Here is a 144,179-nt window from a genome sequence, read left to right as displayed (position 1 = left end):
CTATGTTACCAAATGGGCTGAAAATTTGGAAAAGTGGTAAGAATCGTGGTACAAATCGAATTCAGTCACAAAATCTCCATAAAGTTTGATTCTTAAAAAAATCGTTAATTTTTTGGACGCTAATTTCAGACTTGGGTTCGAACTTTGGAAGCCGTTTTCTCAGGCTCTATGTTACCAAATGGGCTGAAATATTGGAAAAGAGGTAAGAATCATACAATAAATCGAAATCAGTCACAAAATCTCCATGAAGTTTGATTCTTAAAAAAATCGTTAATTTTTTGGACCCTCATTTCAGACTTGGGTTCGAACTTTTGAAGCAGTTTTCTCAGGCTCTATGGTACCAAATGGGCTGAAATATTGGAATTGTGGTAAGAATAGTTGTACGAATTGAAATCAATCACAAAATCTCCATAAAGTTTGACTCTTAGAAAAATCATGATTTTTATGGACGCTAATTTCAGACTTAGATTCGAACTTTGGAAGCAGTTTTCTCCGGCTCTATGGTACCAAATGGGCTGAAATATTGGAATAGTGGTAATATTCGTGATAGAAATCGAATACAGTCACAAAACTAGATAAAGTTGGATTTTTAAAAAAATCATGATTTTTATGGACGCTAATTTCAGACTTGGGTTCGAACTTTGAAAGCAGTTTTTTCGGGCTCTATCGAAACAAACGGGCTGAAGATTTGGAGCAGTGATAAAAATCATGCACCAAATCGAAATCAGTCACAAAATCTCCACAAAGTTTGAATTTTAAGAAAATCATGATTTTTTTGGACGTTCATTTCAGTTTGGGATCGAACTTTTGAAGCAGTTTTCTCAGGCTCTATGGTACCCAATGGGCTGAAATATTGGAATTGTGGTAAGAATAGTGGTACAAATTGAAATCAATAACAAAATCTCCATGAAGTTCGACCCTTAAAAATATCATGATTTTTATGGACGCTAATTTCAGACTTAGGTTCGAACTTTGGAAGCAGTTTTCTCAGGCTCTATGTAACCAAATGGGCTGAAATTTTGTAAAAGTGGTAAGAATCGTGCTACAAATCGAATTCAGTCACAAAATCTTGATAAAGTTGGATTTTTAAAAAAATCATGATTTTTATGGACGCTAATTTCAGACTTGGGTTCGAACTTTGGAAGCAGTTTTCTCAGGCTCTATGTGACCTAATGGGCTGAAATATTGGAAAAGTGGTAAGAATCATACTGCAAATCGAAATCAGTCACAAAATCTGCATAAACTTTGATTCTTAAAAAAATCATTATTTTTTTGGACCCTCATTTCAGACATGGGTTCGAACTTTTGAAGCAGTTTTCTCAGGCTCTATGGTACCAATTGGGCTGAAATATTGGAATGCTGGTGAGAATTGTGGTGGAAATCGAAATCAATCACAAAATCTCCATTTACTTTGACTCTTAGAAAAATCATGATTTTTATGGACGCTTATTTCAGACTTGGGTTCGAACTTTGGAAGCTATTTTCTCAGGCTCTAAGGTACCAAATGGGCTGAAATTTAGGAAAAGTGGTAAGAATCGTGGTACAAATCGAATTCAGTCACAAAATCTCCATGAAGTTTGGTTCTTAAAAAAACCATTATTTTTTTCGACGCCCATTTCAGACTTAGGTTCGAACTTTGGAAGCAGTTTTCTCAGGCTCTATGTTACCAAATGGGCTGAAAATTTGGAAAAGTGGTAAGAATCGTGGTACAAATCGAATTCAGTCACAAAATCTCCATAAAGTTTGATTCTTAAAAAAATCGTTAATTTTTTGGACGCTAATTTCAGACTTGGGTTCGAACTTTGGAAGCCGTTTTCTCAGGCTCTATGTTACCAAATGGGCTGAAATATTGGAAAAGAGGTAAGAATCATACAATAAATCGAAATCAGTCACAAAATCTCCATGAAGTTTGATTCTTAAAAAAATCGTTAATTTTTTGGACCCTCATTTCAGACTTGGGTTCGAACTTTTGAAGCAGTTTTCTCAGGCTCTATGGTACCAAATGGGCTGAAATATTGGAATTGTGGTAAGAATAGTTGTACGAATTGAAATCAATCACAAAATCTCCATAAAGTTTGACTCTTAGAAAAATCATGATTTTTATGGACGCTAATTTCAGACTTAGATTCGAACTTTGGAAGCAGTTTTCTCCGGCTCTATGGTACCAAATGGGCTGAAATATTGGAATAGTGGTAATATTCGTGATAGAAATCGAATACAGTCACAAAACTAGATAAAGTTGGATTTTTAAAAAAATCATGATTTTTATGGACGCTAATTTCAGACTTGGGTTCGAACTTTGAAAGCAGTTTTTTCGGGCTCTATCGAAACAAACGGGCTGAAGATTTGGAGCAGTGATAAAAATCATGCACCAAATCGAAATCAGTCACAAAATCTCCACAAAGTTTGAATTTTAAGAAAATCATGATTTTTTTGGACGCTCATTTCAGACTTGGGTTCGAACTTTGGAAGCAGTTTTTTCAGGCTCTATGGGAACAAACGGGGAGAAGTTTTTTAACAGTGATAAGAATCATACACCACATCGAAATCAGTCACAAAATCTCCATAAAGTTGGATTTTTAAAAAAATCATGATTTTTATGGACGCTAATTTCAGACTTGGGTTCGAACTTTGGAAGCAGTTTTCTCAGGCTCTATGTCACCAAATGGGCTGAAATATTGGAAAAGAGGTAAGAATCATACAAGAAATCGAAATCAGTCACAAAATCTCCATAAAGTTTGATACTTAAAAAAATCGTTAATTTTTTGGACCCTCATTTCAGACTTGGGTTCGAACTTTTGAAGCAGTTTTCTCGGGCTCTATGGTACCAAATGGGCTGAAATATTGGAAAAGTGGTAAGAATCGTGGTACAAATTGAAATCAATCACAAAATCTCCATTAAGTGTGACTCTTAGAAAAATCATGATTTTTATGCACGCTAATTTCAGACTTAGATTCGAACTTTGGAAGCAGTTTTCTCCGGCTCTATGGTACCAAATGGGCTGAAATATCGGAATAGTGGTAAGAATCATACTCCAAATCGAAATCAGTCACAAAATCTCTATAAAGTTTGATTCTTAAAAAAATCATGATTTTTTTGGACGCTCATTTCAGACTTGGGTTTGAACTTTTGAAGCAGTTTTCTCCATGTAGTTTGACTATTAGAAAAATCATGCTTTTTATGGACGCTAATTTCAGACTTAGGTTCGAACTTTTGAAGCAGTTTTCTCAGGCTCTATGTTACCAAATGGGCTGAAATTTTGGAAAAGTGGTAAGAATCGTGGTACAAATCGAATTCAGTCACAAAATCTCCATAAAGTTTGGTTCTTAAAAAAATCACTATTTTTTTGGACGCTCATTTCAGACTTGGGTTCGAACTTTGGAAGCAGTTTTCTCAGGCTCTATGTTACCAAATGGGCTGAAATATTGGAATGCTCGTGAGAATAGTGGTACAAATCGAAATCAATCACAAAATCTCCATTAAGTGTGACTCTTAGAAAAATCATTATTTTTATGTTTCTTATTTCAGACTTGGGTTCGAACTTTGGAAGCAGTTTTTTCAGGCTCTATGGGAACAAACGGGCTGAAATTTTGTAACAGTGATAAGAATCATACTCCTAATCGAAATCAGTCACAAAATCTCTATAAAGTTTGATTCTTAAAAAAATCATGATTTTTTTGGACGCTCATTTCAGACTTGGGTTTGAACTTTTGAAGCAGTTTTCTCCATGAAGTTTGACTATTAGAAAAATCATGCTTTTTATGGACGCTAATTTCAGACTTTGGTTCGAACTTTTGAAGCAGTTTTCTCAGGCTCTATGGTACCAAATGGGCTGAAATATTGGAAAAGTGTAAGAATCATACTCCAAATCGAAATCAGTCATAAAATCTCCATAAAGTTTGATTCTTAAAAAAATCATTATTTTTTTGGACCCTCATTTCAGACTTGGGTTCGAACTTTTGAAGCAGTTTTGTCAGGCTCTATGGTACCAATTGGGCTGAAATATTGGAATGCTGGTGAGAATAGTGGTACAAATCGAAATCAATCACAAAATCTCCATAAAGTTTGACTCTTAGAAAAATCATGATTTTTATGGACGCTTATTTCAGACTTGGGTTCGAACTTTTGAAGCAGTTTTCTCAGGCTCTATGTTACCAAATGGGCTGAAATTTTGGAAAAGTGGTAAGAATCGTGGTACAAATGGAATTCAGTCACAAAATCTAGATGAAGTTGGATTTTTATAAAAATCATGATTTTTATGGATGCTAATTTCAGACTTGGGTTCGAACTTTGAAAGCAGTTTTTTCAGGCCCTATAGGAACAAACGGGCTGAAATTTTGTAACAGTGATAAGAATCATACTCCAAATCAAAATCAGTCACAAAATCTCCACAAAGTTTGATTCTTAAGAAAATCATGATTTTCATGGACGCTCATTTCAGACTTGGGTTCGAACTTTTGAAGCAGTTTTCTCCATGATGTTTGACTCTTAGAAAAATCATGCTTTTTATGGACGCTATTTTCAGACTTAGGTTCGAACTTTGGAAGCAGTTTTCTCAGGCTCTATGTTACCAAATGAGCTGAAATCTTGGAAAAGTGGTAAGAATCGTGGTACAAATTGAAATCAATCACAAAATCTCCATGAAGTTCGACTCTTAGAAAAATAATGATTTTTATGGACGCTAATTTCAGACTTGGGTTCGAACTTTGGAAGCAGTTTTTTCAGGCTCTATCGGAAAAAACGGGGAGAAGTTTTGTAACAGTGATAAGAATCATACACCACATCGAAATCAGTCACAAAATCTCCACAAAGTTTGATTCTTAAGAAAATCATGATTTTTTTGGACGCTCATTTCAGACTTGGGTTTGAACTTTTGAAGCAGTTTTCTCCATGAAGTTTGACTATTAGAAAACTCATGCTTTTTATGGACGCTAATTTCAGACTTGGGTTCGAACTTTTGAAGCAGTTTTCTCAGGCTCTATAGTACCAATTGGGCTGAAATATTGGAATGCTGGTGAGAATAGTTGTACAAATCGAAATCAATCACAAAATCTCCATAAAGTTTGACTCTTAGAAAAATCATGCTTTTTATGGACGCTATTTTCAGACTTAGGTTCGAACTTTGGAAGCAGTTTTCTCAGGCTCTATGTTACCAAATGGGCTGAAATTTTGGAAAAGTGGTAAGAATCGTGGTCCAAATTGAAATCAATCACAAAATCTCCATGAAGTTCGACTCTTAGAAAAATAATGATTTTTATGGACGCTAATTTCAGACTTGGGTTCGAACTTTGGAAGCAGTTTTTTCAGGCTCTATGGGAACAAACGGGGAGAAGTTTTGTAACAGTGATAAGAATCATACACCACATCGAAATCAGTCACAAAATCTCCATAAAGTTGGATTTTTAAAAAAATCATGATTTTTATGGACGCTAATTTCAGACTTGGGTTCGAACTTTGGAAGCAGTTTTCTCAGGCTCTATGTCACCAAATGGGCTGAAATATTGGAAAAGAGGTAAGAATCATACAAGAAATCGAAATCAGTCACAAAATCTCCATAAAGTTTGATACTTAAAAAAATCGTTAATTTTTTGGACCCTCATTTCAGACTTGGGTTCGAACTTTTGAAGCAGTTTTCTAGGGCTCTATGGTACCAAATGGGCTGAAATATTGGAATTATGGTAAGAATAGTTGAAAAAATTGAAATCAATCACAAAATCTCCATAAAGTTTGACTCTTAGAAAAATCATGATTTTTATGGACGCTAATTTCAGACTTAGATTCGAACTTTGGAAGCAGTTTTCTCCGGCTCTATGGTACCAAATGGGCTGAAATATCGGAATAGTGGTAAGAATCATACTCCAAATCGAAATCAGTCACAAAATCTCTATAAAGTTTGATTCTTAAAAAAATCATGATTTTTTTGGACGCTCATTTCAGACTTGGGTTTGATATTTTGAAGCCGTTTTCTCCATGAAGTTTGACTATTAGAAAAATCATGCTTTTTATGGACGCTAATTTCAGACTTAGGTTCGAACTTTTGAAGCAGTTTTCTCAGGCTCTATGGTACCAATTGGGCTGAAATATTGGAATGCTCGTGAGAATAGTGGTACAAATCGAAATCAATCACAAAATCTCCATAAAGTTTGACTCTTAGAAAAATCATGATTTTTATGGACGCTTATTTCAGACTTGGGTTCGAACTTTTGAAGCAGTTTTCTCAGGCTCTATGTTACCAAATGGGCTGAAATATTGGAAAAGTGTAAGAATCATACTCCAAATCGAAATCAGTCATAAAATCTCCATAAAGTTTGATTCTTAAAAAAATCATTATTTTTTTGGACCCTCATTTCAGACTTGGGTTCGAACTTTTGAAGCAGTTTTCTCAGGCTCTATGGTACCAATTGGGCTGAAATATTGGAATGCTGGTGAGAATAGTCGTACAAATCGAAATCAATCACAAAATCTCCATTAAGTGTGACTCTTAGAAAAATCATTATTTTTATGTTTCTTATTTCAGACTTGGGTTCGAACTTTGGAAGCAGTTTTTTCAGGCTCTATAGGAACAAACGGGTTGAATTTTTGTAACAGTGATAAGAATCATACTCCAAATCGAAATCAGTCACAAAATCTTCATAAAGTTTTATTCTTAAAAAAATCATTATTTTTTTGGACCCTCATTTCAGACTTGGGTTCGAACTTTTGAAGCAGTTTTCTCAGGCTCTATGGTACCAATTGGGCCGAAATATTGGAATGCTGGAAAGAATGAATTGGAAAGAAAGAGGCGCTCTAGGGGCGGCCGGCTGCTTTTTTAAGCGCTCCGCGTTTATTTTGAAAAATCTTGGGAAGTTCTCAATTTTTTCGGTGTAGATAAACTGTTAAATAACCGCAATAATTTTTAAGTTAGATGTATAAAAATAAAATAATTTTAATGTCGCTGATTCTAACTTGTAACTCAAGTTTTAATTTAAAATTTCAAATATTTTTTGTTAAAATCTGCCACGTTGTAAAATAAACCATATACAATCCAGTCCGTGATGTGAAATTTAGATACAGGGGGTGTCGCGGTGGACAAAAAACAAAATATTTTTGCAGGGAGGAACAATACGTTCCAAAAATTATTAATAATAACAATGGTAATGAAAATAACAATAAGTCTCCGTCAGTACAGGATGTTCAAGTAGTCGAACCGATTGACAAACAGAATTACCTACCGTCTAAAGCCCTCCGCGATTCTGATAAATTCCACAACAACTTAAATGAAATTAGATTAGAACGACATGCCAACTAAAGGAGCAGACAGCTTGCGATTGGTTCCTGGAATGCTCGATCCCTTAACAACAAACTTGAGGTGGTGGACGATATTTTCAGAGACCAAAAACTCCGTATCCTTACTGTCACAGAAACTTGGCACGAGAACAGTGATTCGTACTCAATTAAGAGACTCCGAGCTTTAGAGTATGTGGTTCTTGAAGAAGCCCGACCTAGTAGGGACCTACCATCAAACAATATCTCACACGTGAATCACGGGGGTGTCGCGATAATAGCCCGACCAGGATTACGGCTAAACAAAGTAGCTCTCGGTACATTTAACACGTTTGAGTATATTGAATGCAGGGTTTCTTCTTCAGGAATGTCGTTCATGTTGTGCACCCTTTATAGGCCCGGATCGAAACCAATCTCTGTCGAATTTTATAATGAGTTTTCACAGTTTTTGGAAGTTTCAGTAGGACTCTCCGACACACTCATTATTAAAGGCGACATAAATATTCGTCTCGAGCGCGTAACATCACCAAACACTGTTAAATTCTTAGATCTATTAGCCAGCTTTGGATGCCACCAATGGGTCGACGTCCCAACTCATGATGCTGGTGGTACATTAGATGTACTTATTTCAAAGAACAGTGATCCACCGCTTTCAGCAGATATTTGTGATATAGGACTGTCAGACCATCGGCTCGTTTGCACTGATATTGATTTTAACCCGCCTAAAGTACCATATAAAACAATTGTATCAAGGGAATGGCGTAAATTTTGCTTTAGCGATTTTCTGGAAGAGTTACAGACCTCTCTCTTATGTACACCCAATGTTTGGGAAACAAAGACCCCTACCAAATTTGTCAAGACATATAATAAAACACTTTCATGTCTGTTAGATAAATATGCCCCGACATCATCAAAAACACGGAAAGTTCGAAAGTCTGACGGCTGATTTGACGATGAATGTCGAAACCAGAAGAGACTTATGCGGAAATTAGAGAGGACCTATAGGAAAAACTCTTCTGTAACTACAAGAGACGAGTGGATCCTTTCTCAAAAACACTATACGTGTAAAATTAATTCCAAAAGATCAGAGTATTGGAAAGAAAAGATTAACTCTGAGCGAACCGACCCGCGACGTCTTTGGAACTCAATAAAGACAGTAATTTCCGAAGTCACTGTTCCAACGAAAATAGATATTACCCCGGAAGCTTTCTCAATTTTTTTTCGGGAAAAAATTGAATCCATTCGTGCTTCCGCATCTCACGCCCCTCCGCCAATATTCACTATAAATTCTAAAGGAATTTTGTCTTCCTTCAAACCCACAACGCTGGAAGAAGTAATAAAAATTATTTCAAGCTCGCCAAATAAACAGTGCAGTCTTCATCCCATACCGACATGGTTATTAAAACAATGTTCTACTGTTTTAGCTCCATTCCTAGTTCACGTTTTTAATAAATCACTTAGCACGGGTGACTTTCCTGAACCACTCAAGTCAGCTGTAGTTACACCAATCCTGAAAAATTCAAAACTAGACGCCGATAACTTAGGTAATTATCGGCCCGTTTCAAACTTACCATTTATTTCAAAAATCCTGGAGAAAATTGCTGCCGCACAAATAACCAGTCACTTGAATTCAAATAAATTATTCGCAAAACGTCAATCTGCGTACAGAAAGTTCCACTCAACTGAAACCGGACTACTTCGTATGCTATCAGACATAACTCTGGCCGTAGAGTCAGGTAAGTTATCACTTATCTCACTCCTAGACATGAGTGCAGGAGATTAGAGGAAACATTTGGTTTGAATTCCGACATAAAAAATTGGCTGGTATCCTATTTATCCAATCGCTTACAAGCCGTGAGGGTTGGAAATAAATTGTCCAACTTCGCAACACTATCTTCAGGGGTACCCCAGGGATCCGTTTTGGATCCACTTCTCTTCATCCTTTTTACAAATGATGTCGCTAAAATAATCGAGTCATTTGATCTTTTGTCTCACTGCTACGCTGACGATCAGCAAGTTTATTTTTAGTGCGCTCCAAATGATATCAATAGTCTCAAAATCCGTATAACTGAATGTCTAGAAGCAATACCTCGTTGGATGTCTTCAAACAAGCTGAAGCTCAATCCATCTAAGACTGAGTTTCTCTGGGTAGCCACAAACAAACGTCAACATTTCATAGACAATTCACCTATTACTATTTCCGGCAGCGATATCATCCCAAAAACAACAGTCAAACTTCTCGGTGTCAATTTAGATTCAGACTTTTTGTTTAAAAGTCAAATAAATAGGACTGTAAGCACCGGTTTTTTTCACCTCAGACAACTCAAGTCTGTCGAAGAAACCTTCCTTCAGAAGCAACAAAACTACTTATCAACTCTTACGTAGTCTCACGTCTCGATTACTGCAACGGCATTTATGCCAGCCTTCTATAATATCAAATTGACAAACTTCAATCAGTGTTTAATGCAGCAGCACGGCTCATAACCGGGGTTTCAAAATATTCGCACATTTCCGAACACCTTCGTAACCTTCACTGGCTCAAGTGCCCTGAAAGAATCCAGTACAAACTGTGCTGGATGGTGTTTAAATCCATCAATGAAATGGCCCCACCCTACATCTCTGAACTATGCTTCCCGGAAAACACTGGTCTGAGGCAGTCAACGCTTAGATCAGCAACATCAGCAGCTGTAAGCAGACTGATAGAACCTATGCGCAAGCCAAATACTAAGTTTGGTGATCGCGCTTTCGGAGTATCTGGGCCGAAGGCTTGGAATAAACTCCCTCCGGAACTAAGATCCATAACAAGTCCAACAGAATTCAGGTCTAAATTAAAAATTACCTTTTTAAGCTGTCATATCCTTAAATTAAAAATACCAATCCTAAGAGAGTCCAGTTATATTCAATTTTTCAATTAAGTCCTAAATCCTGTATCTAAATTTCGCCAATAAACAATTAGATAATGTTAATTAAGTGTTAATCTCAAGTGACCTATCAGGTAAGTATTGAACTGTACATTTTCTCCATAAATAGTTAAGTAATAATATAGACCACTGTACAAATGTATTATAAGTTTGAACAGCGCCCTTGAGGTGTTTTTGCACAAAAACGGCGCTATACAAGTCATCCAAGTATTATTATTATTTATTATTAATAGTGGTACAAATCGAAATCAATCACAAAATATCCATTAAGTTTGACTTTTAGAAAAATCATGATTTTTATGGACGCTTATTTCAGACTTGGGTTCAAACTTTGGAAGCAGTTTTCTCAGGCTCTATGTTACCAAATGGGCTGAAATATTGGATTTGTGGTAAGAATCGTGGTACAAATCGAATTCAGTCACAAAATCTCTATAAAGTTGGATTTTTTGAAAAATCATTATTTTTATGGACGCAAATTTCAGACTTGGGTTCGAACTTTGGAAGCAGTTTTTTCAGGCTCTATGGGAACAAACGGGCTGAAAATTTGGAACAGTGATAAGAATTTTGCTTCGAATCGAAATCAGTCACAAAATCTCCATAAATTTTGATTCTTAAAAACATCATGATTTTTTGGATGCTCATTTCAGACTTGGGTTCGAACTTTTGAAGCAGTTTTCTCAGGCTCTATGGTACCAATTGGGCTGAAATATTTGAATGCTGGTGAGAATAGTGGTACAAATCGAAATCAATCACAAAATCTCCATTAAGTTTGACTCTTAGAAAAATCATGATTTTTATGAACGCTAATTTCAGACTTAGGTTCGAACTTTGAAAGCAGTTTTCTCAGGCTCTATCGGAACAAACGGGCTGAAGTTTTGGAGCAGTGATAAGAATCATGCTCCAAATCGAAATCAGTCACAAAATCTCCACAAAGTTTGATTCTTAAGAAAATCATGATTTTTTTGGACGCTCATTTCAGACTTGGGTTCGAACTTTTGAAGCAGTTTTCTCCATGAAGTTTGACTCTTAGACAAATCATGCTTTTTATGGACGCTAATTTCAGACATGGGTTCGAACTTTGAAAGCAGTTTTCTCAGGCTCTATGTTACCAAATGGGCTGAAATTTTGGAAAAGTGGTAAGAATCGTGGTACAAATCGAATTCAGTCACAAAATCTAGATAATGTTGGATTTTTAAAAAAATCATGCATTTCATGATCGCTAATTTCAGACTTGGGTTCGAACTTTGAAAGCAGTTTTTTCAGGCTCTATCGGAACAAACGGTCTGAAGTTTTGGAACAGTGATAAGAATCATGCTCCAAATCGAAATCAGTCACAAAATCTCCACAAAGTTTGATTCTTAAAAAAATCCTGATTTTTTTGTACGCTCATTTCAGACTTGGGTTCGAACTTTGGAAGCAGTTTTTTCGGGCTCTATGGGAACAAACAAGCTGAAATTTTGGAACAGTGATAAAAATCATGCTCCGAATCGAAATCAGTCACACATCTCCATAAAGTTTGATTCTTAAAAAAATCATGATTTTTATGGACGCTAATTTCAGACTTGGGTTCGAACTTTGGATGCTGTTTTCTCAGGCTCTATGGGACAAAACGGGCTGAAAGTTTGGTAAAGTGTTAAGAATCGTGGTATAAATTGAATTCAGTCACAAAATCTCCATAAAGTTGGATTTTTAGAAAAATCTTTTTTTTTTTGGACGCTCATTTCAGACTTGAGTTCGAACTTTTGAAGCAGTTTTCTCAGGCTCTATGGTACCCAATGGGCTGAAATATTGGAATTGTGGTAAGAATAGTGGTACAATTTAACACAAAAATAGGTTTTTTCTTCTATTTTCTAGGTTTATCGACGATAATTCATATGAATTCGGTTTTTCTACAATTTTTGAGGATTTATGACGTTTTTACACATTTTGCATGTTTTTTCCATAACTTTCAGTGTTTCACGACGATTTACGACGTTTAAGAGAATAACTCCTGTTTTACCACAATTTAAAACAAAAATAAGGTTTTTTAACATATTTTCATGTTTTACCACGATTTAACACAAAAATAAGGTTTTTCTACAATTTTTCAGGTTTAACGACGATTATACAGACATTTTCTGTTTTCCTACAATTTTTGAGGTTTAACGACGATTATACACATAAATTCGGTTTATCTACAATTTTTCAAGATTCATGACGTTTCAACACATTTTTCATGGGTTTTTAACATTTTTCAGTGTTTTACGACGATTTTCGATGTTTTAGATATTTTTTCACGTTTTGCCATTATTTAACACAAAAATAGGTTTTTCATCTGTTTTTTAGGTATAACGACGATTATACTTATATATTCGGTTTTTCTACAATTTTTGAGGGTTTATGTTTTTTTTACGTTTTAACACATTTTTCATGGGTTTTCAACATTTTTACGACGATTTTCGATGTTTTAGATATTTTTTCATATCTTGCCATTATTTAACACAAAAATTTTTTTCTTCTTTTTTTAGGTTTAACGACGATTATACACATTTATCCGGTTTTTCTATAATTTTTCAGGTTTAACAACGATTATACACATAAATTCGGTTTTTCTACAATTTTTGAGGATTTATGACGTTTTAACACATTTTTCGTGGATTTTCAACATTTTTCAGTGTTTTACGACGATTAACGATGTTTTAGACAATTTTTCATGTTTTGCCGCAATTCAACACAAAAATACTCTTTTTCTACAATTTTTTAGGTTTAACGACGATTATACACATAAATTCGGTTTTTCTAATATTTTTGAGGATTTTTGATGTTTTTACACATTTTTCATGGGTTTTCAACATTTTTCAGTGTTTTACGACGATTTACGATGTTTCAGACAATTATTCATGTTTGAGCACAATTTATCACAAAAATAAGGTTTTATTACAATTTTTCAGGCGTCGCGAGTTCATACCTTGTCTATTTTAGTTCTGTGTCTTCAATGCATATCATGTTGGCACCTAGCCGGGGCCCTCTCCGGTAGTCCTGTGTGCTCAATGCATATCATGTTGGCACTTAGCCGGGGCCCTCTCCGGTAGTCCTGTGTGCTCAATGCATATCATGTTGGCACCTAGCCGGGGCCCTCTCCGGTAGTCCTGTGTGCTCAATGCATATCATGTTGGCACCTAGCCGGGGCCCTCTCCGGTAGTCCTGTGTGCTCAATGCATATCATGTTGGCACCTAGCCGGGGCCCTCTCCGGTAGTCCTGTGTGCTCAATGCATATCATGTTGGCACCTAGCCGGGGCCCTCTCCGGTAGTCCTGTGTGCTCAATGCATATCATGTTGGCACCTAGCCGGGGCCCTCTCCGGTAGTCCTGTGTGCTCAATGCATATCATGTTGGCACCTAGCCGGGGCCCTCTCCGGTAGTCCTGTGTGCTCAATGCATATCATGTTGGCACCTAGCCGGGGCCCTCTCCGGTAGTCCTGTGTGCTCAATGCATATCATGTTGGCACCTAGCCGGGGCCCTCTCCGGTAGTCCTGTGTGCTCAATGCATATCATGTTGGCACCTAGCCGGGGCCCTCTCCGGTAGTCCTGTGTGCTCAATGCATATCATGTTGGCACCTAGCCAGGGCCCTCTCCGGTAGTCCTGTGTGCTCAATGCATATCATGTTGGCACCTAGCCGGGGCCCTCTCCGGTAGTCCTGTGTGCTCAATGCATATCATGTTGGCACCTAGCCGGGGCCCTCTCCGGTAGTCCTGTGTGCTCAATGCATATCATGTTGGCACCTAGCCGGGGCCCTCTCCGGTAGTCCTGTGTGCTCAATGCATATCATGTTGGCACCTAGCCGGGGCCCTCTCCGGTAGTCCTGTGTGCTCAATGCATATCATGTTGGCACCTAGCCGGGGCCCTCTCCGGTAGTCCTGTGTGCTCAATGCATATCATGTTGGCACCTAGCCGGGGCCCTCTCCGGTAGTCCTGTGTGCTCAATGCATATCATGTTGGCACCTAGCCGGGGCCCTCTCCGGTAGTCCTGTGTGCTCAATGCATATCATGTTGGCACCTAGCCGGGGCCCTCTCCGGTAGTCCTGTGTGCTCAATGCATATCATGTTGGCACCTAGCCGGGGCCCTCTCCGGTAGTCCTGTGTGCTCAATGCATATCATGTTGGCACCTAGCCGGGGCCCTCTCCGGTAGTCCTGTGTGCTCAATGCATATCATGTTGGCACCTAGCCGGGGCCCTCTCCGGTAGTCCTGTGTGCTCAATGCATATCATGTTGGCACCTAGCCGGGGCCCTCTCCGGTAGTCCTGTGTGCTCAATGCATATCATGTTGGCACCTAGCCGGGGCCCTCTCCGGTAGTCCTGTGTGCTCAATGCATATCATGTTGGCACCTAGCCGGGGCCCTCTCCTGTGTGCTCAATGTGTACCGTTTTCATAGCATCCTCAAATATGCCATATTGCGCTTTAAAATTAATGGTGGTCTTACACCAGGGTGATACCGAGAGTATTTTCCACTCTGGAACATGCCGCAAATATGCGAAAACGTTTAACAATTTACTTGCGCACGCCGGGATTTGAACCCGCCACCTCCAGCTTGCTAGTCGAGAGCCTCACGTGTTAATCGTAATCTTCGCAGCTAAAACACTCCCGAATTATACAACTTTTAATACAACCTTACACAATTATCAGAACGATGGCGTGGATATCTTTATTTGCGAAATATTAGCAGTCAATGCATCGGAACCATTCCTCTCTAACGCTAACTGTCTGAAAATAACTTGAGACCGATCCAGTGATATTCTGTTTCTTCCAATGATATATAACACCCATAGTGGACTAGATCGCCAATCACCCTACCTCCCGTATAGCAGCGCCCGTAGTCATTTGAAGAGCCAATCCGCCATCTTGTAAAGGTCAGCCAGCGTGATTTGCCTGCTTGTGTACAGTGGAGAATTGGTTTATCAAGTTTGATTAAATATTTAGGATTGGAGACCTGTTGTCAAGCGGACCACCATGTTGCCGGCAAAGCTGGACCAGATGTGGCCGCAAACATCGGTGTTGTTCAAGAAGCGCCTAGTGCCTAGGTGCTGGCCGCAAAGCCGCCTTTGATTTTATTCAAAGGATTTCATTTTGAAAATTTGCTCTGAACAAGTCTTTATGAAGCAAATGTAGGTCTATGTGCAAATTCACTTTTTTAATATAATCAGGTTCCAATTGCTTAAGTAATATTGCCAACAATTTTTTATCTACATTGATTTGTTTATATTTATAAGATATATATGTACTGTATAATGTTTTATTTACATTAATTTTAGGCAAAGACTGATTGCCTACCGGTAGGTATTCCAATATTTAATGTGAGCGGTAACTTATGTTTGCCTAAGAAAGTCACTCCCTATCAATTATTGCAATACATCTGTAAATCCTTCAGCAAATATTTACCTTGATTTATTTACGTTACCAGCATAAATAAACCAATCACGTTACCAGTCTTAAGCCTGTAACTATATGACTATGACTAGGCCTATGTCTTATGTGACTATATACGTTATTGCAGCATATTGTCTTATCCCATTGTAAACTTTCTAAGTACAACGTAAAAGCAGAAATCATTCAAAACAGTATTTTTTTGTTGGTAAACTAATGTTTAAGATATTTTATGCATAGCACAAAGGGTAACAATTATTTTATAAGCAATAATTATTAGCCTGAAACATTCATCCACATTGAAAAATCTCCTGATAAAAGATACATGACGCCAACGCAACAAATAAAATAAAGTTGGTTGTTTTCAGGTGAAAAAATATAACAAGCAGTTTTTGTTGAATGAAACACTAGTATATATTGAATTATTTCGCGGATAAGAGATAAGCTGCCATAGCTCAGTGGTCAAAGCTGTCGACCGGAAATCGAAAGGACACGTGTCCCGTTGGCGTCATGTATCTTTTATCAGAAGATTTTTCAATGTGGATGAGTGTTTCAGGCTAATAATTATTGCTTATAAAATAATTGTTACCATTCAAAACAGTGTTTGTTATGCTTAGTTGTGTTGCTTTGAAAGATGAGTGTACATATTCTAGTTTCTAATAAAAACCCAGGAGCCTATCCTGTTAGAATATTTATTTATTTTATTTATTTATTTATTTATTTATTAGATACAAATAATTACATACATATTAAGGAAGCTTTGGCTGTCCAACTAGGAAATTTTCCCGTTTTAGGACAGCCAAATTGCCTGGTTTAGTTAACATTTGTACACGCTGCTGTTATGAATTATATTTCCATACTTTACATTAATAGTTACGCTAGTAATATAGTCTATATACATATATATTTATCATAGTAATCAAAATAAAAACTTTTTCAGACATATTTGTACACCCGAATATTAGTTTTTTTTTATGAAAACACCTGATAAATTTTATCAAGGTACATGTAATAATATGCAATTAAGGAACACTGTATCAGGGTACATGATAACATATTGGATTAATTCAATTTATAGCTACAATATAAGAAAAATATTAGGTGGGTTTCTTAATTTGATCGCTGTTACTGTGCTGTGTATTAATTTACATAATCAAGGTACATATAATATAATATACATAATCAAGAAACATATAAACAAGGTACATGAAAACATATTGTATAAACATTATCAATCACAAAAATTATCAATCGCATTGTATAAATCAGATGCATGGTAGGAATTTTTTATTTAACTGCCAATAACAATGAATAAATGTGAGTACAGAACATTTTTGTTTATCTGTTGGTCATCATAAGTTCGCTTTCGACTCTTCCCAATTCTAGAAGCCAATAATAAACTAATTTACGCAGAATGCTTATGCTTTTCGATTTCCATAAATCGGGTAAGAGGTTGAATAATTTTGGACCAAGGTAATAGAATTGTCTTTGGGCAAAGGATGTCATAGTAGTAGGTGGAACAACTGGATTCCTCCTTGAATGTCTAGTGTCGTGATAATGATCAATGGAAGGGTAGTGGTGACGTTGTTTTTGAGTGTGTAATATAATTTTTTTTATGTATAGTTGCCTGACATCAAGAACTCGTATCTCTTTGAATAATACATCACTGGGGTACCTAAATGGTTTTTTTAGGATGACCCTTAGCAGTGATTTCTGTGCTTTTGCTAAGGTATCCAGTATTGTTTTGGTACATCCGCCCCATCCCAAAGATGCATATTCAAGTAATGAGTTACACAGAGCATAATATAAACATTTAAGATCTTTTATGCAGAGAATATTTCTAATGCCCAGGAAAAGATGAGTAAGTTTTCTGACTTTTGTGGAAATTGAGTCTATATGTAGGTCCCATCTCAGAAATTTGTCTATCATAATTCCTAGATATTTTATACTATCTACGCATTCTAGGGTGTTACAATTACAAGTAGTTAGGTTATTGCAGTGGTGTATAATAATGTTTTGTGTTTCTTTCGGTTGTCCCGCTTGAGTTGCACTGAAGCGGATGAATTTTGTTTTCTCCGTGTTGAGTGTGAGTAGATTATTATCAAGCCATTGTTTAACACTGTTTATACCAGCTTCTGCTTTACTGTGAACTTCATTCCAGTTTTTACCTTCAAATAACAAGACCGTATCGTCTGCAAAGGTAATAATGTGGTCGGCAAGGGAACTGTTACATAGCTCATTAATATATATACTAAACAAAATTGGCCCTAGAGTACTTCCCTGAGGTACACCAAATTTAATATTTGCTGAATCGCTTAGAGTATCATTAATGTTCACTCTTTGGCTTCTGTTTTCTAAATAACTAACCATCCACTTTAATAGTTGACCCTGTATTCCAACTCACTGTAGTTTTTTCAACAGAATTTTATGTGATATAGTGTCGAACGCTTTGGCTAGATCCAGGAATAGTGCAGTACATTTAATTCCTCCATCGATATTATTAGAGATGATTTTTGTGAGGTTAGCGATAGCGTTTTCTGTGCTTAAACCTGGTCGGAAGCCGTATTGTCTATTAGAAAGAATGTTATTATCTTCCAGATATAATATAATACGTCATTTTTTCTCTTTTCCCAATTCCCAATCAATTTTTTGTCAAATCCAGTCCTTTTCTTTCACAATAACTTATTTTATATTTATTGGTAAATAGTAAATTGATTATTAACCGACTCACGGAAAATATGTGACAAAAGGCTTTTCTAATTATGGTTTTAATATTTTTGACGGCCGGCATAGTCCAGTGGTAACGCATTGGACTGCCATTCCGAAGGTCGCGGGTTCGAACCCGGCGTGCGCAAATAAATTTTATTTGATTAATTTGTGTTATTTCACAATTAATTAATTAAAATAATATATAGTATATTTGCGGCACGTGGAAGATACTACCAGTATCGCCCTGGTGTAAGACCACCATTCAGAATTGAAACGTTGCTCCAAATGGCTTTAGCCGTGTTTAGTGACTAGATCTGAATAGCCAGGTACTTACCCACCTTCCTCTTTCCCTTCCCCACTTACCTTCAGCCTCACAACATCCCCCAATTGGGGATGCCATAGTCTCACTGGCTCCAGACGAGAGCAGTTGGGACTCTTGTGAGGTATTCACTATAAAAAAAATAAAATACATACCGCAACATCATTTTAGGACTCAACCTTTGCCAAATATATTAAAATAAGTTATTGTAAATTGTAAATATTATTGTAAATCATTTACTCAATATTTAATTAGAAATATAGTATATGTTTCATAAAAAGATGTTTAAACAAATATGTTAATGTACGATAGAATTCATGTATTTTGAATTCCCGCCGTGATCTGACTCTTACAAGATGGCTTCAAATTCCTACGGCAATGGCCGCCAGGTTGGCTATCTAGTCCACTATGGGTGTTATATATCATTGGTTTCTTCACGTCCCGTGCCGATAGAAACACAGAACCGTTCTAGCATTCATTAAACAATGCTCTCTTAGAAACATCCGCATTTAAAAAAGCTGTACTAGCAGGCAGAGGCGGCTCTAAGGATCCAGTCGTGGTAGGTCATTTGAAAAAAATGTGTGCCCATATATTATTATCTATATCAATTTGTTATAATATTTCCATTGAAATAAATACACAATCCATGTACCTACTTACGGCAAATTATTTTTAAGATGTTTAGTTTTAATGTAGTTGTGCACAACATTAAAGTAAATAAAATAAGAGTTTGATTCTATTTGACAATGATCTTTTACTTTTTTTGTTTTGTTTCATTCTACAGCTTCATTCTAAATCGATAATAACATAAATAATTATTCCAAACGTTTCTCGAACTATCCAATTGAAAAACAACCATCGTTCCACACAGTACAAGCGTGTAAATGAAAAACCGACATTTGTTTATGTCCATCTCTGTAAAACATATAATATTCATCGTGTTGTCACCCCCACGGTCATGACCTAAACGTCCCTAAGGTTTCTTCGGTACCTAATTTTTACTTCGACGAAAAATATAGTGCCATCTCGTTTATTCTATGGCGCGCATAGGGACAGAAGATGCCAAAGAGGACATTCTTTAAATTGACCCAGCCAATCGTGTGGACTTGTGAATGAAAGCTTCTATTAGAGACAACAGATGTCACTGGTAGTCACTCGCCGCCGCCGCTGTTTCGCGTTACATTTTAAATAAAATAAGAATTAGACCAGTTGTTTTGATGCACATAATTGATTATTATTGTTGTCTTATAATTTTGGGGGGTCAAACACCAATTGACCTAAGGGAAGAACCGCCACTGCTAGCAGGTGACATCAATATAGACATTAGCCATGACAGTATTTACAGAAGCGTGCCTGAGTACCTATCTGTGTCACATCCAAATATGGTTTTTCTCCAGCAATTCTAGACCAGTCAATCTAACTGGAACAAATTAGGGGAAAACTGAATGTTTGCAGGTGAATAGTACTCGCTGCAAGGAGTATTTTCACTTCTTCCCCCGTTCCTACCAAAAAAAATATAAAGGGTGGAATTAATAAAATACTTATGGATACACATTGTCTGTGTATCTGTCTTTTTTTGTACGTTTTTATTTAGTTATAAAATTACATTTTTATATCTAGTATAACCAGAGATGTGCTTTATTACATTTACTTTATTACTACATTTTCGACCAAAAAAACAATCCCCAACAAACACAAAATATCACTAATAGACCGGTCAGAAAAGCGTATAAAAAAAACATAAAAACTCCGACGGTAAACACTACCTTTGGACAAAGACACCATAAATACCACGCTATTAAAGCATTCAACAGTCTTCCACTTGAAACGAAAATTGAGGAAAATAAAAATAAATTGAAACACAAAATAAAAAAATGGATTAAAGAACAAAAAAGACAATATTTCCAAAATTCTATAACATAAGAGAATAAAACATATACACGCAACACAAAAAAATGTAGAAGGCAAGCGGCACGCACAAGCACATAGATCATTGTAAGTGCCGATTTCCATTCCCTTCTAATGTTTTTATTTTGGTGTGAGAATTGGATTTTGATTTCTAATCTTTATTTTTGGTGTAAATTTATCTTTATTTTAATGTTTTTTTTTTTTGTTTTTGTTTAAATGTATAAATTCGTATATTTTAAAATGGGGGCCTCAGCACCGGTGAACAACCCAGTGAGGCCAAAGTTGCTGAATTGAAATGTGAAGTACTGTAGAGTAATGTATCAATAAATAAAATAAATAAATTTCAAATAAATGGGTGTTTTCCATTTTGCATTTTAAATGCTTTTCTAAAAACCATTTTGCATTTTGCATTTTAAATGCTTTTCTCAGTGCATTTTCCATTTTAAATGCTTTTTTGCAACATTCTTCCTACTATCTCCACTCATATTTTTTTCATAAGCCCCAAATATCAGTCGGTCTTCAACCTCGCTATGAGAGATAATTTACATTTGTCAAGTTGCTCCCTGGTAGGAGCCCTGGTAATTGAGTGATACCATTACAAAAAATACTGATTCAAATACTGAAAATGTGGCCATAACGCTGTAATATTAAATGTTAGATAGAAGTTTCTATGTTTTTACGTTGGCTGCATTAGTCCTGCACAATTTTTTTGTGGTTTCATAATATAATCTGTAGTCGTGGTGTTTTTGGATTTACCATCATGTAATATTTTTGTTCTTCATTGATGTCCATTATTAAATGACCAAATTTTTACAAAATTCTATAACTATTTTAATTGTTTGACCTGAGAAACCATTTTGCATTTTCAAGGCATTTTGAAAATTGGTATTTTGCATTTTGCATTTTCAAATGGAAAAGTTTTGACCCATTTCCATTTTGCAGTTTTGGGTACCCATTTTGCACATCTCTGAGTATAACTTATTCCTATTACATCAGGGACACTTTACAATACATCTAAAACTTATTCTTTACCGTATTTAGGCATAACCCACAAAAAGCAGCAAGTGCTGTCTGTGCTGGATAACTCATAAATTACGGCTAGAGTGCGTAAATTAATATGTTTTTTCAAAATTTCAAGATATATCCTTGGAAACACATTAATTAAAACTCTGTACTATGCTCTATGTGAATCCATAATTTAATATTATCTGGAGAGATGCAGCATCCTCAATCCTATTGCCTCTCGAAAGAGCACAACAAGCACTTATAAAAGTTATGATAAAAACATCTTACAGACTTCATACCGAAGCACTATATAAAAATGCCAAATGTCTGTTAACTATTTATACTGTGATAACCTCAACAAATCAGTCTCTCGTGACCGCAGTACTCCACTCGTACTGCCTTTAGACAAAGATCCCCAACTAAAAACAAATCAGTCTCTCGTGACCGCAGTACTCCACTCGTACTGCCTTTAGACAGAGATCCCCAACTAAAAACAAATCAGTCTCTCGTGACCGCAGTACTCCACTCGTACTGCCTTTAGACAGAGATCCCCAACTAAAAACAAATCAGTCTCTCGTGACCGCAGTACTCCACTCGTACTGCCTTTAGACAGAAATCCCCAACTAAAAACAAATCAGTCTCTCGTGACCGCAGTACTCCACTCGTACTGCCTTTAGACAGAGATCCCCAACTAAAAACAAATCAGTCTCTCGTGACCGCAGTACTCCACTCGTACTGCCTTTAGACAGAGATCCCCAACTAAAAACAAATCAGTCTCTCGTGACCGCAGTACTCCACTCGTACTGCCTTTAGACAGAGATCCCCAACTAAAAACAAATCAGTCTCTCGTGACCGCAGTACTCCACTCGTACTGCCTTTAGACAGAGATCCCCAACTAAAAACAAATCAGTCTCTCGTGACCGCAGTACTCCACTCGTACTGCCTTTAGACAGAGATCCCCAACTAAAAACAAATCAGTCTCTCGTGACCGCAGTACTCCACTCGTACTGCCTTTAGACAGAGATCCCCAACTAAAAACAAATCAGTCTCTCGTGACCGCAGTACTCCACTCGTACTGCCTTTAGACAGAGATCCCCAACTAAAAACAAATCAGTCTCTCGTGACCGCAGTACTCCACTCGTACTGCCTTTAGACAGAGATCCCCAACTAAAAACATCTTTTTCAAGGGAGGTATTCGATACTAGATTTAAGATAACCTTAATGAGTGATTTCTCGGCTGCTGAAAATTTCATGCAACCTATCGCGTAAATTAAATTATATTTATTATTTTTTTCTGGACAGGTAAGTTTTATTTGTATTTTTATAAAGCTTTCTTTTTTAATACTTTTTATTCTAATTATACTCAAATTAATTAAATATTTAACCATGCAGGACATAGTAGCAGGGTAGCAAATAGAGTAGACGTTGACTTCTCGCTACAACACGGCGTAAGCTAGTAGTAGGGTAGCAAGTAGCGTAACAAAATGAAGTCTTGGACATCTCGCTACAACACGGCGTAAGCTAGTAGTAGGGTAGCAAGTAGCGTAACAAAACGAAGTCTTGGACATCTCGCTACAACACGGCGTAAGCTAGTAGTAGGGTAGCAAGTAGCGTAACAAAATGAAGTCTTGGACTTCTCGCTACAACACGGCGTAAGCTAGTAGTAGGGTAGCAAGTAGCGTAACAAAATGAAGTCTTGGACATCTCGCTACAACACGGCGTAAGCTAGTAGTAGGGTAGCAAGTAGCGTAACAAAACGAAGTCTTGGACTTCTCGCTACAACACGGCGTAAGCTAGTAGTAGGGTAGCAAGTAGCGTAACAAAATGAAGTCTTGGACATCTCGCTACAACACGGCGTAAGCTAGTAGTAGGGTAGCAAGTAGCGCAACAAAACGAAGTCTTGGACATCTCGCTACAACACGGCGTAAGCTAGTAGTAGGGTAGCAAGTAGCGTAACAAAATGAAGTCTTGGACTTCTCGCTACAACACGGCGTAAGCTAGTAGTAGGGTAGCAAGTAGCGTAACAAAATGAAGTCTTGGACTTCTCACTACAACACAGCGCAAGCTAGTAATAGCGTAGCAAGTAGGGAAAAATAATAAAATGTAGCAAATATAATAAAGAAATGGATAACAAGTATTGGGCGTCCCACTATCACAAACATATGTTAAAAAAAAAAACAAATTACACGTAAACAGAAACAACAATTCATAAACAAAATAAAAAAATAGATTCAATAATTTTATAATAGCCCCTTTGTACGTAATCTTTAAGTACCTTTTTTTTTATTTATTTATTAAGTTAAAAGAAATTTACATTTCACTTTCTTAACTTAAATATATAACATTAAATAAATAGTATTCTAATATTGTTCTAATAACTTAAGATTAAAAAGTTTTTTTTTAAATACATTTATACTACGCATTTACATACATTTGTACTATACTAAGTACCTGAATACGTCTGTCTCGACACAGGTGTACAGTGAGACAGATGTCGAAAAATGTATGTAATAAAAATTTATATTGATAAATAATTTTTTTTTAAATAATTAAAAATAAAAAAGAAGCCACTTTGAGTACGCATCAACATTAATAAAAACTATGCCTCCATGAACCTGACAACTCTTCATCAACGCCGATATATTAGTACGTCAAAATCTTAGTACCTCCTTAAAAATCTTGGTTTTGATTTTTTATTAGAATCAAAAAAAAAATTTAAAAATAGACCTATAAAAAATGTTATTTTACTAAAATACATCAATTTTTATTATGCATTAAAAAATATTAATATTTTCTTTTTTTGGTTTAACTAGGTATTGAAACTTGCTCCCCAGTGACTGACTAAGATGAATGAACCGCGCTATTACCTAATTGGATGGTACCACTATTTATTTCGTATATTAACTGCAGTAAATTTTTTTAATGTCATCCAATTTCAGAAAAATTGTTAGTGCGTGAATGCCACCAAACGTTGAAAGAGTGCATTGTCATCGATAACGATTATATATCTGCCGAGTTTCGGCTCGATGGGATGTCGGGAAGTGAATTAATTAACCATGTCTACTTCCGAGATCATTTGATGACCATTTTAATCATTCATATATTATTTTCAATCAAGAAAGAAAAATCGAAATTCAAATATATCTATTTAAAAATAGATACCTACACTATACAGTTTTAGCATGCAGATCATAATTCACATGGCCAAGCATTCGAAGCCATGGTCTGCCTTGTTCGCTTGTCCCGTAGCAGAAACTTCAGCCGGCGCTGATAAAAACCTCAAGGGCGCTGTATTAGGTATCATCAGCGCCTATCAGAACGAGCTGCTTCAATTGCGCCTGTCAGAAAAATAATTACAGCAACGAGGCAATATTGTAGTGTTCAAGACCTTTTTCTCAATATATTTCGATTTTGTCCAACACTATGGTAGGTGAATAATCGAGTATGGACAACACTAAAACCACTGTTGTTCGTCTGTTTTTAATTTTGTCTATGACTTTAATTTTGACAGATTAACTATGGATTATGGATGGAGTGGCTTCTGTTGTTAGTTAGATTCATGTTAGATTGTCAGTATGTTAAGCGATGGAATAGACAATATAGGACTACAAGATGAGTGATATTAGAGAAAGTGGGGCTAATCTCGTTTGTCGCTGCTGTCTGAGAGAAGGAGATAATATGCATTTCCTGTTCTCCACCTCCGAGGAACGGATCGAAGGGACCACTCCGTATTTACATGAGATGCTGGCATCTAGTACCCAGGTCGTCATATCGGAGAGCGATGACCTTCCTCGCCAAATCTGCGCCGGGTGTGTCGAGCGCCTCTACTCCGCATTCACGTTCAAGTTCATGTGCGAGCAGTCTGACGCCCGCCTCAGAGCGCGCCTGTCGGAGCCGGCCTTCAAGACCGAGCCAGCGCTTCCCGCGAGATCCATCTTCGCCACTGACAAGAGCTGCCAAACCGAAGTCAAGTTCCTTCAAATTCACAACTGCCCACACTGCCAGAAGAAGTTCAAAAGCTTGCCGGGGCTAACTTCTCACTTGAAACACCACACGGATCGGAACAGCGTCGCGGCCTGCGGGGGCTGCCGGGGTTTATTCGGGGGTCCGGAGGGGCTCGCCGCGCACTGCCGCAGCGGAACCTGTCCGCAGCCCAAGCGGAAGCACCGCGCCAAGGAAGAAACGACGCACTGCCGCGATTGCAACAAGTCCTTCATGAATAACAAATGCTACAGGGCTCACACTTGCACCAAATGGGAGCAGCTGCTGGAAGCGGGCATCAAGGAGGAGCTGCCCGCTTCCCCCGCCTCCCTCAGCCCCCCCAGCCCCTCGGCACTCTTCTCCCCCGCACCCTCCGACGGCGAACTCTCCGAAGAGGTCAAGAGAGAATTTGAAGATTCAGATTACGAACCGTTAACGCACACCAAGATGAGACAGTCTATAAAGTCAGGATCAAGACGCGTCTCCAAGAAAGTTATTCCCGATACGGAGAAATACCCGTGTACATTGTGTCCTAGAGTTCTAACTTCAGAAGTGCAATTGCAAGTTCATATGGCCAAGCATTCGGGACAGATCATTCCCTTCGCTTGTCCCGTGTGCAAGAGGAACTTCAATCGTCACAGCCATCTCAAGAGGCACCTCGCCATACACTCTCCTTCGCGGCGCCTGCAGTGCCCGCAGTGCGAAAAAACCTTTGCACGGCAAGAGCAGCTCCACCGGCACCTGTGCGCCCATGCCGGGGGCCAAGTGTACCAGTGCGAGCTCTGTCCGCGCTGCTTCCCGCTGCCCGGCCTGCTGTCGCAACACCACGCCTCGCTGCACGCCGGGCTGGCTCCGGGACAGGCTAGCTGCGGGGAGTGCCGGCGCTCCTTCAGCTCGCAGCGAAGCTTGGAACGGCACTCGCGCGTGCACAACCCCGTGCTGGTGCTACCCTGTCCGCACTGCGCGCTCACCTTCCCCTCTCGCCGGCTGCTGCGCAAGCATCAGACCAGCGCGCACCGCCCCGCTCCCGCGCGCCCCTTCCTCTGCTCGCAGTGTGGGGGCTCCTTCACGCGACAGAGCGACCTGGCCACTCACATGCGGCGTCACACGGGCGAGAAGCCCTTCGCCTGTCGCTACTGCCCCAAGCGCTTCACTCGCCTCACAGACCTGACTATCCACGAGCGCTACCACACGGAGGACAAGGCCCACGTGTGCGCTGTGTGCGGAAAGGCCTTCCACCGCCAGTACAACCTGAAGGTGCACCTGCGCATCCACTCGGGAGAGCGGCCCTACAGCTGCAGCCACTGCGGCAAGGGGTTCGCGCAGAGCAACGACCTCAAGTCGCACGTGAGGCGGCACACCGGCGAGCGCTACGGCTGCGAGCTCTGCAAGGAGGTGTTTGTGCAAGTGTACCACCTGAACAAGCACAAGCGCCTCGTGCACGGCCTGGAGGTGGTGGTGCACAACCGACGCGTGGTCAAGCACCCGGGCCAGGGACCCCCGCGCATTCCGCGGGCGCAGCACCGCGCCTCGCGCGCACAACTCGCTCAGAGCATGGCTGCCCTCCTCGCCCCCCTCCCCGCCCCTCACCCTCCTCCCTCGCCCAGCTAACACGGCTCTGTGATACCATGTTTATATATTATATTTATACAAACCGTTGTTTGGAAGGACAATCCACTGACATATCTGGACTGTGCCAAAACATTATAACTATTGAGTCTATTATTGAAAAATTTTATCAATAAAATATTTAAATAACTTTACTATTATTAATTATTTTCCATATTTCCTCTTATCTTGTATTACATTTTGTATTTCTGACTAAACAGGAGTCTTGTTTGTAGTGCCTGTTAGTTTCTTATTGGCAGCAAACCGCTGGTAGATGCGTTGTAACATCTCTCCAAATCCAAAAGAATATTTTCATACCACATTTGGAAATAATAATACATTACTCATACATTTCCCACGATTGGGTACTATCTTGCATTAATTGGCCCCTTCGATAAAATTATTGAAACATTTTTAGTTGTTTTCCATGGCTTTCAAAACTGGCCTCTTCACGGCACAAGATGGCCCTGCCCCCGGTGCATCGCGCAACGCGTACTTTAACACATACGGCCACACGTCAGCACTAGACAATTCCTATACCTCTTGTTTTTTATAAAATCACCTTTGCTGGGTATTTTGGCCTCAAATCCAAAATTAAGTTCTGCATAAAAAATGCCACACGGCCGACATTCCTCAATGAAATCTCATTCAAAATAGATTCTTCCCCTCGGATACTTTATCTCTAACCACGTCCGGTCAAAGTGCAGTAACTTCGGGAGGTGGTTCTACATGATGGTAGGAGCAAAATAGATTCTTCCCCTCGGATACTTTATCTCTAACCACGTCCGGTCAAAGTGCAGTAACTTCGGGAGGTGGTTCTACATGATGGTAGGAGCAAAATAGATTCTTCCCCTCGGATACTTTATCTCTAACCACGTCCAGTCAAAGTGCAGTAACTTCGGGAGGTGGTTCTACATGATGGTAGGAGCAAAATAGATTCTTCCCCTCGGATACTTTATCTCTAACCACGTCCGGTCAAAGTGCAGTAACTTCGGGATGTGTTTCTACATGATGGTAGGAGCAAAATAGATTCTTCCCCTCGGATACTTTATCTCTAACCACGTCCGGTCAAAGTGCAGTAACTTCGGGAGGTGGTTCTACATGATGGTAGGAGCAAAATAGATTCTTCCCCTCGGATACTTTATCTCTAACCACGTCCGGTCAAAGTGCAGTAACTTCGGGAGGTGGTTCTACATGATGGTAGGAGCAAAATAGATTCTTCCCCTCGGATACTTTATCTCTAACCACGTCCGGTCAAAGTGCAGTAACTTCGGGATGTGTTTCTACATGATGGTAGGAGCAAAATAGATTCTTCCCCTCGGATACTTTATCTCTAACCACGTCCGGTCAAAGTGCAGTAACTTCGGGAGGTGGTTCTACATGATGGTAGAAGCAAAATAGATTCTTCCCCTTGGATACTTTATCTCTAACCACGTCCGGGGTCAAAGTGCAGTAACTTCGGGATGTGTTTCTACATGATGGTAGGAGCAAAAAAGATAAATAACTATTTCCGAATTTCCAACTTTTTTTTCCATACAAAAAGAGATACCTACTAAAAACCTTAGTGAAGGTACACACTTACCCGATAAACTGGCTGTGTGCTTGTCGAGTACGAGACTGGTGACGTTGTTTATTATTTGCCAGTGACACGTAAACCGAGAGTTTGAAGTTATAACAATTCGCTTCAAAATCGTCTGTTTTATGATGTTTTAAACCAAATTCGAAGAGCAAATAATAATAATTCGGCTGATTTATATAGCCCCGTTTTTGTTAGAAATCACCTCAAGGGCGCTGCAAAGAGAACTGCACTGAACAAAGAGAACTTCACTAAATTAATAATACGAATTTACACTTTTAACGATAAAAAATATTAATAACTTATTAAACACTTAACTAATGTCATCGCTTTTTTACTAATTTAACAGATTTTCAAAATGTCCACCTTCAGCTTGCATGGAATTATGTAAACGTAAAGTGATATTTTTATTTTTTATATTTTTTTTTCATAAATTATCAGCTTACCATTCCATGGTACATAGACTCATTAACATTCCCTTGGACTATAAAGCGTATGAAAAAGAAAAGGCAACGATACAAACCATCGCGGTTAATAATGGATATAACATAAATAACATTGAAAAAATTATAAAAAATAAGAAATATAAAAATAAGAAATATAAAAATAAAATTAATTAAATATGTGGGGCAAATAATAAAAATATAGAAAAAATTGCATGTCTCGAATTTATCAGTCCAATATCCATAAAAATAGCAAAAGAAATAAAAAAATGCGGTCTAAATATAGCTTTCAAAACCAATAATAATATAGGAACAAATCTTAAAAACTCTTAAAGTACAAATCCTAAACTTAATAATAGTGGCATATATGAATTAAAAGGTTCGCACGCCGACTGCAAAGCCACTTATATCAGACAGACGGGAAGGACTAAATCAACTAGATTCAAAGAACATATAAGACCTTATAATAATAAAAGCACTTTTTCAAAATTCCCAGAACATCTCTTAGTAAATAATCACATAGAAAGAAAGGTCCATTTTCACAAAACCTAAACACTATAACACATTTAAATAAATTAATAACTACTACATCATTATGTGGGGAAAACAGACTTCAAAATACCCCCACAGAATATGAAATCTATTGTCACAATTATTTTTATCAGTAAATTGGTTTAACGGGTAATAAATCATTTTAAATTGGGAGGGGGTAAAATAGAATCATATTAATAAGTCGTCTAAACGTGGCTAAACCACAGTTTGAAAATGGCCTTGAAAGCCGAAACAGCTGTAACAATAACAAACACCAAAAAATACTTGCAGAACTTAATAATTATATTATAAAATTTGATTTTAATTAAATTTAAAAAAAAAATAAATGGAGTTGTAGGAATTAAACACAAAAACAATAAATAAAGTGATATTGTTTACAAGTCGGCCTTCAGGCCCTCTAACCCATTATGGAGTTATGTAACCCACATGTATAGTGTGAGTACATGTGAGGTATTTGTTTATAATATTTCTTTAAAGTAAACAAATCACAGCTCCAGCTGTAAACCAAGGGAAGGGGGGTAGGGGGTGTTAGTTCTAGGATTGGCCGGTGCATTTCAAATGATCCAAAAGCAATAATAATGCAGTTTGTAGCTGAAAAGTACATCTAAAAGTTTAAATTATTTAGATTTACAAAAAAGTTATTTTTCTTTTTTACTTCTACCATCATGTAGAATCATCACCCTGTATTATTATTATCTAATTTATGTGTAACTCTCCTAGCAATGCAAAACTTCTCTCTTCCTATTGGTTTGTTGTTGACAAGTTCATTGTGGATGCTCTTACCACACGGCAAATCTGATAGGTGTGGTGATCGGATAACTATGACAACTCAACACACCTTTCAAAAGTGATATAAAACGGGTTAACGCTTTTCAAGGTGTGTTGAGTTGTCATTATGTTAACCATTGGTTTTAGCTGTTTCCCAACCTATTCCCAACCCTGGCGACGCACAACATTCAGAACGCCAAGCCCCAGAGGCTTTGGACATGGATAGTGCGGACTCTCAAATAAATAATATTGTTTCACTTTTATATATTTATTATGAAATATACACAATAACTATTATTAACATATAAGCTAAATTCTGAGTGTATTTATTCTTTATATAGACTAGGTTCCAGCATGTGGTGATTTGAACAATAGTCAGAAAACATTCAACCATCACAATGCATGGATTTTATCAGTACATCGTTACCATTAGTATACAACAATCAATACATTATATACAAGTATCCCACACAGTAATAACTAGACAACAGATTATATGCATTTGCATGCGTAACGCATATTGGATTTAAAGCGCACTTGAAGTGAAATGTTATTATTATTATAATTGGAGCCTTTTCGATGTTTTGCCTGTCTTTTCTGAGAACAACGCTAGCCTCACAGATATCGTATGGTGAATACCGTCCCTACATATAATTAATGAATCTGCATCTTCGGAGGTTTACAGTAAAAACAATATTTTTATTTTATTTTTTTTACCAGCTGATATAATAGAATTTAATTGTTTTCGTTTAAACAGTGAGATTTAATGAAAATTCAACTTTTTTGCATCAATCGAAAAAAGGAAGTAATTAAATAGTTTAAGATAATAAAACAATTTTTTGCAGATTCCACAAATGTATACGTATCCAATAGTCGTATACATAGGGACTGTCGATATATAGTGTAGTACATATAACCCAATGTCTAATAATAACAAACAAATGATAACAAAGAAACAGATTAGGTCACCGATTGGACCTGTCAACTCCAAGAGAGTTTTAAAAACCAGGACATCTGTTGAACATATTACCAACAATCACACAATAATATAGTGCAGTGTTCGCTGTTCTTGTTCAGGGTATGGAAAGGAGCGCAATCAATAAAAACATAACAGTCTGCGCCATCGCACTATATCACAGACGAAGTAGGATCCATGTCCAGGGTGACCTCGGGGGGCTGCGGGGGCTGGGCGCGCGGGGGGCGGGGCAGGGTGCCACTGCGCAGCAGCTGCGCCACGTCCCGCGCCGTCACGCCCTCGCTCTGCCGGGGGGCCCTCATGCTGCGGTACTGGCGGGAGAACGGATCCGGCTGCAGAGGGCTGGGCGAGAGGCGCCCCACTCCACCCCGCAGCTGCAGCTCCAAGGGCGGGCTGTCCCCGGAGAAGCCCCGGTTGCTGTAGCACGGGGGCGCCAGCTGCGAGTACAGTGGGGGCGCACAGGCCGCGCTCACTGTCGTCACAGGGGAGTGACCTTCCGCTAGGTGCATAGTGAGCCTGAAACACACAACCATACATTACTCGACTTCTGCAACTTACTAGCTGTACCCTGCCACACGTTGCTATGGCTCAGTCTATCTGTGCAGATAGAGAAACAGTAGCGGGTGTTGCTTTTACGTCCAGCAGATGGCGCTGTTTTTACCTGACACATGTGACATCTATATAATATAGGTATTTTTTTTTTTTTTTTTATATTAACTCCACACAGGAGGCCCTGAAGAAAATAATTTCCCTCAGGGCCTATGTCATCTTTGGGGATGCTGTGTGGAGGGTCTTTTTGTGGAGAGGAAGGAGTGAACATGGGTCTTGAAGAGTCCCATGTTGTAGGAGGGAGGAAACACAGAGGCCGGCAGTTTGTTCCACAGCCGAGCTGTTGAACTTAAGAACGAATCGTAGAAGCGACCCGTTCTCATGTGACAAATGTCAACCGTGTACAAATGTTGGGCGCGCGTTTGGCGTGTATCCCGACTACACACCGGTGCCAAAGGGATCAATGACACTAGTTCCTCAGAGTATCTTCCATTGTAATACCGATAGAACAAGGACAGCATACCTACCTGACGCCTGTGCTCTAAAGATTGCAGTCCGTTTGTTAAGATTGGGGAATCTATCAAACGGACCGCCCGTTTTTGCACAGAGTCAAGGGTTTTTTTCAAGTATTTAGGGGCTCCGGACCAGAGATGGCTGCCAAATTCGACAGTAGGGCGCAGTTGTGTACTATTAAAGTATCTGCGGGCCCTGTACAGTACGCCCAGCTTCTGAGAGGCCAGCTTTACTCTGGCTTCGATGGAGCCCCCATACCTGAGCTGGTCACTTATAGTTACACCAAGCATATCAATGGAAGGCCTGTTCGGAAGATTGCTTCCGTTGAAGGAGACTAGGTTTTCATTTAGATCCCTTTTAGACGTAATCAGACAGGATTGGGTCTTTGAAACATTAAATTCGACGAGATTATTTTTACCCCAGGAGGAAATACTCTCGAGATAACCGTCCATTCTCTACTGCAAAGCCCTCCGAGCTGTTAGAGTTTGTGTGCCCTTTGGGGGCTTGTCAAACAAAAAGCTATCATGAACTGTACTGTCATCCGCGTAACAATGAATCGGTGCACATGTCAAAAGGTTATTGATGTGCAACAAAAACAAAGTCGGAGACAGAACCGATCCCTGTGGGACGCCAGCATTTATAGAGTGTGAGGAAGAGGTGAAACCGTCAGCAACTGCCTGAATCGACCTATCCGTTAAAAAGTCTGCAATCCACGTACACAGGGATGCGGGAAGTCCGTAAGAAGGCAATTTGCTGACAAATCCTCGGTGCCAGACCCGGTCAAAGGCCTTGGATATGTCTAGTGCGACCGTTTGGGTCTCACCGTGACGTTCCAGGCACCGCCCCCAAACATGTGTCACATACGCGAGAAGATCACCGCACGAGCGGTTCCGCCGGAATCCGTATTGACGGTCGTTGATAATTTTGTTCTTCTCGAGGTATGTGAGCAGTTTGTCGTTGATCACACGTTCCATCAGGTATATAAAAACACACGCATATTTGAAAGAAACGTTGCGTCAAAATTTTAAAGCAATCGGTGAAGAACTTTTGCAGATTTAATATTTTGAACAAACAAACATTTATATTTATATATCTATGAGGAAATTTGGCATCAGTGAGTCTAGCGAGTAAAATACCTGAGTGAACACAAGAGTCAGAATAACACAGCATCCTTGAGGTGATTTTGCACAAAAACGGCGCTATACAAGTCATCCAATTATTATTATTTATTTATTAACAGGAGAATGAAGAGAATCAAATGAGAGGAAAGTGTACCTGCGCTGCACATGAAGGATACTTCTGCGGATGCTGTTCCTCAGCAGCTTGGCAAGGCGCACCCCCGTGGCCGTGGAGTAGGAAGGCGGGGGGGTGTACTTGGGCGGAGGGTCGGGTGGTGCGGGGGGCGCAGCAGGCTGGGGCTGCGCAGGGCGCGGGGGCTCGGGGGGTGTTGGGGGTGCTGGGCGCACCACGTGGCCCCGGCTGTCCAGACGCGGTCGGTACAGTAACTGTATGCGCTGGAATAAGTCGCTCTTATATGTTTTCAGCATTCAAGACCTACGAGGCAGAGCTGTAAGCTTCTTGACTCCAAACACAAGGACTAAACATTTTTTTAGGTCAAAATTTAGGACTTAATTTCTGTAGCATTATTGTTCTTCAATAGGGTTCATGGTCGTTATATCGTCATATCAGACTTGTCGGGTTAATATCTCATTGAACTTACGTCGAGAATATCCGGGGGCCCGCTGAACAGGTAGCGATAGGACTGGAAGAGGGCGGCTAGGGGCACCAGCAACAGGGGGCCCAGCTGCAGCAACGCCCCGACGTGTCGCGCCGCCTCACTCCACCCAGTGGGGGGGCCTTGCAGGGCTCCGTACAGCTGGCGATAGCGCCCCACGCGCCAGTCTACCACGCACAGGGTCTGCACAATAGAGGTAGTCATTAAATGTTCTCCTAAAGACATCAAGCTTTCTCCAATAGTTGCACTGCCTTATTTATGGCCTTGTTATGATTATGAGAATATTTGGCTCTTTATACAAACAACTTTATATTTATTCGGAACAAACAAGTTTAACTCTCTCAGTATACGAAGGTTATTTATACTTCTTGATAACAGCTTGCGAAGATTTTTCCTAAAAAAAAAGATGCGCTGCGCTTTTAAGTTATTATTAATATCTGAATTGCAATTACTTAATGATTTTGCTGAACAGAAAATACAGATGTGTAATTTACAATTAAGCCAAGCAGTGGTTAAAACATATAACTTACGATCATAGCTACGGGCAACACCACATTCCAGGTGAAACTCAGCAGCGGAGCCAGGGTGGCGGAGGGGCCCAATAGTGCCGCAGCCACGGTCTCTCCCGCATATGGACGCCCCCGCACCAGGAACATGCCCAGTAGCGCGGCTGCCTGCAGCAAGCCCTGCCACCAGCTGCCCGCCACCGCGTAGTCCAGCAGCTGCGCCGCGGTCAGGCCGCCCTCGCAGGCCAGGGGCAGCGACAGCAGCAGGCCGGCCCCGCACACCGCCACGCACACGGCCAGCCAGCGCGGCCGCAGCAGCCGCGACCAGATGTCCGTCACGCCCAGCAGCAGCGCGCACACCAGCGAGGCCAGCTGCGCCAGACCCAGCAGCAGCATGCTGAAGTAGAACAGCACGGCCCAGAAGGAGGAGAGGCGGCGCGTGGACAGGAGCGCCAGGGCCGCCGGCACCAGCTGCGTGGCCAGGCGCAGCGGCTGGGCCGGGCCCCCTCGCCCCTCCGCCCCCACACGCACCCCCAGCACGGAGGAGTGGTGCCACAGGTGGCGCACACTCACCGCCTCCGCTGACAGGAACTCGTAGCTCACCGCGCTGTACTGGTATCCGTGCTGCTGGATGATGTGGCTACAGCTGCCCGCCAGCAGGGTGGCCAGGGCCAGGGCGGCGGGGGTGACCAGCAGCGCCACCAGCAGGAGGGGACGGCGCGGGGCGGGGCGCTCGATGGGGTGGCGAGGGGAGGTGCGCGGGGCGGCTACCAGCGCCCACACTCCCGGCATCAGCAGACCCCACACCAGGAAGGTCTCCTGCGCTGCTGCAGCCCAACTCTAAGTTTAAAAATATAATAGTATGTAAATATGAAAGATGAGCAAGCAAAGGAGTCCCAAAGGAATGTGTGGATAATATAACCAAAAGTTAACAAGTAGACAGTTTGATTATTAATTTTTAAATTACGACATATGTTTCGGCAGCTGACAAATCGGTGAACAAAAATACAAAGACGTTTATAACTGGCGCCAAAACTACAAATATGTAGTAGATATCGTAACATTTGTAAAAATGTTATGCGTAATGCGAAAGAAAGGTACTATAGGTCTCAACTTGACCGAGATCCATCTAGTAAAAATATGTGGAGCATCGTTAAACAAATTACCTATACTAAACATAAAATTGAAGCTAATATTAACGAACTTTTGATTGGAAACACAGCCACCACTGATTTGGACATAATTGCTTGTCACACCAACCAATATTTTACGACGGTTGGGTCTAAGCTTGCGGAAAACATCCTAAGTGTCACAAAGGAAACTGAAGATTCACTGGCATCTGCAATAGAACCAAAACAAAATCCTTTTTTGTTCAAATTCCCACCTACGTCAAATGAAGAGGTTATAAAAATTATTGACAATCTTAACACTACGCATTCAAACGGTCCTGATAGTCTTCCTTGAGGTGTTTTTGCACAAAAACGGCGCTATAAAAGTCATCCAGGTATTATTATTATTATTATTAACACTCATATACTAAAAATCATCAAATAAAATATTGCATCGCCTTTATCAAACATTTTCAATAAAAGTTTTTCTTCTGGGGTTTTCCCCGACCATCTTAAAAAATCTATAGTAGTACCTATCTACAAAAGTGGAGCCAAAAACCAAGTGGGCAATTATAGGCCAATATCCCTATTGAGTGCAATCTCAAGAATTATAGAAAAAATCTTTAAAAATAGATTAAGTAATTATGTAGAGAGTCGAAAACTTCTAAGCAAAAATCAGTTTGGCTTTCGGCCGGGGAGAGGAACGGACGACGCTATAGCGCAACTTACAGAACATATTTCTGGAAATATAGATTGCGGAAAAAAAAACATTGCACTGTTTTTAGACTTAGCCAAGGCTTTCGATACAATTTCTCATAAATTACTTCTCAAAAGATTACAAAATATTGGTGTGGTAGGTATGCCGTACGAATGGTTAAAGAGTTACTTAACGGGTAGAAGCCAACAACTCAAAATAGGCAAAACAGTGAGTACCTCACTAGACACCAACTTTGGTGTACCACAGGGAAGCACACTGGGACCTCTTCTATTTATAATTTACATCAATGAGTTATGCGAGCTACCAGTAGGCGGAAAAGTTATTACGTTTGCAGACGATACGGTAGCTATATTTGAAGGAGAAGATTGGACTGAAACTCATAAACATGCTGAAAGTGGAATCAATGCGATAAAACAGTGGCTTGACAAAAATCTACTAACACTAAATATGTATATCAAAAATTAAATACATAAAATTCAGCTCAACTTTAAAGGGACTACCTAGTACATCATCAATAATAAAAACTCATAAGACTAATTGTATCTCATATAATATGGACTTTAACTGCAACTGTGAAGCTTTGGAATGTGTAAACAACATCAAATATCTAGGTGTTATTGCAGACAATCATCTTAATTGGAAACATCACATTGACAACCTTTCAATTAGGGTAAGAAAATTAATTCACATATTCTTAGCATTACGCAACATAATTAAACAACAAGACCTAAGAAAAATCTATTTCGGACTGTGCAACCCCATCTTAATGTACGGTTGCATTGGCTGGGGAGCGTCAGGAAGAACAATTTTAGATCCGCTTGTGAAGGCCCAGAAATCCATAATTAGAGTCATTTTGCGTAAACCCTATAGGTTCTCAAGCGATGAACTCTACAAAAAATTTAATGTTCTTGATATTTGTCAAAACTTCATAAAAAAGATTATTATCCATGTGCACAAAAATCTAGAATATTTTAATAAAATTGATCATAAATATAGTACAAGAAGTCACACCAGAAAAGATCTCGTGGTCCCAGGGAGCAATACGGCAAAATATCAAAAGACATATACATATCAAAAGACATATACTTTGACCGGTCAGTGGTTGAGTGGGCATAGCGCTTGGGTCTCACCCGAGCGTCGCGTGTTCGATTCCTCGGCTGGCTAAGTCCTCCATCACAACACAAGCAACATTTTCGGCTTTCTGTGGTGGTAGTAGGAGATTTTCAAACATTGTTGGGTTATTCGTAACCCGGGAATGTTTGTCTTTCTTTTTAAAAAAAAAAAAAAAAAATATCTGGGACCGAGATTATATAATAAAATCCCCCCAGATTTAAATTTCAAAAAATGCAAAATGTCCTACATCGGTTCAATAATAACCAAATGGTTGATTGGCTTAGGTAGGGAGGAGTCTGAAAAACTATTATACATATAATTTCACTTAAAACTATACATGTTTACCTATGTCATATTTAGTAAAAACTTAATATAAGACTGAAAAAATATTATATAATGTCACTTAAAACTATACATGTTTACCTATTAATGTCACTTTTAGTAAAAACTTAATATAAGTATACTTAATTTTTAAAAAAATAGTAAAAATTAAATTACATTTGGCATTTCACAAACATTTGGTTCCTTAGAACAGGCAATCTGCCTAGCTAGGAACTAAATTCAACCTAACAAAACGTAATAACACTTGTACCTACTCATTTTAAATATATGCTCTCATTATACTATATTATTACTGTTATGTCTGCTTCAAATGTATCTAATGTAAAAATAATTATTTTTAATAATAAATGTGACAAGTTTAGTGCCAGATACAGACGTAATGTGTCGTCTCAGTCAGGGTCGGACTAGATGTGAGAAGCCCCGGCGTAGGGGCCCGACCTCGGGGTGGGGGGCCCCGGCCAGGTAAAAGGGGATTGCAGGCGGGTGTTTGAAACTAATTTGAGGGGTAAAAGGGGATTGCAGGCGGGTGTTTCAAACTAATTTGAACACCCGCCGTGCCTGTAAATCGAATATTTTTTAAGAAGATTAGAGTGTATTTGTATTTACCAATAGTGGTTCAAACTCTGCAAATTGGTTTGGAATGTATGGTACATGAATAGTTAATTAAACCCCAATACTATTTTCTCTTCTTTACTTCAACTAATTTGTTTTTTTTCATCATATAATAATGTATATTATGATGACTTGTTTTTCCATTTTGGTGATGGCCCGGGTTCATGGGATGAGGTCTGTCCAGGTCTGCCTGCTGTGTGGCGGGTTGGATCGGGAGATACTGGTCGAGGAAGGCCTCTATATACATGTTGTCCGTACCTTGCTGTTGATGAAGAAGTCGGGCCAGCTGGTGCGCGGCAGCGAGGCGGGCAGCATGAGCGGGTCCAGGCACAGCAGGCGCACGCACACTGCCCCCAGGCCCAGGAGCGGCAGGATTGTCATGACGTACACCACCTGCAAACAAACCACAGCGGATATATATAGCCCATAACTAATATTCCATTCACTTTGATTTAATTGCAACCTTCTGTCAAAAGTAGAGTTAGGTAGGTACTCACCTTCCAGTAGGTGCGCAGTCCTTTGCTGAGCATGAGGCAGATGGCGGCCCACAGCAGCGCCAGGTGGAAGGTGAGCTGGAAGTGCAGGGGGCCCAGCACCTCCCCGTCCCCGTCCCCACGCTGCAGCACCACCTCGGCCCAGTAGCGCGGCAGCAGCAGCGACAGAGGCGAGCTGCTGTTGCCCGCCGCGTTCTCCGCCCACCGGTAGCGGCCGTGCGCGGGCACGAAGGAGTCCCTGAAGAAGACGAGCAGCCAGGCCAGCGGCAGCGAGGAGGAGGCGGCGGAGAGGGCCAGCGCGAGCAGCAGGGCGGCGCCCAGGCCGCGCAGCAGCGGGGCCACGCGCCACGCGCCCAGCGGGCCCGCGCCCAGCGCCGCGCCCAGGCCCGCGCCCAGCGCCAGCAGCGGCGCGCCCAGCACCAGCGACAGCGACACCCACTGCACCACGAAGTTGGCCCCGAAGTGCAGCGCCAACAGAGCGAAGCGGCACAGCGCCTGCGGGCCCAGGCACAGCGACAGAAGCGCCAGCGCCTCGCCTCCCCTCGCCCACCCCTCTATCTGCCCCTCCGCAGTGCCGGAACCGGAGCTGTAACACGAGACACTGCACTTGAGACAACAATGGCCTTCTCGGGATATCTCCACTGTGTTGTGTGTGGCGCGAAACCGACCCTGACAACCCGGAAGTCTCATTGAACGAGAGAATCATTCCTTCATTATTTTGTATCATCTTATTTTTTGCGAAAGGCGGTCGATATTTGAGTCGAAAGGAATTCGTGAAGGTTACTTTTTGAGCAAGCAGGTACACTAAACACGGGTTCCTACTAACTAACTGTTTTGTAATAAAATCACGACAATATGTTTGCACCGAATTCAACTGATTCCTTAATGATTATTTAGACATACTAATATCGGTTGTCGGTGTATGAATGCGTGATTTGAAATTGCGTTAAATAAAACGTTTTAATTTAACATACATATTTGGGGAAAAAAGCGGCGACTTTTGTGCGTGCGGCAAATCGTTTTGTTGCAGGTGATTTTTCAAATTGCGATATCTTCTAAGGTATTAAAAAAATATATCAACTTTTAAGTTGCTAATTTGAGTAGTTGGATAAGGATTTAAACTATATCGGTCAAATAATCTTCGTGTTTTTTTTTTAATCTACGATATCTTCCAAGATATTAATTTAAATTATATATTCCAAACGAAAATTTTAATCTACATTAAATGATCAACGTAACTAACATATTCAATTGGATAAGAATGAATATTATATTGCTCAAAATTGCTTCGCAAATATCACATTATATATGTAAAAGATAAAAATTATTACTGCGGGTTCCCATATTATCCATATTATCCTATATTATCAATCCTTATGAGATATTTATATTTAGTTGGCAATGACAGCCCCCGAAAATATGTTTTTACGACTTGATTATAAACCTATCATACTATCACTATTCTCCGTGATAGTGAATACTCTTTGGGTAGCTTAGGAGAACTAAGAGAACAGACAGACGCGAAAGGCGTCTTTATTTTATACTATTTAGAGATTAGAGGGAGGTCACCCTTCAAGGTCATTATTTAAAATTATTCATTTCAAAAGGAAGATTGGAGTCGAATTGAGACTTTGAAGAGATGAGATGCTGAATGGAGGGGACGCAATTCTGACAAGGCTTGATGGAAGAGAGGATATTTGTTAAGAGAGGAACAACCAAAAAACATGTGATCTAAAGTTCCCACTTCTAGAGCACAGAATGTACAATGGGGAGTCAAGCAGTAAGCACGTACATTTTAAAAAGGTGAGAAGGAACGGAACACCGCCGAATACTCATTGGAATAAGCGAGGAAAATCCTTTATTTAGAGAAATAGGGTTTAAAATTCTTTGAACCCGAGTAACCGACAGAGGCACAACCGACATTCATATTTTTAAAAATATATTATCAATTCTTCTAATCTGTAATGAAACGATTTTAACAAAAAAAGGTTGTCAAAAGTAAAAATAACTATTCCTTACAGAGTGGCTACACTTACTTATATTAAGGCGATGCACTACGTAGTGTAATATTTTAAATCGAGCCGCTATCAATAACACCCCTTACGTAGATGGCGATAAGGTTTAAATTCCCGCTTAACACCATCCGCCTGTTTTGATTTATGCAAGAAAAAAACATGGCCTTTTGGCCATGTTTTTTTAGTGTATAAAATAAAATTTAAAATACACTTTTTAGTGTATTTTATTTTATTTTGTGGATGTTCAGGCATAAATATTTAATTTTTTTCGATCATTTAATAAATAACTTAATTTGCCACATTATACAATAAAATCGTAACCGAAAATGGGTTCGTAAGAAGGAGATTTTGAACTTTAAAGCAGTTTTCATAGGCCTTATACAATACATTATTTTTTTCTGGGCTTATAAAAATATAGTTTATAAGCCCAGACTTATCTAAAAAATACTCGATTATTTCAAAGGCTATTACTACTTTCAAAATACTGTATTTCTCATACGTTCGTAGTATCCTTGAATACACATCACAAGTGTGGAACCCAGGCTATGCAATACATAAAAATAAAATTGAAAGTGTTCAAAATAGATTTGGTACCTTAATTTCCGCTCTTTTCGATATCATATTAGTAATGAAGACTGCAAAGTTCTTCAATATACAGACGTTAACTTTTCGAAGAAATATAGCAGATTCGGTAATATTATTTAAAATTACACACAATTTAATCGATAGTAATAATCCTCATATTCCATGTGCCCAATCGCAACAGCAGACAGTTAATCTCCCTCATTGTAAGACCAATTCCAAACAAAACTCATTTATCTACAGATTCCACACATTCATTTAACTTCAATTATTACCATATTGACATTTTTAACTCGACTTTACGCGACAAATAATCAACAAAACTCAAACTAGAAGTTCAATTCCTATATATTCCCGTCCTTTGCCTCTTAATCCTTATCCTATATTTCCTCCTCCTCCCCCCCACCCTTCTTTATTTTAATATTTTCTAACTAAACAAGAAATTAATTTAAGAGAACATCTCTATGACATTGTACACCTTACCATTATCTATCCATCAGTGGAAAGTTCATAATTGGCATAATTAATTATATTATTATTGTATCGTTGTATGATTAAAGATTTGCTGTCGACTTTTCTTAAAATATATAAATAAAAGGCAAAGATGTATTCTACTCGCAGTATTTAATTAAAGCATCTGAAAAATTTCTAGGCGACCACATTTTCAGATTAAAAAAAAGATTATAAATTACTACGTAGTGCATCGCCTTAAGAGAACTATTTTTATTTAATTAATTTTTTTTATATATTTTTATTACAAAAAATAAAAACAAACAAAAATAAATATGGTGTTTATTTTAGTAGAAATGAAAATGTGTAAGATAATTGTGAGATAATGATAAGATAATGTGTAAGGTAATAAATACGCGGGTAGTAATGCTACCTACAATGTAAATACAAGCACGCGGCATGTATTCCTACTTGCAGTAAGCAGGCACGGTGTGTATGTTCATCTGAACGTATTATTATTACCTGTCATCCGGGGGAAGGACGGGCTCCTCGAGGCTCCTGGCGGGGGAGGGGGGCGCGCCGGGGGACACGTGCAGCGAGCCGCAGCGCCTCGCGGGCTGGGAGCGCCGCCCCCGGGCCCGGGGACCCGCCCCGGCGCTCTGCGGCCGCACCGCGCCCCCGTAGCGCCCCGGCTCCTGGCTCTCCAGGAACAGCCGCGCCGATAGAGACAGCTCCGGGGAGGGAGGCGCCGACAGCGGGGGCGCGCTGGCCCCGCACAGGGGGCGCAGCCGCCGCATGGAGGCTCTCCTGCCCAGCTCCCCCCTGCAACTATCCGTTCTCCCCCCAGCGACCTCGGTCCCGAGCAGATGCTCGCGGGCGGACCTCCCGATGGGCGGTGTCATCTTGCCAGCATTCACACTGATCTCTTCGAGAGAGTTTCCTGTCACAGGCAGATCGTCCTCCGGTTCTGTCACCTGAATGGTAATCGTCTCGATCGATGACATCGCTGAAGCACTCTCGGACACGTCACTGACGCCCGAGGAGCTTTCTGACGGCGTCAGAGAGTTCGACTCCGTGTCGTCCAGGGTCACGTTGTATAGATCAATGTCACCATTTTCACAATCATTTTTAATTTCTGATAAATTTTCCTTGATGTCTGCTAATTCTTGCTTCACGACATTTAAATCTTTCTTCACACCGGCGAAGCTCGATACATCGAAGCCGGTGAATCGACCCGCGTTTTCATCGAGAGCGTTCTCCGAGCAAGAGTCTCCTCCACCGCGGCCGACTGTATCCGTAGGAACGCTTTCGAAGGAAGGCTGACAAGTGGTATCCACATCTTCGGGTTCTTCTATCAGTGACATATCGAGGACGGCATCCAGGTCGGTCAGAATTTTCATTATTTCAGTATTGAGAGACTTGAATGATCGGGACTTTCCGGAGGATGTCGTGGGTAATTGGAACGTTTGGCTGTCGTTACATCGTTCTGTGATTGCGTTTCTTTTTTGATGTAGTTGTTCTAAATCTACTTTTAAAATATCTGCCGGTCCATCAGCCACACTACTGGGAAGTCTAACTTCACAAAATCCAATGGTATCTCCGAACTCGTTGATAACGCTATTGCGACTATCCAGAGATTCCAGATTGGCGTAACCGTTAGCCCGCAACGGAGAACTTCTTTCGCCCGCTCGGCTGGGGCTTAATCTGAGGGGACTTTTATCACCGATAGCAACACTTTTAGGCGCTTCAAATAAATATGTTTTAAGTTGATTGCCCTCTTTACTTGTTTCAGCATTGGCAACTTCTGTACCGCCCTCGCCCTCATTAGCACCGGCACCATTCTGTTGCACCAATGTTAATTTCATTGGTTGGAGAACTCTGCTTGGCTCCGGGACTCCACAGTCACTCCTCGCCTCCCCTCCCTCCCCCACCTCCTCAACCCACTCGCCCAGCATCATCGTCTCAGGCTGCGAGCACATTCTTCCGCGCGTTCCATCTGAAATATTTACTTTTATTAGGTAACTATATTTCAATTACATATTATTGAAATAATGATTACAAAGGATTTAATTCAAAACACACAACAAAAATTCACACCCGTTACTCATCACTCCTAAAATGCATAATTGAAAACAGCTTTTGCTCGACGACAGTTCTCTTATATTGCTCCCAAAATGTTCAACTCACTGAGCATTGATACCAGGAAATCGAAAACTGAATATAAACATAAAGATACCATAAGTGTTCAGAATTGGTTACTTATAAAAAATAGGAATTATTTTTAAAATGTCTCACATCATTAAAATAAGTTAATTTGCTTTACAATTTTTTTCCTACTTCAAATTCTAGATGTTGCAATGATTATCTAGCAAAATGCAAAATTCTTGCATTTTGCCAGACCGAGATACCAACTATAGATCTCCTCATTATAACAAAACATTGCATTTAACAAAACCGTATATTTAATAAATAACAGTATTACGACTACTATAATACGGGTATGTGCCTAGTGTGGTGGTTGAAAAGTCTGTAAAAACACAGCACAATAACTTATATTATTAATAAAGAAAAAAAAAACAAATCAGAATATAATTTCATTATTCCTGAGAGCGCTTCCAATAGGCCAGTTCTCGTTCTCGTTCGACACATAAATAAGTAAGAGGGAATGTGTAGGCAAGTCATGCTGGGGAGAAGATGCTAATGTTACTTAGTCTATTGAGAGCGCCATACCGTGAGCGGCCAGTATAGATTTGATCCTCTCGAGGAGTGCCATCAACAACACTGCGGCCAGTATAGATTTGATCCTCTCGAGGAGTGCCATCAACAACACTACACTAAATCAAAAACATGTAGTCCCGACTAGCCAACGATTGTGGCCTGGGTCGAACTATTCTCCGATCCAAGATGGAATGCCCGTGCAATTAGTTCAAAATATGCGTTCAGATCTTAAATTAAATTTAAAGTATCTACATTTTAAATATGAATGAATACCTTACAGGTGCCTTATAACTTGGTGGTGATTTTCCCCAAAAACGGCGGTATACAAATAGCAATATTATTACAAAATGTTGTCCAGTTCTCGTCCCACAAATCGAATCCTTAGTTTCTTAGAATTAGTACCCGCCAGTAACATTATGGCCGAATGGAGTCATCTAAAGTAACTGCAGATACATAATGAGTATTTTGAAGGATAGAAAAGTGTACAAAGGGTGACCCAACTAGTTTAAAACAGTTACCGGTACTGAGTCTCAGGTCTGGGGTATATGGTACTGCGGCACACTGAACGGAAGACACAGTGATAAACTGAAGCCGGACCTGTTCTTGGAACATCGCGGACAAGTGTCAAGTGACACGCTAATAAATATATGTTTAAGGATTATTTTGAAGGTTCCTCTTATTAGTAGACCCACCCTGGAGTTCAATTATAATTTATATGCTAATTAAACTAATGTCTACTTACAACTTATTTGGCGTAGCATACCAATACATGGTCAGTTTTACCCTGGAGCTAAGAGGGCACAGCATACCAATACATGGTCAGTTTTACCCTGGAGCTAAGAGGGCACAGCATACCAATACATGGTCAGTTTTACCCTGGAGCTAAGAGGGCACAGCATACCAATACATGGTCAGTTTTACCCTGGAGCTAAGAGGGCACAGCATACCAATATATGGTCAGTTTTACCCAGGAGCTAACAGATACCAAGGGTTGAACTAACCTTGATCGGTATTTAACTTTACTGATAGTATACGTACGAAACATATAAATCTTTTCTATTGAATTCGAAAGCCAATAAAATGAATTTCAAATAATTCTCGAGTAACGCAATTGGGTCTTCAACTACCGCTATCCGTTGACGTTCAAGTTCATTAACCCAAAGTGACAACAAACAAACATTGTGCTTAAGTATAAAAACACAACTTCCTTCCTATTTCCACAGCGTCAATTTCGGCTTTCACTTTCATAAGGAAATTATTTTTTAGAATGACCATTGAAAATGTGTGAATCAATACAAAGTCATTATTCATAGTCATTAGTAATATAAAATCTCGACTACCTGCTCATCTCTTTAAACTCTCGCGTATGTGACGCATGTTTGGGGGTGGTGCCTGGAACTTTACGGTGAGACCCAAATGGTTTCACTGGACATTTCACCGAGGATTTCTCAACAAACTGCCTTCTTACGGATTTCCCGCATCCTTGTATACGTGAAAGGTCGATTCAGACCGCTGCCGATGGTTTCACCTATTCCTCTCACTCAATAAATGCTGTCGTCCCACAAGGATCGGTTCTGTCTCCGACTTTGTTTTTGTTGCATATCAATGACCCTTTGAAGTGTGCAACAATTCAGTTAAGCGGATGACAGTACAGTCCATGAAAGCTTTTTTTTCGACAAGCCCTCAAAGGATACACAAACTCCAAGAGCTCGGTGGGCTTTGAAGCAGAGCTCGGGGGGGTTTCTTTTTGGAAGCGCCCCTGAGGTGATGTCTCACAAAAGCGACGCTATACAAATTGTCCAACAAATAAAATAAAATAAGAATAACCATGAACCAATCATGTCTGATTACGTCTAAAAGGGATGGAAATGACAATCTAGTCTCCTTCAACGGAAACATTCTTCCCTACATGCCTTCCATTGATATGCTTGGTGTGATCAGCTCAGGCACGAAGACTCCATCGAAGCCAGAGCCAAGTTAGCCTCTCAGAAGCTGGGAGTACTGTACCCAACTGCTGCAGTACAAATCGCAAGTGCGCCCCACTATCTGGAGCCCCAAAATAACTGAAAAACAATCTGTGCCGAGATTCCCCTATCTTAACAAACATTAACCATCTTTAGAGCGCGGTATGTGCTCCAAGGAACTAGCGTCATTGATCCCTTCGGCACCGGTGCATAATCGGGAAACACGCCAAATGTACACTGTTGACATTTGTCACATACTCGTTCTTGAGTTCAACGACTCGGCTGTGGATGTTTTGCGGCCTCTGTGTTTCTTTTCTCCTACAACACGTCTCCTCACAACATCCCCAGAGATGACATGGACATACATCGCTTCCCGCTCTGGTACAAATATACGCTTACTCGTCACTCGTTCAGGGCGCCGTTTCTCTCAGGGTTAACCTCAATGGTTATTATCAGTGCCAGATGCTCCAATTGCGCCTGCCCAGGACTGGCTCTGGTAATATGATCACGAAAAGTTTGTAAAGTGTATTGTAGTTTTCCACCTTATAAACAAACAAATAGCAAACATCTGCTTTTTATTGTTATTGCACAGCTGTTTGTACGTACCGATGACTAATGACTGTAAACTGTAAAGAGGTCAGTCAGAGTCGGGAAATATTATAATATAGAGAAAGGAGGTTTATTGGTGTACACATAATTATGCCTTTATGTGAATACCGCACAAGAGTCCCAACTGCTCCCAACCGTCTAAAGTCAGTGAGATTATGGCTTCCCAAATTGGGGTATGTTGTTAGGCTGGAGTTAGTGGGGATGGGAAGGAGATGGGAGAGGAAGGTGAGGAATCACCCGACTCTTCACATCTCGTCACCAAACACGGCTAAAGCCAGGTAAGTTTTTAGATTCTCACGGCCAAAAGCATTTTTGTTGTTTGTTTTTGGGGTGTTATGCCGTGCAGTGTCCGAAACGTCGGCTAAAGAAGGAGTTAGCGCAACACGGCATAACACGGCTAAAGCCATTTCACGACCCCCGGATTACTAGTCGGAAGAGGCCGTCAAAAGGCTAATGACTAATGTAATGACCCAATGCTGTGGAATTTATTAATGAATTACTGTCTTTAAACTTATTTTTATTATTTTTTAATGATAAACTAATGTCTATAAGACAAGGTTTTATAAAGGATAACAAATAATTCTAAGCAATAATTAGTCGCCTGAAATATCAACACAAATTGATATTTCAGGCGACTAATAACTGCTTATTATTATTTGTTATCCTTTAATCGCGATGTTCAGCGTTCAGTGTATTAATTAATAATAATAATATTATAATCTGTTCTCACACGAAGGAAAGGAAACATAAATTATTATAGTGTATTTCTCTATTTACGTATTTATCCGAGTGGATGAATACACAAATAAATAAATACTAAACAATGAAGTTCAGATCTCGTGAAATCAATTTATCTAAAATGGTGGCCTAGAACTTCATATCCCTACTTAGATAGACACTGTCTGGCCTTCTGGGTCGAAACTATATCTTTTGGTAATAAAAAGTAAGTTATCATTTTATTTCATCATGATAGTACACGTAAAATACACAAGGTGTCCGGGGGTGAAGTTCACAACCTTCGGGAGGTGATTCTACATGATAGTACACGTAAAATACAAAGGGAGTCCAGGGGTAAAGTTCACAACCTTCGGGAGGTGATTCTACATGATAGTACACGTAAAATACAAAGGGAGTCCAGGGGTAAAGTTCACAACCTTCGGGAGGTGATTCTACATGATAGTACACGTAAAATACAAAGGGAGTCCAGGGGTAAAGTTCACAACCTTCGGGAAATGATTCTACATGATAGTAGAAGTAAAAAGATTTTTACCTTTTTTAGAAATTTAAACATTTTAAGGTTGTTTTCAGGTACAACAGTTGAATTGTTTGTATGGACAAAACTCGCCGAGTAGCGGGCGGTGCGCGGTGCGCGGTGCGCGGTGCGCGGTGCGCGGTGCGCGGTGCGCGGTGCGCGGTGCGCGGTGCGCGGTGCGCGGTGCGCGGTGCGCGGTGCGCGGTGCGCGGTGCGCGGTGCGCGGTGCGCGGTGCGCGGTGCGCGGTTGGCGGGTGGCGTTGTTGAAGTGCGGTGTTTGCGGTGTCTAGTGCTAACATCATTTAATGACCTTAACCTGCAAATATTTCCCAAATACCGGATAAAGAAACCTGCTCTGGAAAAGTGATAACGAAATTGTTGTAAAAAGCACGAGGTGAGCCCCCAATGCAATGGCCCGGTAGAAAGATTCTTAAATACCTCTATTTGGTATAATTGAAGAAGAAAATAAAACTAAACGAAACAGAACAAATCACAGATAACGGTCACAACTAGGAATCGAACCCAGGATCGCTTGTCTTACCGAGACAAACGTCGTAAACCACTCGACCATTTTTTTTTTAATTCCTTTATTTTTCCCAATTTTTACTTTAATTACATACAATATTATAAAAATCAATACAAATAATGGGAACCCACTAAGGCGCAGCCTGTGCGTGGGTAATATATTTAAGTTATTATATTATTGTACCTATAAATAAACAAACTGTGGGCATATAAAACAAAAACAAGATTACATTTTGTCTAAGCGGTTTGTATAAAAAGTGTTTACAATATTGTATAGTGAAGTTATAAGTGTTTAGTGTAAAATATGGTGAATATTTTATGAGAAACATAAATTGATACAAATTAAGTAAAAAAAGTTTCAACTGCTGTATCGAAAAGCCATAATTTTAACTCTTTTAAATATTGAGGAAGTTTAGTAATCACTTGAATATTTTTCGATAAAAGATTGAAAGTACGAGGTCCAATGAAACTGCAGTGTGTTTGCATTTGTTTTGTGTTCGTTTGGGGTGTATAAAATACATTATTATTTCTAATGTTGATTCTGTTTTCATTTATATTAAATTTATTTTTGTTTTTAAGTATGTATTTCATAGTTGGCAAAATAAATAGTTTGCTGAGACAGAATAGTTAATAAGATTCTTTGTATAACTCATCTGTTGAAAATGTTCTTTTCCGACTATACATAACTTTGATGATATAATTTTGAGTTATTGTAAAGGTTTTAAATGTGCATGAAGCGCACCGCCCAATCCTATTATTCCGTATATGAGTGAAGATTGCAAGAAAGAAAAATATATAATTTTCAGTTTTTCAACATCGAGCACTTCTTTTAGTCTGTAAAATGTGTATGTAAGTCGTATTTAGAAAATTATTATTAATCTAATTCAGAATTAATTAATTATTTATCAATCTAATTCATAAATAATTAATTATTTATTAATCTAATTCAGAATTAACAACTATTTTTCCCGTATTTTTTGCATCTACCTTTTTTAAAATGGAAACAAAGTTTTTAATGAAATTGGTTTGTAACCTAGATAGTTTATTTTTATTTTTTATATTACACACATTACAAATATAAGGCAAAAAAGTCCCGATAAACTGCTTTTTAGCAGTTTGTCTAACGGGTTCTTTACATTATAAATCTTATTATAGTGAGTTTACAGTTACATTTTTACAATTATATGTATAAAACCAAAAATTAAAAATTTTACAGAAATATAGCAAAAGAAAATTATGAAAAACATAAATAACAATTTTGAAAGTTTTTTGAATAATACATCAGCCAAGTCTTCAGTAAGTTCACCAATTGTTTTGGGCACAGCTTTTAATTTCAGCAGGTAACATATTAAAACAACTGTATAAGAAGTCACACCATGCCATGGTTCGTGTTGAGAGCAATAGGCAAAATACTATAGGTCGCTTATGCACTCCATTAATGCACACTAGTTTTGCACAACACTATTACACGTACACTGGAGTGGTGTGGTTTAATCAACTAACGACACAAATAAGGTTAGAACCGGACTATAATAAATTTAAAAATAAAATAAACTTCACTACCTTAAATAATTTAGCGAATTAGAATAACGATGACATCTCACTATATTACTTTATATATTATCATATAAAAAAAATCTCTTCACTTTATATGTTTTTATGATTTTTTTTCTTCTATTATTATGTATGTTAAGTTTTTATTTTTTCCCTTTACACACGAGTTTTTGACTCTTGTAAAGGAAAACATGTTAACATTTATTTGCAATATGTTCTTACTATGTAAATTTATGTAAAAATAACAAAATACTGGGAATCATATAGTTTAACTTTCTTTATCCATATTTATTTGTATGCTTAGGTACAAAAGTCCTTCATTTAAGTTAAAACTAGTATTATGATTGTGTTCTAGCCTGTTTATATACAAGGGGTTATTGATGTGCTGAAATATAATTTTTTCCACAGATTTGCTCTCAAAAAAGAATTTTGAGAGTCTGATAGAAGTATGGAATATTATGCCTTTCTTTGTATAAATAAAAAATTTCAACTAATAATTTAACCAATGAATTTTGCACGGATTGAACACGGTCGATATTAGTTTTACAGGAAAATCTCCAACTTGTTATTCCATACCTTATAACAGATTCAGCTAGAGATAAATAAATTAAGTGTGCAGATTGGAACAAAAAAAATTACTTTATACAATCAGCTTACAATTGATCTTAGTCGTGCACAAACTTTATTTATTTGTATGTCCCACTTGAAAAAGCAATCAATATCGACACCTAAATAAACATATTCTTTAACTAGTTCCATATTTTCACATTTACACATTGCAGGAATACCATTGTGTAAGTAATCTGAGGTATGGGTCTTTTTCTGGTGTAATATATACCTTAACATTAGGGAATCTTATGTGTAACAATTTAGTTTTTTTGGCATTTATGACTAAGCCAGAGTCATGAGACCATTTTAAGAGTTCAATGTAGTCTTTTTGTAAAAGGTCTATACAAGTTTTCAAATCACTGCTAGAAATCAATAAAGCAGTATCATCCGCATATCAAAAGTGCTTTACATGTCTAAAAATGTATTTAATAAAAGATACATATTTACAATACAAAATTGGACCAAATATGGAACCTTGAGGAACGCAGGCAAAAACTTTTTTTTTTGCTTAAAGAGTTTAGTTTTAATTTCATGCATCGGTTGTTTAAGTAATTTTCAAAAAGTTTTAGTAGTTTTCCTCTTATTCCTATAATTTCTAGTATTTTAAGTAATTAACCATGATCAATAGTATGAAAGGCTTTTGAGTAATCTATAAGACTAATGTATGTTTTTTTACAGTTTAATTCATTATATTTCATGTTGGCAAATTTTTGAAGCTGCAATTCTGTACTCTTTTTTGTGGAAACCGTGTGGATTAGTATCTATTACAGAAAAATCTTCTAAATATCTTATTAATTTTATTTGAATATATTTTTCAAGAATTTCGTCTAGTGATGGTAAGATTGGTCTGTAGTTACGCAATACAGTGTGGTCACCTCCCTTATATATAGGTCTTATAATACTACATTTTAAGTCATCAGGAATTTTTGCTTGAAATAAGATTCTATTTATAAAATGGGTTATAATTGGACCTAAGATTAAAATATGTTTTTTAATATCTGTCATCTTGATATTATCAATTCCTGGAGAAGAACTCTTCATTTGTCTAACAATAATTTCTATATCCGCCGCTGTTGCCCTCGGTGCTTTGAGGCATCTTTTCTGGTTCAAATTCAATTGTCTTATGGTTGCACTTATGTAACATATTGTAAGCACTTTCAGAGAAATAATCAACTAAATCATTATTTAAACTTTCTTTTGTTCGATCTTCCATCAGATATTTAGAAGCATTTTCATCACAGTCATTTTTACATTTACTTCCTAAAATTTTATTACACTCCTCCCATGTTTTTTTTTTTGAGTCTTGAAAATAGTTTGTGAATTTATCATTATAGTACCTAAGAAGTTTTTAATTAAACTAATAATTTATTTGATACATTTCTAAAACATTTATATTCTTTCTCGTAATATTTGTTTGTTGGAGCATTTCCAACGTTTATACAAGTTATCACTTCTGTTACATAAAATATCAGAAGATATACAATATTATAAAAATGCCTTACATCTCAAAACTGTTCTTATTTTTTCATATTTCTCTAGTGAAAATTTTATATCTAAATTAACTTTCAACAAAAACTTTATATTACGCTAATGCGATTGTTCTTATTTTTATTTCTATTATCCCTAATATTATCTATTATTTTTATTTGTATCCTACTTTATTTTTATTTTTACAAGATTCACCTACTTCAACTCCTTTCCTGTATGTGATCATCTACTTAATATTATATATTCAGAATTGGTTATTTATGAAGGGAAGCCTGACATCATTAAATTAAGTTCAATTGCTTTATTATTCTTTTTTTTCATAAATACTGTTATTATTATTTTTTTAAATAATTAATTAATTTATATTTATTTTCATTATATCAACAAGTAAAGTCATTGTTTATTTGCCCATTTGTATTTATATTTATTTTATCTCAAAAATCAAAAGTTTGCAATACGGTTGGTTTATATATTCTTGTTAAATGTACTTAACCGGAAAACCAGTTAAAGTATTACCTATTTTACATTGCAAAAAAAAAAAACGTTTTTCGCATAAGGCCGGGTTTTGGATTTTCTACTTATTACAATTATGCTATTTTTATACAAGTCATCAAAATAATTCTGAAATTTTGAATAAATAGTAGAACAGTCATATTCTTCTAGAAGTGATTTTGTAATTGAATCGTTATATTTTCAGTTTTGTTAAAGTTAACTTGTTCTATAGAATCATTACAAAAAAAAAATCGATACACGAGCTATTTATTTTCTGTTGAACTATAACTTCTCTTGTTACGTCATCTATACGTTTTATTAAATAATTATTTCCAAGGAAATTTTCATAAGTTATTATGACGGCATCATTTCTATTTAAGGCGTAAAGCGATGCACTACGTAGTAATTCAAAATCATGTGTTTTTGGTTTGAAAATTTGGTCGCCTAGAAATGTTTCAGATGCTTTAATTAAATACTGCGAGTAGAATACATCCTGGCCTTTGAAATAATCGAGTATTTTTTATATAAGTCTTTTTATAAGCCCAGAAAAAAATAATCTATAAGGCCTATGAAAACTGCTTTAAAGTTCAAAATCTCCTACTTACGAACCCATTTTCGGTTATGATTTAATTGTATAATGTGACAAATTAAGTTATTTATTAAATGATAGGAAAAAATATATATTTATGCCTGAACTTCCACAAAATAAAATAAAAGGCACTTTTTGAGAGCGGCTTGATTTAAAATATTACACTACGTAGTGCATCGCCTTAATAAGTTTAAATTGATGTCATCAAAATATATGACTTTCATTCTGGTCAATATTATTTTTAAACACAGAAGATATTTCAGATGCTTGTTTATTGAGATTCGAAGGTCTGTATACATATAGCTAAAAGATTTAAAATTTTGTTATTTTTGAGTCAATTTTCCAAAAACGTTTTCAAAATCTTTTGTGTCTATAAAGGCGAAGGCGAGATTATTTTTTTCATATAGCAAAATACCTCCACCGGATTTGTAACTTCTGCAATAGTGATACGAATTAAATCCGGGAATTTCATAGAAAGCAACTTGTTCCGAACGTATTGCTGTTTCACAAAGCATCAGTATATGTCAATGTGATTTATACTGTTTTTAAAATAAGTACTTGCATATTGACCTAATGTTTAGTTCTACACAAGTTAGGTTATTTGTACCACATTTTCTTGTAGTCTGTATTTGAATCCATTCATGCAAATTATTATCTTTACAATAATTTACATCTCTTTCATCATCAATATAACTAAAAGACAATTTTCATTTTAGAATATTCACTTGAAATCCTACCACCATCTGTATGTTTGGAATGTATTAGAAGCGAATAAAAATAAACAATTATTTTGACGAGAAGGTAACATGTCTCGGATACCTTGACTTTTTGAAGACAAGCTTGGGTTCGATTATGTTTTGTTCTGTTTCATGTTTTGTTTAGATTTATTAGTATTATTTTCTTATTCAGTGATATATTACATTGACCTTCAAAATAAGTTTAAAAAACAGTTAAAAAGAAAATAAAAAGTTTTTCCTGAACACCTTTTTGAATTTCACTTTATTATTCGGTAACGAATGAATGCAAATCTTTGAAGCGGAAACGAACTCACTTCCCGACATCTGATGGAGCTGAAACTCGACAGATACACTCGTAGTCGATGACAATGCATTCCATCATATTGATGGCAATCAAGCACACACAAGGGGACATATACACATTTCCCCCATTAGTCCAGAAACCATGTACATCAGACCTTGCGTCAGATCTGGTAGATCTGATATGAGTGTTCCTTGGCTGGCATCTCGGGTGTTCTGTCTCAATGCAGTAACCTGAACCAGCGCCGGGCTAGGAATGCCAAAGGTACACAATGCCATCGTTGGCCCAGTACCTACGACATGTGCCTAGGTAGATGAGTAGATAGAGATGCTGCAGCGAGCGCTGATATCTATAGATACTGGCGTAAGTCTCTATTCGATGTAACATGCAGTCACTTCGGGAGGTGATTAAGTCAGTCCACTTTACCACCGGAAACATTTGCTATCATGGTAGAATCCACTCCCGAAGTTAGTCCATTTTACCACCGGACATGTGGGTATTTTATCATTTTTTCGAAACATTTTCTTTCTAAAACCATCGACTGGCTGAATAACCACTTTGATCTCAACCGAGTCTCCGCCACCATATGAAGAAAAAGAAGAATGGTACTCGTATAGTAATTCAATCGTTTGACGCGAGATAGTTTGAAGCCTAAAACCAAATATATCTGATTTGGTGGGCGTCGTCTTATTTTAATATAAATATTTCGGTTTTCAATTCGGTAATACCCTGTACCTACAGGTCTGGACTGGGTACCTGCGAGTACCCGGGTACCTAGAGGTCTGGACTCCGTACCTGCGAATACCCGGGTACCTACAGGTCTGGACTCCGTACCTGCGAGTACCCTGGTACCTACAGGTCTGGACTGGGTACCTGCGAGTACCCGGGTACCTACAGGTCTGGACTCCGTGCCTGCGAGTACCCGGGTACCTACAGTTCTGGACTCCGTACCTGCGAGTACCCGGGTACCTACAGTTCTGGACTCGGTACCTGCGAGTACCCGGGTACCTACAGGTCTGGACTGGGTACCTGCGAGTACCCGGGTACCTACAGGTCTGGACTCCGTACCTGCGAGTACCCGGGTACCTACAGGTCTGGACTCGGTACCTGCGAGTACCCGGGTACCTTCAGGTCTGACCTCCGTACCTGCGAGTACCCGGGTACCTACAGGTCTGGACTCCGTACCTGCGAGTACCGAGGTACCTACAGGTCTGTACTGGGTACCTGCGAGTACCCGGGTACCTACAGGTCTGGACTGGGTACCTGCGAGTACCCGGGTACCTAGAGGTCTGGACTCCGTACCTGCGAGTACCCGGGTACCTACAGGTCTGGACTGGGTACCTGCGAGTACCCGGGTACCTGCAGGTCTGGACTCCGTACCTGCGAGTACCCGGGTACCTACAGGTCTGGACTGGGTACGTGCGAGCACCCGGGTACCTATACCTACTCATAGCTCACAGCGAAGTTCCGGCTTGTTCCCTAATGTACGAGTAGATCAAAGGACTAATTAATAATCGACTTATTGCTATTATTTTGTTTCGTTTAGATTTACTAATATTATCTTGTTCTTCGATGATACATTACGTTGATGTTAATCCAATAAAGTCATGTTTTATAAATAAACTGATCAATGGCGTTTATTTCTCAAACTTTAATTAAAAATAAATAAGTATTAAATAGTTTCTTAATAAACTTTTAGTAAAATACCATACATGTACTGTCACGATATCGGAATACGTGTTCGCATTTCGTCATTGTACGTGTTCCCATATATGTATTGGGAATTTACTAAAAGTTTATCAGGAAACGACTTGCAGTCCCGTTTCAAAACGGGTTTAGAATAATTTGAAGGGATTTTCAATGAATTAGCAATAGGCCCGCAGTCCCACCCACTACTCTACTCTAGTCTAGTAGTAGTGTTCACTAAACTACGCTATATCAAGCTCTGAGATTAGCTAGGCAGACATCTGATCTACCCTAGCGTTTTGACGATGTAGGCCCTCTGATTGATCAAATTCAAATTGTGTGTTTTGGGTAAATTCCGCTAACATTAAAATTAATACGAGATTTCTTCAAAAGCATCGTTTCTGCTCATATAATTTTTGGATAATCTCGAAGAAATATGTTTTAGAAAGTTAAATCCATTGGATTAATTACATTACAGTAAAAATTATCCACAATTACGTTTTATACAGGGTGTATCGGCACTAACCCGACAAACTTTAACCAGCTATTCCTTAGCACATTTGGAGTAAAAAATGTTATGTGCACTTTGCTGTCCGGTAACGTTTTTTTTTAATAAAAAATTAATTAAACATATTTTCACCACATGTCACCACTGTTTTATCCTTTGTCAAAATTTGAAAGCAACATCGCAACTCTCGCGTGTTGCTGCGAACGAAGCCCGTATTACATAATCCAGTACCAGAAAAGAAATATTTTATTTAACAATAATGATTATTCACATTTTTCGTATGCGAATCACTGATTGTCTTCTTGTATTGTACACATCAGTTTTATTTTTGTATCTAAATTGTTTCACCTCTGGAATGCTTTGGTTTCACCTCTTACGCGTTTCACGTATTAAATAGTCTAATTTTGAAACTAAGAAACTAATTAGTAGATTTCCTGAATTTATAATCGAAGTCCAATAATTCTGAGCACTTTTAAAAACAATTTTCCTCACTTAGGTACTTATCAATAATAATAATTGGATTATTTGAACAGCGCCGTTGTTTTTTAAATCACCGTAAGTGCTCTGTCAAAATGTTACTTGCTAGGCTATCCTACAACGTATATTTTTTAATAAATTTAGTTATTTACAACTTCGCGGAATGTGATTTATGAATATTATTGCTTATGTTAAAAGCCTTCCAGAATTACCGGAATATAACGAGCAGCTTGACACACTTAAGTTTATTTCCACTAATTTGAAGGTACAAAGAATGTATAGTTTTAAAAACAATCCCGATGAATCAAAAAACGGTTCATATAAAACTGCTGCGCAACACACTGAGACAAAGGAAAGCACTCACACAAACGTCATGACTGCATTGGATTGACCACCTGCAAATGAATGCTGCCAGATTGCTAATTTATTTAAACAATAATTACTAAATTTTATTTAAAATATCGCAATTTTTTTAAAAAATCGACAATAAATTACAACTATAATTTAAAAAAAATATTCTTAACCCCACGCTTTTTCGTAATTGATTAATTAATTCAGAATTTAAACGTTGCTTGAAATGACTAGCCGTATTTGGTGACCAGATCTGAATATCCAGGTTCAGAATTTAAACGTTGCTTGAAATGACTAGCCGTATTTGGTGACCAGATCTGAATATCCAGGTTTAGAATTTAAACGTTGCTTGAAATGACTAGCCGTATTTGGTGACCAGATCTGAATATCCAGGTTCAGAATTTAAACGTTGCTTGAAATGACTAGCCGTATTTGGTGACCAGATCTGAATATCCAGGTTTAGAATTTAAACGTTGCTTGAAATGACTAGCCGTATTTGGTGACCAGATCTGAATATCCAGGTTCAGAATTTAAACGTTGCTTGAAATGACTAGCCGTATTTGGTGACCAGATCTGAATATCCAGGTTTAGAATTTAAACGTTACTTGAAATGACTAGCCGTATTTGGTGACCAGATCTGAATATCCAGGTTCAGAATTTAAACGTTGCTTGAAATGACTAGCCGTATTTGGTGACCAGATCTGAATATCCAGGTTTAGAATTTAAACGTTGCTTGAAATGACTAGCCGTATTTGGTGACCAGATCTGAATATCCAGGTACTTCCTCACCTTCCACTCCTTCCCTTAGCCATAAAACTTACCCCAATTCAACATAAAAATTGTTTAAATTATCGGATGTAATGAAATGCATAATAATTAGACCCCAAAATACTTAATTATTCAGGGAAATAAACCCCTGAGTCATCAGTTGGAAATACCAACGACATTAAGTGAAATTAACAATGCAATAATCCTATTATTGCATTGTTTAAAATTTCACTTAATTATTAGCATTAGCAAATAATATTGGGATTAGCAAATAATAATTTACGACAATTTACTCGGAAATCAATAAAGCCAGAATAATAAAAAAAGAAAGTTATCACTTACGTCGTCTGTAAGTGGCTTTACCAAAGTTTGATAATGCCGTCAGAAGGTGAAACAGCTGTCACGCGTAATAATAATTACAACTAGCAGAACTTGTTTATAAACACACTGTTTTTATAAATTTTTTAATAAGACTGTTAAAATAAAAAAAATCTCTAAATTGAAATGGAGTTCTACAAACTAAACTTAAAATCAAATAAATTTATTGCGAAGGTTCAAAGTACTGTACTGTAATATTATATTAAATAATTTTTACGTGTTTAATTATTGTTTAAAGTCAGATTAAAGCGATTAAAAAACCCACCTGGCAATTCTTATTCGAGTTTCGTTGTTTTTACGTATTGGCGCGCTTACAAGCATCAGTCGTCTCATTTTTAACCATTAATATTTAGTGTGTAGGAAAGAGAGAAGACGCTTTTCGACACACTTGTCGAAAAACTTGTTGAATGCCGACGGGCATACTCTTCTACAGATTTTATTAAATATTGATATGTAGGTAATATTGATGTGTAAATGAATGACATTGTGAGAATTTTACCAATAAATAATAAATGAAAATGCGGACATGTAGTTTATGTTAATTTTTTTATTGGAGCATTTGTTCGAAGTGACTACCATTATTTTCGATGCAAGCGTGTAGTCTTGTTATATTTTGATTATTTAAGTTTGCAGGATTTGCTTTAATTTCTGCAGCGGCTTCCATCACTCGTTCGAGCAGTTGCTCTCTTGAGGCTATTGGCTTAGCATACACTTTTTCCTTGAGAGCCCCCCACAGGTAGTAATCCAGGGGGGTCAGGTCGGGTGATCTTGGTGGCCAAGCAATGGCCGGACTTCCACGGCCTATCCAACGACCAGGAAACTCGACATCCAAGTAGTTCCGCACGGCAATCGAATAGTGTGGTGGGGCTCCATCGTGCTGGAACCACATTCTCCGTAGTAATTCGAGGTTCACATCTTCCAGAATCTCGCCCAGTTGCACTTGTAAGAACTCCAAATACATCGGTCCATTTAGTCTGGGAGGCAACTCGATTGGACCGAGTATTTGATTTCCCAGGATTCCTGCCCACATGTTGATGGAAAATCTGTCCTGGCTCGACGACTCCCGAACAAGCTTGGGGTTTTGTTCAGCCCAATGGTGCAAGTTGTGCACATTTAGCACTCCTGTTTTAGTGAACTGTGCTTCGTCGGTAAACAATATGTTTTTCATGAAGTCTGCATCTCTTATGACATTATGCAGCATTCTTCTGCAGTACACGACTCTGGAAAAGTGGTCATTCTCCATGAGGCCTTGGCAGCGCCTATAGTGAAAAGGTTTGAGCCCGTGCTTCTTCAGAACTCTCCATACCGCCATGTGTTCCCTGTGTCCTATCATCAGAGCGACCCGACGCACGGACAGCGTGGGGTCTTCGGTAATTAAGTTCAGGATTCTCTCCTCAACTGCCACAGGAACGATGTTGTGTCCTCCGCCGGCGCCTTCAATCCGTCCGATGCCACAGTCACGCAATTGTTGATACATCTGAAACAAAACAACAAATAACAACTGCTTTTATTATTCAGCTCAGTAATAATGTCAAATAAACAATCGCGGGCTTTTTCACTCATTTTATTTTTAAAGAACACTTATTTTAGGCACATATCAGAAAACTTACGTTTTCTCTTCATTTATTTCATTTTTTTATAGTAAAATGTATAACAAAGTGTTTTAAATTATAATTTTCTTAACTAGGTACGGTTGATATCTTGGATTCACAGGGGTGAAATTGAATTCAAGTAATTTAAATAATCCCATGGTGAGAAAGGGAGTGAATTCAATTGCAGTGAATGATGCATTTATTAGAGATTAAAATTAATTAACTTTTTAAAACGCCGTTTAGTGACCACTGAACACAAATCACCTAAAGTACAATTTACATTTTTAAAGTTGGTGGCCCCTTGTTATGTTTTTAATGTTCCCAGTTTAAATTTCAAAAGCGCTTTTTGGCATTATCAATGAATGTAAATAGTTTCAATAAACAATTGATAGGGTACAAACCTGGACAAAGGTAGCATGGTGTGGGACGCGTCTTCCAGGAAACCTCATGCGATACTCCCTTACGGCTGCTCGTGAATTTCCATTGCAAAATCCATAAACAAAAACAATATCTGCTTGCTCGGCAGGTGGATAATTGAGGGGCATATTTCAACAGTAAAAACTTAGATAACAAAACAAAAACGAAACTAGAAACTTGATGACATGCGAACTCCCAAAACAGCACTGACCACTGATACGAGACGGGGTGGCGGGAACCACACGGGACTTGAGACAGAATATGTGTGAAAGAGATGACAGTAGCGCGGCGTTGCCAATTATTTTACCCCTATACTGTGGGCAGTAGCGGAGTGTGGAAATTTTATTTATTTTTTGTTTTTAAAAGAAAAAAAATGTTACCGGACAGCAAAGTGTACATAACATTTTTTACTCCAAATGTGCTAAGGAATAGCTGGTTAAAGTTTGTCGGGTTAGTGCCGATACACCCTGTATATTTGACGTCTGTCAAGAATCAAACATTCTAGGGTTCCTTAAAAATGTAAATCCCTCCTTTACCGGCCGCTGGAGTAGTTTCCCTACTGACCGACAGAGCGGATAAGAGCGATATACAAATACGTACAATTTCATTTATTCAAACAACGGTAATTATTTACGTGAAACTACTGTTTCAATATGCATTTACAAATAAAACAAACATTTGATTCAACTTAATGACAATAAACAACAACTCTTTGCATGTACGATTTTAAAAATAATGATATTTAATATTATTTACCTAAATAATAATCTCGCACTATTTTGACAGAACACCGATATGAAATAACGCATAATACGCGTATGTTTGTAGGAAGTATAGGCACTGCCAAGCCAATAAAATAACATGAAAGACAATCGGAAGATAGAAACGCTTCGTTGATTGTAAAATTAGCCAACAAATCTATAATCTGACATGTACTTATATGTATAGTAAAACAATCATTTTGCCAGGTATATATATTTATATAATATATTAAGGTAATTATTCGGAATCGATGGAAAAGGATAATACGAAATATTTTTAAATAAAACCTTCTGATTTACCTTAAATAATATATAAGGAATCTGAATGCATTTGGGAAATTTTTAATTACGTAAACTCCACCCCCTCTCTGTGAATGACCTATATATATGTATATCTAATGGAATATAATATCAGTTCGCCATATTAGAAAGTTAAGAATCGGAAAGTAAGAAGCGTGTTGTTACTGCGGTACAGAGTGATCACTGCAGTGAGTGGGCAATAGAATAGGAACCAGGACCTAGACCCACTAATAAGAGGATGTGGTCAAACGTGACATTCCTCATTCTCAGATATAACCTTGTTGTCTGATTCGACAAAATGTTAGTGCACAAGATGCGTGGCGTGCCAGTTGGGTAGACCCTTTGACCTCTCCAACTGGTCTCTGCAGTGGATTAGATTCCTACCCAAACCTCTATTCTTCCCAGAACTTTCTCTCCTTAAAAAGACCCTTCACACAGAATCCAGGGAAATTATTTTCCTGTATGGGGTTAATTTTAACCGTTTGGGTGCCAATCGTCGATTTTCGTCGATTCGTGTTTTAACGAAGATTGCCGATCGTCGATTTCCGTCGATTGCGTCAGTCGTGTTCTGATTCGCGCGTACGTCTGTACGTAAAATTCTATTTTTTTCGAAACGCCTGGACTTCGGGATCCTCCTCCGCGTGATTCTAAACCAATATTCTTTAATAAAACACCGAAAAAATCATCGAAATCCTTGAAAATTCAAAGAATTTATGGGGTTTTAAAAAAATATATAGTTTCATAAAAAATAATGTTTTTTTGGTGGCATTTTACAAGCAACTGTATGAATTTTTTGGCACTCAAACGTTTAAAAAAACACACAAAAAATAAATTATTTTCATGGTAATTGGGTCATATATGTGGTGTGCGTTCCAACTACTTATATTGTAATATTATATGTATTATATAATTATATAGATAAATTAAATGAGAAGAGAAGCAAACTTTAACTATAGTCACTAGCATCCATTGGAACCTGACATTTGAGTGAGTTACTAGTCACTCTGCCTACTCCTAGTATAGTACCTACCACATATATTAACTAGCGCCTCGTAGGAAACCCAATTTAGCGGTGGCCACAGGTCACAGTGCATCGCGTCATCGCTAATTCGCTCGCTACCAACGAATGTTGCCTCTAACTCTTCTACTCGACTCGACAGGTGTTTCTGCTCCGTGTTTGCCATCTAAAACTAAATGTACAGAACAAATACTGATACATTCATAACAATACTATTATTACTATCTACATGATGTGAGCTGCCTGCATACAATGTAGAAGTCATCGGACGCCGTTGCAATATTTGGAAAACTGTTTGCGTGTTTGTAAACTTTTGAAGCCGCATTAATAGTAGGGAGGAAAGATAATGTCAATAGAGAAAACCCTTTGATTTTATAGCAGAGCTGCTGTTGATGTTATGGGCCAGATAAAACTATAAAGAGTGTAAAAGGGCTATCGACATTTTCCAGATTGGCTAAAATATATAATATTTGTCAATTCCGCCAAAAGATTAACTTGAAATTAAAATTAAAAAAATTAAACTAAACATGAATCGCTTTTAATAAATATGCCTATTTCTGACTGTCTTAAAACAGGTAATCTCCTAGTTGGACAGCCAAAGATCACTGTAATATGTAACATGTCATGTTTTTTTTTTAAATTAATAAATAAAAAAATAAATGGATTTAATCATTGTATATCCCATTGTTAATACGAAGTTACAACGAACATTCCCGAATACATATTCAATCTTGGCCGTTTTCGTAGAACGCTGGATTTCGATTTTTCCTTTTAATATGGGGAAAATTACCTTGAAATCCCTTGACCTTCCCTATTTTGAAAAAAATAAATTAAATATATTATGAGTAAGATTAAGAAAGGGACGCTTAGATGATTTGGGCAAGTAGAGCGAATGGGCGAAGAAATGAGTGTTAGGAGAATGTATCACGCAAATTTGAATGGTAGCAGAAGTCGAGGAAGACATGGCACGATCAAGTGAATCAGATACTTGAGTCGGGCCATGTCAAGAGTCAGAATAATAGAATAGTATGTGTGAATGTGAATGAGGCAAGGAGTGGGTGTCAAGACCGTGTTGTTTGGCGTGATGGTTAATTAGTTCGTATTGGCAGATTATATTTGTGAAAGTTTCCTTACAATAAGGAGAGGTCTAAAGAATGAAGAGGAATGAGTCACATCATCCAAGTAACCTAAGCACTAATTATGTTGACCTCTGGCGAGAACGTTACCACCACTTGAAGCAGTCAACACTGTTGACAGCTAGTCACACTTCCTGGTGTTGCACAAGGGAGGTAATAACTGACAGGTTGAGTGCATCGTGTTCAGGTAGAAACCTAACCCAATTTACGTTTAGGTAGCACTTGATGCCTAAATATGCACCACTGTGTACCAACAATTATTTTAATTAGTTTACCTTTATATAACTAACATCCACATGAATGGCTCTATAGCCGATGCAAACATTATTCGGGCAGTTCCCCCACAGTAAAAGTCACTGCATTATAATCTGTGTACATCCGCAATGTGTAACGGAACATATAATATACCTAACTAACATATAGTCGGCGAGCCGAGCCTTTTACCTTGCGTTCTGCGGACAGAACTTAGATTAGAAATTAGAAGAAGGCCAATCTGGATCTTTATCAGGTGCTAGTACTAGTACCCGTAGTCAGTAAAAGTGCAGCACACGAAGAGAACATAATAACGTACCTACCAGGATCAACTCATCTCGGGCTCTGCCCTCGGAGGGCTCACTTCAGAACGCACTTCACTGGGACCGAACTCGAGAGAACTCACTTCACGGGCACTGACACATAAGTTAGTTAGTTAGTTATATAGCGCGGGGGCCTCGGACGGTACGGTGGTACCAGACGCTCGAGGACAAGGGACGGACGCGGGACACGGCACGGCACCAGCACGGGGACGGTGGGTGTGTTACTGACGTTACCGTGTTGTGTTGGCTGGTGTGTTGTGGCAACCAGTTCTGCGAGAGACCTCGCGGTGCGACAGGGGATCTGTACGCTGGGCCCGCAACCCGCGCCGCGATCAAGAAGAACGTATTCATTTGGTCATACTTCTTGATTCACACGAATTATTTAAATAACACTTCGTTTCAAATCAATTAGTTCAAGAAACAATTATTTAGAAGTACTGAATCAAATTTACCTTTGATCACAAATAAGATCTCTAGCAAAATGGCGTTTTGGGCATATAAACAACGTGCGACCAATAAGTTGTATGGAGGCGATGACTCACCGCTTAGTGTATCGCCATAATAAAACCAAAAAACGATAGATTAAATAGGTTACTTATAGCAATTTTCAAAAGTGTGGTGATTTTTCACAACAACAACTCCCTTTTTTGTTGTTTGTTTTTGGGGTTTTATGCCGTGTTGCGCTAACTCCTTCTTTAGCCGACGTTTCGGACAGGATGATGGACACTGCAACGCTGTCCGAAACGTCGGCTAAAGAAGGAGTTAGCGCAACACGGCATAACACCCCAAAAACAAACAACAAAAATGCTTTTGGCCGTGAGAATCTAAAAACTTACCGAACAACTCCCTTATTCCATTGAATTTCATGAAGGTGTAAAAATGCAATAGGGAATTTGAGTCCAATTTAAAAATATTATCAATGCCCAAATTCAAACTTAAATAACAGTATTTTTAATTTCGTTTTCATAATTTAAATTAACTCTCGAAGTTTGAATATTTTAAAGCCCGCCAAAACGACGATAAGAGGTAATTTTTTTTGTTTTTTATATATATTAACTCACGCAGGAGGCCCCGAAGAAAATAATTTCCCTCAGGGCCTATGTCATCTTTGGGGATGCTGTGTGGAGGGTCTTTTTGTGGAGAGGAAGGAGTGAACATGGGTCTTGAAGAGTCCCATGTTGTAGGAGGGGGGAAACACAGAGCCCGGCAGCTCGTTCCACATCCGAGCTGTTGAACTTAAGAACGAATCGTAGAAGGTAAATGGGTGCATGACGTCATCAGTGTCTACCGTGGGTAGTACTGGGTAGGCATTTTGTATGAAGATTTTCTTTATTCTTCATTAATGAATTCCAGTCATTTTTTTATCAATGTTAAACGTCTAAATAAATTAGGGGCATTTTTTTAATCTCAAAATTTCATACAAAAATTTATTTTTAATGTTAGAATTTGACATTTTTGTTTTATTGAGTTTTATTTTTCAATGTACATTTGTTACTTAAATTTCGTTTACTTTGCTACCGGTTTTGACACAACCGTGTCATTAACTAGCAATCGTAACACTCACAAAAAAATCACAGTTCAGTTAGAAATTGTAACATAATTAATGCCCAAGAAATACAAAAAAAAAGTTAGAATTTGATATTCGCGTCAAAAAATCGCAGGATATTGGGGCTCACACAGTATTATCCTTATATCTACGTAGTTCACTGGCTAAAACGTTGCAGCAGCTTGAGGTGTACTCATTCAATTCATTGAATCGTGACAAACGTATTCAAATAAAGTGACAATTAGTTTATGTTATAAGAGAGAAAAATATACAGGTTAAAAAGGATGTTTTAAAACGAAAAGTAATCATTTTCGTCAGTGGTTTTGCCGGTGCAATAAAATGAACGGATAGGCAGTGGCGAAACTATAGGGTTGCAGGGCTGGCCACTATATATATAATACCACGGGCCCCGGCTGCCGCGGGGCCGCGAACTCGGAAGTCAGAAGCAACTTAACATTTTTAACAAAATTTAGTAAAAATTATAAATTTTATATAAGTACATAAAATCAACTAAAGTTAGACACAACTAAAGGCCATATATGTTATAGGTTATTCGCAAATCGGTCATCTAAAAAAATACACAATGTTTGGATGGAAGGTTATGACGACTGGAACATATTGTAGACGCCATATAAAGAGACGAGACATCTAAAATTCACCTCGATTCTTGTTTAACTTATCAAAAATGGCGGCTACATGGAACACTAGATGAAGAGCAAGAATTCATGATCAGGAAAGTAAAATATTTTTGGCGCCAAGTACTCTCTAAACTCCTTGATGTTACTCTGACACTTTCAACGTGTAATTTAGCCTTTCGTGGCCACAGACAAAAAAAAGAGAGATCCAATTTCCCGAGGAAACTTTTTGAGTATTGTTGAGTTATAAGCAAAATACTATCTGATTTTACAAGAGTTGTTAAGTAAATCAAAGGGCCAGATATAATACTCATGTTCAAAAATACAAAATGAGCTCATTTCTGTTCTGGTTCTAAAAATAGAAAATGCACTCATAAATGAAATAAATGCCGCACCGTTTTACTCAATCATATTCGGTACAACTCAAGATATTTCAAAAACCGATCAAATTTGTGAAGTTTACCGTTATTGTATGATCGAGAAAGACTAAAATGGAATCCCAAAAGCGCTTGTCATTAAAGAGTCATTTTTAGGGATTTCATGAATTTAAGGACCAAACTGCCTTAGCAATGTCCAACGAAATTATTAAATCCATAAATCACAAAAATATACCTCTATTGTGTCGAGGACAAGGATATGATGGTGCTAACACAATGAAAGGCAATTATGGTAGAGTTCAAAAGCTCATAAAAGATATCGAGCCAAATGCGGTATATGTTCAATGAGCTTCTCATAACTAAGTCTAGAAAGAGAGGTTATTGATAATGCAGTAAGAGAGGTTATTGATATGCAACATTTTTTTAAACAGTTCATCAAATTTATAATTTTTTTGGGCAGTATCAAAATATGGAAAATCTTATCAAGTTTTATATATGATAAAGAAGGGGAGTCTTCAACTTAGATAACATTAAAAACATTGAACCCTACTAGATGGTCAGGACGTTATGATGCTATTTTTGCTCTAAAAGTTCGGTTTGTTGAAGACAAGACGAGCTACGTAATTTGGCTATTCTGTCTATTTAAAATTCAATGTCCTGATCTTTAAACTTTGATGAAGTTATTGATACTTTTGCGGAACAGGAAGCTCGGAGAAATGAATTTTATTCATAAATATCTTGTAAAGACTAAATTATTTTTTCATTACACGTACATATGTAATAACTTTACCTACGCGACTGTGATTTTTACTGGGGGGGGGCCCATCCAATGAATTTGCCACGGGCCCCCGATGGTATAGTCTCTCTATGTTCTATAGGTACTCTTGCTTTCATTGTTTACTTTTTAAATCTACTCGACCTCTCCGACTGAGAGATTTAAAAACTTTTAGGAGGAAATGATATGTCAAAAAAAGAAACCTTTATTAGTTATATGTGTCGATAATTAGATGAACAATATTGTACTACCGGCTTCACAATATGCGAATTTCTTGGCGTTTTAGTAATATTCAATACGCATTAGCAATATGTATTAACATTTCATATTCTTGTTTTTCGATTGACCTTCTACTTCTGGACAGCTAGAACCGCCTCTGATTATGAAGATCACTGTCACAACAATCGATAAAAATAAAAATCATCTCAGAACCTGATATCATGCAAATACAGCCTTTCCCGTTTATTCGCAAAGCACGCCGTGTAAGGCTGGCCGCATACATACGTTTTCCGTATTCGATTTCCGAATTCGTTTTCCGTATTCGGAATTCCGTGAGACTAGCGCAAACGTTCGTTTTTCTTCATTCGGAATGTATAAACGTCAGTACCAGTGTTGCCAACAAGGGCGATGTATCGCCATTTAGGCTACTCAGAGCGAAAATCGGCGCCGAAAAAATCTAAAAAACTGGTCGCCAATTAAGCTACTTCAAAAACATCAATTTTAAACATGTCCCGAAATTCTCTAGGCCCCCCCCCCCCATGAAATTTATTTTTCTGGGGACAAATTTTATATTTTCTTGAAATTCTGTAGCCACCCTCCCCATGAATTTTTTTTATTCTCTGGGAACAAATTTTATTTTTTTGAAATTCTCTAGCCACCCCCTCCCCCCACGAAATTTTTATTTTCACGTAAAAACATCAATTTTAAACATGTCCCACCTAACAGCAAATTCGGCTACTTTACGCTACCTTATGTATGAGAAACGGCGATATTAGGTCAAGATCCGTTGGCAACACTGAATTACGCACGGAAAATTCCGTGCGTTTGCGTCGGCACAAACAAACTGTATGCAATAGCTGCGTTCCGCATGACGTCATTAGATTTTTTCCATTCGGTTTCTCCGAACGCGCCGGCTCGCATTCGGAACGTGCGTAAGGAATTTGTTCCGTTCGGAACTAAAACGAACGTGTGCGGCAGTTAATGTATTTTCTACTGATTCCGTGCATTCGGATGTCCGAATACGGAAAACGAATTCGGAAATCGAATACGAAAAACGTATGTATGCGGCCAGCCTAACTGGAGGCCGCAGTGCGAGCTCCCCTGGCCAGCCCGCCGCAGCCGGTCGAGCTCCTCCCTCCAGCGCGGCGCCCGCTCGCCTCGTCCCTCTCGCACAGAGCTCGAGTCACCTAGCGCCGAATCTAATTTCCAAATGCCGCCCTATTCCTGCACGGTCGCTAGTAGCTAGTAGCTAGTACCTGCTGCCATGTTGCTGCCTGAGGCTCCCAGCGACCATTCCTGCAGGAGGCAGTAGTGCAGAGTGCAGACTTCAGGTCTCAGTCCTGAACAACTTCGCCCGGTGCTTGGCTAGGAGCCCCACTCCCTCTGCCGCACAGATAATAACACAATAGGCCGTTAATAACTGACTTCCTTTACGAGATCTTGTCAAGAACAATACCAAAAATAAATTCTAAACCATTTCAAACAACGTTCCGATTCTAGCAGGGCGATACTGAGAGTATATTATGGTACGTATACATTTGCGAACCTAAACATTTGCAGTTGCTTCGTTCCTTTCCCATGAGTTAAGGTTCAGTTCGGTTCGCGTATGTATACGTACACTAAAACTACTCTAGAAAGAAGGGCCAATACCTACTTACTCGTACATACAATCCTGTGACACAGACAGCGTTTTTAGTCGGAGGGCCAATTTATCCATTTTCAATTTGTTCGCGGGCCGCGGGGGGTGGGTTACACGGTATTACACACAGCTTGACGTGGTCGGTTACCATTGCAGATGGTGATAACGTAAACTTATTTGTGTCATCCCCACAAACAAAGCGTCGCAGGCCAAAAGTATATCCAAGACCAGACCAATAAACGCTGTCAAGTTTTATCATTCAATGTTATTTTTTCTATTTCTTCTTGTGTGTATTTTTCAAAGATATTTGGGTAAGTTTGTGCGGATGTAATTCGAGTTTTTTAGGGTGGTCACTCAATTATTTTAGCTAGATTCTCTCCGACTTAAACAAAGTAGTTGTCAAAAATGTTAGCAATTTTTTCTAAACCTTAAAAAGTTTTATTTTATTTGACAGAGTATTTAGGGATTAGAGTCAACCGCGCTACATTTATTTCGCATATTAACTGCTGTAATGTCATACAATTTCACATAAATTCGCATGTCCGCGTGTGTATGCGTAATTGACACCAACAGTTGATAGAATGCATTGTCATCGAGTTTCATCGAGAAACGTTTATTCGGACCTGTATAATTCCTCATTCGATTTTTTGAAACGTTTAAAAAAATGAATGGTTTATAATAAGTAGGTGCATGTACATGGGTATGGGTATTTGTACTGTACTGTTATGATTTCAGAGGAATAGCTGAACTCCTCGACGTTCCTCGGTCTCACACAGACGTTTTCACAACCATCCTCGGAATAAAAATGTATATTTGTATACAAATCAAATCCACATCGTTTGCCCTTTCTTTTACTGATTAACTTTATATGTATAATAGATGAGCTGACGTGTTCCCGGCGTCGCTGTGGGTTATCCTTAGGAGATAGGTATATGTATATACCATCGCGGACTTTTTTGTAGGCCTTTTTAAGATATATAATTCCGTAGTGCATTATGTTGATTTATGTAGCTCATAAGGTTTAGCCAGCGTTAGCAATGTACTCGTAAGCGCCCGAAAATATTTTGTTTTCTCTTGATTACAAAACATCTACTTTGTATAGATAGAATATGCATGTATTATATATATATAAACCTTCCGGAAGAAATTCTCTAAATGATAGTGAAGACCCTATCAAAATCCGTTTAAAAGAACTAAGCGCACAAACAGACAGACGCGGATAGCGACTTTATGCTTTGTGGAGATGAGAGAAAATCAGAAGCACACTCTTTTGGACACGACTGTTTACAGAACTACTATCAGTGAATGTGGGTGGATGGGTGGAATTGGATGGTTTTGTCATAATCCGGCAGTTTCGTGGTTTTCATTGAATCGTGCGATTCCTGCGTCAACTGGGGGTAGTAGAGGCGCATAAATGAGGAGATAATTTCCAAAGTCACTGTTCCAACGAAAATAGATATTCCGCATCTCACGCCCCTCCGCCAATATTCACTGTAAATTCTAAAGGAATTTTGTCTTCCTTCAAATCCACAACGCTGGAAGAAGTATTAAAATTTATTCCAAGCTCGCCTAATAAGCAGTGCAGTCTTGATCCTAAACCGACATGGAACAATGTTCTACCGTTTTAGCTCCATTACTAGTTCACGTTTTTAATAAATCACTGAGCACGGGTGACTTTCCTGAACCACTCAAGTCAGCTGTAGTTACACCAATCCTGAAACATTCACAACTAGACGCCGATAACTTAGGTAATTATAGACCCGTTTCAAACTTACCATTCATTTCAAAAATTCTGAATTCAAATAAATTATTCTCAAATCGTCAATCTCCGTACAGAAAGTTCCATTCAACTGAAACCGGACTACTTAGTATGCTATCAGACATAACTCTTGCCGTAGAGTCAGGTAAGTTATCACTTATCTCACTCCTAGACATGAGTGCAGCGTTTGACACGATTGATCATGAATTCCTCATTAGGAGATTAAAGGAAACATTCGGTTTGAATTCCGACATTGGACAAAAATTGGCTGGTATCCGGTATCCTATCTTTCCAATCGCTTACAAGCCGTGAGGGTTGGAAATAAATTGTCCAACTTCGCAACAATTTCTTCAGGGGAACCCCAGGCAACCGTTTTGGGTCCACTTCTCTTCATCCTTTTTACAAATGATGTCGCCAAAATAATCGAGTCATTTGGTCTCTTGTCTCACTGCTACGCTGACATCAAGATCCGTATAACTGAATGTCTAGAAGCAATAACTCGTTGGATGTCTACAAACAAGCTGAAGCTGAATCCATCTAAGACTGAGTTTCTCTGGGCGGCCACAAACAAACGTCAACATTTCATAGACGATTCACCTATTTCTATTTCTTCCTACAGAAGCAACAAAACTACTTAGGTACCTATCAACTCTTACGTAGTCTCACGTCTCGATTACTGCAAAGGCATTTATGCCAGCCTTCCAAAATATCAAATTGACAAACTTCAATCAGTGTTTAATGCAGCAACACGGCTCAACCGGGGTTTCAAAATATTCGCACATTTCAGAACACCTTCGTAACCTTCACTGGCTCAAGTGTCCTGAGAGAATCCAGTACAAATTGTGCTGGATGATGTTTAAATCCATCAATGATATGGCCTCACCCTACAACTCTGCACTATGCGTCCCGGAAAACACTCTTTTTTTTTTAATTCTTTTATTTATTTTATAAAATACAGTATAATTATTTAAATTTACATAATAAGAACATATTTCAATAAAAATTAACATGTTTACCTTTACAAGAGTCTAAAACTCGTGTGTAAAGGGAAAAAAAATAATAACTTAACATACATAGGTGAATAGAAGAAAAAAGAATCATAAAAACATATAAAGTGAAGAGATTTTAGTTTTTTTTTATACAATAATTTATAAAATAATATAGTGAGACATCATCGTCATTCTAATTCGTTAAATTATTTAATGTAGTGAAGCTTATTTTATTTTTAAATTTATTAAAGTCCGGTTCTAATCTCATCTCTGTCGTTAGTTGATTAAACCACACCACTCCAGTGTACGTGTAATAGTGTTGTGCAAAGCTGGTGTGCATTAATGGAGTGCATAAGCGACCCATTGTATTTTGCCTATTGCTCTCGACACGAACCATGGCATGGTGTGATTTCTTATACAGATCTTTATGGATTTGAAGCAGCGTATTTTTTATATATGTATTTTTTAGTGATGTTTTTAGTGTCTGAGGTAATCAACTCTTAGATCAGCAACATCAGCAGCTGTAGGCAGACTGATGGAACCTAAGCGCAAGCCAAATACTAAGTTTGGTGATCGCGCTTTCGGAGTATCTGGGCCGAAGTCTTGGAATAAACTCCCTCCGGAACTAAGATCCATAACAAGTCCAACAGAATTCAGGTCTTAACTAAAAACTTACCTTTTTAAGCTGTCATACCCTTAAATTAATTATGCCATTCCTGAAAGAAAGTCCAGTTATATCCAATTTTCCAATTATGTCCTAAATCCTGTATCTAAATTCCGTTAATAAACAATTAGTTAATGTTAATTAAGTGTTAATCTCAAGTGACCTACCAGGTAAGTATTGTACTGTATATTATCTCCATAAATAGTTAGTAATAACAGTTATAATAAAATAAGCCTAAAGATATTAACTGACGAAACAGCTGCGTAAAGACAAGGCCACCTGTAGAGATAACAAAAATAAGATTTATAATTTTTTGTCGTACATTTTAACGTGACCTTTCTGACGTGTCTTTCGTACACGTGGACTTCAAACAAAACTAGATAACTTTATAATTTGGATACCATCAATAATATGCGAAGCTGTGGTACTGACTGAAACATGGTTAAATCCATCCATCAATTCTTCTGAACTAGGATTAACCTACAATAATATTTATAGGATGGACAAGAGGAGGTGGTGTAGGTACTGGTCGCAATAAAAATTTCTAAGAAATTAAACACAAAAAACAGTAACGTTGAACAATTGTTTGTATTGGTGAAATGTAAAAGTGAGAAAATAATTTTTTTTCTGTATATGAAGACGTAGAAATATTAAAGCAAAATACCCTGATTCCAAATTTATTCCCGTAGGTGATTACCATCTTCCAAATGTAAATTGGGTTTTGCACGACCCCGAATTGTCGAATACTTGTAATTCAACTATCTCTGAATGTGAAAGAGTAATGTAACCCGACATGTCAATATTGTCAATATACTTAAACTTAACTCAACATAATCTTGTTAGAAACATTAAAAATCGTGTATTGGATCTCGTTTTCTTCAATTCTCAATCTATCAAAGTGAGTCTAGCCATAGAAGTTGTCATACCCCCTGACATTCATCAACCTCCACTAATTATTTGTATAACTTAAACCATCTCACCTTAAACTCTCTCCATCTCGCCTTAAACTATCTCAGTAATCCTCCGTGCTTTCAACTGATTGTATACATATGTCTTATAAAATACAAAATGGATCTGAAAATTTTCTACCAAAACGTTAGGGGAGTTAAAACCAAAACAAATGACATAAAAATGAAGTTATAATCAATAATTACGATGTAATCTGCTTCACTGAAACTTTTCAATAATGAATTGTTTGACGAGCGTTACCTGTTTTTTCGGAGAGATCGGGAATCCACTAACTCTACATCTAGAAAAGGTGGGAGGGTATTAGCAGCAGTCAATAAAAAATAATAAGAATTCATAAATCATCTTGGGAAAGTGGTGGTGAAGATTTATGGTTAATGATAAAACCGCATGAAAATTCGAACTCATTCATCTACATGTGTGTACTATACATTCCCCCTAATCTATCTGTCGATGATTACTGTAATCGAATCAAAAATATTCAGGATATTTATTTACAACACATTAATCCCAAATCTCAATTTATAATCATTGGTGATTTTAATCAACCTGAAATTAAATGGACACCTTACATAGCATATTACAACAAAATACTAGCTCCATCCAATTACTCTAGTCACAAAGCTCAATGCCTTGTCAATTTGATCTCAGTTTGTAACCTTCACCAATTTAATTATTTACCCAACAAAAATTTTAATATTCTCGACCTTGTTCTATCCGATAAAACCAATATTAATATTTCAGCGACAGCTAACTTACCAAAAATTGATCACCATCATCCCTGTTTTGAAATAAATGTAAATTTAGAAAAAATGCAAAACTTACAAGAAAATCACTCTCCTGTTAAATACAACTTCAAGAAAGGTAATTATGAAGGATGTTGTCACTGTTGTCAGGATCTAACAAATGTAAATTGGTACTTTTCAGCAACTGTCATCTCAACAATAAGGTACAGCTATTCTACAATATACTATGGGAAATTATAGATAAACACATTCCAAAAAAAAAAACTCACATAAAAAATCACTATCCCATTTGGTTTAGCGAATCTCTAAAAATGCTCCTCAAAGAGAAAAATAAGGTTAGACTAAGGGCTAAAAAACACAATAACCCAAGAGACCATGCCGAGTTTGCTACTCTTAGAAAAAGATCAAAAAATACTTAAAGAATGCTACACAACCTATATTAACCTAGTTGAGCAAGAGATAAATGATAATGTAAGGACTTTCTGGGCGTATTCTAAATCATTGCGTAATATAAATTCTATTCCAAAAATAATGTATATGGATTCAATGTCTGCAAATAATGAACAGCAGATTGCCAACATGTTCTCTAATTATTTTGGATCAGTTTATACTCAGTCGTATCCCACATCAAATACTCTCGGACTAAATGCTCCTCTATTCAACCAATTTAGTCTTAGTAAACTTAATGTAAGCATGGGATCTATCAAATCCTGTTTAGAAAGAATTGATATAGGTACATAAAGGCCCAAGACCAGACAAAATACCTCCCTTGTTTGTAAGATGTTGCTCTAACTTTTCATTATATTTAACGAATCATTATCTACAGGAACTTTCCCAGATTTATGGAAAAATGCATTATTGTTCCAATACATAAATCTGGTGATCAGTCTTTTGTGGAAAATTATCGACCAATCAGTATTTTATCATGTTTTGCAAAAGTCTTCGAATCTATAATGTATAATTTCATATTCACACACTTTAAACCACAATTATGAGTTAATCAACATGGATTTGTTCCCAACATATCTATTAATTCTAATCTTCTTGACTTTTGTGATTACGTTTGCAATGCTTTTAACGAAAGAACTCAAGTAGATGCCATTTACACGGATTTTAAAAGGGCATTTGATAAAGTAAACCATTCTATTCTACTACAGAAGCTTGATCATATAGGTATTCACGGTGATCTATTAAGATGGCTTAAATCTTACTTGGAAAACAGAACACAGCTAGTACTTATAAATGGGTATGAGTCACCTCCCATAATTGTTACCTCAGGGGTCCAATCTTGGCCCTCTGCTTTTTTAAATCTTTATTAATGACCTTGGCCCCATGTTACGCTGCCATTTTGTTTTATTTGCTGATGTTCTCAAGATTTACCGTAAAATTTCCACTGATTCCGATCAAGTTATGCTTAAAGAAGATCTTTACACACTACATAGCTGGTGTACTCAAAATGATATGTTTCTAAATATTGATCAATGTTACATTATAACCTTCACTCGTAACAGAAGACGGAAGAATCGTGCATATTTCTTCAATAATGTTCAATTAAATGCAGTCACCACTATTAGAGATCTAGCAATCACACTTGATTCAAAATTTAAGTTTGATGTACATATCAGTGATATGGAATAATGGTAGTGCTATCTGGAACCCACACTACTTGAAATATTCAAAAACTATTGAATCTGTGCAAAAAAAAATTTCTAAGATTGTTATCTTTTAAACTTGGACTAAGTTCCGTACTGCAGTCTTATGAGGAACGACGCCAATACTTTAACTTTGCGACCCTGGATAAAAGAAGACAAATTGCTGACTTAATATGTCTATACAAAATTATTCATAACAAGCTTGAAGCAACTCATTGTGTGAGTAATATTCTTATTAAAGTTCCTAATAGACGTAATCTAAGGAATCAGAATATATTCCATCTACAATTATTTAAGAACAATATTGCATACTTCAATCCATTGTCTAGAATGTGTCGTCTGTACAATTCTATTGAGTGTAACTACATAGATATATATGAAAATAGTCTCGCTTATTTTGAAAAGCAAATTAACAATAGATAGAATGTTTGTTTGTTTTTTTTATTTACTCTATTTGTTTTCTGTTTTATTTTTGTTTCTTTTGTTTTTTGGATCATATATTTATCTGTATGTTTTGTTTTCGATATCTCTTTTTTGCCTTTGCTCACGTTTTGCTGTTTATATTTTTTTTTGTTAATACAAAGTGTATAATGACACTTAAACTGTGCACGATGTGAACATTTTTAAGTGGACTGTTGACATATACGTTTTTTTGCAGCGCTTATCTAATGATTTTTTTCATGTTAATAGTCTGTAAATGTTCCTAAACAATAAATAAATAAGACTTTGGCGAAAAAATTCTGAAACCTACGAGTTCATTAGCTTTAATTTCAGAAATTCAGATTATTCAGGTGTTTGTGACTCGCTTACATTGGCTGACGCTTTGTCCCTTACACTCAATATAAGGAATCTAAATATCCAGTCTGGTTTAATAAAGATTTGATTACTTTAATTATACGTAAAAAAACAGCTCACAAACTGTATAAGGATCACGGAACATCAAAGTTATACATAGAATTCTCTAAAATTAGGAATGATTGTAATAAACTTTCTAGGGCATGTTATAGGTACCTAACGACTATATAAAGCAGACAGAGAATGATATTTTTAGCAATATAAAACGCTTTTGGCGATTCAGTAAAACATTAAGGAGTGGAGACTCTGATTTACCAAATACTATATAGGTATCTTGAAGACAGAAAGGCTGATGGTAAAACGATCTTTTTGCCGACTTCTTCAAGAATGTTTACGATAAAAGTCAACCCAAACAGTTCTCCTTACCTAACTATTCTCCTAATGTCAATATAAACCTGTCACATGTGCACATCGAACTAAACGAAATTATTAAACAAATTAAACTTCTTGATCCCAATAAAAATGCTGGTCCTGACAACATTCCACCACTACTCTTACAGAAGTGTGTCACCGTTCTTGCTTATCCCCTGTACACACTCTTTAGTCATTCTTTATCGAAAGGTATATTTCCCGATCTATGGAAACATAGTTATATAACACCTATCTTCAAGAAAGGGGATAAAAACGAAGTAACTAATTATAGACCGATATGCATACTATCAACAATTCTAAAACTCTGCTTATCCTGGATAAAATAATTAGTTCATTTAAAGATAATATATGTCCTGAACAGCATGATTTTAAAACCGGAAAATCAACACTAACTAACCACATTCTATATTAAAATTTCATTCCCGATGCAATGGCGAAGAAGCTTCAAGTTGACTCAATTTACACTGACTTCAGCAAAGCGTTCGACAAGGTTTGTCACGCTAATCTCGAGTTCGTGGAAATATGTTGCATTGGTTTATAACCTATCTTTCAAACAGAAAACTTAGTCTTAAACTAAATGGGGAATCATCATATGATTTTTTTGCATCCAGTGGTGTTCATCATTCTCGAATCTGTTTCCGAAATTAATGACTTAGGTGTTACTTTCGACACCAAACTTAGCTACATACCTCACATTAAAAATATTTCAAAGAAGGATATGAGAGTGGCTAAAGATTTTACCAACATTAAAACTTCTTTACACATCACTAGTGATGAGTCAGGTTGAATATAATTCAAATATATGGTCTTCCGACTTCCGACTATAAAGTGCATTCTCAAAAAATAGAAAGAGTACTAAGCTTTTTAAATTATAAACTAAAAATACCGAAAGAACAAACAAACTACACTTATCTACTACGGTTATCTAATCTATTAAATTTGAGTGACAGAAGAACTGTTTTCGATCTAGTATTTATATTTAAAATCTTGCATAACCCAATTGTCAGCCCTGAATTATTGGCGCTCATATGTTAATTTGAATGTGCCAGCCAGAAACACAAGGTCAGTACTACCGTTCTATTGTGGTAATCAAAGAGTATGGATAATACATAGTGGTAATACTACGACCAGGGTGCAGTTCAATATACCACTACACAGAATTCAAAACTATGTATTCGCACATAGATGTATGGAATATATGTCACTGATACAATATAAACATGAAATAATCAAATCCATGATACAAGTTCTCACTAAAGAAGTTCTTTGTTAAATTTATCAAACTACATCGGCAAATTTACTGAACGTATCTCTACCTAAATCTTAGAAATTAATTGTATGATTCGTAGAAGCATTATAAACCATCATAATCTGTAGTATAAAAGTGCGTATTTTTCCGTCTCCCCCGACATAATAAATCATGTTTTGAATGAATAAAGCTAAATCCATTTATTTGAAAGTGAAATATTGCGTTTTACCGTGAAGCGGAATTCGTAACCTTTACCACATTTTTTTATTTAAAAGTTTTTAAATTTTACGTGTTAATTGAGCAATGCTTTTTCCAAAATAAAACTGCCTGGGACTTTTCAAGAGTGTCGCTGACAAAAACCGTACATACGATATGGGTATCAAATTACGCGTCTTGACCTTCCCAACCCGAACGGCTCGGTGAAAAAATGAACAGTAAGCTCCTTGCACTTTTTTTTCTTAAAATATCCATTTTTTTATTTAATTTTGTAGTCCCACACCCTCGCCTCATCTACATTCAAATACTACACCACGCACCACATTTGTACCCATTAGTTGCCTGCAACGGGCAAAAAGCTAGTCTGTGGTATTATTTAGTTATAAAAAATATCATCTTTACAAATTAACTAAATCCAAATCGGACAGTTCCGAGCTCCTTCAACTAGCTAATTTCCCGGTAGAGCGGTTCCGTGCTATGCTAAACCAATACTGAACCAAATATGATTTAAGACTTTCACGGCCAAAAGTATTTTTGTTATTTGTTATTGGGGTGTTCTGTCCGAAACGTTGGCTAAAGAAGGAGTTGGCGCAACACGGCATAACACCCCAATAACAAATAACAATACCGAACCAATACCGTCGCAATAATGTTGTGATTCTCGGATCACGGTAAGTACTTTAAATTTTTGTTGCTGTAATTTCATATCTTGTAGGTATGTATTTTTTTTATCATAACTTGTTTTTATTTTTCACTGTACTTTAAATGTTTGTTGCTTTTATTTTCATGTTCATGTTATAGTTCATTAGTTCATGAATGTATGTATATTTCTTTCTCGTGTTAAATTGTACTGCCTTTATGTATATATGTAAAAGCCCCCTGGGCGTAAAATAAAATAAATAAATGAGTATTGAGAACAAAACCGCTGCGCTCTTTGTAGGGTTCGCGTCAATGCGCCACTTGTAATACCATTTTTGGATGAGGGCTCTGTTTTGTTGAAGTCTGAGGGTCAAAACGGCTGTGTCGTCGGCGCCTTGTGGTATGGGTTGATATCGGTCAAAGGTATGTCATGTGTGTAGATATTAAACAAAGTTGCGGATACCAAGGAGTCCTGTGGCACACCCGCTGTCATAAATCTAGTGGAGGAAAGTACGCCATTGATTCGAACTTGCAAAGTACGGCGGTGAATAAATGAATTTAGTATGCAGAGGAGCTGCGATTCTATGCCGGTTTCGGGGAGTTTTAACACGAGGCCATTAGTCAAGATTTTACCGAAGGCTTTTGCAATATCAAGCGATATTGCCCTTTTCAAAACCTCCGTGGATAAGCTGTGGGAAGTTGATGGAGAGTTGAATTTAGAGAGAAGACTTATGACTTGGGATTAGTATGAAGTGAGCGTGTCTCCAGAGTATCGAAAAATAGCAAAGTCTGAAAGCAGAAATAATTCATTTAACTAAAGTTCAAATACTTTTTTGGGGAGATTTTTTTTTTTATTCGTCCGTAATAAATGAGAAAATATGAACTTGTAAAAAACACACAACCCAGGTAGGTGTAAAAACACAAAACCCAATAATTAAAAAATATATATTTGGAAAAACGCACTTAATTGTAAAATAATTACCTTAAAAATGGGCATCTGGTTGACTAGATTTGTTTTAAGAGAGTAAATTAATAATTTCATTAATTACCGACAAATGGGCTTGCAAATTTCCACCAATCATCGATGGTGTCCATTCCGTCTCCCTCTACAATTGCTCCTCGGATCGGTTAATTCTGCTGAATGAATATCTCTAACAGTCTTATCTGACGATGAACGAAGGCCCATGTAAACACTTCCTTCGGGATATGTATGGGTGCGAATTTCAAGCGCAGGTAGGTATTTACGTAATTATTATAACTATATTTACAAAAGTCGGACCTATTATTTCTATGCATTGTCTTCCACGGACGAGCTATCTGTTCGCTTCCTGGAATTCCTTCAGCACAATCTTCAGGAGATCCGTGTCCAGTCTGTGTTTGCACAAATATCTCCCATTGAAGAACAGCACGGGCACTTCGTACTTGTAGAGATCGAAGAGGTGAGTGCCGCCGGGCCGCGTGATGTCCACCAGGGAGAGGTCCAGCTGCGGCAAGAAGGGGGCTAGCTGCTCCCGGAGTTCGTCGCACAGCGGGCACTGCGGCCGCGTGTACAGGGTCAGCCGGGGCACCGCCCCTGCGGCACCCGCCCCGGAGTCACACCTGCAAGCGATAGGGGCACATGAGCTACTGCATGTACTGGACTACATGTCCACGCTGGGCAGGGCTTTACGTACGGGTAAGCTCAATCTCAAGTTATTAACTAAATTCGCTCACTTTGGTCTTCCGATAAGCACACAATTACTCTATTCACTGCTAATCATTAATACGTATCACTTTCTAATTAATGTAAGTATGCACAAGTTTCAGTTAGGCACCTACCTAAACACAGTGTTATTCGTAGGTAGCTAAAAGGAGTTGTACTGAATAAGAACAACACTGTGGTTAGGTACCTACATAAACACAGTGTTGTTAGTAGGTAGCTAAAAGGAGTTGCACTGAATAAGAACAACACTGTGGTTAGGTACCTACCTAAACACAGTGTTGTTAGTAGGTAGCTAAAAGGAGTTGTACTGAATAAGAACAACACTGTGGTTAGGTACCTACCTAAACACAGTGTTGTTAGTAGGTAGCTAAAAGGAGTTGCACTGAATAAGAACAACACTGTGGTTAGGTGCCTACCTAAACACAGTGTTGTTAGTAGGTAGCTAAAAGGAGTTGCACTAAATAAGAACAACACTGTGGTTAGGTACCTACCTAAACACAGTGTTGTTAGTAGGTAGCTAAAAGGAGTTGCACTGAATAAGAACACCACTGTGGTTAGGTACCTACAAGTGTTGTTAGTAGGTAGCTAAAAGGAGTTGTACTGAATAAGAACAACACTGTGGTTAGGTACCTACGTAAACACAGTATTGTTAGTAGGTAGCTAAAAGGAGTTGCACTGAATAAGAACAACACTGTGGTTAGGTACCTACGTAAACACAGTATTGTTAGTAGGTAGCTAAAAGGAGTTGTACTGAATAAGACAGTTATATTGTGAGAAATTCAATTTAATATTATTCGGTATGCAAAAAAGTCGTAAAACTATATAATATTATATTCCTTCATATAAAAAGGTCAAAAACAATATTAACAATGCGTATAACATTAGTGTAAACTTTAAAAAAATAAAGATAACAATATGTGATGAGTTCTCTTACATATCTTGTTTACATTATTCCGTAGACAAGTGTTTATACAGTGATCATATTTACATAACATTCAAGATAAAAGATCAGATAATAGGTGCCTGGTGCCTAGTACCTGGTACCAGCCGGGACTGACTACTGACTAGTCTCAAAACACTTACAGCTTCTGTATAAGGAGTGTGGAAGCGCCCCCACCCCCGTTGCAGATAGCGGCTACCCCCAGCTGCGAGGGCTGCAGCGCGTGCACCAGGTGCACCACCAGGCGCGCCCCCGACATGCCGATGGGGTGGCCCAAGCTTACGGCGCCCCCGTGCACGTTGACCCGCGCGGGGTCCAGCTCCAGCACGCGCTGCAGGGCCAGCACCACCACGCTGAAGGCTTCGTTGATCTCCCACAGCGCTATATCCCCCACGCTGACCCCCGCCTTCTTGAGCAGCGGCGGGATGGCCACGGCGGGCGCCAGTGGGAAGTCGATGGGCAGGCATGCCCCGTCCTGCATTGCCACCACGCGCGCCAGCGGCGTGCAGCCGTGCTCCTTGGCCGCCTCCGCCGTCATCAGCAACAGGGCCGCCGCGCCGTCGTTCAGGGTGGACGCGTTGCCCGCCGTCACCGTGCCTCCCTCCCTCTGGAACACCGTGCCCAACTTGGAGAACTTGGCAAAGTCCACCTTCTTGTACTCCTCGTCCTCGGAGAAGATCAACGGCTGCAGCCCCTTCTTGCGAGGGACGCTCACGGGAACTATCTGCGAGGCAAACACCTTATCCTGGTACGACTGGGCGCTTCGTTTGTAGCTAGTGATGGCGTACTCGTCTTGCGCATCACGAGAGATTTCCAACTTTCTGGCCGTGTTCTCGGCGCAGTTGCCCATGTGGAACTTGTTGTAGACGTCGGTCAGCCCGTCGGCAACAATACCATCATCGAGACGCACCCCCCCGTAGGGAGTGGTGCCGCGCTTCAGGTAGTAGGGCACGTTGGACATGGACTCCATGCCCCCGGCCAGCACGACGCCCTGCGCGCCCACCTGCAGCGTCTGCGTGGCCAGCATGACGGCTTTAAGGCCCGAAGCACACACCTTGTTGACGGTGGTGCATATCGTGGCGGGGGGGAGGCCGCCCCACAGCGTGGCCTGGCGAGCGGGCGCCTGCCCCGCCCCCGCGGAACACACGTTGCCCAGGAACACCTCCTGCACGGCGGGCGCGGGGAGCCCGGCACGCTCCACGGCGGCGCGCACCACTACGGCGCCCAGCTCGGTGCACGACAGTGGGGCCAGCGAGCCCCCGAACGAGCCTATGGGCGTGCGCACGGCCGATACGATCACCACCTCTGCTAGACTGCTGAGGCAGCGCGTGTGCATCACCTGAAGGGAAAAGTGGGCGCGTTAGCTCGCTTTCCTCTCTACTATTATGTCAATGTGAAAATATTACATAAACCATTTTATTTACCTGTGAAAATCTTCTTGCAGAAGCCATTATAAATGTTTCGCTGTATCCTTAAAATTATTCTTGCGAAAGTTCATCGGCAGCTCGTATCACAATAAAAATAATTATAAATAAATCAAATTAGCTGACAACTCAACATGTGAAAAGCCACCAGTCGTATGAGGGCCGAAGCGAATGATAAGCCACTGCCACTCGCAACTGATAAAACGTTGAAGTTGAACAATTCTATCCAACGAACTTTAACCTAAATGAATTATAATTGATGTGGAAAACGTCACAAAGTTTCTCAAACAAACAATCGCAGTGGCGCAACCATAGATATACCACTTACGGCGCAACTAGTGATGGGCAGGATCGAAACATTTATACGATCGAAATATTTTTATCAAAACATCAAAAGAATCGAATGATCAATCAAATTAATCGTTCGGGGGTTTGGGGGCGGGGGTAAGTTGATTTAACTATAGATGTAAATACAAAGACAAATAATATATTATAAGTTCCAAAAATTACGGCGGGGGTTGGCGGCACATAGACCAAACCAATGTTTTCACTCTGGCAATTATTCACAACCAACATATACATAACCTTAAAATACAAATCACCATCGGGGACGGAAGACATGGCATGACCAAGTGAATCAGATACTTGAGTCGGGCCACGTCAAGAGCCATAATAAGATAAAAGTATGTATGAGACAATGTATGAATGTGAAAGTGGAAAGAAGTGTGTGCCAAGACCGAGTTGTTTGGCTGTCCATCCTCTCTGCCTATCCCATCAGAAAAAAAACGGCATGATGGTTAGTTAGTTAAAATACATATCAACATTAGAATATTAACCCTCGGGGTACTTTTTTTGCAAAAACAGCGGAACAAATTTATTATCATTTATAATGTTCCCAACTTATTATAAGTCAAAATGCCATTTTGGTAATTTTTGGATAGGGCCTGACACGCTTATTACGAATATTTTTTAGAAAAAAACTTTATATTCGCCTTAATTACTATAAAAGAAAACTTTTTGCATTTCGGGAGGCGGAAAATTATGAATTTAAATTTTCAATTGCGTTAACCAAAATTCACTTCGCGAATCGATGCGGCGGCAATCAGCTGCCATTAGGTACGTCACTGTTATGTTGGTATCCCTGATACATTGCGTAGATACGACTATGGCTAACTTCGTGGAAGACAAATGGATTTGTATCACAAACCATGTTACACAAACCTAGCGTAGCCGGTAAACTAGTTGAAAACTGGGATGTTTTTCTTGCCTTGACGCGAGCAGGCGTTATTAAGGGGCACTTTCCTTTGTATCACAAACCATGTTACACAAACCTAGGTATCCCACGAAGATAGCAACGGTCGTATTTAGCTCTTGTTAATGCATCAGTGATACCAACATAACAGTGCGTTCCTAATGTCGCCACATCGATTCGCGGAGTGAATTTTGGTTTTACGCAATTGAAAATCAAAATGCATAATTTTCCGCCGCCCGAAATGCAAAAAGTTTTCTTTTATTGTAATTAAGGCGAATATAAAGTTTTTTTCTAAAAATTATTCGTAATAAGCGTGTCAGGCCCTATCCAAAATTTACCGCCATTTTTTGCACACAATGTACTGGCGTCGTAAATCGTAAATTAAAAAATGAATGGATTTTTCGTATACTCGTAGCTTTTTCGGTTGGTAGATAATATCGTAATTAAACAGCTATTATCTAATACTTTACATTACAACATTTGAAAAATACCAAATAATAATTGCGTAATCCTAAATGCATTGTATAAATAAATCATATCAAGTAGTATGTAACAGAATGTACCCACGGGAATATCTTGTTTGTCAAGCAATCCGAGATATTTTCGGCGTATCTCGGATTTGGGAATCGATGAATTCTGACCAATGACATGACTGCTTTTATAACAATTAATTCTGACCAATGACGTGACGGCTATGGTTTCGAATGATTTTTGACAGAATCGATTCCTTGTTCGATGACGTTTCATTGTCTCGGGCTGTGTGATGATTTTTTACAGAACCTATTTGTCCATGACACTGAATAGAAATATTTCGATGGTCTAAGAATAGAGTAAATCATCGACGATTCATCGATTGTGCCCATCGCTGGGCGCAACCTACTTTCAAATTGTGTTGGAAGGATCGAAACATTTACGTGATCGAAATATTTTATTTATTTATTTATTGACACCATGAACATTTAGTTGCGATCCTTCAGTAAAATTATGTCAATCAATAGACCACCTTCTCTCCGTAGATTCCATCCTCCCTTAAACACACAATTATGAACAATTACCTTAACACACACTCTAAAGCTGTTCCTAACTACACATATAAATTGGCCAAAGCAGAATATACACCGATAATAAAACACTTTTCAAGTGCAGATTGGTCTTTTTAGACAAGAATAAAAATGTTTACCATAATCTTGAATCTTTTTACCCCATCATCTGAATGGCTATCGATAAATAAGTACCCTAAACTCAAATCAAACCACTAAAGTTTTTCAAATGGTTTAATAATGATTTAAAAACTTACACTTACACTAATAAAAACGAAAAAAAATCTGGCACAAAAATTTCTAGGTCAGCAACTCTATCTCAGACTACAAAATATTTTACAAATATACAACTGTAATAATTTGTATCAAACACCCGTACTTAAGACGGAAAAATATATTCTTTCAATGTCACAAATCTTTATATTTAAACACATTAATGTATTTCGAAGGGAAAAGTAGTAGTCACCCTAGTGACATTGTTAACTTCATTGCTGATTTCTTCAAAATACAGACAAATAAAGGATTAAAAATACTCCGTCGTTCTCCGCAATGGCACAGACTTTAAAAACTGATCAACAATAAACATCTTATATCAAGCTTTGCTTTATTTATAGTATCAGGTGTTATTATGTGGATTTGATATTAACCATAGTATTATGTATTAGTATTTGAAGTATTTGTTTTACATAGTTATGCTATTATACTTAAATACACCTATATATCCTGTTACACTTACATAAATAAATTTACAATCTCCTTGTAAAAGCCCGATAATAATAAATAAATAAAAGCATTCAATTTCGTAGGCATAGAATACGGGCATATCAATAGATTGGGCCACATTAAAAAATTTCCACCCCCCTCGCGAGCAAAAAAAAGCTGCCACTTATTGTAAGTCAGAATAACACGCACTAAATTCATGGGCGACGTGAATCCCATGTTAAAATATGAATGAATTGTTCTTCTGCCACATATGTGCCACATACTCATAGCTTCTTCGGTTGGTAGATAATATCCTAATTAAACATTTGACAATTAGCAAATAATAATAGCGTAATCCCAGTTTGGGATTAGGTAATACTATAGGTAGTACCATGGTAGTACGTAACACAATGTACCACGGAAATAATATCTCGTTCTATGATCTCGTTAGTCAAGCAATCCGAGATATTTTTGACGTTTCTCGGAGTGAATTCTGATCAATGACGTGACGAGTGTGGTTTCGAATGATTTTCAAAACGATTGTCTCGGACTGTGTGATTATTTTGATCGAATCGATTCCTTGTTCGATGACGTTTCGAAACGATTGTCTCGGACTGTCTGATGATTTTTGACAGAATCGATTCCTTAAATTATGATCGAAATATTTCGATGATTAAAAAGATCGAGTAAATCATCGAGGATTCATCGATTGTGCCTATCACTAGCCTGCACTAGCCTAAATTTCACGTCTCTCTTATCTAACATCCATAATATCTATGACATAAATAAACCACTCACATCGTCACATCTATGAGTACTACACATGGAACTAGGATAGTATGATAGTATCCAGGGGCGTACAACTCCCGTCTGACCTTGTAACCCTGATGGGAGGAGTTATTCCTAACTCAAATTCTTATAGACAAAGCTGTTGTGGCTGAAAGCACAGATCTCATTGGCTCAGAGCAAAAATTGTAGTTTGATCTCTCGCTCTCTACCATAGCGACTTATGTAACAGAAAGAGAAGCTAAGCATGGGTTATGCTGCGATAAAAATTAACGGTAATTTCCAAGACGTCATTTCGAAAGTTGAAGCATGAAGTCAGTTGAAGTTTTTAGCGTAAATATTTAGAATTTTCTTTCAACCATTTAAAAATAATGTTGCTTGCTAGAATTCTTCAAGGTGATAAATTAATGCTATGTTGTGTTAAAGTGTGTTATCCGGTCTATCTTCACCAATTGAAAGAAGGACCCGAACCCGTTGTTAAATACAGGTACTAACCTTTCGTTCTTTGTTACAATGTTCCTGATTCCTGAATGTACTTCATTGGCTAATAATTTAATTAATTTTCCTTTTCAGACCTATCCGTATTCTGACGCGATACTATACCACGTATTAGGATGCTAAAACTGCTAAACAAAGCCACGATTACATCAAACAAGGTCGTTTAAACCTTTTATTATGTACACGATTTTTATTTCTTATAATATGGTTTATGTATTATGATTTAAATTATACCATGTAAAAGTCAAAAGGCGTTACTATTACTTGACATAGTGAATATCTTTCAACACGTTGAATATGTATTTTGTGTATATATTCTTGTATTTTTGTGCAAGGTCAAATTAAATCCTATTGAGTTGTTGCAGTAAGACAAAAATCCTGGGTTCGATTCCTAGTTGAGACCGTTACTTTTTATTTTTCTGTGTCTTGTTCTGTTTCATGTTTTGTTTAGATATATTAGTATTATAGATAGTTCGTCAGTTTCAGTTCGTCAGTCATAGATAGTTCGTCAGTTGATACATAGGCTGCGTTATTTCTCACTCTGCATATTTCAGTTTGTTTATACATTTTTATTACAAGTTAAGTACGAAGAGTTAAGTTCGCGGATAGTGTTTTGCGAGGGTTTCCGCCCCATAATATTTTTCCGGTTCTCTACCGACAAGCTATAAAAAAAAAACAATTTAAAAAGTCTCACAAGTGAAACACGCACGTCAAACGTCAAACGATATCTTGTACACTATTATATTTAAAAAAAAAACACTATTTTGTGCAGTGTAAAAGAACTAAACCATCCTATCCGTTTAACGGTGTATAAATAACATTATTTAAGTGCAATATTGTGTTATAAAAATATATATTTACAAATGCCACAATAATTAATTTGAAATAGCGTAATAATTACAAGTTCGCTAAAACCAACACCGAAGAATATAAGAGCAAAATTCGCCACTCCGTATAAGAGGCCCATAGCAACGAGGGTTAATGCACCATTGCCGATACTGTACTCCCCAGCGCTCGGGGTTCGATCCTTACACCGGCGAATTTTTTTTTTAATAAACTTGCCATCAGCTTGCCCGCCAACAGGCGTCGGTATCAGTTATCAAAGGTGCTGCGGAGTTTGCCAACCAACAGGCGCTAAAAAATCAAACATCCCGTGTCAATAAATTATTTTATATAAATATGTCTTGTCAACACTGTAAGAGCTAAATACTCTCCGGTGATGGCATTAAATGCTCTACATGTCTGCTTAACTACCATTTCTTCTATGTGAACATGAAAGAAACTAACTTTAGGAAGATGGGTGTTAAGCGTGATACCTGGACCTGTATTGACTGCAAAGATGATCTTAAAGTCAACCAATCTTCGAGCGGGAACAGAGTGTCTACTGCTTCTCCTGCGTGCGGTATGAAGTCGCCTCAGAACCCGGATGTCGAGCAGATAATGCTTATAGTTCGACGATGTATTGCATCAGAGTTCGAATCTTTTCACGACAAACTCAACATTCTACCGGAGTTAAAAAAGTCCGTAAACTTCATCTCCGCTGAATACGAGGACCTAAAAAAAATGTTCTCGGAATCACTAGCCACCATCAAAAGCTTACAGGCCGAAAATACGAGTCTTCACCCAGAAATGCGTAATCTTAACACGCGCGTATCCCAAATTGAACAGATGGCCAGAGAAACCAATTGTCACGTCTGATGTCACGTCTGATGAGCGTCTGATGAGCGTCTGATGAGCGTCTGATGAGCGTCTGATGAGCGTCTGATGAGCGTCTGATGAGCATGGACTCTTGTCAATCACCAGGGCTATTATGGGGCTAAGGCAAGAAGACATAATGTGTAAAAGCATTGAAGAACCTTGATCATGTTGTCACGTCTGAAGGTGTTTTGAGAGTCCGCCAGCGGTGAGCAGGTTGCGCCGGGTAGAGATTCGTCGGATGGAGTGCGCGAGGCCATCCTCAATTAAACAGCATCCATTGAACGTTTAACGGAACAATGATGATTCATCTTTGTGTCACCTCGACAGCATGCTTGGTAATCCAGTGTAGTCTCCAAGGAATTACGCTTCACAAATAAAACCATTTTTTAATCCAAATAACCGATTGTATATTTTCATCTCTTCAAGCCACAACACTCGAACAAGCACAGGCCGATCTCACACAGGAGTCGAAACGTTGGTTATGTGTTTTGTAAATTTAAACGGAAAGTCTCCAAAGGATAAGTTCAAGGTATCCGCGCGATCTTTTTCTCAAAATTTCAATCTCCATTTTTTCTCGCCTAACGCCACGCGCACCGCGGAATCGTCTCCCGCGTATTGTTCCCAATCTACCTACCCGCGTAATTTTTGCTCGCCCCTCAAACCGATCGCAGGGCAGCCACCCGAAAAACTCTCAACAAAACAATAATCAGGCACTACCGTGGCAATCCAAACTTGCACAATTCTTTGACGTTACACAATGTAGAGATTCAGTGTGTTCCTGAAAATAGATCTGAGAACTTAGTATCCATCATCAAACAACTTGGAAGCGTAATTTCCCGTCCCATTGCTGAATCTGAAATACTTCACTTACATCGGGTCCCCAAGGTCCATCCTGAATCCAGCCGACCCAAGTCAATAATAGTGAAGCTTCCAAGCGTGAGGGTAAAGAATTAAGTACTGGCTGCAGTTGCCAACTTCAATAAAAAAAAAACAAGACGAACAAACTAAATTCTACACACTTAGGCATCGATGGCACGAAATCACCAATTTACGTCAGTGAACATCTCTCTCCCGCAAATAAGGCCCTGTATGCAGCTACTAGGATGAAAGCCAAAGAAATACATCATAAATTCGTATGGATCCGAAATGGACGGATCTTTGTACGAAAAAATGAAAACTCTGCTCACGTACTGTTGATCCGCAATCATGACTCCTTGGTTTCTCTCACCTAAATTTCCCAATTTAATTTATCTGTAGAATGTATAATCTGTCAAAATCTTAACAAAACAAAATGGAACTGAATTTTTTTTATCGAAACGTTAGAGGAGTCAAAACTAAAACAAATGACATAAAAAATGAAATTTCAATCAACAATTACGATATAATCTGCTTCACTGAAACATGGTTAAATTCATCAATATTTAGTAATGAATTGTTTGACGAGCGTTACCTAGTTTTTCGAAGAGATCGCGAATCCACTAGTTCAGCATCCAGAGAAGGCGGTGGAGTTTTAGCAGCAGTCGATAAAAAATTAATAACAACACGCAAATCATCTTGGGAAAGTGATGTAGAAGATTTATGGCTATCCATAAAACCACACGAATATTCTAACTCACTTATCTACATTTGTGTATTATATATTCCTCCCAATTTATCTGTTGATGATTACTGTAATAGAATCAAGAATATTCAGGATATTTATCTACAACATAGTAATCCGAAATCTAAATTTATAATTATCGGCGACTTTAATTTACCTGAGATTAAATGGACACCTGACATAGCATATAACAACAAAACACTAGCTCCGTCCAACTACACTAGTCATAAAGCTCACTGTGTTGTCAACTTGGCCTCAATGTGTAACCTTCACCAATTCAATTATATTCTTAATGGAAATTCTAATATTCTTGACCTACTTTTTTGTGATGAAACTAATATTAATCTGTCTAGAACAACAGGGTTATCAAAAGTTGACAGTCATCATCCCCCTTTCGAAATGATTTTAAAATTTGAAAAACTGAAATACTTAAAAGATAATCATTGCCCCATTAAATACAATTTTAAGAAAGGAAATTATGAAGCTTGTCGTCTAGATCTGTCAAATGTTAATTGGATCTCACTTTTCAGTAACTCGAATGTCAACAATAAGGTACAATTATTCTACGATACTTTGTGGGATATTATTGATAAACATATCCCGAAAAAAAAAACACAAATAAGAAATCACTACCCCAAATGGTTTAGTCAGTCTCTTATTAAGCTCCTCAAAGAGAAAAATAAAGTAAGACTGCGGGCCAATAAATATAAAAAACCCACTAAATTATGCTGAGTTTGGTATTCTAAGAAAAAGATCGAAAAAATGCAAAAAGAATGCTATTTATCATATATAAACTCTGTTGAACAAGGCATAAAAGTAAATGTAAAAACTTTCTGGGCATACTCAAAATCGTTGCGTACTACCAATTGCATTCCTAAATTAATGCACCTGGATTCTATATCTGCAGATAATGGACAACACATTGCCAATCTTTTCTCTAATTATTTCGCATCCGTTTATACTCAATCTAATCCCTTGTTATATACTGCCATGCCAAAAGTTTCACAAAACAACCATTTTAATCTTGGAAAAATCAATGTTAGCATGGAAACCATTAAATCTTGTTTAGAAAAAATCGATACATCCAAAGGCCCAGGACCTGATAAAATACCTCCCTTGTTTGTAAGATGTTGTTCCAGCGCGTTGATTAACCCACTTCTTTTAATATATAATGAATCATTATCTTCAGGAACTTTCCCAGACTTGTGGAAAAATGCACATATTGTTCCAATACATAAATCTGGTGATAAATCTTTTGTGAAAAATTACCGACCAATTAGCATTTTATCTTGTTTTGCGAAAGTCTTTGAATCTATAATATATGTTTCTGTATTTTCACACTTTAAACCGCAATTATGCATCAATCAACATGGGTTTGTTCCCAACAGATCTACAAATTCAAATCTTCTTGACTTTTGTGATTATGTTTGTAATGCTTTCAATGAAAGAACTCAAGTAGATGCCATTTACACAGATTTTCAAAAGGCATTTGATAAAGTTAACCATTCTATTCTACTACAGAAGCTTGATCGAATAGGTATTCACGGTGATCTTTTTAGATGGCTTAAGTCTTACTTAGAAAATAGAACACAATTAGTACTTATTAATGGGTACGAATCACCTCCCATAATTGTAAAATCAGGCGTACCCCAGGGGTCCAATCTTGGCCCACTGCTTTTATTAATCTTTATTAACGACCTTGGCCCCATGTTACGCTGTGATTTTGTTCTATTTGCCGATGATCTCAAGATTTACCGCAAAATTTCCACTGATTCTGATCATGTTAAGCTTCAAGAAGACCTTTGCACACTAAATAGCTGGTGCATTCAAAACGATATGCTTTTAAATATTGAAAAATGTTACATTATTACTTTTACTCGTAACAGAAAACGAAAGGATTTTGCATATTCCATTAATAATGTACGATTAAATGCAGTCATAACTATAAGAGATCTAGGAATCACTCTTGATTCAAAGTTTATGTTTGATGTACACATAAATGATATTATAAGTAAATCAATGAAAATGATTGGATTCATTCATAGAATATCGAAACCATTTAAATACCCCCAATCCATTATAACATTATACAACTCGTTGGTCAGAAGCAAAATGGAATATGGGAGTGTTATCTGGAACCCACATTATATAAAATATTCTAAAAGTATTGAATCTGTGCAAAAAAAATTCCTAAGACTGTTATCATATAAACTTGGATTAAATGCCTCACTCAAATCTTATGAAGAACGTCTACTAAACTTCAAATTTACGACATTGGAAAAAAGAAGACAATTTGCAGACTTAATATGTTTATATAAAATTATTCACGATAAACTTCTTACCACTAATTGTCTGAGCAATATTCATATTAAAGTCCCTAATAGACATAATTTAAGGAGCCAAAATATATTCCATATTGATATATTTAATAACAATATTGCATATTTCAATCCACTATCTAGAATGTGTCGTCTGTACAATACAGTTGAATGCGACCTTATAGATATATTCGCAAACAGTCTCGCATATTTTTTTTTTTTTTTTTTGTTATTAGTTTTTGGGGTATTATGCCGTGTTGCGCTAACTCCTTCTTTAGCCAACGTTTCCAATAATACATCTGCCCTGATGATGAACACTGCAATGCTGTCCGAAACGTTGGCTAAAGAAGGAGTTAGCGCAACACGGCATAATACCCCAAAAACAAATAACAAAAATACTTTTGGCCGTGAAAATCTTAAATCATAGTCTCGCATATTTTAAAAAACAAATCAACCATCTTCTACCATGATATGTTATGGAGAACAGTTAAGAGATATAATTGCTTTATTATTTTCTTTACTTTTCTTCCTTATCCTTTCTCTGTACATTTACTATATTTTATATTTCATACTTGTTATTCATGTTTTATATTTCTTTTTAATTATTATTATATTTGTATTTTTTTTCTTTCACTACTAGCATCTCCGCCTAATATCAACTAAACTTTGTTTACGCATGCTGTGAACATTTTTAATTGGGGTGTTAATATCTGTGCACATTCCCACCGAAATAATATAAATGTAATAATTGTTAACACTCTGTAAATGTTTCAAACAATAAATAAATAAATCTTCTACTTCAATGATAAATCAATGCTCAATACATCGGTTGTACTGACCCTGTTTTGTATTACTGTCCATTGTCTTTTTGAAAATAAAAAGTATTTTTATGTGTGCATAGCTGTGGGTTTTTTTTATTTTCCTTTTCCTGCATTCCAATATTTTTATTGTTAAAATATTTTTTTTTCGGCTAGTGAATGTACGACGTTAGCTGGGTGCAGTTATATTATCTATGTATGCACTTTTTTAAATGGCCTTGAGATTTCTTTATGGTCCACGATATATTTACCTGTCTGGACCAAACGACCGTTTTATCTGTGGTCGTTTAAGGGGGTGACAAAATGGGGCCATACAAAAAGCCCGAAGATATCGATCTAGAGAGTGGTTTATTTAGGTACTACATGAGTAAACCAAGCAGTGATGGTATCTCCGGGGAGAAGTCCCCATATCTGGGGGATTTTGAATTTCAAAGAGAGAAAGAGAGTTTTTTTGGAAAAAGTAATAAATCTGGGGGATTTTGAGTATGAGGATTTTGTGTAATCATGCATTTTTTACAGTGGCCATCTCTGAGCGATGTGTTAAAGGCTAATGTTAAGGAACATAGTTTGTCTGGAATGGTTTGTGTTTATGAAATATTGTCTTGTCTTGTTCATCCTTATCCGTTCTTAAATAATAAGATTTTACAGTCCCATTTGCTGAAAACTGGATGTCACCCTAGCTGTCTTTATTATCTAGTTGTTTCTTCTGGGGAATAATGATTTATAAATAGTTATTGTTCAAATATTGTTACAATATACCGTCAAGTTACCCGTCTAGTAACTTACTATAACTTTTTTTCATTTTGAAATATTTTGTGTTTGTATGTAGCATTACTTTATATTTGTGGTTACTCTATTTTACTATTACTATTTTTAACCTCGATACAGGCTTAGTCCTAGTGAGATTGATTTTTATGAGAAAAAACGTGATTTATGTGTGGTGAGATGCAATAAATAAATTATATGTCACAATCCCAATGAGAATGTATGGCGAGCAATATGCTGAAATAAGCCAAACCATAAAAATACAGCGTGGTCTATCAAAGGCTTGAATCTCTCTCATAGCGAACACGAAATGAACCGGTAGGTCAGTTTCTTTTTAAGCTTGGCTTGGGAGATATTTACGTATGTCAAGTTTTTCTGATAGGGGCCATGGCAAGATAGAAAAGTCTAGTGAAACCATCAGAGCAAACCGGCTCTTACTTTAATGAGTTCAGGTCATTATTTTTCTTTGCTCCTGTTGCATTGAATTTTTGTGTATAAAAGTTTTAATTTATCACGACAAAGGTATTACACAATCAAAATTTTTGTGAGAAGTATTTTAATTTTCCTTTATTTTTTCCCAATTTTTACATCAACTACATACAATATTATATAAATCAATACGAATAATGGGAACCCACTAAGGCGCAGCGTGTGCGTGGGTAATTAGTGTCTATTTGCCAAAATATGAGAAAATTAAACATTATTTATAACAGAAAAAAATATTAACCCCCTCCCCCCACTCTTCGATACCTGTTGCGCCTGTTTTAGCCCCATATTTTATTAGCATGGTACCGAATTTTTCGAATCTGGGGATTTTGGCGAAAAAGCTGGGGAGATTTATTTTTTCGGAATACCATCACTGCTACCAAGAACTACCTACCCAACATATTTATCAATTTATGTACCTACCTTTTACTTTGACGTTTGACGTGAGTGGTTTATTTATGACTTTGACAGATCTTCCCGTGTTTATAAATAAAAAAATAATTTTGAACGTCGTGATTGGCATTGAACATTACAAATCAAATGGATTAGATTGTTATATCAATTTGCGATAACTTTTCTGACGGAGCTTGATATTATTTTGAAAATTATTTCGTTGTACTAGTCACCAACCAAATAACAGACATAGACATGAACTCGTTACAGAAATGAATGAGTAAAGAACCTGTAGTTAGTGAAGTGATAATTGCAGGGCGGTGACACAGTCGAATTTATTGTTCAGAATGAATGATGAAAAGAGTAGGCTGTCCACGTTCAGTGACTGGCCGGTGGGGGCTCCCGTGGACTCATTGCGAGTGGCGCGGGGGGGCTTCTTCTGCACGGGGCGCGGCCAGGAGGTGGAGTGCTTCTCCTGCGCGGGCCGCATCAGCAGCTGGGCCTTCGGGGATCAGGTCATGGCGCGCCACCGCCTGCTGAACCCCCTCTGCCCCTTTGTGCTAGACCCGCTGGGCTCCGGGAACATACCAGCGGGACAGCAGGTTCAGGAAAGACCGCAAGATCAAACCGGCAGTCGTAGTCTACCCAGCAATCAGCCAAGCAATCAGACCAGCAATCAGCCCAGTAATCAGACCAGCGATCAGTCCAGCAATCAGCCCAGCAATCAGACCAGCAATCAGCCCAGTAATCAGACCAGCGATCAGTCCAGCAATCAGCCCAGCAATCAGACCAGCAATCAGCCCAGTAATCAGACCAGCGATCAGTCCAGCAATCAGCCCAGCAATCAGACCAGCAATCAGCCCGGCAATCAGCTCAGCAATCAGCCCAGTAATCAGTCCAGCAATCAGCCCAGCAATCAGCCCAGCAATCAGACCAGCGATCAGTCCAGCAGTCTGTCCAGCGAGCCACCTCCGACCTCAGGGGCGCAGGAACCGGAGGAGGACCTCACCAAAGACACAATCTTTAAATCAGATATGTTGAGACTCCTGTCTTTCAGCAACTGGCCCGTGAGAAACATTTTACCCACTGAATAACTACAGTATAGTAGGTTTGGAATAAACTCTCCTTAAAGTATTATTGTACCTACAGCAAAGTAACAATCTGCCTCCATTTGGCCATGTTGCAGGTGAGCTTCATCTCTGCCGAATCTCTGGCGTTGGCGGGGTTCTATTACGTGGGGGGCGGGGGCGGTGGTGACCGTGTGCGCTGTGCGTGGTGCACCGGAGAGCTGCAGAACTGGCTGCCCGAGGACCGGCCCCTCTCCGAGCACTTGCGTCACTTCCCGCACTGTACCTACGCTCAAAATAGGCAAATGTGAGACCATTTTCACACATTGGATTATATGAAATTATAAATAATACTAGTAAATGGGTTATGTACCCATTATGAAGTGCCTGTCCCTCTATTATAGAGAGTATACTGTTTAGAGAGCAGGCGCAATTTATAACTCAATCGGTTTACATAAAAAGTCAAGTGCAAATAAAAGTTTAGAGTCAATCAACTTTGTTAATTACCATTGGTAATACATAATTATAAATAAGTTTGATTTGTCATTTGCTTGGATGATTAATATATGTATATTAATTTTGGCAAGTGTTCCTCTCGCTAGTAATCTGTCAGGGGGAAATAGTATTCTGATCGTCGTCGGTAATGTTATTCATAATTGTTTTGTAATATACTACCCATTAAGCATTTCCTATGTACCTCATCTTTATATTGATTTAGTTACATATATTATATATTGTATTAATTACAGGATCTCATTTTGCTTTGTTATTTACACATATTCTATTTACTATACTTTGCTGTTTTACACGCTATGAGTTCTTTATTACTTACGCAGTTCTAACTTTTTGTTCCAGTTTATCGTCACCAGACAGCAACTCTGCGCTGGTGGACAGCGAGATCTCAAAAGAGCTGGGCATAGTGGCGGGCGGGGCGGGAGCAGGGGAGGCGGGACTGCACTCGCAAGAAGCCCGGATGCGCTCCTTCCCCCCCACGTGGCCCCCCGAGCGACCGCAACAGCCGCCAGCCCTGGCTGCCGCCGGATTCTACTACGTGGGCGGGGAAGACCAGGTTCGCTGCTTCCACTGCTGCGGATCCCTGCGTGGTTGGCAGAAAGAGGACGAGCCTTGGATAGAGCACGCCCGCTGGTTCCCCCACTGCGGCTTCCTGCTCCTCGCCAAGGGCCAGGCCTTCATCAACGCCCACAAGGAGGTGGAAGCGAGTGAGGAGGTGGGGGAAGCGGTGGAGCGCTGCATGCGGGGCTCTGTGGCCGCCGTGGCGCTGAGTTGCGGGCTGCTGCCCGACACCCTCAAGAAGGCCTACCACAAACGTCTCCGGGACACAGGTATATAATACATCAAATGTGACCTGTAGTGTATTGTGGGAACGATTAAAACCGTAGGAGACTTAAACGCCCTGTGATTGGTCGGCGGGTTCTGACAGAACTTACATCGCTACATCACGGGTCGGTTGGCCAGGCATTAAGAATGCGGACACTCGTATACGGTTTCAGGCTACAATTCTGTTATAAATAGATTACACACCAATTGGTAACTCTTATGCTAGTTAGCTAATGTTTTTAATATGCCTCTGTTAAAGTATAGAATTTTAGCAGTGCATGTTTTAAGGAGGTCACTGCGTAACAAGTTTTTTGTGTTGTTTCTTCTTCATTTCTTTCATTCACTTTGTTTTGTTTACTTATATAATTTGTACTATGACTGTCAATAACTATCATGTATGTAAATGGCGCTTGTGCCGTTAATTATAAATAGATATCTTGTTAAATATTTAAATTAGAATTTGTTGATTTCATACTAACCCGAGTGGGATTGGTCTTACGTATGATGTCACGGGCACCCTGCCAGATTTAGATCTTTTTGGCTGGCTCTGAAAAAGCAACCATATTTTTTTTAATTTCCGACTTTAGGTCCGGGTTAAATCTTCCCCATAGGAAAAACTAAACCCTTCCACACACTTTTCCACAAATTATCATCTAGTCAATCAACATTATGCAAGTGCATTATATAAGCAAAATAAATACAAAACAATACAAGTACAACACGTCAACTCACCAGAGATCAAATGGGAAAATAATTCACCGACTCCAGATATTTTCATATCAGAGGGTTCGGCTCGGTAGAACTCCTAACAAGGCCTATTTATCCTACTGATCCCTGAGCATAAATATTTAAAAAATCTTTCATTATCCTACATGTATTTAAAATGACTGATTTTTGCATTTTTATATATGTATAAATTTTTAGATAGATCTAATATGCCTAAATTTTTAATGAGAGAGCTAGGTATAATGCCATTAGCCGAAATAACAAATGGTAATATTTTATAGTCCGAGAATGCCAAATTCTTTTTATGAAGAAGTAAATATATTACAATCATATTTTATTTTGGTTTCTTTAATATTGTGCGGCTCCTATGACGTCTCACAGAAGTGAATATTGAATGTAGATATTATTAAGTATATGTGTTATAGGAACCCCATTCCAGAGCAGTGAGGCACTGATCAATGCGGCGCTGAACGAGGAGGGCAGTGTTTCTCCCACGGCATCGCCCCACTCTCAGTGAGTTATATACATGATGTAATGCATACATTCTATATTACTTCATAATTATAATATCCCCTTTGTAACGTACTCAGATCAGCCACTGCCACGACAAGTCCTCCCACGCTACCCGCTGAGAGCGCCCCCCGTGCACACGGGGCAGGGGACGTCGGGGGAGCACAGGGGACAGAGCAGGAGGTGTCCGTGGAGGAGGAGAACAGGAGACTGAAGGAGGCCCGCCTGTGCAAGGTGTGCATGGATGCTGAGGTAACACACCCATTTACCCGCAACTAAAGGCTTTAGTGCAAGCAGCAACCCACTCAGTTATCAAGTCAGTCCATGCTCATTGCATCTGTCTCTGCTTTGCCTCTGCTTGCTTCTGGTCTTGATGAGGTAAGCACCAGATGGTTCCAAGCAGACACGGGGCGAGGTGAGGCAGCTGATGGTCAGGAGTTACTTTGTAGGAAAGTAAAAGACTTTGTTGAGTGGTAAAGTTCAACTGATTTATTTTGTAAAAATGTGCTGCTCATTATGTGATCTGGCTGACGCGAAAGCCATATTTGCATATCGGCCTTTATGTTGGCCGAATGTTGCTTTGTCATTTTGTCAGAGTACTCGACGAAGGCAGTCGCTTAAAATGGTTTTACGAGAATACTTATACAGGCTCACCCATGTATTATACTAGATTAGCCTTGTCTAGTCTAATATTAGTCTATGGGCTCACCTCTATAATATATACAGTGTTTGATTACATTACATGTGTTCAAAAGTATGACTTGACCACTAAATTTTTTGTTGTCAAAAATATAAGAGAAAATTAGAAAATTTGTAAAAAATTATAAGAGTTTAAAACCTCCCCATTGGTTTTCCCAAATAGTTTTTATTTTACTTATATAAAGGGGGAGATGTACAAGATATAAAGGAAATATAATTGTGATGTTTTTGGAGAAATCATCGCAGTAGCAATTATGAAATGAAAAATCCGGCCGCAGTGTGTCGGCGGTGCGGTATATGTCCTTTTCTTTTACTGCCAGACTTTCCTTTATATCAGATGTACAAGATATAAAGGAAATATAATTAATTTTAAATTAATAAGTAAAAACTCATTTCAAAACATAAGAGCAATGGTTTAACCCCGCTGGCAAGTACACCTCAAACTGCAGCAAAGTTTTAGCCTGTGAGCTACGTAGATATAAGGATAATACCATGTGAGCCCCAACATCCTGCGATTTTTCGACGCGAATATCAAATTCTAACATTAAAAATGAATATTAGTATGAAATTTTGATATTAAAAAAATACCCTTAATTTATTTAGACGGTTAACATTGATACAAAAATTGCTGGAATTCCTTAATGAAAAATAAATAAAATCTCCATACAAAATGCCTACCCAGTACTATCCACGGTAGACGTACAGAGCACAGATGACATCACGCACCCATTTACCTCTTACCGCTCGGGTTATCGTCATTTTGGCGGGCTTAAAAGATATCAAAAATTCTTGGAGAATTAATTTAACTATGAAAAAGAACTTAAAAAAAATACTGGTATTTATGTTTGAATGTGGACATTGATAATATATATGTATTTTACTAAATGGACTCAAATTCCTTATTGTGCGCCAGTTTAGTAGACTGAATCTTCTGCATGAATTTAGACTTCCAAATTCTTTACAAAGCGTATGTTTATGAAATGATTCCAGGTGGGTGTAGTGTTCCTGCCGTGTGGCCACCTGCTGAGCTGTGTGCAGTGCGCGCCCTGCCTCTCCGCCTGCCCGCTCTGTCGCTCCAAGGTCAAGGGCATTGTGCGCACCTACCTCTCCTAGCCTCCACACACACTGAGGGCAAACCTCGCACGCAAATGGCTCACCCCAACAATAAGGAAATCAGAATTCAGTTCATAATAGAAAATTGAATATTCAAAGAAAGCTGTTGACAAGTGAAAAACAAGTGACTTTCTTAATTAATCTCTTTTGTTTTTAGGGGTGTGGGAGAAAGGGACAAACGCAGAAGCATAATGTTTTAGAATTCCATCAAGAACTTTTTCTTTTTGGAAAATTGGTTGAATAAAATTACAAAACCATAGACTTAGTACTTGCGGTTATTGAAATTTTCTCTTCTGTCTACTGACCTTCGTTATAGTATTGAATATTTTCATGAATTTCATCTTGTTGTGTTTGTGAGAATTTTTTTATTTATTTGCGACAATTTCAAATTCAACTTTGATTGCTCACAGTTAGACACTACAAATAATAGTTGAATGTCAATAAAGTGTAATATAATATATTAATTATTTTTTATTATTGATAAATAAATATATGACTAATACATAATGATAGTTGGTCGTGGGATTATCCTTGCAATTTTAATATTTAGTTAAACTTGGTATTAAATTCTGTGATTGTGATCAACATACACAAGCTTGTCAGTTTGGATTTAGGTAAGGACACACTTGGCTCACATACGCAACGTATGAGATGCCACATTCGCAGGCCGACGTACACACTTGCCCTAAATATGGAACACAAATTAGGTATGCACCTTCCAACGCATGTGACCAATATGTTAATGTTGCCCTTCTTAAAAAATGCACATATTTTGTCACGTCTTATGATTCCGAAAGTGAATTTGAGGACGACTTACTAAGATTATTGTTTTTAAATGAATTTTTTCGTAAATACACAATCAAATCATGAAATGTCAAATAAACTGACACCTTGCATATTATTTTCAGCGCCCTTGAGGTGATTTCTCACGAAAACGGCGCTATATAAATTAGACAAATATTATTATGTAATGTCTAAAAACACACTGGTCACGTGCGCTGGAAGGCGTGACGGCCGTACCCTCCACTTTTACACATACACATCCTGGGCAGATCTGGGCAGCGCAAATCGGCATTGCGTGGGACAAGAGTGTTCCTCAAGAGTGTATCTATTTTCATAAAAAATGTATGTACGCATTGCGTCCGTGGGGAATTCAATGGCCGGAATCAAATATATGTGTAAAAACACTGACACTTTTCATGTTGGTTTTTCCACATAATAATGTCTCAACACTTATTTCTTTGTTTGAGTCTATCCTGAAATCACTTTTGTATAATTGACTGTTTCTATAAATATAATTCTGCATTATTGTTTTAAAACTGTCAATGTACATGGATGATGCGCTGCTTTACATGGAAACTTTGCATTGGATGGCGTCACTTTGGTTATTTTGGATACAAACAAATGTATGGAAATAGAACAGTTTTTCCGCCTTCACTTCCTGGCAAAGTTAAATGTTTCAAGCTGTAGTCTGTTTGAGTGTGAAGTTAGTCACGGATGCAGCAAATGTGAAGAGGATCAAGAGACTCCAATAAGGAAGTTGAGCGAAAAATATTTTGACTTATAAAAAATATGTTCATGTAGATCAAAAAATATCGATTCTAAATATATAAATATATTTCTATATTATTATTCTTAGAATTAGTTAAACGTTCTTGAAAAAGCATTCAATAGCAATAGACTGTATACGCTCCACGATTGGTCGAAAGAATTCTGACGTCACATGTGTCGTGATTGTACGTACAACAGATCACCTATGGTGCATCTCTTTCTATTACATGAGAGATGGTCGGTTTAGATGAGAGAGGTGTATAGGCCAAAGGTTTATTTGGGTTTGTCAAATATATGTACGTATTTGTTATTATTATTATATGAAATGGATTTCTAAAGATACATATTCGTATAGTGCTTTATAATAATATGTTGTTTATTGCATAACTTAGATGTTTTTATTATTATACATGTCACATAGCATGTGATACACTTCAGGCCGCCGGCCGCTCAGAAAAGTCTCACAGTGAACTGGGCTGTAAACCGTTATTTTACTTTTGGTCTCTACTTTTCTGCGCGGTGGTCCTGAATTCGCGCGGGGAACGTCAACAAGTAGCGACGGCAATACCGTACCGGGCGTGAAAAGCAAATATTCTAACTTAAAATATTAATTTAACTATCAAATCTTAATCAATTTTCTTTTTTTTTTAATAACATCAATTATAATAGACGGTTAACATTGGTAAAAAAATTACTGGAATTCCTTGTTGAAGAATTAAATTTTTTTCCATACATAATGCTTAAGCGACGTGGTTTTCACAGTTCTAATGACGTCACACTACACCCCGCCTGTTACCGCTCGGATTCCGCTCGTTTTGGCGGGCTTAATAAAATTTAAACTTTGAGAATTAATTTAACTATGAAAACAAACTTTAAAAAAAAAAAAAAAAATACCAGTTTGAATGCGAACATTGATAAAAAAAAATAAAAAAAATGGACTCAACTTCCTTATTCCCGCTCTGTTGGGAACAAGGCATAGATATAGGCTCTATACATAATATGTAATAATATTCCATAATACATATTTAAGTTCTTCCATTCTTCAGTCTTCCTCCATTGTTTTGTTGTTATTTAGCCAGAGTGTGTGTGATTGTGATTATGCAAACATACTCTTTGACTGTTTAGAATAAATATTTCTACTCACACAATAGCGGCTGAGAAGGCATCTGGTCTGGGTACCACTCAAACATTGTGAGTTCGATTCCTCGGCTGGCGAAGTCCTCCATTATGACATTTTAAAATTATTTTCAGATTATTCGTAACCCGGGAATTTTTGTCTTTCTTTTAAAAATGTCCAATTTTTCAAACCCTTTTTACACGGATGAAAACATTGTGGTAAAGAGTTGATGTTTTATTATATCAGTATGAATTAATTCTAGTGTAAACACAATATTCTTAATTCAGTTTACATTAATGCTTTGCTTGTGATCTTAAAATGATGTTGACTCTTGCCATGTACTGCGTGCATGCGAGTAAGTACTATATTTTTATAAGCAATAATTATTCGCCTGAAACACTCATCCACATTGAAAAATCTCCTGATAAAAGATACATGACGCCAACGGGACTTGAACCCGTATCCTTTCGATTTCCGGTCGAAAATAAATTGCGAAATAATTCAATATATACTAGTGTTTCATTCAACAATTACTGCTTGTTACATTTGTTTCACCTGAAACAACCAACTTTATTTTATATGAGAAAGGCATTGTAAGTGCTAACTTTTTTTAGCTAAAATTTTTCACCAAAAATGTAGACAATTTGTCTCGACACCATCTAGTGAGAGAGTGAAAGAAACCTGCGCTTACTGTTTTGTTAATTTGGGATTTGAGTGAAAGATCTTCATATAGATGAACAACTAGGAGTTTAATGCCATTTTTAGGGTTGATGTTGCAGCTAGAAGTAATGAGAGGAGATTTGTCTAATATTGACGTGCGCTTTTTTGTTGCTGTCCAGAGAAATTCTGTTTTGGATGGATTTGGTCTTGGCTTGTTCAAAGATATCCACTCTATTATGGCAGCAATGCATTGTGACATCTTTCAATTTGTCTTTCTCATTCGGCGCACAGTAGAAATAGATTTGCTGATCGTCAGCATAGCAATGGGAAAGAAGTCCAAATGATTCTATTATTTTGTTTATATCGTTGATGATCAAATTAAAAAGTAGGGGCCCCAGCACTGAACCCTGGGGGACTCCAGAAATCGGGGTCAAAAGTTTTTTCCAGTCTGTCGATCAGGAAATTGTGGTCAATGGTGTCAAATGCTGCACTCAAATCTAATAATGATAGCAAAGCTAGCTTACCTGACTCATCTGCAAGCATCAAATCTGACAACACGCGCAGTAGTCCAGACTCCATAGAATGGTACCTCCTATTCTTCATGATGGTTCAGTTTGTGCAAAAGGAGATGGGGAAGCGGATGGTTGGGATGTACTTGGCTATTCAGATCTGGTCATTATTCGGTCAAAGCATTTCAAGCAACGTATCAATTCTGAATGGTCGTCTTACAGCAGGGCGATACTGAGAGTATATTCCACTCTGGAACGTGCTGCACATATACTAAATATTATTTTTTAATGAGTAATTTGTGACATTACACAAATTAATCAAATAAAATTTACTTGCGCATGCTGAAATTCCAACCCGCCACCGTTGGAATATTGCTGGTCAAAAGCCTTACCCTTCGACCACGAGGGCAATGTTTATAAACATTATTTTTCTTACATTTTAGTGGTTTACAATTGCATAAAATAAAAATATTATTTTAAGCTGACATTCATTATCAGAAATAATATCTTGGCATTAAAAATTGAAATTTTTTGAACTTCGAGGTTGCTACATAATGAATCGAGTAAGTACTCTTAAATTGACCATACTCAAAAGTTCGCAACAGTCAAGCTCTGAATTTACAATTTTGAAAAAGAAGCATAGGTTCGTTATCCTACGCCGATCCTCAAGTGTGTATATCTTTAAGGTATTTTACAAAAAGGTGTAGTTAATTTTTTCTTCGATAAGTCGTAACAAAAAAATTATGGTATTTACTAATAAATTCACGCCCAGCTGTGCTTTTACATATGCTGACTAGGAATTTTTTTGGTAGGTATCTATAACAAAACATATTTTTAGACATCAACTCACTATTATTTTTTTGTAGGTATCGATAACAAAACATATTTTTAGACATCAACTCACTATTATTTTTTTATAGGTATCGATAACAAAACATATTTTTAAACATCAAATCACTATTATTTTTTGGTAGGTATCGATAAAAAAACATATTTTTAGATGATGTTACCAATATTTTAGATAACGCTACTTCAGAAACCTATATAAAATTATTGAAGATTATATCATTTATGTGGGTGCTGCCTTGTTAACTTGGGAACCTTTGCAGTATAATAAGTGAATTTGTGTACATCTAACGACTAGTGACTATAAATTAAAAATATTCACTATTTTCACATAATCAACTTTATTATTGGTGAAACGGCGATATATCTATCTAAAGTGTTGACAATAGGACTACATTTAGAAGCTGTTTATTGATATAAGGTTTGAGAGGGTTTTTAAACCAAAAGTACAACAGTGTACCCTTTTCTCTGCAAGCAAAGAAAATACGAATTAAATTATTTTATATTTTGGTTACACCGATCCGTTTTTCTTTATTTATGTATAAAATATGATAACTTAGTTCAAATCTAATAACTATTATTCGCAAAAGTGGATACTTTTCTAATAATTTGTATTCATTATATTCAAACTGACCCCGAATTCTCGTAATATTTTTTCTTGGAATATCATCATTCATAGACTAGCGAGCGTTTAGTTGTCACGTTTTCACTGTTTTCAGCTTGTCAGATTGTCTATGGAACAGGCCATCTCAAAGAACAAGTAGTGTAATGCTAAGTTTTAAATATAAGTATTTATTTATTGTTTAACACATGTTTCTAGCAGTTCTTTATATATCTAAACATCACCATAACCCTTCACGTGAGTTTGACTTTAAATTTTATCGATTTATTTCCCTGAAACGCTTCATATCCATTGTGCCCAAATAGCAGCTGTTGACGGAATGCTGTTCAATGTTCATAATGGCGTCTTTGTTATTTTCATTCAATAATTTCAGCAAAGTCCCTGATTTTACGCTATAGTTCGGGTCGAAGTCGTGAAAATTTGGTGTACTTGGATATTTTATGTTCTGTGTAAACAATAAATCACGCTATTTGCCAAAGCGTTTCGAAGGCCTTTCTTGGTACGATTAGTTAGGAATGTTGATCAACTGAGTGCAAGGGGAGACGAGGGGCGGTAGGCGCGCGGGAATGGAATGTGATAGTGACGCGTCAGAGGCGTAGTTGATTCCAGGAAATTGTACGTAGATTTATATTTCCATTCCATATCTATCAGTAAGTACCAGCATATTGTATTAGTATGAATAGAATCTATGTTCCAGACTAAATTTCCAACATTTGATTGATATTATTTGACGCTTACGAAAACAATAACATAAATATAACGAAAGTTAAAAGAAATGAAATGCGCGTTTTTAAATAATTTCCTGTCTTGTGTTGAAGTGTTGTGTGTTGTGCTAGATGTGTGGTGTGGGGCGTTAGTAGGGCTGACAGATGGCCTGTTATCTCTCCCAGGACGAGTGCGGGCCCCGTTTCCCGTTTGTACCGCAGACGTACGGTTGATGTACCGCAGACGTACGGTTGACTGATTAACGATACTTTAAAAACAAACAATCCAATACAACCAAAGCTAATTCGTGAACAACAACTAAGGTAATGTGACTGAAACCAATACAAATAATTATACATACTTGTCTCGAAAGAAACAAGCTAACTGTAAACAAACTTTGCGTCCTCGTATATTATCTTGGAAGATAAGCATGCAAATTATATGAATTGATAATAGTCTGATAATGTGTATATGTTTTAAATCTGGGATTTTCATTTATTGGAATTTTCATACAGAATGTAGAAAACCGGATAGAATAACCCGGAGCGTATTCGATTAACGCAGAGTAAAGACAAGTACAGTTTGCTGGAGTGTCACCTAAGCTAGAGATTTCCAGTCTACAGTCAATTTCATTCCTGGTCTTGTGGGAGTCATCAAGTGGGAAGTAGGAAAATACAGCCGGAAGGTTATCTTAGAGCCTAATTGTAATGCGCCCAGTACACGTTGGCCCAACGTGGACACGACCATTTGGCGTATGCACGCTTTGGCCGCCAACGCTGGCCTGCCAACCCGATTATTGTCGGTTTTCGTGCACACATCAAATGATCTTGGCACCAATCAGCCAAGAGCGTTCACACGTTGGCCCCGTCTTCAGTCGGTAGTACGCGTTCAGTGGAGGCAATAGGGTTGATTATGGCGTGAATGATTATGTACGTTTACGAGATTCGATGATTAGTAAATAAACGGGCTGTAGAAATAAATTGCCGCGGCTGCGATAGTTTTCCACGTCCATCTAGATCAAATGGCCAACGCAGAATAGGGTGTTTTAATTTTTATTTGTTCAATAATACGACGGTGTTGTTATTTTTTTATGTTGACGAATAAATTTTTATAATGATTTTAAATGTGGCATTTTTGATTTGCGGCTTAAACGACATGATCGTTTTTAATCGTGAATTCGGCGGCGTTGACGTAGCCGGTTGACGTTGGTGACAGCCGTCTTACCAGCCACTGCTGGCGGCTAGCGCTGAAGAGTGTAGGAGCAACGCATTCCAAAAATCTCAATCAATCTAAAAATAATAATTATCAACCGATAATAATAACACCAAAAATCAAAGCAAACAGCAGTAATAAATGTAATACCGTAAAAGTATTAAGTTAATTTCAAAATCACATGGTGCAAGCAAAGTCTATATTTTGCTCATCGAGAAACGTCATCTGGGAGCATCAATAATCTAAACGCGCAAAGTGTGGATGTTGATCGTAGTATTGAAATTTCTCCGAAACATAAACGGTGCTCACCAAAGCCTCTTCAGCGAGATGGCACCACTTTAGTTCTCAATTCGCTTACCGATAATTCCAACAAGTCGGTATAACAATTATTTTACAAGCAATAATTATTCGCCTGAAACACTCATCCCCATTGAAAAATATCCTGATAAAAGATACATGACGCCAACGGGACTCGAACCCGTGTCCCTTCGATTTCCGGTCGACAGCTCTGACCACTGAGCTATGGCGGCTTATCTCTTATCCGCGAAATAATTCTATATATACTAGTGTTTCATTCAACAATTACTGCTTGTTACATTTTTTTTATAAAATAGAGTTGGTTGTTTTCAGCTGAATGTATCTTTTATCAGGAGATTTTTCAATGTGGATGAGTGTTTCAGGCGAATAATTATTGCTTGTAAAATAATTGTTACCCTTTGTGCTATGCAAAAAAAATCTTGTCTTAAACATTAGTTTACCAACAAAATAATAATTAAGTCGGTATAAGCTTCAAATTTGCTAGTTTTCTAGTCATCAGGGTAAAAATTGCGTGGAATTTATAAGATTTTAAGAGTTGGGTATTTTGTGGGGAAAATGCGGGATTCTGGATGTTTCTTGGTTATCCTACCATTTTGAAGAAATATATTCACATTAATTGTGAGAATTTACTACAAATTTCAAAAAATCAAGTTTTAGTACCAAAATAATGTGGATAATTATTTTTAATTATTCTCCAAATCCCTAGCCACGGCCCTCCCCCAATGTATTGAAAATATTGTAGGGAATTACATTTCCTTAAAATTCTCTAGCCACCCCCTTCTCCCATATGGATTTGAAAATATGGTGGGGAATCCAGTACTGAGCAATGGAGAATACAAACTCATTCCGAAATCTAGGGAAATTTGGGCATACCAGCACTGTTGCTACCCTTTACCTGACCTGACGTAGGGAGGGACTGGCAATCTTTTTAGCGCACCACCCATTTTTGTGAGTAGAAGCCGCCACTGGCCAGCCAGTGGTTACAGATTATTTTTGAAATCAATAATTAAAAATGAAAATTACGTATTTTTATTATTTTCATTTTTAGTTAATTAGTACGTATTCAGAAAAAAATAAATATTAAATCTTCCACACATTTTTAACGCTATTCATAGTTTGTGAAAATATACGATAGGCGATAGGCCAAGAGCAGTATGGGTGCCAACGTGGGCTTGGGGCTTTAGAATGTCAAATATCTCGCGCGTCACGGGAAATGTAGGGCGTTCGCTTTTGCCTCCTCCCTCCCCAGTGTTTGTCTTCGATAGAATTATTCGGGGGCAGTAAACACTGCCTTGTACGTAATCACACTAAATAATATAATAAGATGGATATTATAAAGTAGATCAGTATCTGTTCTCATTTCCGTTACATTAAATCAATATGTATAATGCTATGAGAATTGTTGAATTTATTGAATATCTCGTCTTCACATCCCATGCCAACCCCTTCACTTTGTGCTTCTTTTCCAATGCAATACAACATGACGTATAATGTAATGAGAATAAATTGTTGAATTTATTGAATATCTTGTATTCACATTCCTTCACTTTGTGCTTCTTTTTATATGCAATAAGATTTATTGAATAGCTTGTCTTCACATTCCATGCCAACCCCTTCATCTATTTTTATTTATTTTTTTACAATTGTTAAAGAACTCGACCTCTCTGGTTTGTGCTTGCAAAACTCGAATAGTAGTGGTCCGATATCGCTGAAAATGACAATGTTGGTTCTCATGAGTGCAGGGAGTGCTTAGAGAGTGGTCTGCATGTCGGAACAAATCGGGGAGTCGAAGTAAAGTCGATGTAATGTAGTTGCAATGTGAATGGAAGAACAAGTCGGAGACGCCCGAGACTTTAACCACTAGTTTTCGATAAGCAGGCAGCAAACAAAGATGACCGTGGGTATCTGTTGTTGAGTGCAGACAGCCACAGCCCGACATTACGTCTTGCAGGTACTCCAATGCCACGTGAAGCCGATAGAAACTTGTTTGCATTCGAATATTCTGCGTGTTATTTTGTTTACAAGCCGATGTTGTGCAACTTTTCATGAATATTATTATATAACTACGTATGTATTTATTTTCTAGAATTTTATTGTGACACACTTTTAATTGACAAATAACTAATAGTATTTTCCATTCACGTTTTATAACGAATGACATTTCTTTTTTCTGGTACATAATATTATCACGATTCCCTCTTTTGTAAATACGGTTCGATCTTTTAATAATAATTCCCTAAATGGAGGTTCACAAGAGTGGATCACATTTAGGTCAATTTTAGGCCACATTTTCAGTTTCATATGGAATAGTTCTGGAGAAATCCCTTCTGAAATGTGGTGAAATTTCTCCCCGGTCTACACGCTCAATCTTACTTGCACACACTCTAATTTGCACAATTAGAGTGTGAAATTTGAAAATATTGAATGAGAGAACATTGTAATTTTGGATTCTGGACTGTATAGTTCATCATAATTTCTTAATAAAGCCCTCCAGCAAAACAAAAACCGCTTATATATAATATATTATGACACCAATATGGCACCATGCTGATTGATGTGGGGGACTTAAATTAAACCCAAGCGGCGTTTGGTTTTGCGTAATATTGGTAGTGTAATATTAGTATTGTGGTAGTGGATTAAGTTCTTGAACTGGATTACCAGCCGGCCCCTTGTGATAATAATAAACTCCAGCCGGTCCTGCCCTTGTCGCCCGCCGCCCGCGCAGCCCGCCCGCGCAGCCCGCCCGGCGTGACGTCAGCCGCTATGTTCGGGAATGCCGTCATCCGACGCACTCACGCGGATGTACAATTTATTTAATACAATAACAATATTATTATTCTTCTTCTTCTTCTTCTTACGCTGGTGCACTCGCGATGCTTTCGTACCGGTGCCAGATATGACGTCATCTAGTTTATTGTGTTTTCTCAATAATTTAGTCGACAATATAATATTATGTATATATTGGCACTGTGACAGAGAACACGGTTGAATTGTGGATGAGAGGGATGCCGAAGAATGTTCTTTCAGTAATATGACTAAATGTTTTACATGTTAAAATAATAATATGAATTTCGTAGAATTGAAAAAAATTAGAAATGTGATAAGAAATACATTATGGCGTATGGCGATATAAATTATCAGTATTTCATGTTGATTGCAGTACTCCTCGCTGCCCGCTGCTAACTGATGGCCACCCAGCTTGACTGCATCTTGAGGCTCTCCCATGAGCTGTCATTGCCCAAGTCTTCGCCCAAGGTGGCGGTGAAAAGCGAGGAACCCCTGGTAGACAGCCCCGATGGGCGCCAGGACTCTCCGCCCGCCCTGCCTCCGCACGGCCAGGGGTCCCAGGACCTGCGCCGCGAGGAACACCGCCTGCACACGTTGCGCGCCTGGCCAGCCAAGTTCCTCAGCGCCGAGCGGGCCGCACGCAACGGCCTCTACTACAACGGAGTGGGCGACACGCTGGTCTGCCACTTCTGCAAAGTGGAGCTGTCGCAGTGGACCGAGGGAGATGACGTGGAGGCCGACCACGGCCGCTGGTCCGCGCAGTGCCCCTTCCTGCTGCGCAAGGCCGTGGGCAACGTGCCCCTGGGTCGCGACGAGTGCGGCTCCTTGGCGCTCGCAGCGCGCCCCGCACACCCCTCCTACATGGTGGAGGCGGCGCGGCTCGACTCGTTTGCGGGCTGGCCGCTGCGCATGCGCCAGACCCCTGCGCAGCTGGCGGACGCCGGCTTCTACTATACGGGCCAGGGTGACCAGACGCTGTGCTACCAGTGCGGGGGCGGCCTCAAGGACTGGGAGGACGAGGACGACCCTTGGGAGCAGCACGCGCTGTGGTTCAACCGCTGCCCGTACCTGCGCGCCATCAAGGGGCAGGCCTTCATCGACAAGGTGAACGCCGGCGAGTCCTCGGCCTCGGAGCCTCTGGCCCTGGCTCCTGCCGTGCCCGCCCCCGCGCCCGCCCTGCCCGCTCAGCAGGATGCCAGCAAGCCCGACGCGGACAAACTGTGCAAAATCTGCTACAGCAACGACTACAACGTGTGCTTCGTGCCGTGCGGCCATGTGGTGGCTTGCATGAAGTGCGCCATGTCCGTCACCTCGTGTCCCATGTGCCGCCAGCCCTACAGCAGTCTGGTCAAGCTCTTCTATTCGTAACTCCTGTGAACAATACCCCGAGTGAAATTGAAATTCCACCACGGGATCCAAGTGTCTGACTCAAAAAGTGAATATATTTCTGAAGACGTGAAAAATACCTATAAATATAATATATTGTGCAGATAATAATATTTTTTCCCGCTATGTACATTTAACATAAACTCTGGTACCGATCAGGAGATCTGGAATTATTCACATAATTAAAAACTCATCTAAATATGGAGGGATGTATGTATCTCTCACATCATTAAATGTAAAAAATTAAAATAACCAGTCAAACACACTTACTGCCGATCTTGATGAAATCTTGGATCCGAGCTGATGCCTCGAATGAGACTGCACTTTGCTCCGAGAGGCTGAACGAAACAGCCGCAAGATTGGAAGTAGATGTTCCAACACGAGACGAGAAGACGATTAAGAACAGGAGAGAGAACATCTGTCAAAGAGAGACAATGTGGAAGCCGAGGAACCTCCATCTATGGAGGGATGGGAGTTCCCAAAGGTACAGTGATTAGACCAATGTATTGTGCATTCGATGGTGACAGTATCATGTCGAGCAAATAACGTGAGAATCTCAGGATTGAGAAGGAATCCACCATTTCATCCTAAACTCGTATAATGATTTGAAACTCGTTGATGAAACTCGTTGAATGATTGTTGGGAGACGTAAAACGGCTGGACGGTGTGAAAGCACTTCCTGGTCATGTATAAGGGTTTGCAAATGAAGAGGATGAATAATTGTGTGGACTGCCGACCTGAACGACTTAATGTGGTATCTGTAACCTAGACTTTGAACAGCTGATACAAAGAACTTGCTTTTGCAGGTGCAGTACTCACTCACTCAAGTGTGGCGGTCTGCCCAATGGAATATGGTGATGACACCCTCAGCAGAATGGATTGCTCAACATTGGTTAAACTGTCAGGAGACGGAGACGGGATGGACTGAAACACTAGGAGGGGGTATCAAATGCGTCGTATTCTTATTTATTCTTTTGTAATATGCATTTCTACATATCGATGTCATAAATTTAATGTGTGGACTACCAGTCTAGAAAAATGCATTTCTGATCTGTGCTACTAGACTAGAATAGAATAGAGTAGCATGATGATAATCCCGAGAGGTGGACCTTCAGCCACCGTGTGTCCGTTGCAACAAGTACCAGGATGTTCCCTGAGACGAGGCGCGCTGCATCATGTTTAATATTACTAATTGCTATTTTTGTACACCACTGTGGAGGCATTTATTATCTTTCTTTATTTCTGTCTATTATTTTTGTGGCTTTTGTGGTTGTTATCCTGTCCTTATCACTCGGTTTATTCATCGCTGTAGCTAATAGCTAGAAGCAACAAAGATTATTGTGGACTTTAGCTGTGTTGCGATTAACTGGAAAAGTACACTATAAAGTTGATATTGTCAAGTCATATCTCTGTAGTATTTATGCAATTCTTTTTCCTTGTAAAATGTTCACATCATGAGATCATGAATACTGTGTCAAATTCCAAAATTATCCAAATGTCCAAAGCCGAGTGGTTCAGAGGTGTGGTGTGTCCGTTTATGTAAAGTGTTCCGTCTGCGCTGTTTCCGACACAATGATGTGACGCTCCGTACTGCGGTCACCAGCCAAGCTCTCCAGCTATTGATGGGGTGACTGGCACACACAAAGGAACACCATAATAGGGTGATGGTACGGAGAAAGGAGTCAATAGCCAATGTTATAATAATTGTGGGGGTCTCTCAACGTGTAAATATTGCCTTCATTATAATTATGTACATTGCATGAAGTACAACATGTTTATTGTAGATATTTCCTAATTACCATTGTATCTAGATTATTCTATTTATTTTTAAATAATAATACATATTATACAGGCTGTTTCAATTACTGTTATATAAAATATTCTCATTTATAAATGATAACACAAGTTTTCACGACAATAATTTTCATTATGATTTAATGTTCTGTCCTTTCCTGGGCAAACGGCCGCTCTGTCGGCTGCACTAAAATTATGAAATGAATCACGGAGTAAACCCAAACCTGCTGCATATCAGTTATGCGGAAGTTAGTACCAACAAACTCTAACTGAAACACCTGTATACGGTCGTGCCCGTTCCTACTACATGCCTGATGATGATGTACAACACATCAGCAACTGTTTGGCAACGGCAACTTGTAACTCGTGTCAACAAACAGATCAATGATTCCAAAGAAAAGCTGTTGCACTGTTGCCAAACGCAGAATGGGACTGTGACTGCTCGTTAAGTTACGTTAAGACATTATGCCCGGGATAATTAGCACTTTCACAGTGATTTCTTAATAATATGTATTTTAAACTTTTCTCATGCATGATGAGTATTGTTTGTGTCAAACGAGGCATCTCTGCGATTGCGTGATGGCCTTACATCTCTGTAAGTGCTCGACACTCTATTGTTACTGGGGATTTACATTGTCCTACTATCAAGTACCTGATTGGTGCGCTGTAATCTGTTTGATAATCAAATTCCTAGTAGTTGTAGCAGTAAAGTTGCTCCGTCACCAATATGTACTGTGTATGTTACGGGCATCAAAACCCAATGTTTTCCAAATGAGGTTTATCCAAAATAAGATCTATTATATAGAGAAGTTGTCACTGGGTGGATATTGCAGATTAAACCTGTAAATGTGTGAATTGTAGACGAAGCCAAGTGACAAGATGTTTGTAACAAATCTAAATAACTTCTATTGTTTTGTGTCCATTAAGTTATTTAAAACCCAAATAAACTGCACCTCACCGTAAATAATACTTAATTTATTCCAATTTTCCCACCTTCAATGTTCCCATAATGATCTCGATTAATTATTTTAATTTATCAAAGAGAAGATAAATTTAGTAAAATCTCTAGGCCAGTTAGTTTATTTCCGGAAGGCTCGAGGGGAGGGCTCGCGTGGAGACTTAAACGTAACAGTATTTGGGGCTGTGGGCCGAATTCTGATGGAATAACAAACACCACACCCTTTCAGCTCCAGATACATTATAGTAATTCTCTTTTTTTATATATATGTCATATCGATGCGTCTCTTTCTTCAATGGTATTTCAGGTTCATGCCATCTATAATAATAATAATATAACTTAGTATGTTGTAATGTAATAAAATGCAGAGCCGGCCCTATGCGGGTGCAATTGGAGCAGTCCGCTCCGGGCCGATAATACCTAAACAGTGATCACCTATCTACTACCTCGGGCCTAGACATCTACTGGTTTTGACAAGAAGCGCTGAAACCTGACGAACAACAATAGTAACACCTTTGGACTTTTAAGACATAAACCATAATATAAGAAATAAAAATCGTGTATGTAATTAAAGCTTGAAAAGAAATATAGTTTGTAAAACAACAAAGGATATTATAAAATGAAAGTTAAGAACACGTATTTAATATTTCTATTTTTGATACTGACAATTCGTGGTGGAATTCCATCTCTAAATAGTATAAAATATAGTGACATCCGCGTCTGTCTGTTTGTGCGCTTAGTTCTTCTAAACTATGTGACGGATTTTGATAGGGTTTTCACAATCATTTAGAGAATTTCTTCCGGAAGGTTTAGATATATAATACATGCATATTATGTTGGTAGAAAGCAGAGAAAAGTCGACAAAAGGATTATTTTTGGCCGCTTACATTGCTAGCGCGGTCTAAACCTTATGAGCATCAAAATAATGTACTACAGAATTGCATATCCTAAAAAGGCCTACCATCATAGACATATGAATACATATGTCTGTGGTATTATCACAAAAACGTGAAATTTCCATGTCTCTAATGATGACGCAGATGAGATCACAGCCTGGAATGACAGGATGCGTGTTGTTTCCAAGAGCCGGTAATTATTTTATTATGCAATTTTCTAAACATTCACTCTTTGAAAGTTTATTTCTTTTACAAATTAAGCAAAATCCATCGATATTCATATAGCTGATTAAACTGTCAATAATAAAATCCGAAATAACCTCTGTCTAAAATATAATATAAAAGTGCCTCAATATTGTATTTGCAAAATGACATTTACAAAGCTAGTGAGTAAAATGACTCCATGCAGGCACGTTCCACTGGTGTAGGACCACCAATGGCTTTGGCCGTGTTTGGTGGTCAGATCTGAATAGCCAGGTACTTCCAGTTACCTACTTTTATTTCAATAAAATAATTATGTCTTTTGATGAAATAATATAACGAGCTCGGCGTTCCGTCTACTTTCTATTTCATTTCTAGAAAAATCTTTTTTCCTGTCGGGAAGAGGGAAGTTTTCAACTAAATATTTTAATCCTTATTCATTTTATGTAACTAACTAACCATCACGCCGTTTCCCCGCAGAGGTAGGCAGAGAGGACGGACCGCCAAACAACTCAGTATTGGCACACACTCCTTGCCTCATTCACATTCATACATAGGTACTCTTCTATTGTTCTGACTCTTGACATGGCCCGACTCAAGTATCTGATTCACTTGGTCGTGCGATGTCTTCCTCGGGCGTCCCCGACTTCTGCTACTATTCACATTGGAATCGTATATTCTCCTTACACTCCTTTCTTCGCTCATTCGCTCTACATGCACAAACCATCTAAGCGTCCCTTTCTTGATCTCATTACGCTTACATCAGCCTTGCACTCTTTGCGGATCTCCACATTCCTCACACGATCATACATGGTTTTACTACACATACGCCTCAGGGATCTCATTTCAACAGCATTCAATCTACTTTCATCCTTTCTTTGCCAGTTCCATGCCTCACTTCCATACATCAAGGTAGGTACAAGCACTCCATTGTGGACTGCTAATTTCGCTTCTTTGGACAATTTTTTGTTAGCGCCAACTGCGTTCAGTCCTCCATTAATGGAGTTACCTGCATTTACCTACTCTTCTTTCAATATCTCTGTCAGCCTTCCCATCTCTCTAGAACATGCTTCCTAAATACACAAACTCATCCACCTGCTCCAAGTACTCCTCATTCACAGCTATATTGCACACTGTTTTCGTACTCTCTCTTTCAAACACCACATTACTTTAGACTTACTTACATTCATCATTAACTCATTCTTCACGCATACTTCGTTCATCCTAGACACGAGAGACTGCAGATCATTCATACTATTAGCAATCAGCACCGCATCATCAGCATACAACAGGCAACATACTTTCAGATTACTCAAATTCGTGCCCAATCCCACCTCTTTCAATTCTTATAGATTGAATAACCACGCAGCCTTGTTTAACACCTTTCGTGATATCAAACCACCCTGTAAAACCACCGTTCACCCTAACACATGTAACGCTTCCCTCATACAGAGACGCAATTGCCTGAGTTATACGGCTACCTCCTTTAAAATATTCAGCAGCAATCATAAATAAACCAATCACAGCAATATTGTCGAAACCGACAGCCTTACCATTCTTCATACACTTAATTGATCTTTCTATCTCATCCATGCTAATTTCGGTAACATTCACTCCATCATCATTCATATCTGATTCGCCGCTGGAATCACTGTCACTCACTTCGTTTTCGAAGACTTCTTCGAAATACTTCATCCATCTCTCTTTTATTTTTTCCTCATTCGTCAACATTTTTCCATCTTTCGATTTTATCCACGGAGGAAGGAAGAGAGGAGGTGGTCATAAAAACATTTTCTACGACAATTTGGTCGCCAGTTTGCGGTAAGAAGTAAGGTGCGCGCGGAAGTATGGGTGGGATTTAAAATGGAAACACCCATCCATCTAGCCAGAATGGGGTAAAATACCCAGTTTTAACCACTTAACACTATTATATATAATATCACATATTAATAAACTTTCTTTTATTAGATATCTTATTGGTAAAATACACAACAACAAAAATAAGCAAAACCCACATGAAAAATTATTACAAAAAAATAGTCAGTCAAAGTAACAATTCGTACCTAATGGTATTCAATGCTGTACCTAATAATAGTCAGTCAAAGTAACAATTCGTAATGGTATTCAATGCTGTACCTAATAATACCCATTTTTTATTTATTGATTTTTCACACGGTAGGTATAATTGTTAACAATTTCGGATTTTATTTTCAGGGCTTGGAACGCCTCAGAAGTAAACCCCTTCCCCATCGAATGTGTCTCTCACGTACTCGTATGCTTTCGAAGAGTAAAAGTTTAACGTCAAAGCAAACGAACGGAGTTCGGGGGAGTATTTTTTCCATCGCTCTTCCCCGAGATTTAGCCACCTGTCGTAAAATGAGTTCCTTAGCCTTAATATTCACTGATGATAATGTATCCCCATCCGATTCCAAAAACAAACTTTTATTTTAAAGAGTATTCAGTAGTGACTGAATGGTGGATATCTGGAAAGAATGATTAAATCAGATTACTTCTTTACTGCTGAGAACACAATTAATATTATCATTAAGTATTAAATATTGTTTCTAAACTACCACGAAGTCACAGATAAAGTGTATCAGAATCGTTTCTGGTGTTATTTGATCATCACTCAGATAAAACATAAAACTAAAAAAGTTTATAACGTGAATGCTATACAAAACACGGTTGTAATAAAGAATATACCATACCTTCAGTTTCAAACACCTTACTTTAGTCTGTAAATTCCTTATTGTCAAAGACTTTTTTTTGTCATTAAATTTTAAACGCAAAATTTCTTTCCTCAGTTTTTGTTTTCTTGGGGTATCTTGCTGTTCTAACGAAAGTGGTTCCTACAAAACAAAAAAAAATCAAAACCAAGTCTTCAACAAATTCCATAATCCATGGCACTAAACATTTTTTAGAGCATCGACTTACTAACGAATTCGGTCTTTTGTCAATTTTGATTTCTCAAAACTGACCTACGACAAATTTGACAAAGTTGTCATTCAGGAGAAGCGGGATTTCCCATTATGTAGTTTCTATAATTTATTTGTTCCGAGAGTTCATTATGTTTTTTTGTATAATTTAAGACACAAAATATCAATAATATACCTGCATTTAAAGGCACCCACCACTGTCCCATCCCGGTATAGGTGACTTATTGTCACCCCTTCGGGACTCTCGCAAGAAGCTAATTTTTTATATTAAAGGATTCGAATTATCAATAAAAGACTCTAGACCTTTAAATGTCCCTGCATGTTGTGTTAGCGAGCACTATGCAGAGGATGCTCGAGTTAGTTGTGTTAGACATGCACATGCGTGTTAGTAGCACAAGACAAATATATATAGACGAAGATATATTAGGAGTGATCAGGTCCTCAGCAGTCCCAAAGGCGTGCGACCGGTCGCCGATCAGCCCACAGATGAGTTTCCATCACCGCCCACCCCACGCCGAGGCGTGATTATGCTCGAAGACCCTAGGAGAACAGATGGGTTGTGAGCTAACCGAAGAGAAATAAACTAAAAGAAGAGCGTCACACGTCAACGGGGGGTGGGGAAGGTGATGTAGTTCACTGCGGACGTCACGACGAGCCAGAGCATCGCAATTGGGGGAAAGCCGATTATCTAACACAATGTCTTATCCGGGGGTCTGGAAAATTCGGGCTTTATGCAGGGACTGGGGTCTTTATGCCTCGCCCAAGAAGAGGGCTAGGACAAGACAAAACACAAGGGGAGTTCAGTTCCCACCTGAAAAGGAGACAATGTAACATAGAAGAATGAGCAACAAAATACAAAATAATAAAAGGATTACGAGTAATAGAATAATATAGCGATACATAAATAAGATAGAGTAAGATATAACAGTGAAACATAAATATTTGATCAGAAAAAAAAAAAAAAAAAAAAAAAGAAAGATAAACATGATATATAAATTGGCGATAGTATGAGTGAGAGAAGAGTATAAAGATCAGAAACCAGGGGAGTCAGGAGCAGTACACTCGGCTGAGCTAAATTATTTGAATTTACTCTAAATAACATCGACTCTCAACACAGGCCACCTTTCAACCCAAACCTTAACGAACTTCTTCAGACATCCAAAATTCCTCTGATCCGATACGAGATCTACGTTCAAGATCGGTCTCGTTGAAACATTCAAACCATTAAGCATTTCCTCTCTAGCGTCCTTCAGTATCTCGCAATGCCACAGAATGTGCTCGGCGGTTTGGTTGGAGTCACCACACGCACAGGTGGGGTGTGGGGACAAGGTAAGACTATGTAGCCTCCCTCTAAATTCACCATGTCCGGTTAGAATCTGGGTTGTGTGGTGATCCAACCTAATGTGTGCCCCTTCCATTCTGACTTTAACTGATGGGAAGAAGGAGTGAGTCCATCTTCCCTTTCTCGAACTATCCCAACGCATTTGCCATTCGCTCAGTGTCCTTTCTCGCATCGCTCGAAGAAGGCTTTGGAGAGACACAGCATCACCGGGGGTTAGTTCAACCCCTAGGTGGTTGGCTGGTCTTCCTCTGGTCAGCTTCTTTTTAGTTTGTATTTCTCTTATCTCTAAATCAATGGGCAAAATGCCCGCCAGAACAGGCAAAGCGTCCGAGGCCACTGTACGGTATGCACCCGAAAGTGCCAGCAAGGGAACTCGCTGACCCCTCTTAAGTGCAGAGTGGATCAGGACGTTATCCAGACGGTGCTCCCAAACAGATGCGGCATAAGCCACCTGTGATATGTATACACCTCTGTACAGAACACGCAGAGCCGGAGAACGTAATCCCCACTCCGCAGTTGAGATTCGCCTCAATTTCATAAAAAGAGTCTGGGCCTTGCTGGACACATTTTTCACGTGTGCCAGGAAAGATGATGAGCGGTCCAAAGTAACGCCTAGGTACTTGGTGTCTTCCGCAAACTTGATGCTAGAGTTGCCCATTTTGATCGAGGGGTTTCTTCTTCTACTGAGGAAACCCTTCATGAGCAAGCCTACGGTCTTATGGGGAGCGAAGTTTAACCTATTTAACCTTCCCCATTCTAAAATTTGTTTCAAACCTTCAGCAGCCTTACGCTCAATTTCATACCTACTGTCCCCAGAGACCAAAAACAACTTATCATCAGCGTAGTCTACCGAGATACATCCCTCAGGCAAGGGCAACCTAGAGGAATCATCGAACAGGATGTTCCAGAGTTCAGGTCCAAGGACCGACCCCTGAGGACATCCCATGTCGACATGCCTAGAGATGGTTACGTCACCATACGATATTTCGATTGTTCTATTGGATAGGTAGTCGGATAGAATTTTAAAAAGAGGTTTAGGACAATTACGCGCTTTTAATTTAGACAGTATCATCGGCCACCACGCATGATCGAAGGCACCAGTGATATCTAAAAAGATCCCTATAACATACCTCTTATTACAAACCTTCACCCAATCAAGCGCATTCTGAATGGCGTGCTCGGTGGACATCCCAGGGACAAAACCAAATTGCCTCTCATATGCAGGTGACAGGGTAGTTCGCAGGCGCTTTCTGATAAGTTTCTCCAGGATCTTGCTGAAAGCTGGAAGAAGAGTGATAGGCCGGTAGGCTTTGATGTCTGTTTTTGGCTTATCTCCTCCCTTGGAAATGACCCGAAGCACGCCCTTCTTCCATTCCGAGGGGAAAACTCCCCTCCTCATACACGTTTGAAATACCTGAAACATCTCATCCTTTGCGTAGTGCCACACTTTCTTCACAATTATTCCATTCAGTCTGTCAAAGCCTGGTGCCTTCTTTTCACCAAAGCCCTTAATTATCTCGTCCACTTCCGCTATAGTTATTACCATTACGTCCTCCTGAGCGAGGCTAGGTGGAAGCCGTGAAAGATCTCTGATCATTTTGTGGTGGTCGTTTTCCCCAACTACTGAATCTACTGGGACTAGCTCGCTCAGAAGCGTTCGGAGGGTGGAAGCAACATCAACACTCTCGGCGTCCCCTCCATCATTGTTGGAGATAATGCTTGTTAAATGCCGTTCAGACCCTTTACCGGTTTTATCAATGGCGCTGTGGAGAGTCTACGGGTCGGCGTTACCCACTTCTTGTACCCAATTATGCCAGGTAGCTCGTTTCGCTGTGATGACAGCTGTTTTGAAGGCGCTGCGCGTGCGTCTAAGGTTTAACTCAGCCGCATTCAACTGGTCGGGCATCCAGCCGTCCTTTCTTGCACGGCCAAGAGTTCTGGCTGCCTTCTTAAAAGCACTCTTCAGCGAAGTCAGCTCATTCGACCACCACGGCGTCCTTATAATCCTCTTTGGGTTTGTTCTTCCCAGAGATGACTCTGCAGCCGATACCACTGCTGCGTTAAAGAAATTCCCCAAATTATCCGGATCACAACACGCTACGTCATGGAATCCCCTTAAGGTATCGCGTAACGTTTCCCCGAAGTTATCCCAATTCGCCTTACAGGTTCTAAAGTTCCAGGAGGATCTAGGAGCTTCATTCTTAATAACACCCACCTCGAATGTAATTAGCCTGTGATCAGAGTTAATCGCGGATTCATGTACATGCCACTTAGATATTAAGCCAGTAACGGATCCAGAGTAGAGAGTTAGATCGATGTTACTCTCGCCTGAGAAGTTTGAGAAAGTGTAGCAATTGTTGGGTTCATTAAGTAAACTAAGACCTTGCGCCGCAATGAGGTCAATGACGGCGTCTGTGCGTTCCGTCCTATCTTCAATATGATCAAACCACACAGACGAGCGAGCGTTAAAGTCTCCTCCAATAACTATGTTACGTCCTTTAAAAATAATATACCTGCAGTAAAAAATGGCCATAACTGGTAATCATACCTACTCTTTAAGAACGTCCCATCTCACAAATCAATGCTGTGCGCTAAGCTGTAAGCTCTAAAGTAAGTTTCTTCAAAGCCCAGTATCGCATAACTTTGCCATCATCTATTCCGTCAAGTCGGCTACCTGTGACAGAAGCGTGCGAAAAGTAACAAAAGCACTTTACAGATTATAAAGGAAACGTCTGTTCACGCCGAGCGTACTGGCCTAGTAAGCCCGGTAAGCCGCGCCCACGCCACGCCCATTTGGGCTTGGTTCATCTTGTTTGATGCTCTGGGCCTGGTTGCCCTAGTGCCAGCTCTACTCTCTTCCGTCCTCCGTGATTTTATTACTTCCATGCTTCCGTTTTCTGGGTAACACCGGGACCTTTTGACTTCCTTCCAAAACAACTTAATGTTTTCTTGGAAATGGTTTGTCATTTTCATTCCTTCTTCCTCTTCCAGGCATTTCTTTCGTTCTTTCACTCCAACTCTTACTTTTTTCTTACATTCCTTATGGAAGCACTGCCAGCCGCAACCAGACATAACCATACTGTCTTCTTCTCTGAGACCAGTGCTTTAATCTCACCATCCCACCATGCATCACCTTTCTTCCTACCTTGCGTACTTATTCCACAAACCTCTCTAGCAGATTCACAAAGACTCACCTTTATGTGGCTCCATGTTTCGTCTATGCTTAGACCGTCCATTTTTTTCTCATTCAATCTCATCTCTGCATAATTCATATACTTACTTCTCACATTATCGTTTTGCAATTTTTCTATTTTGACTCTTGTTGGAGTTAGTACCGTTTTCACTTTAGAGCGCCAACCGCGAAAGAGGTTTACTCTCGACACCACCAAAAAGTGGTCAGTTTCAAGTTTCAACCTCAGCCCCTCTGAAAACTCTCGTGTCCTCGATAACGGCTCTCAACCTAGAGTCAATTACTACAAAATCGATAATAATTGACCTCTCATTTCCTCTTTCCCATGTATATTGGTGGATACCTTTATGATCGAAAAAAGTATCGGACACAAACAGGTTCCATTTTATGTAGATGTTTTTATAAACATCTACATAAAATGGTAATAGGGGTAAACAATATTGGCAAAACAACTTTGAATATTGGCTAAAACACTCCTGTGGCGTGGAAAGTTGGAAATAGTGTCAGCATCTCGTCACTATTGTTATTGCATTGTACCAAAGTGCAACACAAAACGTTACGATAAAAATATTATCAAGCATTTTTTTGGTTACTTTGAACCCCGTTAAAAAGTTCTTACCCACAAAAATATTGAAATGCAAATAGCATAAAAAAACGCCATAAAATTTTGACGTTTGACGTTTTGTTTAGACATTTGTACACCAAGCAATCAAATTTTGGTTTAAATTTGCCGGGATCTGGTTTCTAGAAAAGAAATATCTTATTTTACATTTAGATCATAATAAATTCGACTGAAAAATGGCAGCGGTAATGATGGATTATGAGTTCAAAATCAAAACACAAAATGAAAGAACGAAAGTAGAAGACCTGTTTGATTACGAAGGCTGCAAAGTTGGCCGGGGAACTTACGGGCATGTGTACAAGGGGCGCAGGAAGGACGGCTCGGACACCCGGGATTACGCCCTCAAGCAGATCGAAGGGACGGGGCTGTCCATGTCCGCCTGCCGAGAAATAGCCGTAAGACTATTATATAAAATATTAGGTTAATTAAAGGTATAATATAAAGGTTAAATCTGATTTGACACATTATCTGTGCTGTACAGCTGCTGAGGGAGCTGAAGCACTCCAACGTAATCAACCTGATCCGCGTGTTCCTGTCGCACATGGACCGCAAGGTGTGGCTGCTGTTTGACTACGCGGAGCACGACCTGTGGCACATCATCAAGTTCCATCGCGCCGCCAAGGCCAACAAGAAGCCCGTCATGGTGCCCAAGGGTATGGTCAAGAGTCTGCTGTACCAGATCCTGGACGGCATCCACTACCTGCACTCCAACTGGGTTCTGCACCGGGACTTGGTGAGATCTCATTCGTGACTTATCAATACATACATTCCTCATTGAATCAACTGCTGATTTATTCTTACATCCGTTTTAGAAACCTGCCAACATCCTGGTGATGGGCGAGGGCATCGAGCGCGGGCGCGTGAAAATAGCGGACATGGGTTTTGCGCGGCTGTTCAACGCGCCCCTCAAGCCCTTGGCGGACCTGGATCCCGTGGTGGTCACCTTTTGGTACCGCGCCCCCGAGCTGCTGCTGGGCGCCCGCCACTACACCAAGGCGATTGGTAACAGCCCGCAGTCTTCTGTTACTGCTAGCCTCATCAGTGCACCTTCAGTCTAATAACCACGTACAACCTGTTGCAGACATCTGGGCCATCGGCTGCATCTTCGCAGAGCTGCTGACGTCAGAGCCCATCTTCCACTGCCGCCAGGAAGACATCAAGACCAGCAACCCGTATCACCATGACCAACTTGACCGCATCTTCAATGTCATGGGCTTCCCACAGGACAAGGACTGGGAGGACATCAGGAAGATGCCCGAGCACCCCACGCTCATCAAGGACTTCAAGAGATCCAAGTATGGTGTTAGTTACATTAGTGGCCGAGTGGTCTGAAGCGTCAGGTTCCCACCTGGCTAACCGGTCAGGCATCGCAAGTTTCATCCTCTGCTAGTATTTTTAATGATGGAAGTCGGAGGAATTCAAATATTGTCTGGTTATTTGTAACCCGGGAATATTTGGCTTTCTTTAACAAAATATCAACATAATACAATTCTCGTGATAATGTGAGTTTTTAAAATTTGTACTTTTGAAATAATTAGGCCCAGTTGTTTGTCAGAAACCACTTGTGACAAAGTCATCAAATGGCCATTCAGCGCCGAGGGTTTGGCTTGAGGCCAGCCCTGAGTGCCATTTTGTTTTTTTGATTGTTGAAAGGTTCCCGTTAAATGCAGATTCAAGTCCATTTCATTTCATTTATTTATGCATTCATAAAATGGTACATAACAATAAAATCATCTCCCCGCTCGTCTCAATCACACGAGGGAATTCCTCTGTCGAGATGAGCACCAACACAATTAAATAATAAGTGAAGTACATAATACAAATATATACATAGATTTCGAATATGGGGTTTATACGATGAGTAATCCAATATCACCACTCTCATGGTATGGAATATGGAATTTTTGACTATTTTCATGAATAGATTTGACGAACCTATGGTTTTTATATTTTCACTAAGTATATCATAAAGCAACGGAGCTTTATAAGAAAAACTCCTTTGTCCAAAGGACGTTCTGGTATTCACCGGCTGATACATTAAAGAAGAACAATTTTGGCAGTAACAATGTTGTTGAAAAATTTATAGAGAGCCAGTATTATGAACAACTGCCTTAATGACATCATTTTACTTTCACTATATTAATAACTGTGACGAATACAAAAACTTTCCTATCCATTATTTTTTAAATTAATTTTTGTGCAACATTTAAAGGCTCTAAGGTAGTCTTGTGACAAGAACCCCAACAGACAACATTATATGAACGCGTTGATTGAACGAGCGCATAATATACAGTTTTTAATGTAACTATGTCCGATATAAAGAGATACAGAGTCTTGAAAATGTAGGCCAGCTTTCTTGTTTTCTTTGTCAATATAGTAATTTGATTGTCCCATTTTTTGATTTCTATCAATTATTAAGCCAAGATATTTGATATTGTCGACTCTTTCCAAAGGTTGACAATTACACTCCTGCACACAAACAGCGGCGTCTCTTCTATGAAGGTCATTCGGTAATAGCGGGTTCCCGTGCATTCTAGCGTTCAAATGAGAAGCTATTGTGCTTAGTATCATACGAAATTTATTTTAAAGGGGTTTTCGGACATGACAGCGGTGAGATAGAGATATCTACGACCTAAGATTATTAAGGTATTAGAGGGAGATGTGAAAAAATGTCAGTCAAAAGTTTTTTGTGTGATAAACGATAGCCATCTTGAACATGAATATTAGTTTGCGAAATTACGTTTATCTTTGTGGACGTGATTTGATAATTTAAAACGTCAAATTCTGTGGATATCGTATTTATATTCGTTATTTATCAAATAATTCATTGAATCATGACAAACGTATTCAAATAAACTGACAATTAGTTTATGTTACAAGAGAGAAAAATAAAGAGGTTGGAAACGAAAAGTTGTGGATTTGCGGGTGCAATAAAATTAACATATATGTACTTTTGCTTTCATTGTTTACTTTTTAAGTCTATGAGTATGAAGATAAACAATGAACCGAGATTGGAGTTACTGATTAAAAAAAATTTAATAGAAAGAGATCTTTTAAAAGAAAAAAAAAACATTAATTACTTGTATGTGTTAATAATGTGATAAATAATCTTAAATTAAATAATATTGTACTATCGGTTTCAGAGTAGTAGGTACTGGCAAATTAATTACATACATTGGCGTTTTTATAAAATTCACTGCTCTTTAGCAATATATATTAACACTTCATATTCATTTTTTTTTTCGATTGACCTTCCACTCGCCTCTGCACACAATCTAACAGTCCAAAGATGGCTGATTTACAGAGGGAATGCTAAAAGTAATACATCAAGTTAAATTTTGATTTCAGCTTTTGAACAAATTGTGATCAGCAGAAGAGGACAAGTATCATGTTGTTAAGCTTGTCAGCTTATTACAATATGATGAAATGAACCTAAAATCATCGTTTAACGGGGACCTTTCAAATGTCCAAAAAACGAAAAGGGAGATGAATGGCCAACAATTGGGTTTTGTGCAACAAGTGCCTTCCATACAAATGGAAACAAATGTTCCATTTAGCCCAATAGCCCAACGCTCTGTCTTATTTTCATTCGTTTGACACCGTATACATATCTCTATCCCATTTGAATTTCGTAAACAGCGTTTTGTATTATAAATGTAAGCCCCGATTACTTAGTTGGTGGAATTCCATCGTAATGAGTGTAAGAATGTTATCCACCTGCCCGTTAATGCCCCCTTATTGCCCTCTTCTCGAAATCACTGGTTTAACATGTGATAATGCATATCTCAATGTCACCTGCAGCTACCAGAACTGTTCCCTGAGCAAGTACATGGACCGCCACAAGATAAAGCCCGACAGCCGCGCCTTCCACCTTCTGCAGAAGCTGCTGCTCATGGACCCGGCGCACCGCATCACCTCGGAGCAGGCCATGCACGACCCCTACTTCACCGAGGATCCTCTCCCCACACAGGTAGGTCCGACAGCAGGGATCCAATACACGTGCTCTAACTCTAGTGTCTCTCATGCAACTGTCCATTATACGAAGCCAATGTTCCCGTGTTGCAGGACGTGTTTGCGGGCTGCCCCATCCCGTATCCCAAGAGGGAGTTCCTCACTGATGATGACCAGGAAGACAAGTCCGAGTCCAAGGCGCGGCAGCAGCAGCAACAGCAAAATGTATTCTTTTAATTTTATTTATCAATCTTTCCCATGGCATCTCTTGTTCACGTTTAATACAATTATTGTTGGGATATTAACCACATAACCATGTTCATAGAGAGCGAATCCATTATCACAATTCATTTGTACTATAATATATCATATTACACCTACCTACCAAAACAAAGTGTCGTGCCACTGTCATCTCCTAGATTATTAAAGATAACAACAGAAAAAGCTAAAGTGATCGAACCGTAAATTGCTGAAGTTACTAAATCCAATATTGCGCATCGACTGTGCCTACTTCTATTACAAATTGGTGTCTTTTTTCGGATTTATCAGCCGCTAAAAATCTCATACACAGTGACTAAACAAAGAATATAAACATTCATAAGAATCTCTGAAACCCAAGTGAACACTTAACTAATATCAGTGAAGCAGTGTATAAACCACACAGGTGGAACATTCAACACAAAAAACAGTGTATAAATTGTTTAATTAATTGTAATATAAACAGTGTAAATTCCGATACGGATTCTTAACCTAGTTGTCAGTTGGAATATTTATTTGGGCCAGTAAAAGTGCGCTACTTCGCAAAAAGTGCAATCAAATTGATTATAATCATTTTATATTTTTTGTTCCGTGTGATCTGGTGATAAAATTTATATTTTTGTATTTACTGACATTACTGAAAATCAGGCTAGTAATGTCTGTCCCACCTACTAAATCAGGTGTCAAATCACGGCGCAATGCTCCGCTTGATAGCCCATCTGACGTCACGGGCTCAGAGCCAGACTTAAGTAACGCACTAATTTCATTCAAAGATGAAATAAAACACGAAATTTTCAAAGTGTTTACGGAGTTAAAAACATTGAATGAGCAATTAAGAGAGTGTCATAATATAATTAATGATCTCACAATGAAAAATAAGGACCTAGAAACGAATTATAATCTAGTTCTAACCAAACTAAACCGCCTGGAGCAAACATCACTAAAAAACAACATTGAAATTATTGGCGTTCCAGAAAAAAGAAATGAAAATTTACTTGATTTAATTAAAACAATAGGAACCAAGGCTGAAATTGATATTCTCCAGATGGATATTGACGGCATTTCGCGTACAAGGGTAAAGGAACTACCCCGAGAAAATCCGAAATTTACTAGGCCTATCGTAGTGAGGTTCACAACCAGCCGCTGCAGAGACAACTTTCTTGCTGCTATTAGGAAAAAAGGCAGCCTCAACTCTGGTGACCTGAAGCTTCCAGGTGATAATAACATATATGTCAACGAGCATCTGATGGCTGCAACCCGTGCACTTTTCAAGAAAGTAAGAGATTTAAGCAAAGAAAAAAACTTCAAATTCAGGTGGATTAAATATGGTAAAATATTCATACGCAAAAATGAAACTAGTCCAATTATTCAAGTGACACTTGAATCTGACTTAATTAAGGTTTTTTGCTGATCATTCTCTTAGTTTTAGCACCGTCTCCTATGGTTTCTACATACTTACAACTTATTTTTCATATTTACTATGTCTTTTCTTCTAATTTAAAAATTCAACCAATGCAATCCTTTCACTTTTTGTACATTGTCTCAACAAATAACTCTCCTAACACTACCAACGTAAATCAATATTATCTTCTTAATAGTTTTCTTGCTTTACTATAACACAATTTACTTCAATATACCTACAACTTTAAAAGTTTTATATTTTATATATTTTACCAAAATTAACTAAAATGTTGAATGTTTATTACCAAAATGTAACCGGACTGCGATCAAAAACAGATAGTTTCCATTTTAATGTCACCAATAGCAACTATGATATTATTATGATAACAGAAACTTGGCTTGTCGACAGCATTGCCAGTGAAGAGCTATTTGACAACCGTTACCTGGTATTTAGGCGTGACCGTAATGAACAAAAACGGGGAGGAGGTGTAATGATTGCGTTGAAGAAGCACCTCATATCTCATGAACGTAAGGATTTTAACACGAATGCTGAAGACATCTGGGTGACTGTTACGATTAATAATTTCATAAAAATTCATTTATGCTGTGTTTACATACCTCCAGGAGGCAATCACTCACAAAATATAAATGAATTCATGGATAAATTATGTGAACTTCGAGGACTACATCACGATGATCATTTTGTCATATCGGGTGATTTCAACTTACCTCAAATTAACTGGTCTTTAAGTAATGGTAATAGTATGCAAATTACGAATGGCTCTAAATCTGAAATTATTTCCAAACTATCTGACACCCTTTCATTTACTGATCTATCACAGTACTGCACCTTTCCAAATAATAATTATACATACCTAGACCTTGTTTTTAGCTCGATCCCTGTAAATGTATCAAATACTGACCAGTATCTCATCCCTGAATATAAACATCATAAAAGCATTTTTGTTGACATTAACATATCTCTGGAAACTCCTATGGTGGACAACAAACGAACAATCAATCTTTTTAGGAAAGCTAACTTTGAAACAATAAATAACGTCCTCAGTAGTATTGATTGGGATGCAGAATTTTTAAACCTATCAACCAATACTGCTATTGACCGCTTTTATGCAATTTTATATGAAATCATTCGATTAAACGTCCCGTCAAAGGAAGTTCATATTAATAATTCTTATCCCTATTGGTTTAGTCCAGCCCTAATAAAACTGACTAAAGAAAAATATAAAGTGTTTAAAATGTGGAAAAGGTGGTCCAATCCTTTAGACTACCATGAATTCTGTATCCTTCTATCAAGGCAAAAGAAATTGTCTAGAGAATGTCTTAAACAATTTATAACAAACGCTGAACTTAATATATCTCGTGACCCTAAAAACTTTTGGTCTTATGTTAAAGGAAAAAGAAATAATTCTGGTTTACCTCATGTTATGATACTGGGCGAAGTGACTGCTGAAAATCCTTTCGCAATATGTAACCTGTTCTCACAGCATTTTGTCTCCACCTTTAATTACAACACTATTTCCGATGTACACTCTACCAACTATCATTTTGACAATCAAGTTAATATCTCCTCGGTATCAGTTTCAAAACAAAAAATAGAAAAAATAATCGATACTATTTCTAGCTCACTGGGTGCGGGTAGTGATAAAATTCCGGCTTTCTTTATCAAAATGTGTAGCAAGGTAATCTCGAAGCCCCTATTATTGCTCTTTCAATCCTCATTGAAAGAAGGTATCTTTCCTGATCGTTGGAAGAGTGCTCTCATCACACCTGTTTTTAAGTCTGGGGCTAAAAATGATGTCCAGAACTATCGACCGATATCTAAATTACCAATCTTTAGTAAAATTTTTGAAAAAATTGTTCATGAACAACTATATAACTGCATCGAGTCTGTAATACTCGTGAACCAACATGGCTTTATGAAAAAAAGATCGGTTGTATCTAATCTTGCCATTTTCATTGAAAATATTACTAAATCAATGGATGATCAAATCCAAGTTGACGTAATCTATACAGACTTCTCAAAAGCGTTTGATAAAATTGACCACAGTCTTCTTTTGTCCAAATTACTAGCTTTGGGAATTCATGGGGATTTATATAGATGGTTAGTCTCCTATCTTAATGGGCGCACTCAGGGAGTAACAATAAATGGCTTCATCTCTGAGATTGTAAATATACCCTCAGGTGTGCCCCAAGGATCTCACCTGGGACCGTTACTGTTTACAATTTTCATCAACGACATTATAAAATGCTTTAATTATGCAAATGTTCTACTTTTCGCTGATGATATGAAAATATTCCTGCCTATTCATTCTATAATTGACTGCTTTAAACTACAAGAAGATCTGTATAGGCTTAATGATTATTGTATCCGCAATCGTCTCAACATGAACACTTCTAAATGTTATGTAATTACCTTCACTAGAAATAAAATTAAATTTGACCATAATTATCATATAGCTGGCCAACTACTCAAAAAAGTTACACAAATTGGTGATCTAGGTGTTATACTTGACAGTAAACTTACATTTGAGGCTCATATTGATATGATTGTTAAGAAAGCCCTTAGAATGCTAGGATTCTTATTCCGTATTGGAAAAGAATTTAATAATATCATAACACTTAAAATATGGTATTTTTCTTATGTTCGCAGTCATCTTGAATTCGCTTCTCCCATATGGAATCCTCAATATAAAATTTACATAAATCGCATTGAAGCCATCCAAAGAAAATTTGTCCACCATTTAAATTTCAAATTAAATTCAAACCTTGACGTTAACAGCTCGATGGACCTTTATGGACTTAAGCCATTAAAAACTAGAAGAGACTCCGCAGATATAATATATCTCCATAAAATTATCAATGGCTTTATTGATTGTTCTCCCCTTCTGTCTGAAATTAATTTTAGAGTCCCGAGCGTTAGAACTAGAGAAAAATCACTTTTTCATCTCCATAAATGTTCTACTAATATCAGACAAAATGCGTTTATATTCAGAGCCTGTAGTATATTTAATAAGAATTTTAATGATATGGACATATTGACAAGTAATTTAGGAACCTTTAAAAGATATGTAGTAACTAACATTAAATAATTTTAAATATTCTACTGGAAGTTATCATGTTGTTGCTTTGAATCCTTTCCAGTTACTTACCTTCCAATTTATACTCATGTGTTCAATTTAGTTGTAGGTATACATTTATTATATTGTTATTATTGCTATTGTGTAGTGCTTTTATTGATTGCTGCTGTGTTGAAATTTTACAATACATTATGTTTTGAATTTTAGCTGGTTATTAGTATATCAGTTAAATTTAAATTTTTGAAATTTAGCTGGTTATTAGTATATCAGTTAACTTTAAATTTTTATTTATTTGTGTTCCTAGATCTGTTATTATTTTTTATTTATTGTTTACAATATTGTATTTTTTGTAAATCTCTTAGGCCACGGGTACAGAACCCTTAGTTTTTTTTTTAATATTCTTTATTATTATTATAATTTTAAGTGAAAATCTGTTATTGGATTTTATCTTTATTATTTAGTTTATTCTTATATTTGTAAATAATCTGTTGATTTTCCCAAATAAATAAAATAAAAATATACATGTGAATGTGACATGTTTGTTTGTGTGTGTCAGGCGAGCATGCAGGCGCAGGCACAGGCACAAGCGCAGGCGCAGATGGAGATGGGCGGGGGGTCGGCCAAGCGCGCGCGTACTGCTGGGCCCGGGGGCTCCTCGGGTGGGGCGCCCCCGCAGCAGGACTTTCACCAGCAGCAAATCATGTACGGCTCACAGCAGAACAACTCCAACCAGCAGAACTCCTTCCAGCAGCGCTTCTAGCACTCTTCTCTTTAGTAACACAACTCTATTGCCGAATCTCAAACCTACACGGTTCTTTGTCTACGGTCTTAATGTGTTGTATGCTAAAAACAGCTTTAAACCACCTGTTCTTAGTTCAACATTATAATCTCCGTAGCGACAGATTCTGTCAGTGTACCGTGTTCTATCTGTGCAAATGTATAAATACAAACCTCGAGTGTACTTCCAATGACAGCTAGATGCAATTGTGCGAGGTTGCGTATTATGTATGAAACATTAGTGTCCCTTGTGAATACCATATTTAAGAAGGTAGTTGAAGCTAGAATTATATTTTATGTAAATAAATTTGCTATAACACCGTTGTTTATTGCAGTTAAATTTGAAAAGCGAAATTGCTTAGCTATTAAAAAAATATGACTGCTTTATATAAAGTGATACTATTTTTATATAACGTTATGTACCTAATGTTTTTTAAAGAATAAATGTAGGATGTCCTATAATCGTCATTGAGTATCAAATTTATTAAAGTGTGACGATACGCCAATGATGACGCAGTTACCTACTAGGAAACACCTACGCAGCATAACCATTTCCAGACAGCCCGGTGACGTCTTCTTGAACGTTTGAGCGCTGATTAATTTAATCAGCCCTTCTCAAGTTACACGTCTACCTATACTATAAAAAGGTTCCCTCACTCTATACGCGTTGTTGGCAAACTCAAAGTTCAAGCGAAAAACCGGTCAGAGCATTTCGTAACTGGAGCCAGGTCTACTTCTATCCCCCTCTGCCTCCCAGACCGAGTACTTTGACTACCACAAACCAAGTATAAATTGAAGATTCAATCCCAGATCGTGTAAGATGTGTTGCATTGAGTGCAAAAATTCGTGTCACTTTACCTATTAATTGTCATTATTTTTATGTTCAAAGTTATTGTTGTATTTTACACACAAATTTTAAAAGTTTGTTATTTATTATAAGTGTTTCTATCTTGGTACGAGATCACCCTATGGTCGGCAGGAAAACACTTTCTTCTTCATCTTTTCAACACATCAGTTTTATTTTTATACAATACAAACACAAATATTACCAACTCTATCGGCCACAGCTGAAGTTTACTGGTAGGTACCAGATTAATTTCCCTTAATCAGTAGTGGAATTCCACTACCTACCACTTCTGATAAGACGACTGTCACAGCCTACTCTCAGATTAAGTTCCCTTAATCAGTAACTGTACAATATTCTTCGAGACTGACCGTCAAGACTGCCTCTCGATGACTGACTCTACATCACTGCCTGTACATGACTGAGTCCCAATACTCAGGCTAACTGCCTTTTAAATAAATTACATAAACACAATAAAAATTTGACCTTGCTAAGGACTTTTTTTCCCATGTCTTGGTTCTCGTATGGGGTACATTTTTTTCTTAGCCTAAAACAATAATTTTAAAGGAATGTATTAAGATTATCTTAGGGTTGCCTTTTTGCAATTCGCAAGCTCTTATTTTATTATAGGCCAGCGGCATCCTTGCAATTATTACATTCAAAGGGCAGTAAAGTCGGGTCTTTGAAGCTGAGGGCAATAAGCTTTGAGAGATTTTAAACAAACATTTTAAGGGCTTCAGAAAGATACTTAAAGTAAAACAAACCGACAATAAAAACATATTACATAGAAATAATTTTTAATCCTAGAAGGACATTGTGATTATAAAATACCAGGCTGTTTTATGGGATTTTACGTATCAGATGTGGGAAAGAAATATTCAGTTGTGCTAATGTTAAAATTAAAAATGGTGGGAAAATTAATCTTAAGTCTATTTAAAATTGGTATTGTCGCATTCTGGAATGAACAATAAGGAAACATAATTTTCAGTGATGAAGACGAAAATGTTATATTTTTGTTTATGGGAAAGTTTTTGTGGAAGGAATCTTGCTGTCTTAAGTTAAACTATGAAAATACTACTGTTTTTGTTTAAACTCTGATTTGTTGTAAAAATTTATGATTGATAATTTAACATTAAAAAAAAAACGTATTTACAACTTTTACTTTAAGTAGTTTTAAAAAATGTCGGTCTCCCGGGCCCACAATGTCACTTATGTAAGCTTTGTTCACCACGTCTCTGGATTACCCCACTAGCAATTTTTTTGAAAGACTCAAGTTATTCAAAAATGAAAAGTCAAAACAAAAAAAATAAAATGTAAAATCGACTCCAAGTGATGGAGTGATCTTATACGGTCATGTGTCTCTGACCAGAGATGTGCAAAATGGGTACCCAAAACCATTTGAAATGCAAAATGGAAATGGGTCAAAATTTTTACATTTGAAAATACAAAATGCAAAATGGTTTTTAGAAAAGCATTTCAAATGCAAAATGCAAAATACCTATTTTCAAAATGCATTGAAAATGCAAAATGGTTTCTCAGGTCAAACAATAAAATAATTATAGATTTTTTAAACAATTTTGTCATTTAATAATGGATATCAATGTAGAACAAACATATATTACATGATGGTAAATCCAAAAATACCACGACTACAGATTATGAAACCACAAAAATTTGCGCGGGACTAATGTTGCCAACGTAAAAACATAGAAACTTAGCAGTTAATATTACAGCGTCATGGCCCCATGTTTAGTATTTGAATCAGTATTTTTTGTAATGGTATCACTAAATTGCCAGGGCTCCTACCAGGGAGCAACTTGACAAATTTAAATTATCTCTCATAGCGAGGTTGAGGACCGACTGATATTTGGGGCTTATGAAAAAAAGATTAGTGGAGATAGTAGGAAGAATGTTGCAAAAAAGCATTTAAAATGGAAAATGCATTGAGAAAAGCATTTAAAATGCAAAATGCAAAATGGTTTTTAGAAAAGCATTTAAAATGCAAAATGGAAAATACCAATTTTGCATTTCCATTTGAAATGGATTTATTTGAAATAAAGCACATCTCTGTCTCTGACACATCCCTGACAACTTGGTTTCCAGGGGAGATACTCTACCCCAGTGTTTTTCAATCTTTTGAATACGAGACCCCTTTAAAGGTTGAAAAATTCTGGCGACCCCCTTTGGCCATAGATACAGATAAAAGGTTAGTCATTTAAATCCGTTAATTATTTTCTCTATTTTGGTACCAATATCCATCATTACGGCCTACACTCTGCAAGGAAGCCGCGAGAGCTTTGAAAGTAAGTACGAGGTAAGTTGGTAAGGCTGCGTGCGACTTTGATTTGGACGCCCCAGCTTGCGCGGGTTTACAGTCATACCTCAATGTGTAATTTGCGGCGATGTTCTATCACGTGAGAGTATGAAACCGTCGAAGCTCACGCGACATCTCACAACCAAGCATCAAAAAGAAGCTGATAAGCCGTTGGATTTCTTTGAACGAAAGTTGAAAGCTGTTAGCCAGCAGCAAAATACTACGATTCGGGTAATAAAACAGTGTTGTCCTATATATTTATTGTTTTTGTGTTTAATTCGTAGAACTCCATTTAATTTATTTTTAAATTTAATATAAATAAAATTTAATAATATTATTATTATTAAGTTTTGCAAGAATTTTTTGGTTTTTATTATTGTCACAGCTGTTAAACATAGCTTTCAAAATCAATCAAAAATCAAACCTTAAAAGTAGAAATTCTAAACTTAATAATAGTGGCATATATGAATTAAAAGGTGACCACGCCGACTGCAAAGCTACTTATATCAGACAGACGGGAAGGACTAGATCAACTAGATTCAAAGAACATATAAGACCTTATAATAATAAAAGCACTTTTTCAAAATTCCCAGAACATCTCTTAGTAAATAATCACTTTCTGCCTGACAACAATGAACTTAAACCCTTACATATAGAAAGAAAGGGCCTTAGATTAAATTTACTTGAAAAATTAGAAATCAAAAAAACCAATGACCTTAATATTACATTAATTAATAAAGTAAGAAAAGTTATTTATTCCCTGCTTCTAAGTATGTTCACAAAACCTAAACACTATAACACATTTAAATAATATAATAGTAGCCACATCATTATTTATAATTTAATAGTAGCCACATCATTATAGCATAACACCCCAAAAACAAATAACATTAATGCGGGGAAAACAAAATACAAAATATGAAATCTATTGTCGCAATTATTTTATTAGTAAATCGATTTAACGGGTAATAAATCATTTTAAATTAGGAGGGGGTAAAATAGAATCATATAAATAAGTCGTCTAAAAGTGGTTTCAACCACAGTTTGAAAATGGCCCTGAAAGCCGAAACAGCTGTAACAATAACAAAAACCAAAAATACTTGCAGAACTTAATTATGAAATTTGATTTATATTAATATTAATCAATTATATTACATAATCAACGATTCAGCATTATTAGCTAGCTACAAAGTCGCATATCGAGTCGCTAAAGCAGGGAAGTTGCACACAATAACCGAAAATCTTATTTTGCCAGCAGCTCTAGATATGTTTGAAATTATGGTCAGCAAGGAAGAGGCAAACAAGTAAAAAACCATACCACTTTTTGATAATACTTCACGCAGAATACACAATATGGCCAATGATATTCGAGAGCAAGTAGTTGAAAATTTAAAGAAGAGCCCACATTTTGATTTGCAGTTTGACGAATCTACAGATGTTTCCGATTGTGCAAGTGTCAGTTTGTAGTATTTGTGCGCTTTGAAGCAGATGACAGCATAATGGAAGAAATTTTATTTTGCAAAGCACTTCCTGCAAACACTACAGGCCAGTGTTTGTACAATATGTTTTTAGAAAGCACTTGCGACTACAACATTGATTTGAAAAACTGTATCGTTATTTGTAGCGATGGCGCTAAAGCTATGACTGGAAAAAATAGCTACTTGTTGCAAAATTAAAATCAATAATGCCAAACGTATCAAGGATATATTGTTTTCTTCATCGACAAGGTCTAGCAGCTAAGGTTTTACCTTCTGATTTAAATGACGTGCTTATGGTGGTAATAAAAATTGTGAATTCTATCAAATGTGAAGCTTTGCAAACCCGGTTATTCAGAATCGTCTCGTCGGTGAACATGGGTTCACTTCATCACAATCTCCTTTATCACGCAGAGGTCAGGTGGCTGGCTATCCAAAGGAAAGGTATTGACAAGAGTTCTAGAACTTAAAGCTGAATTGTTGATGTTCTTAGAAGACTCCAAATCTGAATATGCTCATCATTTTTCTGACCCTGTTTGGCTACTGAAATTAGCGTTTCTGGTAGATCTTTTTAGCCACCTTAATAATTTAAACAAGAACCTCCAAGGTAGAGAAGAAAATATTTTAACAGCCAAAGATAAAATCAAAGCATTTTATGCGAAACTTCATTTTTGGTCAACTTCTCAACAAAATAATATATTTCAGTCTTTTCCATGTGTTCAGAAGACTGTTGAAGAAAATGCAACAGACCAATCACTTGTATTAAGGGCTCACATTCCTTGCATGATACAGAGCTTGCATAATTTTCAAGAGAAACTATTACATAATATACTTTCCAGACTTGCACTCTGAAGCTGACAATGGATTTTAAACCCTTTCTTGGATAAATCAATAGAACTGACTGAACTCACCACAAATAAGAAAGAAAATCTTATAGATTTAGCTAAATGGCATTTCATTCTCGTTGTGTTGACGTGTTTTGGATGAAAGGAAAAGAAGAGTATCCAGAGCTGGCGAGGGAAGCTCTAAAGTTATTAGTGCCATTTTCCACTTCATACTTATGTGAACTGACATTCTCTTCAATGATTTGATTATTAACATATCAAAAATAACACCACGATATGAAATATTTAAAAAAAATAAACAAGCCCACCCTTCTCACTGAAATAGTGTTTTTTATTGTAGTTAGAACCTCGCCCTTTTCCTTTTGCCGGCGACCCACAGATTGAAAAACACTGCTCTACCCTAATAACTAGGCAGGCGGAAACAAGGTAAGTACAAGCGTACAAGTTGTACCGTATCGTAGGACTACTGCGGGGTAGGGATTGTGGCAGATGTTATATTACAAACCATTTTGAACTACTATTTTTAAAAACCAGTAGATGCCTAGAGGTGGGTGATTACTGTAATCAATAATATTTGGATAATTTGTATGTTTGTGTAGCGCCATGTTTGCGAAAAATAATCTCAAGGGCGATATGTTAGGACTGTTAGGTGTTAGGCATTATCAGGGTTGCGCCCGCATAGGACCGGCCCTGAATCTACTGTACCTGGATGAATTTACCAAAAAATAGCTGTATAATTTTGTTTCACTTATTTCGGGCGTTAAGGTAGTTCTACCTTTTACGCCGGTCCTACTTGAATGGCGGAAAAGGCATTACTGTCCAATAATTTTATATCAATCTCTTTGTAAGGGTCCCAACTATATGTGTATGTATTTAAAAATGCGAACCAAGTCTTCTCCATCTTCTAATTCTTGTCTTTTGTGTGGAAGAATATTTTATTAAAATAAACGAATAGAAAACGATTAATTTTTTTTTTTGTAATTTGATAAAAATACGCACATTTTTTACAAACAAATCACTAAATGGCCCACCACTGACTTTAACTTCAGTTTATAAAGTAGTATTACAAAAGTATTAATTTTATAGTTTCATTATAATTATAATATATGTATTATTTTCGAAGGCTGTTTCAAACAAGTTCCATTTTCTCGAAGGGACCCTTGTTTTCACCCGCATGAAATGGTTTTAATAATACATTAGTGTTGAAATGAAATTTTACCATAGACGAACTATTTCAAAATTTTAAATTAATATGTTCGAAACTAGTATGTTCAAAAATTAATATGTTCGTACTAGGAAATTTGTTGAAATATTTCTTTCCAAATCCTGTGTCTTCAACGTGTACCATTTTGACACCTACCCGGGGCCTCTTTCGGATCTCTAACGCATCTCAATCTGCCATCTCTATAGAGACGGCAGTGCTGATACCATAGCTTGCCATAGCTGATACCTTATAGCCCAGCTACACTACTCGCGAAGTTGATCGAAGTTGACCGAATACGATAGTGTGGGCACGAACTTCGCTTCGCTTCGGGCAACTTCGCTTCGCTTCGCCCGACTTCCGATTGTTGTCGGTAAATGCGCCCGAGTCAAAGGACTCGAAGCGTCACGGCATAAATAAACCAATCACTGACTGGTTGGACTGAGTTACTCGCGAAGTTGCACGAGTGTGTGGGCACGCACTTCGAACTTCGGCTAACTTCGTTGAGGACTTCGTCGAAGCGAGTAGTGTAGCGGCCGCTTTCGAGTAATAATATACAAGAGACCGTGCTATGCGAAATGTTGTAAGTGGTTTTGGACCAAAGATGTAGCCCAGTCAATGAAGGTTTTGTGTCGGAACTAATTCCCCGGAAGCTGAATTTTTCACAGATGTTAGAAGACCTTTAGACATGTATTTTTACAAAAGTCCCCGACTTTCCCCCTTGTGCTTCCTTCCCCACCCCCCCTTGAATATATTTTTCAAAGCCTTTCGGAATACGCTAATATCTCCTTAATGGTTTTATAAAATCAGATTATTTTTTTTTTTTAGTTTCTTATTAGTTACTCTAAAAAATTGTATTCTTTCATTTTTGCAAGAAAAGCTACAAAATCTCTACAATTTATTAGTAAAGGAAAAATATCAGTTTTTAAAATAGTATTTCAGAATATATTTGCACATAACTTTTTTCTGAGCCTGTTAACGAAAAAAAATAAATCAACAAAACTTGTAGACAATATTTCTAGCTATAAAATAATATATATAATGATGGGTTTTAATTTATAATAAGGCACGTAGGCTGTTAATAAGGAGCACGGCGGGCAGCGGCTCGAACGCGCAGCGGTTCGCGGCGCAGCGAGAAATTACAAAAACCTTAGGAAAGTAATGATTAATTCATGTGTTTGCTTTTTTATAACAAATATATCTAACGTTGAAGAGTTATTGTTATTTACCAGTTTTAGTTCGGAGGGGTGGGGGGGAATATAAATATTTTCCCCTGCCCAATGAAGCGCTTTCATTATCCACCAACCGCCGTGCCCCGGTCTGGCTAAACAGTCATATTATGTTGTATGATTGTTTGTAACTTATTATTTAAATAAGCCATAAATACCTACAACAGCGTAGGACTACCCTTTCACAACATTAAAATATTGCAGACCTTATGTTATGGCGAAGTTCTGAAAAATCTTTTGTGGAGATTCTCACTTGTTTTTTATGTGCACCTATCAACAATAAAATACCGAAACAACAAATCACTTAAAATAGTGCATAGATCTAAAATGGTTTACTTTCAAACAAGATTCTTAAAATATATAAATTTTCCTAAAATGAGTTCTGTAACTCATCGGGATTGCTCTAGCAAGAAATAAACACAATAAAATACATCAAAAAATATTATAATGAAAAAACGGTTTGTAAATTATATTATATACTTATCAATATTATCTATGACAAAATTAGGCAAATATTTAAATAATTTTCTAGTCAAGAGAGTCTTCCATTTATTCGTCATACTGGGGTGTATTCAGACATGATAATCCGTTACGGTTGTAGCACATGGCAGAGCAGGTAAATCCAGATTTTCTGCAGCCACAGTAATTTCCACATCCAGACTTGCAGGAACAGTACACCATAGAAAGAAGGTCATCAGGAGCAAATTATTTCAAAAAAATTTTCTTTCCACCATTTTCATTTACATTTTCATACCTCCATCCCCAGTTTATAGGGTTTAGTTTGTTTCCTAACCAAAACTGTACTTGCAAATAAACTCTCAACAAATGTTGATGACACGATTCTGAAGTCGGTGGTAGTTTTGCCAAGTCAAATTTAGTTTTAAAAGCTGATTTTGTCGTTAGTCTGGTAAACTTATAGTGTCGAGCTTCGTTTCAATTAGAGTAGCTACCAAGACCATACATGGCGAGAGCGAATTTTTCTCC

General features: G+C 38.1%; 5 protein-coding genes and 1 pseudogene across 14 annotated transcripts; 4 read left to right on the top strand and 2 right to left on the bottom strand.

The window, feature by feature from the left end:
• The first annotated feature begins 25,019 nt into the window (after window positions 1–25,019).
• On the top strand, window positions 25,020–27,223 carry LOC149408813 (zinc finger Y-chromosomal protein-like). Its single transcript, XM_089650420.1, has one exon. It carries the CDS (start codon window positions 25,143–25,145, stop codon window positions 27,120–27,122), a length of 1,980 nt encoding a protein of 659 aa, XP_089506546.1. The 5' UTR covers window positions 25,020–25,142; the 3' UTR covers window positions 27,123–27,223.
• A 2,191-nt stretch (window positions 27,224–29,414) lies between these two features.
• LOC149408812 (sodium-dependent transporter bedraggled-like) lies at window positions 29,415–65,207 on the bottom strand. 2 transcript variants are annotated; one of them, XM_089650418.1, is made up of 8 exons: window positions 64,974–65,207; window positions 42,695–44,168; window positions 39,129–39,711; window positions 38,890–39,024; window positions 34,762–35,577; window positions 34,217–34,414; window positions 33,772–34,010; window positions 29,415–31,950 (listed from the first exon to the last, which is right to left on the bottom strand). In XM_089650418.1, exons 2-8 carry the CDS (start codon window positions 44,149–44,151, stop codon window positions 31,587–31,589), a joined length of 3,792 nt encoding a protein of 1,263 aa, XP_089506544.1. In that variant the 5' UTR covers window positions 44,152–44,168; window positions 64,974–65,207; the 3' UTR covers window positions 29,415–31,586. The 2 variants fall into 2 exon arrangements, with proteins under 2 accessions (XP_089506544.1, XP_089506545.1); XM_089650419.1 differs by having other exon boundaries at window positions 64,978–65,207.
• Window positions 65,208–81,253: 16,046 nt separating this feature from the next.
• Window positions 81,254–84,634, bottom strand: LOC149408811 (acetyl-CoA acetyltransferase B, mitochondrial-like). Its single transcript, XM_089650421.1, has 3 exons — window positions 84,342–84,634; window positions 83,061–84,256; window positions 81,254–81,874 (listed from the first exon to the last, which is right to left on the bottom strand). Exons 1-3 carry the CDS (start codon window positions 84,366–84,368, stop codon window positions 81,589–81,591), a joined length of 1,509 nt encoding a protein of 502 aa, XP_089506547.1. The 5' UTR covers window positions 84,369–84,634; the 3' UTR covers window positions 81,254–81,588.
• A 12,111-nt stretch (window positions 84,635–96,745) lies between these two features.
• On the top strand, window positions 96,746–102,614 carry LOC149408810 (putative inhibitor of apoptosis). The gene is made up of 6 exons (XM_089650422.1): window positions 96,746–97,764; window positions 97,884–98,071; window positions 98,620–99,107; window positions 100,254–100,341; window positions 100,419–100,590; window positions 102,028–102,614. Exons 1-6 carry the CDS (start codon window positions 97,045–97,047, stop codon window positions 102,148–102,150), a joined length of 1,779 nt encoding a protein of 592 aa, XP_089506548.1. The 5' UTR covers window positions 96,746–97,044; the 3' UTR covers window positions 102,151–102,614.
• A 4,918-nt stretch (window positions 102,615–107,532) lies between these two features.
• LOC149408809 (death-associated inhibitor of apoptosis 1 pseudogene) lies at window positions 107,533–116,624 on the top strand (annotated as a pseudogene). Of its 8 annotated transcripts, XR_016305371.1 has the most exons (3): window positions 107,533–107,692; window positions 112,851–114,347; window positions 114,670–116,624. The product of XR_016305371.1 is annotated as a death-associated inhibitor of apoptosis 1 pseudogene, transcript variant X2 (transcript). The 8 variants fall into 8 exon arrangements; XR_016305370.1 differs by having other exon boundaries at window positions 112,851–116,624; XR_016305377.1 differs by lacking the exon at window positions 107,533–107,692 and adding an exon at window positions 107,789–108,070 and having other exon boundaries at window positions 112,851–116,624.
• Window positions 116,625–125,870: 9,246 nt separating this feature from the next.
• LOC149408808 (cyclin-dependent kinase 8-like) lies at window positions 125,871–135,392 on the top strand. Its single transcript, XM_089650415.1, has 7 exons — window positions 125,871–126,197; window positions 126,284–126,535; window positions 126,615–126,804; window positions 126,884–127,097; window positions 129,604–129,772; window positions 129,868–129,978; window positions 135,067–135,392. Exons 1-7 carry the CDS (start codon window positions 125,979–125,981, stop codon window positions 135,268–135,270), a joined length of 1,359 nt encoding a protein of 452 aa, XP_089506541.1. The 5' UTR covers window positions 125,871–125,978; the 3' UTR covers window positions 135,271–135,392.
• The last annotated feature ends 8,787 nt before the right edge of the window (window positions 135,393–144,179 follow it).

The sequence above is a fragment of the Hesperophylax consimilis genome, unplaced genomic scaffold (genome assembly GCF_061612785.1).
Source record: "Hesperophylax consimilis isolate HC1 unplaced genomic scaffold, BYU_Hcon_1.0 scaffold_59, whole genome shotgun sequence".
NCBI lineage: Eukaryota > Metazoa > Arthropoda > Insecta > Trichoptera > Limnephilidae > Hesperophylax > Hesperophylax consimilis.
This window is presented reverse-complemented; position numbering and strand designations above follow the sequence as displayed.

Coding starts and splice junctions, on each gene's coding strand:
- LOC149408813 (XM_089650420.1), top strand. CDS start 25,143: ATGAGTGATATTAGAGAAAGTGGGGCTAATCTCGTTTGTCGCTGCTGT.
- LOC149408808 (XM_089650415.1), top strand. CDS start 125,979: ATGGCAGCGGTAATGATGGATTATGAGTTCAAAATCAAAACACAAAAT. Junction 126,805..126,883: donor CCACTACACCAAGGCGATTG/GTAACAGCCCGC, acceptor AACCTGTTGCAG/ACATCTGGGCCATCGGCTGC. Junction 129,979..135,066: donor AGCAGCAGCAACAGCAAAAT/GTATTCTTTTAA, acceptor TGTGTGTGTCAG/GCGAGCATGCAGGCGCAGGC.
- LOC149408811 (XM_089650421.1), bottom strand. CDS start 84,368: ATGGCTTCTGCAAGAAGATTTTCACAG. Junction 84,257..84,341: donor CTGCAAGAAGATTTTCACAG/GTAAATAAAATG, acceptor TTTTCCCTTCAG/GTGATGCACACGCGCTGCCT. Junction 81,875..83,060: donor ACACTCCTTATACAGAAGCT/GTAAGTGTTTTG, acceptor TATCGCTTGCAG/GTGTGACTCCGGGGCGGGTG.
- LOC149408812 (XM_089650418.1), bottom strand. CDS start 44,151: ATGTGCTCGCAGCCTGAGACGATGATGCTGGGCGAGTGGGTTGAGGAG. Junction 34,011..34,216: donor GGCCCCCGGATATTCTCGAC/GTAAGTTCAATG, acceptor GACTTATTCCAG/CGCATACAGTTACTGTACCG. Junction 31,951..33,771: donor ATCCTTCATGTGCAGCGCAG/GTACACTTTCCT, acceptor TGTGTGTTTCAG/GCTCACTATGCACCTAGCGG.
- LOC149408810 (XM_089650422.1), top strand. CDS start 97,045: ATGAATGATGAAAAGAGTAGGCTGTCCACGTTCAGTGACTGGCCGGTG. Junction 99,108..100,253: donor CAAACGTCTCCGGGACACAG/GTATATAATACA, acceptor TATGTGTTATAG/GAACCCCATTCCAGAGCAGT. Junction 100,342..100,418: donor ACGGCATCGCCCCACTCTCA/GTGAGTTATATA, acceptor TAACGTACTCAG/ATCAGCCACTGCCACGACAA.